At 39.3% G+C, this 114,580-nt stretch overlaps 1 protein-coding gene across 6 annotated transcripts; it reads right to left on the reverse strand.

The window, feature by feature from the left end:
- Positions 1-4,662: 4,662 nt before the first annotated feature.
- sipa1 (signal-induced proliferation-associated 1) lies at positions 4,663-89,128 on the reverse strand. Of its 6 annotated transcripts, XM_067424844.1 has the most exons (18): positions 88,300-88,467; positions 52,100-53,743; positions 49,258-49,382; positions 48,085-48,273; positions 45,782-45,956; positions 44,521-44,624; positions 43,990-44,147; positions 43,307-43,910; positions 42,049-42,323; positions 40,588-40,740; positions 40,363-40,491; positions 35,820-35,949; positions 26,733-26,856; positions 16,033-16,131; positions 15,828-15,909; positions 14,558-14,636; positions 14,223-14,424; positions 7,804-7,941 (listed from the first exon to the last, which is right to left on the reverse strand). In XM_067424844.1, exons 2-17 carry the CDS (start codon positions 53,217-53,219, stop codon positions 14,242-14,244), a joined length of 3,729 nt encoding a protein of 1,242 aa, XP_067280945.1. In that variant the 5' UTR covers positions 53,220-53,743; positions 88,300-88,467; the 3' UTR covers positions 7,804-7,941; positions 14,223-14,241. The 6 variants fall into 6 exon arrangements, 5 of the variants coding, with proteins under 5 accessions (XP_067280901.1, XP_067280945.1, XP_067280824.1 ...); XR_010899193.1 differs by having other exon boundaries at positions 14,223-14,308; positions 40,363-40,740; positions 88,300-88,465; XM_067424723.1 differs by lacking the exon at positions 88,300-88,467 and adding an exon at positions 88,915-89,128 and having other exon boundaries at positions 40,363-40,740.
- Between the last annotated feature and the right edge of the window lie 25,452 nt (positions 89,129-114,580).

A 114,580-nucleotide genomic window follows, 5' to 3' on the forward strand; every position in this document is an offset into this window, starting at 1 on the left:
GAGGCCGCTGCGGAAGCCACACTACCCCGAAAGGGGATGCCATGTGGAAATTACACGTATGGACTGGTCGTAGGCAGTGCTACATACGGGAGTCCCAGGGGTGGCCCTGGCCCTGTTAGGCAGAGGACAGTCACCAGACGGCAGAGCGGGGCTCTGCCAAGGGAAAGACACGGGCTCGCCGTAGGGAGCCATAACGTGGAGACTACATATATGTGACCAGTCACGGAAAGTAGGGACACAAGTCGGTTCTGGGGCATTTTGAGTTATTCACAGATTCTGAAAGTGTAGTCTCCAAGCTTTCCAATGATGTGTAACACATGGAAATCTGATAATATTTGGAGAAGTTGTGGCCATCTGAATTTAGGCCTTTAGAAAAGTGTAAACGAGAGAAAACAGCCTCTAAAAGTTTTGCAGTTCTTACCTGTTCTCACCTGCTGGGAGTGACAATAGGGCTCATTTACATCTCATTTAGATAAGCCATACCCCCTGTAAAGCTGCAATGGTTGCTAGTAACGACAGACACAACAGGAAAAATCGGACCGCATTCACACCAGTCAATTCAAGCAATTGAAGCATTATTCAAATTAATAGCAGATGTTAACATTACCATCTAAAAGGCCATTATAGTAAAGTATAGTAACGGCCATGGTTCAGCTCGTCTGCGATCATCTTTGCGGCGTCCATCTTCATTGAATTTTGATATAAGCTAGAGCCGGCCAGAGCGCTGCATAATAGACCATAATAGGCATAATAGTAGGGGTGTAACCCCGGCATCCTGGCCAAATTTGCCCACTGGCCTCTGTCCATCATGGCCTCCTAATCTTCCCCCTATCCTGATTGGCTTAATCACTCGGTCTCCTCTCCACCAATCAGCTGGTGTGTGGTGAGCGTTCTGGCGCAATATGGCTGCCGTCGCATCATCCAAGTGGATGCTGCACATTGGTGGTGGTTGAGGAGATTCCCCCCTTCCATGTAAAGCGCTTTGAGTGCCTAGAAAAGCGCTATATAAATGTAATGAATTATTATTATTATTATTATAATAAGTTGCCACGCTTCCCTCGGAGGGCGGGTACAATAACAAGGAGACAGCCTTTCCCTTCTGCTTTCCTCCGTAACAGACGAAGAGCTGCTCTGAGTTCCTAAAGCTTTGCATTCTGTCCACATAAGTCCGAAGGGCTCGGACAGGAGAGAGAAAAGCCAGGGCTGGGTCTGCCTCCTCCGAAGGCAGCCCATGCAGGCTCACCACCTGGTCCCGGAGTGGTGGGAACCTTGGGCACGTATCCATTTGAATTCCATGCATGATATATCAACCGAAAAAGCCTGCAGGTCCCCTACCCTCTTGATAGAGGCCATTGGCGTCAGGAGCACTGTCTTTAGAGACAGAATTTTTAACTCCACTGACTGCAAAGGCTCAAAGGGTCTCTGAAGTGCACTGAGCACCAGAGACAGGTCCCAAGAGGGTATAGAGGGGGGGCGAGGCATATTTAATCTCCTTGCGCCCCTCAGGAACCTGATGATCAGTTCGTGCTTCCCCAAAGACTTACCTTCTACTAGCTCGTGATGGGCAGCGATTGCGGCCACATACACCTTGAGGGTGGAGGGAGACAGCCTTCTCTCCAACCCGTCTTGTAGAAAGGAAAGCATGGCCCCGACCGAACATCTTCGGGGTCTTCTCGGAAAGAAGAGCACCAGTCAACGAACAGGTTCCACTTCAACGCATAGAGGTGCCTCGTAGAGGGAGCTCTAGCGGAAGTGATGGTGTCTGCCTGTGGCAGGCCACCTAGTACCTCTGCGTCCTGTCCAGGGACCAGACATGGAGTTTCCAGAGGTCTAGACGCGGGTGCCAGAGGGTGCCCCGTCTCTGAGTCAGGAGGTCCTTCTCAGAGGAATGGGGTCAGTACGGCGCCACCGACAGGACCTGCTCCTCGTCCTCCCTGACCTTGCACAGAGTCTGTGCAAGAAGGCTCACCGGGGGAAATGCATATTTGCATAGGCCCCGGGGCCAGCTGTGTGCCAGCGCATCTGTGCCGAGGGTCCCCTCAGTCAGGGAATAAAACAACTGGCAGTGGGCCGTGCCTGGGGCGGCAAACAGGTCTACATGTGCATCTGAGGATGCGTTTCTGCGATAACATTCTGAACGGAAGCCTGTGAAGGGACCGGATTGAGAACCGCAGATCCAAGATCGGCCATGACTTGCCTCTTTTCTTGAAAAAAAGAAGAACCCAGCCGACGAAATAGGGGAGTCCAGGAACCGGGTTTTATCGGCCTCCCTCATATCGGCCAGGTTGAGCCAGAGATGCCGCTCCTAGACCACCAAGGTGGACATTGCCTGGCCAATAGCACGGGCGGTGGTTTTCGTCGCTGTCCAGAGCTCCCGGAGGAGCTCTGGGCCAGGACTACCCTCGTGCATGTCCATGAGCGCTTGTTCTTGGTGCACCTGCAGCAGCGCCATGGCTTGCAAGGCGCCTCCGCAAGGCCTGGCCACAGGACCTATAGGCCTTCACGGTCAGACCGGAAGAGAACCTACAGGCCCTGGACGGGAGCTTCGGGTCATCCGACCAATTAAAGAAAAGTGTTTTTAATACAAAAAAAGTCAACCTTCAAATAATTATGTTCAGTTATGCACTCAATACTCGGTCGGGAATCCTTTTGCAGAAATGACTGCTTCAATGCGGCATGGCATGGAGGCAATCAGCCTGTGGCACTACTGAGGTGTTATGGAGGCTCAGGATGCTTTGATAGCGGCCTTAAGCTCATCCAGAGTGTTGAGTCTTGCGTCTGTCAACTTTCTCTTCACAATATCACACAGATTTGGGGTTCAGGTCAGGAGAGTTGGCAGGCCAATTGAGCACAGTAATACGATGGTCAGTAAACCATTTACCAGTGGTTTTAGCACTGTGAGCAGGTGCCAGGTCGTGCTGAAAAACGAAATCTTCATCTCCATAAAGCTTTTCAGCAGATGGAAGCATGAACTCCAAAATCTCCTTATAGCTAGCTACATTGACCCTGCCCTTGATAAAATACAGTGGACCAACACCAGCAGCTGACATGGCACCCCAGACTATCACTGACTGTGGGTACTTGACACTGGACTTCAGGCATTTTGGCATTTCCTTCTCCCCAGTCTTCCTCCAGACTCTGTCACCGTGATTTCCGAATGACATGCAAAATTTGCATTCATCCGAAAAAAGTACTTTGGACCACTGAGCAGCAGTCCAGTGCTGCTTCTCTGTGGCCCAAAGTGGCTTGACCTGGGGAATGCTGCACCTCTAGCCCAAATCCTGCACACGCCTGTGCACGGTGGCTCTGGATGTTTCTACTCCAGACTCAGTCCACTGCTTCCGCAGGTCCCCCAAGGTCTGGAATCGGTCCTTCTCCACAATTTTCCTCAGAGTCCGGTTACCTCTTCTCGTTGTCTTCTCGCCACACTTTTTCCTTCCCACAGACTTCCCACTGAGGTGCCTTGATACAACACTCTGGGAACAGCCTATTCGTTCAGAAATTTCTTTCTGTGTCTTACCCTCTCGCTTGAGGGTGTCAATGATGGCCTTCTCGACAGCGCTCAGGTTGGCAGTCTTACCCATGATTGCGGTTTTGAGTAATGAACCAGGCTGGGAGTTTTTAAAAGCCTCAGGAATCTTTTGCAGGTGTTTAGAGTTAATTAGTTGATTCAGATGATTAGGCTAATAGCTCGTTTAGAGAACCTTTTCATGATATGCTAATTTTTTGAGATTTTGATATTTCAGTTGGTGTGCAATGAATCTTAAATATATGAAAGTTTAATTTTTATCATTACATTATGGAAAATAATGAACTTTTATCACATATGCTAATTTTTTGAGAAGGACCGGTGTGTGTGTGTATGTGTGTGTGTGTGTGTGTATATATATATATATATATATATCCTTCTCAAAAAATTCATTTCATTTTCCAGTTCAGTTCATTATATATTCCATAATGTAATGATAAAAATTAAACTTTCATATATTTTAGATTATATAGTGTTGCATGCCCTTATTTACTACAGTAAAAAGACTTATCCTTAAGTGTGTAAAAAGAACATTTTGATGTGAAACAAAAATATAGCAAATGTTTAAGTTGACAATGACAATACTTGATATAATGTTTGATTGGAAATTTCAGACACCAGCTTGTACAGAAACAAGTTCAGTTTTTATTGCCAGGATCCCTCAGGTTCACATATACAATGCTTGATCAATCCATATTAGTTAAAAGAAACAAGTATAGCTCCAGTGATCACCATACCGTTTCTTAGTATGCTTTATCTGGATGGCATTCCTGTTGGTCCAGTCCTAATTCTTTCCGGATTTCACAGACCAATGTGCATAGTGTGTGGGTTTGTGGTTTGCCATACACCTAAATGTTTTCACTTTTAATGTGACAATACTTATTTATAAAAGTGCCTGCTAACTAGAGATTCTGTTTCGGGAGCTGATTATTTATGGGATTAGTAGATATAATGCTATTTGGCAGGTTTGGCAATTTAGAACAGTCATTGACATCAGTGTAGTAACTACAAATATGGACTAAGCTTAATCTGCAAATCTGTCCATGGGCATGACATGGCTAGCAACATGAAAAAAAAGCAACACATCAAGAAATGTTTGGCTAACAGTGGAAAATGCACATTCTTAGGAGTGGTTTGGATAGTTTGTAAGAGTCTTTTAATTGTACAGTCTGTAAACACCACAGTTGTTGGTGGTGGAACAATACAAAATTTGGCACTACAACAATCCACTCACAAATTTCCAGCAGACCATGCTAGTTTATCTGCATGTTTAGCATGGCTTCATTCCCTGGAGTGACTGTGGCTTTGTTCCAGTGAAAGCAGGCTGTACTTTAAAAGTCCTTACAGATGTTTCAGTGCATATACATATATCACATTTAAATCAAAAGGAACAACATTTTGTAAACAACATAATTGCATTATTAATACATAAATCAAACAGTAAGCAATGAAAAGCTTTTATGGCTCCATAAAATACCATACCATAAAAATAAAAAAAAAATACATTTACAAAACATCTCCCTTTAAAATGCATTTAAGAATCTCAAGTCACATGTGTCTTTAGAGTAATTTAGTCTAAATGCATTTGTTTTGCACTAAATTGTCCTGATCCAATCATTAATTTAAATGAAACTGCAAATCACAGCAGTTAAGAGTGAACATTTCAGTATTGAACAAAAAGTACATTTATAATACAATAAAAAAAAATATGATACAATTATTAAAAACAGGAATAGATGGAATATCACACAACTTTTGAAGCAGCCCCTGTTGTAACTCGCACTGTCCCTTTGAATTTGTTTCCAGTGTATTTTCAGATTAGAATTTCACTACGGAAAATGGTTGTTGGTATTATTCCAATAATCTAAATATGACCTGCTATCATGTCATGCCTTTATACTCTTACAATTTAAAATAAAATAAAATAAAATTAAACATTCATATGATCACAAATTTGCATCTCTTCCCTTCCAATTCAAATATACATATCTAGGCAATAACATCCACATTTTCAAGATTAATAAGTTATTACATTTTTATAAATACATACACAGATACAGAAGGTGGCTTAGAAATTGCTTGTTGCACTCACGTGCTTTCACAGCCTCCTACGATCTAAAAGACTATGTCGCACACATATGAACAGGAAATAGTTCTTTTACAATGCTCTTTTTTGCTAAGAAAACCCAGCAAATGCATTACTGATTGCATAAAAGCTGCATCAGTGTTCTTCCTGTCTGGAACAAGAATCGCGCTGCATTCATAAATCTCAACAAATTCTCCACTAATGGCAACAACTAATCAGCAAACTCCAGCTCCATCTGGATATAGACACACACACATCAGAGGGAAGTAACACTTATTTTGGCTCTACAATTCTTCACAGAGAGGAACAAAGATATAGATTTATACTTTTGTTGGAATACATCAGAATCTGCTGGTACCAGGTTATCACAGTGACTCTAAAATAAAAAAACCTCAACATTTGAAGGGGAGAAGACATGTATAATGTATGGATATTTAACACTTTTTGATTCATTTCGTCCGGCTTGTTTTATGCTGCAGGCAAGAAGAGTCCAGTCAATTTGCTTTTCTACTTGTCACATTTCAATGAACCTTAAGGTGAGGTAAAAAGTGAAATTTGGGTGCAATATGGAAAATAAAAGAGACAAAATAGCAATTTTATAAATATGTGCTGTCTCATTTCAGCGTAAAGCACAAAGTAGAACTGGTCTGGCTTGTCCCTTTGTGAGCAGCAAACATTTTAATAAAATTGGCAGCAATCTTTATAAATAGAAATGACACACATTAGTGATTACTTTAAGTTTTTGTATTACTTTAAGTCATTGCTTCCCTTCGTAACAAATCTAAGAACTGATTTCTTTTCAAATCAATGTCAAACAGGTGTCAGCAAGGCTCATTCAGATTCAGTGGGATCAGAGATAAGACTTAAAACACACACACACACATGCACGCACGCACGCACACACACAAACTTAAAAGTTCACATGTCAGCCACTTTGCGTCATCACTAAAGTCAGAGCTCAACGACTGTGAAAAGGCGTAAAATTAGCATTTGTTTTCTCTGGTATGCATACTAAAATACCCTGGATCAATAAAAAAAAAAGTGTCCAGTGAGTCTAAATTCTAAAATGGCTATTCAAAGCAGGAATGATTTGCCTCAAATTATTTGTGCTAAAACAAGGAATATTCCAGGTTTAACTTAAGCGCTATTGACAACTATGACATGCTGTTGATTATTAAAACAGAACACAATTTTGACTTGTCCCTTGTAAAAAAGTACACTTTTAAAAAGCATATTTTTTATAAAGAGTACTTATAACACAAATCATATAATTTAAAATAATATACTCGAGTGCAAAATAAATGTAATTTTTATTTGCAATCAAATGTAAATGTATCGGTTTGAATTTATATCAAATGCAATTAGCTGAACTTTAAGTGCTTTTTGAACACTTAAAATGCTTTTTTCACAATGAATTCTATTGAAATATGGTTATATTATCTGGTATCATATTCACTCTAGAGAGAAGTGAGAAGCCTTTTACCCTTTGCCAACAGAGAAAAGGTTAGATCGGGTTCTACCTATTTCTGACACTGTGATGGTTAATAGATGCTAACAATTACACTGATATTTGAATAATTTTCTTCTAGTAAGAAACAGTATATACACTGAAGTACATGGTCTGGAACTCCTGAAGCTTTTTCAACACAAGTAAGGTGAATGTATTGCTAGTATATGGACACGGTAGTTTGTTTGTGACTATCCGGTTCACTATGTAGGGAAGAAATATAAAAGTATAATATGAGTTTGAACATGTCACTAAATGTCTTCTAAAATCAGGTCTGAGGGATGCAATAATTACGTTTGGATAGTCAAGTGTTTTTGAACTGCTTGTCAACATCAGCCGATCTTAAGGGCATGCTTCCAAAATAGTAATGTTTAAAAGTTTCCTATAAGACTGGTTCATGCACCGAAGGCTATCATTGTTAACAAGCTGTCACAGTGATGGGACTAGGTGTAAATCTAGCCCTGAAAACCTTTTAGGGTGCAATGGAGAAGTGGATGACTTGTTAATTATAGTGAGCATATTTTGAAGAAGAATACTTTAGCCGACCAGTTGTGCACTTTTCGAGTAAGGCTTAAGAGAAGTTTTAGGGCTTTGTTTGCTAGATTTGCTAACATTTTCATTGGCCTTTAGACGTGTCTGTCGATCTTGCTTGCTGCCATGGTTTGGCCTTCAATGCTAGCAGGGTTTGTTGACGTTGCAGAGCAGTTCAGTGACCTTAATGAGCCGTGCCACGGTACTCTGAGACTCTTCCTGCAAACGCTGGTTGTTCTGCCTGAGACTTTGCACCTCTGCTTGCAGCAATGCCTTGTCCTCCTTCTCCTGTGGGAAGCATGCAAACATAATGTCTTTCAGGTTCAAGCTGTCTCACTCTGTATTGGTAGGACATATCCACGCCACATGAGGGTTTACTAAATCTGAATATGTTAGTGGTATGAGACGGATGAAAGACAGGTGAACGTGATTTCACCAAGTAAAACATCCTTGTTGATCCTGGAACAGCACTCCAATCAACAATTCAGAATTGAGGGAGCCCTAAACTAGGTTTAGGGATAGTTTAGACTTACAACAATGGTTAGGGGCTTCTACACCATTCTTATTTCACCAATCATTTCCATCAGATTTTAGAGAAGTAATGCATAGGGTAAGGTTTAGCAGAAGAGATAGAGATAGAGATAGAGCTAGAACTGTTTTTGGACAGGATTGTTTTCCCAGGATCAACAAAATATGTTGATCCAGGAACATGTCTTGGCAAAATCACGGCGACCAATGAAGACAATGGCTCGCTTGACACACATATACCAGCAAATGCCACACACTATTACATGCTGCAACGCAAACAATGATATACAAAAAAAAAGTGAGTAAATGAGGACAAATGATAAACCCTGATGAGGCCCTGGTTTACTAAAGGTTGCATGTGATGTATTACCTTTTAAAAGTTGGTAATGAGGAGTTGGTAATTTTTTTTTAAATGTACCTCATGCTCAACAATGCTGCATTATATTATATTGTGAAATATTATTGCATTGTAAAAGAGCTGTTTTCAATTTTATTTTATTTTAAAATGTAATTTATTCCTGTAATGCAAAGCTGAATTTTATTTCATGTTTGGAATCAATGCGGGTCCTCCCCCAGAAAAATCTACTGGATTAGATGGAATTTACATTACATGTAAATAACTTGCCTTCTTTAATAAACGTCTGGTTAGGCCAGACAAAATTACGGAAAACTGCCTTTGTTTTTTGTTTTTTACAGTGGCAGGTGTAAGGCACATGGAAAAACATTTTGATGCCAACTGACACGTGGTTCGAATCACGAACTCACTCTACTCTCTTTTTCCATCACATATCAGATCGGAAAGGAATTTATTTTCAACAAAAAATAAAGAAAATATTTGAAAAGTGGAAATAAAGCATTTAATGCATGTTTAATAATAAAGTATTTATCAGTTAATTGTAGGTGAATAGACATGCAATGAATTAGACTGTAAAAGTGGGTGGGTCCAATATCATTGGTATTAAAAATGGCGGGGTTCCAATACTTATGGATAAATGTCTTTACTGACACTTTTTGATCAATTTAATGCCTCGTTGCTTAATAAAAGTATTACCGGTAATTTCTTAAAAAAAAAAAAAAAAAAAAAAAACGTACTAACCCCCCAAAAATGTATATATTTGATTGGCATTTCACCAATTGCAATGCAATAAAGGGCAATATAAATGAACAAATAACACTTGGAATGAATATTTGATAATTATTTGTACACCTATTCCTTGTTTGGAAAAAGGAAATACACCCCTACACCCCTTATCACGTGCAAATTAGTAGAAAATGACACTGGAGGGGCGCACTTTACATAAACCTCAATAAACTGTGTCTGGTTTGGTCATAAGCCTTAAAAAATATAAAAAGCTAATGAAACTCTAACTGAAATGCTGTTTGGGGACTTGAAATATGCCATATATAAGACACCTCTCCTCTCCAATATTTAATTGAACAGCATTTATTTGAAATATGAACATTATAAAGTCCTTATAAACATTATAAAGTCTACTGTAACTTTTTCAATCGAATGCATTTGTGCTGAATAAAAGTCATAAATTAAGCAGTTAAATTAATTCTGCATGGAGGAATGAGCTAATAATCATAATCAAGTCAATGTAAGAGACTTATAACAAATGTCAAGTTATTTCTGCCAAATGGATGCAATACAGCTACAAAGGGGAGGGGTGTTCATATTTTTCCACAGTAGATATTTGTAATATATTTCTGTTTAATGTATATTGAACAAGTGAATTAGTAGCTTTTATTTGTTACATTATCTTAGTAAATCAGGGCCTGCGTTCTGATTAGCTCTCGTTGTGAAAACAGTCCAAAAGTGACATCAGACATGCATAAACAGGCAGCATCAGTTATACAAAGCATTTGTTAAGCAAGCAAATAAACATACATGGATCTTAATGCAATATTCATGTGTCCGAAATATCCTGAATGATATTCATGCATGAAAACACTGATAAAGCAATGATGTTTCTAAATATGGTAGTAATTCAAGATATATTGTTATCTGTGCATGTATAATAATGTTTTACGAGGCCACAAATTTCTAATCTCAAGGTGACCAAAGGGTTTATTAGACTACGGTTTACCTAGATGAGTGTGCTGGATAACTGTGGGACATTATGCAGTCAACCATGCTCAGCCTTTCTTTCCCTTCCTGACCTTATGTGGATAATGGGATCAAATAAAAGAGAACTGAGACCCTGGATCAGCTATGAGGGGCCTTAATCATAATATATGATGTTACTATTATAGCTTTATTATGTGCTCATGCACTTCATTCATACAGTTGTGATCTTTGTGCTAATGGTCTGCAGTAATTCCATAATCCAATGTTTGTATATGTTTGTAAAGATTTATGTTTATGTTTATCCTATTACGTGCCACATGAAGCTCTTTAAAGATAGTTTTGTAGCCCATAGTCTGACTTTTCCACAAAATTCTTTTGTCAGCAAATACCTTTCAACTACAATTTCACTCAACAGAAATAGATCTCATAAATGGGAGAAATTTGCAGGCATACAATAATGATGAAAATATGTGCTGTGTTTGGAGCACATATAAAAATTATTTTCTGTGGCAATTATTATTTTGGCAAAAATTATGTCAATGGAACGCATCTTATTTTGGACCTAGGATTTTTTTTTTTTTTTTAAAGATCATATTTAAAGCAACACAATAATACAAATTATTATTAATGAATAGATCATTCTCTAGTTTTTTAATCATTATATTTGTATTATATTAATTTTATGAAATATCTGTTCCCCAGATATGTTGTTGTTTATATTAAGCAAAATAGAAATAGAAGCAAAATAGAAACAGAAGCAAAAGGAAATCACGTAATGCTTTACAAATGTATAAATGCACTAACAATGAGCAATAATCATGAGCAATACATTTGTAACAGTATTTATTATTCTTTGTTAATGTGTTAGTTAATAAAAATGTAGCTGTTAAGTGTTAGTTCATGTTAGCTCAGATACATTAACAGATATAACTTTTGAGTTTAATTAGTAAATGTTGAAATAATTCACATTTTAGATTTTTGTTTAGAAATTAAGACTAATAAATTATTTAGAAGTATGTATTAGTGCTAATTCATGTTAACTAATGTTTAACAAATGGAATTTTATTGTAAAGTGTAACAGAATAGCCTTTTTCATTTAAATCTGTCAACATCACTACTTGCATTACTAAGAACTGTTTCTGCCCATTTCCTAGTAGACATGTTTAAACACATTTCAATGCTCTTAAATGTTTTTAAATATTTAAATGAGTGAAAAGGCTAAAGTGACGATTCATGTGTGAATGAAAAATGGCTCAGACTGTACGACTGTAACCCTTGTTCTCTGAGAAAGGAACGAGATGCTGCATTGAAGACTACACTATAGGGAAAGCCTCTGTGTAATAGTCTCTGAAGTACACTTTATTGCCAAAAGAATTGGAACACCCCTCTCACACCGCCCTCACTGAATTCAGGTGTTCCAATCACTTCTATGGCCGAAGTTGTATAAAACCAAGCATCTATGCAGACTACTTCTACAAAAATTTGTGAAAGAATGGGTCACTCTCAGGAGCTCTGTGAATTCAAGCGTGGTACTGTGATAGGTTGCCAGCTGTGCAATAAGTCCATTTGTGAAATTTAATCACTAGTAAATATTCCACGGTCAACTGTTAGTGGTATTATAACAAAGTGGAAGCAATTGGGAACAATAGCAACCTCCGCAGGTCAATAGCAGACCTCCAAACTTCATGTGGTCTTCAGATAAGCTCAAGCAGGTCAATAGCAGACCTCCAAACTTCATGTGGTCTTCAGATAAGCTCAAGAACAGTGCGTAGAGAGCTTCCTGGAATGGGTTTCCAAAGCCGAGCAGCTGCATCCAAACCTTGCATCAACAAGTGCAATGCAAAGTGTCGGATGCAGTGGTGTAAAGCATACCGCTACTGGACTCTAGAGCAGTGGAGACGTGTTCTCTGGAGAAAAGAATCACGCTTCTCTGTCTGGCAATCGGATGGATAAGTTTAGGTTTAAGTGGCTGCCAGGAGAACAATACTTGCCTGACTGCATAGTGCCAACTTTAAAGTTTGGTGGAGGAGGATTATGGTGTGGTTTTTTTTTAAGGGGTTGGGCTTTGCCCCTTAGTTCTAGTGAAAGGAATGATTCAGCATACCAAGACCTTTTGGACAAATGAATGCTCCCAAATTTGTTTTGGGGTGGCCCCTTCCTGTTCCAACATGACTGTGCACCAGTGCACAAAGCAAGGTCCATAAAGACATGGATGAGTCCTGACCACAAACCGACAAAATATCTTTGGGATGAATTGGAGCGGAGACTTTGAGCCTGGCATTCTCATCCAACATCAGTGCCTGACCTCACAAATGTGCTTTAAGAATAATGGTCAAAAATCCCCATAAACACACTCCAAACCTTGTGGAGAGCCTGCCCAGAAAAGTTTAAGCTGTTATAGATGCAAAGGGTGGGCCAACTCCATATTAAACCCTACGGATTAAGAATGGGATGTCATTTAAGTTCATGTACATGTAAAGGTAGGCATCCCAAAACTTTTGGCAATATAGTGTATGTGTGAAACTAGACCAAACTTAATTGGTGCTATGTCATGACATAGTGTGTGATGGTGTACACAGAAGCTTCCAAAGGCAAGCCGGAACACAACAGCGTTAGCTTCTGATAAGATGAAGCAAGCCACTCTCAGGCATTCAAGAGGTGATGCAGAGTGAAGCAACATTACGTTCCCTTCTCAGGGAACAAGGGTTACAGTTGTAACCAGAGATGTTCTCCTTCTCGTTTTCTTTCTCTTTTCACTTGCACTGCGTCAAAGAAGACACTATGAGGAACAAATACCCACTGCGCCACACTGACTAATGACTGGCCTGGTGTGAAACTGTCCAGGCACAACTCAGGACAAGAGTACTTGTGAACTGAGTGTGGATGGAGGATCCAGACTGTAATATCTGATGAACGTGTGTGAGGAAGTCCAGCCTGCCGCATCACAGACCTCCTGAAGGAAAACCCCCAAAAGCAGAGCCTTAGAAGATGCTATACTTCTAGACTGCGAGCCCCGTAAGCCAAAGAGGTTGCCTGGACAATTAATTTGCTAATTGACTGCTTTGAGGCCGGGGAATCCTTCCTAGGCGACCCAAAACACACTAGTAACTTGTCTGCCTTCCTCCAATGAGAAGACCTATGCACAGGCCTACAGAGCTCAAACAGCGCGCAACAAATTAAGCTTCTCTTGGATCCACCGACACATGAGGTAGGCTAGAAGGCATGCAAATCTACTTTTAAAGAACTTTAGAGAGACCTATGCTCCAGTCCCAGGCAATAAGCACATAGTTTGTGTGTTACCCCAGGGATGTAACATGGGAAAGGAGGCACACACTTCTTATCAGGATTGGTCTAATTTCACACGCAGAGGCATTCCCCATAGTGTCGACTTGTCCCTTGAAAGGGAACAACATATTACATATAATACGATGATGTTTCCAGCCACTAGCATCACTTCGCACCTGTTTTAGAGCTGTGCCAAATTAAGATGTACATATGGCAAAATGTTGCTATTGTTAATAATATACTTTCAAAACCATGTATGATAGCTACCCATGTATGCTGTGGTTATTAATATGTAACCCCTCATGTAATTATGTTAGATTTATACAATTAATACCCTTTATTTTGGATCTTAGTTAATCTAGGTCTGAATATTTATACCAGTTAGTATTCTGAATGAATTCATTCAACATGTACAAACGTATTTATCTCTATTTGGGTCTCCTGCATCTCCAAAAATGTGTGTTTCCTAGCCAATCACTCAATCAAGCATTGATTCTGCGCTCTTCAATGCACATGTGTTTTGATTGACATAGGCTTAGGCTTTGCTTCTCAACTTTATTGCACACAAGTCCTTCACATCCGTGAGTTAAACTATCGCATTATTTTGTTGTTAATCAAGTGAGAACTGTCATACATGTTGTTGATTTTTGTTACTAATTGAGTAAAAATCTCATGCTCTACTTGCCTTCACTGCCATTGGTCGGTTAGTGTTGAGAGTGAGCATGGCTGCCCATTGTCCCTCCAGCAATCTTCTCATCTCCTCTGTTCACCCTGCTCAATGACAAGACAGGTTTCTTTTGCTTGTCCCGCCCTACCTCTACAGTCCCTCTGTTTGATTGGCTCTGTGAAGCAGCAGTGGCTCTTTGAAGTAGCGAAGAGGGCAAGGACTGGACAGGGCAGATATACAGACAAGGATGGGTGGATGTATTTAATGGGAGATATTTGAACGGGGTTACAGTGTGGGAAGTATGCTGCGACAGAGAGAGCTGTGCTGTGACAAACCCACAAAGGACAAAGTACCTTTTGGAGGTCGTCCTGCAGTCGCTTCAGCATGGCCTCTAACTGGGACACTTTCTCCTCCAGGTGACCAGGTGAGTCACTGCGAAGGCAGGGAGAGAAAGAAAAACACGAAGAAACGCAAAAATATGGTGTGATATATCATATAATATATTTTTTAGAGTATTTAGACTTGAAAGACCGAATGCTGAGTAAAAGGGAGCACATTTAAAAGAAACATAAGATTTTTTTTAAGGCATACAGAGTCATGAATCAGTGAAAAGTTTTTTTAAAATAAAATAAATAATTTTTTTTTATAAAATAAATAAAAAAACAACTAAAAGCACATTGTTAAAGGCAAATAAATTATATATAATGGTATGGTATAAATTTATGAAATAGAATTTTCTACTTTCTATCTTTACTGGCGCTTTTGTTTGATTTAAAGGGGTCATATAATGCCATAATGCCAAGTTAATATGATTATTTAGTGTCTAAATTAAAACTTTGTAATATAATTTAATTAAAAATTATATTTAGTATTCTAAGAAATCACTCATTTAACCTGGTGAAAAACAGCTCTGTTTTCAGCAAGCCGTTTCTGTGCATGTGCCTTTTATGCTAATGAGCTTTGCTCACCCCGCCCCTCTGTTCTGTGGGGGCTTTGAGTATGAAGTGTTGCTTAGACAACAGGAGAAAGTTTGACAAGGCAAGTCTCTCAGGACACATCTGTGCAAGTTCAACTGTATCAATTCGATATATATCAGATATATCAACATCAAAATGACTGCCGTGTTCATTATTACACCCAAGAACAGAACACCACAATCGCTTAGACGCCATTCTGCTCCAGCGTATCCACAATGGCGGATGGGCGGGTCTGAGCTGAAACGCTGCTATCAATCAACAGTCGTGGGAGGGGTGTCCGATCGTGTGACGTCACACATCGAACAGCTTGATTTCAGACAGGTGAAAACGTATAAGGAGATTAAAAAAAAAACACTTGATGGATTTTTATCATTATAGGATGGTTGTGTACAGTCACTACTCACACACATTGCTGTATAATCAACTTGTAAAAGTGCATGTACCATTATATGACCCCTTTAATGCATCCTTGCTGAATGAAAGTATTAATTCCTTTCAAAAAAATCTTACTGACCTTAAACTTTTGAACTGTAAGTGCATACTGTAAATGTTTTTGGCAGGTCAATATTTCTCTGTGAGTTGTGTCTCTCCTTATGCTTTAAGTATAATCGGATATCAAAAGAATGCACGGTATAGTCATTCTCACCTGTCCTTGAAGTCTTTAAACTTGGTTTCTGTTTGACCTAGCTGGGTCATGGTCTCTTCAGTTCCATCTCCTGACTTCCGATCTGAAACCCAACAGGAGTAATATTCCGTCTCATCATTGCAAAGTTACCAGACCAGCATTATTTCTGTGAACAGACTAAACAGACTTTCACATGCTCATCCACTGAAAAATGGTCATTTCTCACCTTCTCGAGACAAAGCTTCCAGAATGTTCCGACAGGCACTGGCCAGATCAGCAATTGACTGCCACTCCTCCTCAGATGAATCTGTTGTCTCTGAGAGAACTGAAATCAGCAAAAATATCTTGTAAAAAGAGCACTGTGGAAAGTATTTAGTTTTGACTTCTAGCTGGAATCTACTAAAAGTGGTTTTAGTCTCCACTCCACTCCAAAGAAACAGTTTAGAAAGCGTTGGTCAACATTGACCCCGAGTAGTGGGAAAAATGTTGACAAAATAAAAGTCATGGAATTAAAATTAGAGTTCAGTGGAATTTGTGTGTAAATTAGCACTGTAGTAGTTATAGTGAATGTTACGGGCTGCGAGTGTGTTAGATGTTTTGTCTGCCTTTTCTCTCTATGGTTGTGCTATCTTGCTCTTAGGTCTCTGCTGATTGGAGGAAGCGACTGTCACTCTTCATCAAGGTGCCGTCTCTGCAGCCAATCAAGTGCCGCCCTGGTGGATAAATTCTCCCAGCGTGTCCTGATTAGGCAGTGTGTGTGCGTGCCAGGTGTTTCGGTTGGCGTGTCAGTTTGAACCTCTTGTTATCTTGTGTTAATTCCACACTTGATTCTGTATTGTGAAATGTTGAGAGTTAAGAGTAATTTAGTAGCCTACTTTCTGGGGAAATAGAGAACAGGTAAGCAGGTCGCGCGATGTACATCTTGCCCGCAGTTATCAAATGTTAAACACACCAGGTAAGGGGTGAGCGCCCTCTTTGTATTTATTTGTTCTTATTTAGTGTAGGTTTAGTTATGGCGTCGGATACGCTGAAGATTTCGGTTTTACTTTCTACATTTTTCTTTGGTTAGAAGGTTAGTGGGTTTTGGGGAATTTAGTTTAGGAACTCTTTTTGTTTTATTCCTTTCTCTAATTTGGCGCCACCATGTTCCTTTTTCCCCATTAGTTTATTTGTATCTTTACCTTATATTCCATTTAATGCATTGTAAATAGCGCATACACACTAATTAGTGGCTTCGGCTTTTGGGAATTAATAAACCAATTGGCATTATCAATTTCTGTGTCTGGTCTCTTCTGCTGCCCGCTCCACTAAATATATTTTAATATTTAAATATTCGGGGGCTGGGTCAGCAGTAAACACCTTTGATATAAGTAAGCACATCTCTCTCGTACCGCAATTTCGCGAAGCAGAAGTTGATTCATATTTTGGTGTGTTTGAGCGTATTGCGACAGCATTAAATTGGTCTAAGGAAGTATGGCCCTTACTTCTGCAGTGTAAATTAACTGGTAAGGCTCAGGAGGTGTGTGCAACTCTATCCTTAGAAGACAGTTTAAATTATGACATGATGAAAGCTGGAATCCTGCGTGCTTATGAGCTAGTACCAGAAGCTAATAGGCAGCGGTTTAGAGGCCACAAAAAGCAGTTTAGTCAGTCGTTCGTTGAATTCGCCAAAGAGAAAGGCGTTCTATTTGACAAGTGGTGCGTGTCTAGTAAAGTCACTGATTTTAAGACACTACGGGAACTTATTCTTTTAGAAGAATTTAAGAACTGTATTCCCGAACGTATTGTTGTTTATTTAAATGAGCAAAAGGTGACTTCTTTGCCTCAAGCTTCTGTCTTTGCAGATGAATTTGCGCTGACACATAAGAACGTATTTACCACCGTTCGTTCTGATAAAATCATGTCTGTTCCTCTGCCTAACCAGTCACGACCGAAAACAAGTGTTCCAATTTCGAAGTCAAAGGAAGATCGAGAATGTTTTTATTGCCATAAGCCTGGTCATTTAATTGCCGACTGTGCTGTACTTAAACGAAAGCATCAGGGATCTGCGACCAAGAGCGTTGGTTTTGTAAAGGCTATTGATGACAGTGTTGAGTGTGATAAATCAGATTCTAGTTATGAACCGTTCCTGATGGAAGGGTTAATTTCCATTTCAGGTAGGCCTACAGAACAGGTGAGAATTAAAATGCTCCGTGACACTGGTACTACGCAATCCTCAGTTCACTGAGCAGACTTTTTGCGGCAGTAATGTGTTAGTACAGGGTATAGAGATGGGTCTCGTCACAGTTCCGTTACATAATGTGCATTTGCAATCTGAGTTATGTACTGGGTTTGTGAAAGTAGGTGTTCGTGAATGTTTGCCTGTGAAAGGGGTAGAATTTATTCTCGGTAATGATGGTAAATGGTAAATGGACTGCATTTATATAGCGCTTTTATCCAAAGCGCTTTACATTTTTGCCTCACATTCACCCATTCATAAACCGACGGCGATGTCAGCCATGCAAGGCGCCATCCAGCTCATCGGGAGCATGCTGGGGTTAGGTGTCTTGCTCATGGACACTTCGACACTTGGTCAGGTGGAACCGGGGATCGAACCACCAACCTTTCGGTTTGTAGACAATCTACATGAACCACTGAGCCACTGCCGCCCCGATCTGGCTGGTGGGAAGGTTTTTCCCGTGTTGGAGGTTTTCGATAACCCTGTGGTAGATCAAGCTGATGAGTTATCCGAGATGTACCCTGAAATCTTTCCGGTTTGCGCTGTTACCCGAGCTCAGGCTCGTAAGAAAGATGTGTTTGATTTGTCATCGTCTTTTATTGCACCTATATTTGCCAATGATGTTTTGCCGCTTGTGGAAAAGAAGGCTGTTGAGTCCTCTCCTGTCCGTTCGCACTGTTTGAAGTTGCCTGTGACGCGTGAGAGAATTATTTCGTCACAGACTGCAGATTTGACTTTGCGGAAATGTTTCTCTGCGGCTGTTTCCTTGGAGGAAGCACAACAGAGAAAATCTGCTTACTTCGTTGAAAATGGCTTACTGATGCGTAAGTGGTGTCCTGACATTAAGGATGATTCGGAATGGAGTGTGGTGTACCAAATTGTCATTCCTTCGTGTTACCGTCAGCAAGTTTTGTCATTAGCTCATGATTATGATCTATCTGGACATTTAGGAATTAAGAAAACATATAATCGGATTCTGAGGCATTTCTTTTGGCCTCGCCTGAAAACTGATGTTGCTCATTTTTGCTGCACCTGTCACACTTGTCAGATTATGGGCAAACCGAACCAGGTAATTCCTTCTGCGCCTCTCGTCCCTATTCCAGTGGTAGGAGAACCGTTTGAGCATGTAATCGTTGATTGCGTGGGTCCTTTGCCTAAAACTAGAAACGGTAATAAATTTCTTTTAACGATCATGTGTAGTGCTACACGTTTCCCTGAGGCAATTCCGCTGAGGAAGATTACATCACCGGTGGTTACTAAAGCACTTGTGAGATTTTTTTCAACATTTAGTTTACCGAAAATTGTGCAAACTGATCAGGGCACTAATTTTCTCTCTAAACTCTTTTCACAAGTTCTAACCACATTGAATATTTCTCACAGAATTGCGAGCGCTTACCATCCAGAGAGTCAAGGTGCGCTCGAACGTTTCCATCAAAAGTTGAAAGCGATGCTTAGAAAGTACTGCATGGATACAGGTAAAGACTGGGACGAGGGTGTACCGTTGGTTTTATTTGCAGCTAGAGAGGCTGTGCAGGAAAGCCTTGGCTTTAGTCCCGCTGAGCTTGTGTTCGGACATACCGTCCGAGGTCCTCTAAAAATGCTCAAAGAAAGTATTCTGTCCTTCGATTCCAGTTCTGAAATGAATGTATTGGATTATGTCAGTAAATTCCGTGAGCGCTTACATAAAGCTTGTTCTCTGGCGAGAGATTCATTGACTATTGCTCAGAAAAATATGAAATGTCGGTTTGATCGTAAATCCGTGCAGCGCTATTTTCAAGAAGGAGAGCAGGTGTTGGTATTACTTCCAGTTGTAGGTTCTGCTTTATCTGCACGTTTTTCCGGCCCTTACGAGGTGTCGAAGAAGTTGAGTGACACAGATTATGTGGTTTGTACCCCTGACAGAAAAAGAAAGTCTCGTGTGTGCCATGTGAACATGTTAAAAGCATATCATCGCAGGGAATCTCCTCAGATGGAAGTTTCTGCTGCTGCTGATGTCCCAGCTCCTGTTCCATCTCCCGTAGCTACAGCCTGTGGTGAAGTGACTGCTACTGGTGATGTTGATGCTGAGGATGATGGTATAGGGACCCGTCATGCTTATCAACAATGTGCTAGACTCAAGAATTCTGAGGTATTAAGTGTATTACCATCTCACTTACAACATTTATGTGAAGAACAACGGAGTGATATTATGCATCTGATTAATGAGTTCCCTTTTCTGTTTAATGATGTTCCTTCTCGCACTTCAGTTCTGCAGCATGATATTAATGTGGGTGATGCTACTCCTTTGAAGCAACACGCGTATCGTGTGAACGCCACGAAGAGAGCGGTCATGCGAGACGAGGTTGAGTATCTGCTGAAGCACGGACTTGCTAAGTTTAGTTGTAGTCCTTGGAGTTCACCATGCCTATTAGTCCCGAAGAGTGATGGCACCGCTCGATTTTGTACTGACTATCGGAAGGTAAATGCAGTTACCATTCCAGACTGTTTTCCTCTGCCGCGCATGGAGGATTGCGTGGACAATCTTGGCTCTGCTCGCTATGTCAGTAAGTTAGATCTACTAAAGGGATATTGGCAAGTGCCTCTTACCTCCCGTGCCTCTGATATCTCAGCTTTTGTGACTCCTGATAGTTTTTTACAATACTCTGTGATGGCTTTCGGAATGCGCAACGCTCCCGCTACTTTTCAGCGACTTATAAACATCGTACTTTCTGGGGTACCAAACTGTAATGCTTATTTGGACGATTTAGTAGTGTATTCTACTGACTGGTCAGAACATGTATCTCTGTTACGGACTGTATTTGAGCGTCTTGCTAGAGCTTCTCTGACCTTGAATTTGGTCAAGTGTGAGTTTGCCCAAGCAACTATTACCTATCTTGGTAAAGAAGTGGGTCAAGGTCAAGTGCGCCCGTTAGAAGCGAAAGTGACAGCCATAGCTGAATTTCCGATTCCAACTACCCGGCGAGAACTTCGCAGATTTTTGGGTATGGCTGGCTATTACCGTAGCTTCTGTAAGAATTTTTCAATCATTGCGGAACCTTTAACATCGCTCTTGAGTCCATACTGTCAGTTTCAGTGGTCTGACAATTGTCAGCATGCGTTTACTTCGATCAAGACTCTTCTGTGTAACGCTCCTGTCTTGATGGCTCCTAATCTTGCATCTGAGTTTAAACTAGAGGTGGATGCCAGTGCGGTTGGTGCTGGAGCCGTGCTTTTGCAGGAGGATGAGAATGGGATCGACCATCCTGTCTGCTACTTTTCGCGTAAGTTCAACAGACATCAAATTAACTACTCGACGATCGAGAAGGAAACATTAGCACTGCTTATGGCCCTTCAATATTTTGATGTGTATGTTGGGTCTAACTGTCCAGTTATTGTATTTACAGATCACAACCCTCTGGTATTTTTGTCGCGTATGTACAATCAGAATCAACGCTTAATGCGTTGGTCCCTGATCGTACAGAGTTACCATTTGGTAATAAAACACAAGAGAGGTGCGGAGAACGTGTTTGCTGATGCCCTCTCTAGGGTGTAATTGTGCTATGTTATTGGATGAACAACATATATATGTAATTTCATATATAGTTTGTTTTTATGGGTGGGAGTGTTACGGTCTGCGAGTGTATTAGATATTTTGTCTGCCTTTCTTCTCTGTGGTTGTGCTGTCTTGCTCTGTCTTGCTCTTAGGTCTCTGCTGATTGGAGGATGCGACTGTCACTCTTCATCAAGGTGCCGTCTCTGCAGCCAATCAAGTGCCGCCCTGGTGGATAAATTCTCCCAGCGTGTCCAGATTTCGGTTTTACTTTCTACATTTTTCTTTGGTTAGAAGGTTAGTGGGTTTTGGGGAATTTAGTTTAGGAACTCTTTTTGTTTTATTCCTTTCTCTAATTTGGCGCCACCACGTTCCTTTTTCCCCATTAGTTTATTTGTATCTTTACCTTATATTCCATTTAATGCATTGTAAATAGCGCATACACACTAATTAGTGGCTTCGGCTTTTGGGAATTAATAAACCAATTGGCATTATCAATTTCTGTGTCTGGTCTCTTCTGCTGCCCGCTCCACTAAATATATTTTAATATTTAAATGTTACGTGCTGACCCTAGACCTTTAAAAGTTCGTAACAGTGAACAAAAATGGCTTTGTGAAAAACGTACATTTTAGCATACATTGCAATCAAATGACCATTTATAATAGTACAATATAATAGTTTTTTTGACCCACTTAAAGGTGCACTATGTAGTATTTCTGCAGTAAAATGTCCAAAAACAACTAGGTCGATGTTATATATTTTGTTCAGTTGAGTACCTACAATATCCCAAATGTTTCCAACTATTTGTAAATTGTGAGAAAATAGCTATTTTAACTAAGGACAGGGACGTTTCAGCATAGCGCTTGAGGAAGTCGCCTGTCAATTGCGTCATATCTGCGCTACCCTCGGTTTCGGGTTTTATTTGGCAGGACTGCTTTACTCTTAGCAGTGTGAACAAGTGAACGCACAGAGTAACGTCATAACATCATTTTCAACACACTTAAATGTATCTAATATGATAAACAGAGCTGCATTACCTCATAATCATAACCGGAAGAGCGGATCAGTGCAGGCGCCCGGCGACTGTGTCGCGTCCCGTCATAATAAAAGTCCCGGTGTTTGCGAGGCGGGTATTTGTTTAACAATCGCTCGAGCGGCCGTACTCAGCTCCACAACACTCTGTCCTGCTCTGCTTTACACTACAGTAACGTTAATAACCGCATGCATGAACGTGATTTCTGCCCGAGTCCTATTTTCCACCGGCGAAGACCACGTCCCAAGATGCTGCGCTCAAACTTTGCGTCATCAAACTGCGCATTTGTTTTGAATAGGCGCCATCCAGTGGACGGAAAGTTGCACCTTTAATTAGGACTTAAGTAGCCTACATTTTTATATGTAAATTCATAATTGCATATATTGTCTTCAAATATAGTTAGTGTGTACTGCTAAATGAACTGACAAGCATTTATGGTAAACTAAAATATTATTTAATGTAATTTCTATTGAAACTTGTCATGAATTTTAATATATTTGTAATTATGCATTTGTAATGATGACGTCGCAGTTCAGTACATTTAAAATATATTAACTTTACATGTAATATCATATAACACACTACAGTTAAAATTATAATCAAGTACTTAAAGGGTTAGTTCACCCAAAAATGAAAATTATTTCATTATTTACTCACTCTCATGTCGTTGGACACCCGTAACACCTTCGTTCATCTTCGGAACACAAATGAAGATATTTTTGTTGAAAGCTGATGGCTGAGAAAGGCTTCAGATAGGCCTCCATTGACATTCAGTACATTTACACTAACCCACTCACAAGACCCATAAAGACTGCGTTACAAAGTCCATCTCACTACAGTGGCTGTACAATAATTTTACAATGCGACAAAAATAGTTATTGTGCACACAAAAATCAAAATAAAGACTTTATCCACTAAGTTATTGACGTGAACTTGACGAGAATATGACGCAGCTCCACCGTTCGAATACATGACCCAGAAGAGTAGGAGCGCCACTATCGCGTGAGTTCCAGGTGAGTTCAAGTCAGGGACCTACATGGAAGACAATATCTTGGTGGATAAAGTCATTATTTAGATTTTTTTTGCACACAAAAACTATTTTCGTCGCTTCGTAAAATTATTGTACAGGCACTGTAGTAAGATGGACTTTGTAACTAAGTCTTAATGGGTCTTGTGAGTGGGTCAGTGGGAATATACTGAATGCCAATGGAGGCCTATCTGAAGCCTTTCTCAGCCATCAGCTTTCAACAAAAATATCTTCATTTGTGTTTCGAAGATGAACTAAGGTGTTACGGGTGTCCAACGACATGAGGGTGAGTAATTAAGGAAATAATTTTAATCTTTGGGTGAACTAACCCTTTAACATGTGCTTTAGTATGTAAGCCAACACATCAAAATGAGTGTACTTTAAAGTACAACAAAGCTAAATTATTGAAACAAAAATGATTTGAAGTTATTAAAGCAGTCAGTGCCCTCTACTGATCTCTTGGTTCCTTGTCACTGTAAGTATTATTTCCCTTTGACGGCTGCTTTGAGCATACAGTAAAAATAGAGAGTTTATTAGAGACAGCTATATCCTGCAACAAGCCACCAAAAATGGAGACTATTTTAAAAACCCTAATGCTATAAATTTAACTTTTAAAACAAATGTGAATTTAACATATTTTAACACATTTTTCCATAGTAGTGGTTGCAGTGACATTTAGATTTGAATCATTTTCCAATGACTTCTAATTGCTGCCTTCCCCGAAATTCTACAAATTGAAAGGGACATTCAGAGGATTGGTTTAAAAAGGTCTGAGTAAAGAAAATAACATGCATGCATGCACACCCATATGCATTTTAAAAGAGAGCCTGCAGAGTTGTAACTGCTCAACTAACAAGGGGCAGCACTGAACAGATGGCCCAGAGACAGCGTCTTGATTTAAGGCTGTATAATACCCCTTATCCCAACCAGCCCTAGCCTGGCCCCCATCTGTCCAAAGCTTTGCACTCATTTTAAAATGTCAATGCAATTCATGCCTTGATTCGTATCTTTTAAAGCTTTCCGAATTTGCTTATGGATGGGAGGCTGGTTGTAGATCAGCTTATTTTTAAAAAAGGCAGTGTTTACAGGAGAAGGGCTTATACGGGAGTAGGGGAAAATGAAACCTCCCTGAGGAAGAGAGGCATAGAGCCACCCTGTATCCAAGACAAAACAATAAAAAGGAAGCTGAGCTGATGTACAAAACCCCAACAGCTGAAACCACTCAATATAGCAATATAGCTAAATACATTATATACTGTATTATTGAGACAGGTGTTGTGACAGTTTTCAATACATTAACATAAAAAAATGACATTTAAGGATGTCTCTTAGTCTCTGTGTTGATGTCAACAGTCACGTCACACACCTTTCTGCCTCCATCAGGGCCGTAGCTAGGGTATCCGGGGCCCCTGAGAATCGCCACCACTTTTCTCCCCTCTAGCGATGGCCCTGGGCCCCGAGTTTGGTTAACGGATGTCTCTCCTGGACGGCTCTCCATGTGAGATTCTCGTCAGGAGGGATCTTCTGTCTCAAGCAGGGGGCACGATTTATCATCCCCAAACGAGTATAGGAATTGCGGGTTTGGCCCTTGATGGGGATCGACCGATATTCTGCAGGGCTATCCTCCTCAACTTTGAAGATTTACGTGGTGGCCTGCAAGCCATGCAAGGGTCCCGCCTTGGCATTTAGGTATGATACTAGAACATCTGTTCACAGTACCCTTCGAGACTACTGAGTCTGTTGCAGAGAAATTTCTTGCAGTAAAGTCTATTTTATTGGCTATCATGTCTCTTAAGAGAATAGGAGATCTTCAGGCTCTGTCTTTTCCCTCTTCATGCTTTGAATTAGCTCCCGGCATGATTAAAGCCTTTTTGTAGACCGGGATACGTGCCTAAGGCTCCGACCAAGGTTGCACGATCAAAAGTTGCAAGCCTCTTGTCCTCTGACATTCCAGCCTTTAGACCAGGAGAAGCAGAATTTGTTGTGTCCAGTAAAAGTACTGGTTGCTTTTTGTCAACAGAGCTGCCCTGTGGAGGAAGTCTGATCAGTTTTGGTTCTGTTTTGGGTTGCCTAGGAAAGGTTCACCAGCAACCAAGCAGACTATGAGCAAGTGGAAAGTCAAGGCTATTTCTCTTGCTAATGAGGCATGCTGTTGTTCTTCAGCTATGGCTGTCAGAGCAAACTCTACAAGGAGTATGGTGGCTTCAAAAGCCTTATTGTCAGGGTTATCACTTCAAGAAATATGTGATGTGGATACATTTGTGAGGTTTTACAACCTAGACTTGTACTCCACTCTGGGGTCCCAGGTGCTTTAGTCCTAGATTTGTGCTTGCCATGATAGGACAGGCACATGTCAGTATAGCGTATTGGGTATAAACATTCCCATACCATCTACGTCAGACGCAGTGTTGAGTTTCCTCAAAGAGAATGTCCCAGGTTACAACCATGGTTTCCTGAGAAGTAACAGAGATGCTACATTGCATTACCATACTCCCTGCATGCCTGTGATCGACTTGCTTTGGCCAATCATAAGCTGACATTCTTTTTGCTTTATTGAGCTTCCTGGTTGTGACTTCACATGCTATTAGCTGACGTCCCGCAATGCCATTGGACTAATTTCATATGTGCTTCATGACGCTATTATAGCAATCATAGGCATTCCGATAGCATCTATGTCAGATGCAGTGTTTCATTCCTTTCTAAGCGAACCATGGTTACAGTTGTAACAGAAGTTTTTCTCTGTAATCAAGATTATGATTTCTAAATCTGTTTAGTTTTGTACACATTCCAGCCTTTAGTTAACAAAATGCTCCTGTTGTTTTACAATTAATTGCAGTGTTAAAATACTCAGTAATATATATCTACAGATCTCATCTGTACTTGTGGAAACTGCACTTATAGATTTCGCAATGAAGCTAAAAATGCTAAAATGAAGCTTTATATGTTTTAAAATGTATAAGTCATTGAGAAAGTACCTATCTGAGGGCTTATTTAATATCTCAATGCAAATAATGGCTTGCTGTAGCAGCAGTGGTCTAAACTTATAACATTAAGTACACAATTAATTTAAAAATACATTTACCGCATAATGTTTTGTGGTATCATTAAGAAACACTTACTCTTAGTAATGGAGTTATGGAGGCTCAGAGCTCTGGAGTTTCTTTCTGCACTTTCCATACAAGCAGATCTCATGGTCACATCACTGACTGATGGCCGCTCATCAGTCCCCTGATCAGACTCAAACTAGAAAGAGAGGAAGGATCAAACAATCAATAAGTAGGAGTGGGCAGTGAAATTACCTAAATATTATGGTAATTGTATTTAACAAAATAGTTAAAATAAAATAAACTTAAAAATAAACTTAAAAGCTTACAATAAACTTCAATATTATAAATTGTGATAGTATGTGTGTAGTAATGATGCATTATTTTAAATTAAATATATTAATTAAATATGTTACAAATTAAAGGTTATTTATTTATTTCATGGATGCAAACAAAATGTAAAGATAATCATACATCATTATACAGGTCCTTCTCAAAAAAATTGCATATTGTGATAAAGTTCATTATTTTCCATTATGTAATGATAAAAATTAAAATTTCATATATTTTAGATTCATTGCACACCAACTGAAATATTTCAGGTCTTTTATTGTTTTAATACTGATGATTTTGGCATACAGCTCATGAAAACTTGAGGGGATGTGGAAACTTTAAGATTAATAGATTTAGAACAACAAGGAAAAGACTTTGTTTATCAATATGTGGAGTTAAATTGTGGAATAAAACAGATGAAAATTTAAAGCAATGCTCCAACATATTCCTCTTTAAAAAAAAATGTATAGAGAAAATATTCTTAAGAAGTATCAAGAAGTACTGTAGGAAAATGGGAGCGCTCCTTTGTTAAGAGTTATAACATTTGTTAGTGGTTATTTTGAATTTATGCATGTATGCATATGGCATGTGGAGGTATGTGTATGTGTCGGTGGATATAGGGGTATAGGTATATATATGGGTGTATGTATGTATAAATACAAATGTGTACATGAGTATGTATATGTGTTGATGTATATATGTGTATGAGTAGGCGTAGGCATATGCATGTTATTTAAAGAAAAATAATAATTAAAGGGGTAGGAGTATATAAGTTTTACTTCTTCCTACTCCTTTTTCGTTCATGAGATAGAATTAATTAATTTTTTTCTCTTTCACCTTTACTTGTTTCTTTTAAATAATGTCTGAACATTATTGTATTTTTATTTCTCTCATGTTCGAAAATAAACAAAAATAAATAAATAAATAAAACCCAAAATCTCAAAAAATTAGCATATTTCATCCGACCAATAAAAGAAAAGTGTTTTTAATACAAAAAAGTCAACCTTTAAATAATTATGTTCAGTTCTGCACTCAATACTTGGTCGGGAATCCTTTTGCAGAAATGACTGCTTCAATGCGGCGTGGCATGGAGACAATCAGCCTGTGGCACTGCTGAGGTGTTATGGAGGCCCAGGAGTGTTGGGTCTTGTGTCTCTCAACTTTCTCCTCACAATATCCCACAGATTCTCTATGGGGTTCAGGTCAGGAGAGTTGGCAGGCCAATTGAGCACAGTAATACCATGGTCAGTAAACCATTTACCAGTGGTTTTGGCACTGTGAGCAGGTGCCAGATCGTGCTGAAAAACAAAATCTTCATCTCCATAAAGCTTTTCAACAGATAGAAGCATGAAGTGCTCCAACATCTCCTGATAGCTAGCTGCATTGACCCTGCCCTTGATAAAACACAGTGGACCAACACCAGCAGCTGACATGGCACCCCAGGCCATTACTGACTGTGGGTACTTGACACTGGACTTCAGGCATTTTGGCATTTCCTTCTCCCCAGTCTTCCTCCAGACCCTGGCACCTTGATTTCCGAATGACATGCAAAATTTGCTTTCATCCGAAAAAAGTACTTTGGACCACTGAGCAACAGTCCAGTGCTGCCTCTCTGTAGCCCAAAAGTGGCTTGACCTCGGGAATGCGGCATCTGTATCCCATTTCCTGCACACGCCTGTGCCCGGTGGCTCTGGATGTTTTTACTCCAGACTCAGTCCACTGCTTCCGCAGGTCCCCCAAGGTCTGGAATCGGTCCTTCTCCACAATCTTCCTCAGGGTCCGGTAACCTCTTGTCCTTGTGCAGCGTTTTTTCCACACTTTTTCCTTCCCACAGACTTCCCACTGAGGTGCCTTGATACAGCACTCTGGGAACAGCCTATTCGTTCAGAAATGTATTTCTGTGTCTTTTCCTCTCGCTTGAGGGTGTCAATGATGGCCTTCTCGACAGCGCTCAGGTTGGCAGTTTTACCCATGATTGCGGTTTTGAGTAATGAACCAGGCTGGGAGTTTTTAAAAGCCTCAGGAATCTTTTGCAGGTGTTTAGAGTTAATTAGTTGATTCAGATGATTAGGTTAATAGCTCGTTTAGAGAACCTTTTCATGATATGCAATTTTTTTGAGATAGGAATTTTGGGTTTTCATGAGCTGTATGCCAAAATCATCAGTATTAAAACAATAAAAGACCTAAAATATTTCAGTTGGAGTGCAATGAATCTAAAATATATGAAAGTTAAATTTTTATCATTACATTATGGAAAATAATGAACTTTATGACAATATGCTAATTTTTTGAGAAGGACATGTATAAGTAATTAAATAAATAAACTAATATATATATATATATATATATATATATATATATATATATATATATATATATATATATATATATTTATTTAATGTATTTTAATTGTGTTTGATGGATCAAAAAGTTCAGATAATTAATAGATAATTGTCCCTTTCACGAAATACTGGGTAGATAAAAATTGTAGTCAGTAACTTATTCCAAATTACATAACCAAAAATTGTAGTTAGTAACATAATTACATTACATGTTTAAGGTAATATAACTAGACTACTTTTAGATTACTTTTGACCTAACTCATTTATCACATTGATTTGAATAGGATTATCTTGTACCTCCTTACCTAAAATCGTTTAATGCACAGCTAACTGTAGATTATCCCACTTGTACCATTGTCATTTGCCAACATTGGCAACTTAAAGCCATTGATGTAATGAAGGGTAAAATTCATTAGTTGCAGCTCATTATTTCCAGCGTTCTACTCACTTTGAATCAGACACAGATATTGTGTAATATTAAATTAATTTGAATTACTGATTTATGGCATTTATTTTAAATAATTATCAAGAGCGTGAGTGAGAGAGAGAGATGCATACCTGCGTCTGTTAGTCTCTTTCTCTATTAGCAACAAAGCTACTGAAATCTGAAATTACTTCAGAATAGTGACGCTCGCTAGCCCTCGTTGGTGAGAAATATATTTTATCACTAAAAGTCATGGGGCAGCATTGATAACAAGTTTCTGTACTCCTTAATGTTTCTGTGTGAGTGATGTATGCGTCTGTGTGCTTTAATAAAAACGTCTCTGTTATATATGGTAACCCTCGTTCCCTGAAGGAGGGAACGGAGACGTACGTCGGACGTACCGTCGAATTGGAGTACGTCCAATGAGCCCTATCAGCTTCGAGATATAGAAAACGGACCAATGAACATTGGCGTGCATGCATGCTTTGCACATCACACCCCGCCCCACAGGCGTGGCCCCAACCATTATAGGCGGGGGAGCAACACCAAACTGAGCTCTGCCGAGGGAAAAACACGAGCTCGCCGTAAGGAGCCGTACCGTGGAAGAATACACATATGGGACCGCCGTGGGGGTCACAACATATGGAACCCAGTCTAACACAAGTTCCACAATGCGTATGAGTGTTAGACCTGGCGCCAGACGCTCCGCCACGTCTGACTGCCGCAGGTTGCGGAGGACTCGACAGGGTTCGCCATACTGGCAAACTCGAGTGGAGCAGATAAGCGCACGTATCCATTCCATGGGGAAGGGAGTGGCCCAGCAAGCTGACACTTAGAACAGCCACTTCGGTGGCTATTCTGACTATGGGAAGTGAGTACACGGGAAGATATTGGCTCTACACGCAGACTATAGAATCTAGCGAACGTGTAGGGTGTTTCTCGATCGTGTCTTTCACCAGTAGGACTGCGATCTCCGCCTGAAGCACAGGGGCACCCTCCTTCGACACGGAGGTGAAGTGGACACCCCCACAAGGCAAGACAAACATTGGGGTGGGTGGACGTCCTCTGCGACGAGCAGGCGGAAGTGCTGCCCAGTGGGGTGGAGGCAGCAGTAGACTGCCGGGGCAGGATGTGCCGGATAGCCTCCGTCTGCTTCTGGGTGGCCGAAGAACTGCTGGGCAAAGCTCTCGACCGCGTCACAGAACAACCCGGCCGATGAAACGGAAGAGTCCAGGAACCGGGTCTTCCTTCCTTCCGTAACTTCCCTCATGTCGGCCAGGTTGAGCCAGAGATGGCATTCCTATATCACAAGTGTGGACATCGCCTGGCCAATGGAACGGGTGGTGATTTTCGTCGCCCTGAGGGCGAGGTCCATCGCCATCCAAAGCTCCCGGAGGAGCTCTGGGCCAGGACTACCTTCGTGCATGTCCATGAGCATCTGGGCTTGGTGCAGCGCCATGGCATGCAAGGTGGACACAACCTGGCCACAAGATCTGTAAGCCTTCGCAGTCAGACTGGAAGAGAACTTACAGGCCTTGGATGGGAGCCGGGGGTCCCTGCACCAGTTGGAAGTGGTCGCCGGACACAGTTGCATCGTGACGGCCCGTTCCGCCGGTGGGAGACCCTAGAACCCCTGGCTTGCCCACCATAAAGGGTAGTGATGAGGGAGGAGTCACCAGGTCTGTTTCTGGCACTGAAAGGTGTCTTCCACGACCTAGTGAACTCCTCATGCACCTCCGGGAAGAAAGGCACCATTGCAGGACGCTAAGAACCAGTGCGACACGCCCCGAGAAACCAATCATCCAACCTAGAAGGTTCGGGACGTAGTGGAGGGTTCCACTCAAGCCCGACCTTTTCGGCGGCTCGGGAAAGCAAAGCCGTCAGCTCGGGGTCCGACTTAACCATTGCCACTCTCCCAGAGGGAGGCAGTACAGGTGAGTCTTCATCCTCCGAGGACTGTAACTCCCCCTCCGATGCAGCAATCGACATCTGCTCATCCCCAGGTGCCCCGAAGGTCACTGTCGGACGCTAATGGGAGAGGGAAGACGGATTCCTCTGGAAGCACCACCGGCTGCGGCACTTGTGAGGGATTAGGGTCCCGCGGAGGTACGCTCGGCGGGTTTGCCCTAAACGTAATCCTTAGGTCACCCCGGCCATCCGTCGAAGTAGGTCTATTCTGCTGGGCAGGAATAGCCCTAGATCAAGGTATGGGTAGGGGGACTCCGCCTTCCCGAAGGTAGGAGAGTCTCGACCTAACTGCAATGGAAACACTATCCACAAACGCTGCCTCAGCGTGCTCTTAGCCCAGGCACGTGACGCAGCGAATGTGACCATCAGCAGGTGACAGGGAACGGCCGCACCCAGAAATACACAGATGGAATGACATCTTGAAAAAGACGCAGCATCACCCGTGTTGAAAGCAAAGCCGTCAGCTCGGGGTCCGACTTAACCATTGCCACTCTCCCAGAGGGAGTCAGTACAGGTGAGTCTTCATCCTCCGAGGACTGTAACTCCCCCTCCGATGCAGCAATCGACATCTGCTCATCCGCGGGTGCCCCGAAGGTCACTGTCGGACGCTAATGGGAGAGGGAAGACGGATTCCTCTGGAAGCACCACCGGCTGCGGCGCTTGTGAGGGATTAGGGTCCCGCGGAGGTACGCTCGGCGGGTTTGCCCTAAACGTAATCCTTAGGTCACCTCGGCCATCCGTCGAAGTAGGTCTATTCTGCTGGGCAGGAATAGCCCTAGATCAAGGTATGGGTAGGGGGACTCCGCCTTCCCGAAGGTAGGAGAGTCTCGACCTAACCGCAATGGAAACACTATCCACAAACGCTGCCTCAGCGTGCTCTTAGCTCAGGCACGTGACGCAGCAAATGTGACCGTCAGCAGGTGACAGGGAACGGCCGCACCCAGAAATACACAGATGGAATGACATCTTGAAAAAGACGCAGCATCACCCGTCTTGCTCTTTTGTGAGGAAAATTGCTCTTTAGTGCTGAAGCACCCAGGGATTGACCGCGGCAGAATACAGGAGTATAGTGCAGTCTGTATCTGCTCTCCCCAAAGGGAAGACGGCTACCAAACCAAGTGTGTGTGTGTGTGTGTAATGCTCAGTCTGCGGTGAAAACAGCAATTTCTCTTGCAGCAGTTAACTTTTATTTGTTTACCTGCATGTAATGTGACAATTAACCAATCAAAGAATTAATGTGTTCATCAAGAGATGATTCTACACTCACCTAAGAGATTATTAGGAACACCTGTTCAATTTCTTATTACTGCAATTATCTTATCCACCAATCACATGGCAGTTGCTTCAATGCATTTAGGGGTGTGATCCTGGTCAAGACAATTTCCTGAATTCCAAACTGAATGTCAGAATGGGAAAGAAAGGTGATTTTAGCAATTGCGAGCGTGGCATGGTTGTTGGTGCCAGACAGGCCAGTCTGAGTATTTCACAATCTGCTCAGTTACTGGGATTTGCAGTCCTGTGGGCGAAAATGCCTTGTTGATGCTAGAGGTCAGAGGAGAATCGGCCGACTGATTCAAGCTGATAGAAGAGAAACTTTGACTGAAATAACCACTCGTTACAACCAAGCTCTGAAGCAAAGCATTTTGTTAAGCCACAACACGCACAACCTTGAGGTGAATGGGCTACAACAGCAGAAGACCCCACCGGGTACCACTCATCTCCACTACAAATAGGAAAATGAGGCTACAATTTGTACAAGCTCACCAAAATTGGACAGTTGAAGACTGGAAAAATGTTGCCTGGTCTGATGAGTCTCGATTTCTGTTGAGACATTCAGACGGTAGAGTCAGAATTTGGAGTAAACAGAATGAGAACATGGATCCATCATGCCTTGTTATCACTGTGCAGGCTGGTGGTGGTGGTATAATGGTGTGGGGAATGTTTTCTTGGCACACTTTAGGCCCCTTAATGCCAATCGGGCATTGTTTATGCCACGGCCTACCTGAGCATTGTTTCTGACCATGTCTATCCCTTTATAGCCACCATGTACCCATTCTCTGATGGCTAATTCCACCAGGATAATGCACCATGTCACAAAACGAATCATTTCAAATTGATTTCTTGAACATGACAATGAGTTCACTGTACTAGCCTCCATGGTCACCAGATCTCAACCAAATAGAGCATCTTTGGGATTAGGTGGAATTAGAGCTTCGTGCCCTGGATGTGCATCCCACAAATCTCCATCAACTGCAAGATGCTATCCAATCAATATGGGCCAATATTTCTAAAGAATGCTTTCAGCAACTTGTTGAATCAATGCCGTGTAGAATTAAGGCAGTTCTGAAGGCGCAAGGGGGTCAAACACACAGTATTAGTATGGTGTTCCTAAAAATCCTGGTGAGTGTATATGCAATGTTGCAATGAGAATTTTTGTTAGTTTTTTTTAAATGAAATTATTCATGTAAATACAGTGATTAAATTCTGTGTGGGTTTCAGTGGCTGGTCTGTGTGAGCAATTCCACAAACCTGAAAGACTTTCTCAATGTATATAAGCAATGGACTTTTATAGAAAGTAATAAAAATAAATAAAAATAAGTAATAGTAGGGAGATTCAATTAATGATATACTGTAAATAATAAATACTTACTTTTTGAAATATGATCTAAAAAGAAAAAAAAGGAATTCTGATTACATAATCCAGATTACATGTAATCAGTTTCTACCTAGCACTGCTGTCCCACGGCTGCAGAATGATTCATAACATGGCAAAAAAAAAAAAAAGAAGTAAAAACTGCAAATATCAGAAATCGTGTGATTTTTTTTTTTTTTAAATCAGCAAATGTATATACTGCGGTAGTCTAGTACTTGAAAATGTTTCATCATTGTATGAAAGTGAGCAGAAAAGAGACGATACTGTAATACAGAACATTTCTATAAATAATTATTCATCAATATACTCAAGCATTTAAGACAGAAGAGACATTAAGATGAATACGACCAAAGAAAATGTAGGGAATAGAGGGAGTGAGAGGAAAGTGATTTTATGAGGGGAAGAAGGGAAAAGATGAAGTGGGAGGAACAGTGAACATACAGGAAGGAGAGCGAGAGAGTGGGAGAGGGATCTAAGAGGTTAAAAACCCTTCTAAAAACACTACAGTCACTTTCCAAATACAGAGAGCTACAGCTGATCCATCAGTTGCCCTGTGTGGGAGGCAGGATCTTACATACACATCAGCAGCAGATCATGCCATGCTTCAGGTTCTGAAATCTGATGTGCTATTCTGGAAGTTGATAATGTTTTTAATACTGTTTCTAAGTAAGCCAGAGGTGAGTGATTCATATATTACAAATCCATCTTTTTTTAATAGTAAATAATTTCGTTCAAGAATCGATAAAAAAAATAATAATCCAAGAATGAATTGTGATTCATTAAAGTAAAAATAAATAAATATTAAAATCAATTCCCACGGTCATGGAAATCCTGAAAAAAATGTAGGGAATTAAAATAATAATCATTTCCAGACCAAGAAAACGTATGGCATATATATATAGTAATTTGTCTTTTTCTTACCAAAGACACGTTATGAGATAATTTACATAATCCTATGTGTGCACTTAAAAATACACAATCAAATAATTAATTGCAATCAGATCAAATTGAATTGTGAAAAGCATTGCGTCCTTCTACATTTGTAAAAATCTTTCCATAATCAAATCGAAATCCTATGAATCACATATTGAATCTTAATTGAAAACTGTTAGCCAAGGATGGACTAAAGGTCAAAAACGTCATGGCACCTGTCTGCTCCCTTACTTAGTTGACATACATTTTTTTGATGATACATCAGAGTTATCTGATGGTGACAAACACGAAATCAAATATGTAAAGCAATATCTTTGTTTGTTGCAATTAGGTCAAAAGAAAAAGGTTGACAGCTCCTGGTCTAGTATAAGCTTCATTGTATCTGTGCCTATTGTGATCACATGATTAGTTCTTGCTTATCTTGACAATCATTCAAATTAAAGTTTCTCCCATCAGCTTGCAAAACAAAGTAATGGCATAATGACAAGAAAAAAGTGTGCATTTCATACCACTTCCTCTAGCTCTGGAGGCACTTTAGGTTTGACTGCCAGTATGAGGTCAGGGGTCACGTCCCTAAGCTCTCCAGGGTTTTCATAGATGTGCCTGTTTCCTTTCAGCCCCACATTATCATACACATGTCTGACAGACAAAGACATTCATAGAGGAAGAAATATTAGTTAAGCAAAATAAATAAAAGAAAGAATAGAATAAAAAACATTTACAAAGGCATTGAGCTGCTCACTTGTGTGTAAACAACAGATTTTATGAGGCTGGGATAATCAGTATAATTATAATAATTTTACATTTTTCTTTTTAATTTAAATAATATTACACTCTAAAAAATGTTGTGTTGTTTAAACCCAATGTTGGGTCAAATATGGACTAATCCAACAATTGGGTTGTTTTAACCCAGCGATTGGGTTGTTTTAATCCTGCGGTTGGCTTAAAGGTCCCGTTCTTCGCGTATTTTCAAAGCTTTGATTATGTTTAAAGTGTGCAATATAAAAACTCTGTCCTAAAAACGGCCTGATGATTTCCTTGTTCTATGAAGTCCCTCCTTCAGAAACATGTAACGAGTTCTGATTGGGCCAGCGCTTCCTGTGTTGTGATTGGACAGAAGCTTAGCACACTTTGCCCGGAAAGGTCCCGCCTCTTACCATAACGGGGAGATGCAAGCTCTGAATGCTCGCTTTTCTCCACGTGGGAGAGCAACAAGACCACGCCCCCTATTTTGCGTGTTCTTGTGGGCGGAGGTTTAGTCAACAAACGGTTCTAGTGACGTCATTACTGAAGTGCAGGGGTGTAGTCCAAACCGGCCGTTCGCTGTAGGCTTTGAAAGGGAACTTCTGTTAAATAAAATATCTCACTTGGCATTGAACATTTTAAGCTTTATAATTTTACAGGTATTATTTATGCTCTAACAGCAACATTTCACACTAACTAAAGTTTGAAAGACTGAATCGCGAAGAACGGGACTTTTAAATATTTGATTAAGACAACCCAATTGCTAGGTTAAAACAACCTAACGGCTGGGTTAGTCCATATTTAACCCAACATTGGGTTGTTTTTTACCCAGAATTTTTTAGAGTGTAGTGTTGTCTGTTTATAAGTGCTATACAATTAAAGGGGTCATGCAAATTCTTGCTTACCTTTGTGAAAAAGAAGTATACTTTATCATTCTTTAAAAAGAGTACTTAAATAATATCATTTGAAAGAGTATACGTCATTGTGAACTGAATGTAACGTGTCGGGACATTTGCTCTGAATTAAAAAATATATATTATTAGAGTACTTTTTTGAACCACTTAATGAGGACTTGTTTATATGCAATTTCATAATTAATTCTATTGATTATGAAATATAAAGAAGAATGCTCTGACAAAAATTTATTGTACAATTCAAATATGATTTCATGTAATTTCTATTGACACTTGTATGGCATGTATTTAGATGTATTTGCAATTGCAAGTAGCAATTTACTACATTTAAATATATGAACTAACCTAAATGTAATATTGAAATAACACACTCAAATTAAAATAATAATCATGTACTATACATGTGTTTTAGTGTTAGTCAACACATCGAAATATGTGTACTTCTTTAAAGTGTGAGAAAACATTATTTAAACATAATGATTTAAATTGTACATTCCAACTTTGGTCCCACTTTATATTAGGTGGCTAATTGGAATAGTAGTTAAGACCACCTAATATGAAGTGGTCCAAATCTTTTAATTTGAATTCATTACAAAGTTTACTTAAGTGTGTTAAGAAAAAAAGGGCCCTATCATACACTCAAGTGCAACACGAGGGCGTGTACGGCGCAAACGCTTGTAGCTTGTTTTAACCCGACCCAGTTTTTTTTGCTCATTTTCAAGTCTACACTATTGCTTTATATGATTCATGTCTCACGTCCAGCATCACGTTGTTTAAATAGCAAATGCACTCATGCCCATCTGTTCATCTGTGGGTGTGCTGGTCTGAAAAACCAGCACAGCCATTGACCAACAAAATGAATTTTTTGTGTTATTAAAAGGGCACGTTAGTATGAGCCTATAGGCAGGTGCACATTCTTAATTCTTTGGTTAAGAATTAGAGAGTTAGTAAAGAGTGCCAGTGGTCATCTTCAGCTTCAGCACATGCAGCTCCAGTCTGCTCCAATTCTGACTGTCATATTACATCATATTATAAAGAGATTAATATTGTAATAAAACATTGTGAATTATTTGGGTTTAGTTTCATCACGTTGCTCCAGGAAGAGCGTGTGGACAACATGAGACAGGCATTCTGAATAGCACGTAACTTAGTTCAACTTCACTTGTACATTCGTGTCATTTTGTGCAGAATTAATTTGTAATATGTTTATTTTGTATACATCTGATTAATCTCATATAGGATGCAAAGAGCTTCAGTGTAAATTCAGATCTTTATTCAGTGCCTCAGCATCAGTGCGCACAGCTAAAACAGCAATGCATGACTAATAAGAACTCTGATTGGGACTGTCTTATTACATAACATTCATGAAAACACTATTTTAAGAATGATTGTGAATTAATTGGGTTTAGTTGCCATTTTTTAGCGTATTATCTCAGGAAGAGTGTGTCCACACATTTTGAATAACAGATCTGTGGCAGTGTTGGTGACACGTTGTATTAGTTGTTATATTTGATTATTAAATTATTAAAGTAATTTAATTAAATGATCAATCACATAGACTCATTTTACAATCTAACCCCTTATTTAGATTAAAAACCCTTCTCATTAATTTTGGTGCGTAACATGGCGTTTTGAGCAGCATTTGCACACCATGTCATGCTGCTGACTATAATACACTGCTGTAGATGCATATTGCTGTTTTAAGGCTAACGATTAATTGATTGTTAATCCAATTGATGATCTATCATGGGAATTTGTGTAAATTAACATCCCTAGTGCAAGCGCAACTGGCTTCTAAAGGGAAAGGAAAAGATGAGACTGGTTTATTGCACGTTACACCCAAAAACACTCATGACTTATTAAGAGACTAGGTACAACCCTTTTGGACCATGCGCCTGGCACACCGACCATTTTTCCCGTCGTTAAACTAGCAAAAGTCGATTCGGACATGCCCTAAGTGCACCTGCGCTTCAGACTATGAGCTCAGATCGTTAAAATAGGGTCCATATTCACAAGAGTTTTTTAGGTGCAATTAAGTGGCCTTGCATTTTATTAATATTATATTATCTGCAAGTACAGTTTTTTATATATTTTTAAGATTTAAAGTACACTACAAGTGTACATTCAACACAATCAAGTGCACTTCTTCTTCTCAAGGGTAACCAAAGAACCAACGGTGAAACCTTTACATTTACATTAACATTTCTTGGTGTTAGAACTTTTCAAAGAATGCACTTAGAGCACAACACAAGACAACAGTCAATTTCTTATAAAATGTCAAATCAAGTCCGTACGAATCAAAACAACCAGTCATCACAGGTGATGAATTAGAATTAATAGTCCCACTTTATAAAGTTTCTTTATGTGTGCACTAACATTTAAATATATAATTTGATATAATGCAATGTTTCTGTAATTACATCTATAATTACACTGTTGACCCTTCCCCTACCCCATAACCCACCCTTAAAGGACTTTTTGGGACTTATTCACCGTATCCCCCAGAGTTAGATAAGTCCATACATACCATTCTCATCTCTGTGTGTGCCATAACTTTGTCTGACCCACCCTCCGCTTGCATAGCTTAGCACAAAGACTAGAGGGAAACGGCTCCATCTTGCCTACTGCTCAATAAGTGACAAAATTACGCCAACATTTTCCAATTTACATGTTATCAGACAAAGATATGGCACACACAGATGAGAATGGTATGTATAAACTTATCTAACACTGGGGGATACGATGAATAAGCTAAAATCCCAAAAAGTGGGTGTGTTCCTTTAAACCTGTCCCTAACCTTACCAGTATCCTACCACAATAGCTGAAGTGTGTTGCAGTGCAGTATAAATACAATAAGTATATTGCACACAGTTCAGAGTAGTTAAAGAAACCTAATATAAAGTGTGACCAAATTAATAGCTAATTAGCACTGCTCATTCAGTAGTTTGTTTGCAAAATGTACGCCAAATTGTGGCAAATATACAAAAGAATCGATGGCCATTGGCAGGTGTGGTAACAGTGCTGTTATTGTTAACTAAAACATTGATTTCGTTAAATTAAATAAATCAGAAATATGTAATAATTTTTTAAGATAAAAAATGGAATCTGTTAACATTAGTTAATGCACTGTGAAGTACAATGAATATTACAGTAACATTTTTAAATATTCACAAAGTAATAAATTATGTAAAAAAAAAAAAATTCATTGTTAGTTTGTGCATTAACTGATGTTAACAAATGAGACCTTATTGTAAAGTGTTCCACAAAATATTAATAAATACTATAGAATAGACTATAGATAAAAGTTAATTTGAACTGATTTGAACTGTTTGTTAGGAGTAAACAATTAAGTGTTATAGTGAAATCAGACGTAGGCAAACAGAAATCAGTATACCCTTCAAGGATGTCCTGGTATGGGGGATGTCCTTCTAATGAGTAGCTCCGTGTGATAGAGACAGGGGTGATTTCTGGGCTCTGGCTCTTCATGCTGTCCTGCAGGGAAGTCGCCCGCAAGAGGGGCAAGCTGGGTGGGGAGAGGAGCGAATCCGTATCCACGGGCTCTGGAAATTCTATCTGTGCGCCAAGTGGTTCCTGCTTTGGAGATGATTCACTTTCGTACATCTTATTTTCATTCTCCTTCTTTTCCTCTTCCTCCCCTTCATCACCATCTTCATCATCGTCCTCATCCAGAACCCAGGCCTCACCCGATCGCCCCTCTCCGGATTTGCTTTCTGCATCCTGGATGGCTTTCTGGTAAAGCTCAGAGAAACTCCTGAACTCAGACACAAGAGCAAGATAAAAGGGAAAAGAAAGTGAAGAAAAGCTCAAAGTTTCAGCTTATTTATTTCAGCACAGTTAGTCATGGGTGAAAAGATCAATGCTTCTATTTTGGTTTTCTTTTTTGAAGTATGTTATGTAATCAAATACTTACATAAATCATGCTGAGTAAGTTGCTTTATATAGGATTTTAAAAAAATGTCGTTTTAACCCAAGCTGGACAAATGAGTGTGTGTTGGTTTAGATCCATCAATAAGAATTATGGAAATGAATGATAGTTGGCCAGCTGGTGAAACACTGACTAAAACATGTTGACAATACAATGAAATCTGTCCTTCATTCAATTGCTCTTTCCTCTCCTCTCTGTCCATCTGTTTCCCTCCCTAGGGACAGTGCTCTCTCTCTCTCTCTCTCTCTCTCTCTCTCTCTCTCTCTCTCTCTCTCTCTCTCTCTCTCTCTCTCTCTCTCTCTCTCTCTCTCTCTCTCTATATATAGATAGATAGATAGATAGATAGATAGATATAGACCAGAAATATGACTGTTTTCAACATTAAACTAATAATAAGAACTGTTTCTTGAGCAGTAAATCAGCATATTAGAACATCATGATATCATATTAGATATCATGTGACACTGAAGACTGGAGTAATGATGCTGAAAATTCAGCTTAGCGTCAGAGGAATAAATGACATTTTAAAACATATTTAAATAGAAAGTCATTTTAAATGAAAAATAAAAATAAAGCAAATAAATGCTGCTTTGGTGAGGATAAGAGACTTCGGTCACACTTTAGTTTAGGGTTGGATTCTCACTATTAGCTAACTGTTAAATACAACTTTTGACTCGATTAACTCCTAATTACTGCTTAATAATAGTTAATAAGGTAGTTGTTCAGTTTTAGGATTAAGGGCTGTAGAATAAGGTCATGCAAAATAAAGCATTCATTTGTGCTTTATATGCACCAATAAACAACCAATTTCCAAGAAATAAGTAACTAGTTAAAAGCGAGAATTGTACCTTAAATAAAATGTTAGGACTTCTTAGAGACTTCTTTCAAAACTCTGAAAAATCACTGTCCACCATTAGTATATATATATATATATATATATATATATATATATATATATATATATATATATATATATATATATATATATATATATATATATACTATTGGTCTCCATTCTCCACTCCCTGCTTACTATTTTTACTAGCCCACTTTTTGCTAAAAGTCACTGCAGTGTATGAGTGCTTTGCATCATCTCTCTTCCTTCACATACAAATAAGCCATCACCTCCTTTACCTGCGTGGTTTCCCGTTCTCGTCTGGAGGAATGACTGTGATGTGGATCTTTTGTGCCGTGCGGAGGAGTCGGCTCCTCTCTTCCTGGCTGAGGTGTACCAAGACCTGTCCACAGAGACGAACAACCCGAGCCCCCAACTGGAGCCCACCACTCTCTGCATATCCAAACCGCTGCAGCTCAGTTACAAAGCCTTCCTCGCTCATCAGGAAGCCAGGCTGACCTACTCCGTCCCGCAGGGGTGTGATCTCACGCGCCTCACAGCCTCGTGTTACCAGCTACCAGGGGAGTTCGTTTAGAAGCGGCATGTTAAAATGGCATACTGCATATCATAAAAGCTCTTACGTTTGATAATATTATTATTTGTATGGTATTTTTGATTAAATAATTGCAGCTTTGGTAAGAATAAGTGTTGTATATGATATCAAGATGTAATCTGAAACCATATTTAGTTTCATAGTAAATGACAGATTTTTTATTTTAGGGTGAACTATCCATTTAAAACAAATCCCTCATCCCATTGTGCTAACAATTCATGGGATTAAAGTGCCTCTATTATACTTATTCTGATTTTGTAATATAGCTGTTTGTGAATGTAAAAGGTTAAAGATCCAAATGTGCAATAAATTAATTATTGTCTTCCAAAAAGGAAAAAAAAAAGATTCTGAGCTGCCTAAAAAGTCACAAGTAATTCCAGTCTTACTTCCTGCTCGAACCTACGTAACAAATTTGCATAATGTGCACCTCTAGTCTTCACTGGCTGTCTGTAAACTACATCTACTTTGATCCCCCCTTAAACACTTTAGTTGTAGCTGAGGCCGGTAATAGTTTGTACGGTAAAATCTACGCTATCATTGAGAAAGCCTCTGGAGCTGAAATTCAGGTATGGTAATAGAAAATGTGTTTCCAACACACACTGTAAGCTGTACACCAATCACAACAGATTGGGCCATCCAACCAATCAGAGCAGAGGAGGCTCTCGGAAAAGAGGGGTTTAGAGAGATCGGATCCTTGATCTAACTGTTTCATAAAAATGTGAGATAAGAGGTTATGCTGTAAATTTCTTTTTGAGAAAACTAAAGTGGATACCTTTAAAATAGCATAATAGGGGCACTTTAAGTTCTCATGTTGATGCAGTTTAGTGAATTTACCCCATCAAAACATCTGATTGAATGTCTACTGCAATAATGTGTTGCCAAGAAACACCAATCTATTAATAAACTATAAGTAATATAGCTTTGCATACTGCATTAAATCTCACCTCCAGCCTCTGGACAACTTCCTTAATATCCTCAACTTGACTGTCCAACATTGTGACCGTCACTGCCTCGCCTCTCTCGTAGAAGATATCCAGGCAAAGGCCCCCCTGAGCTCCAGTCTCAGTCACAGCCTTCCAGCCGATGACATCACGGCAGCTGCAATTGAACACGACTGTTCTAGTGGATCGCTCGATGAGAACGACTGACTCCGCTGACACGCCGAGCAGGCAGGACAGGCTAAGACTGTTGCTCTCACCGCCCTGAACAACAGTGACGGCCCACACTAAAGCACCTGCGCTATGAAGCTCTGCGCCTTTAGCACCCTTCAACTTCTCTTTGCGCTTCCCGCCCAATGACAGCAGTGGGAATTTGGTGGAAGAGTCGATGGGTGTGGTCGTGACGTAATTTTCCGCTAGGTCTTTCAGGTACTCTTGTCGTGTGCGTGTGGCCATAGAGCGAAATTTTTCCGATTTCTCAGCTGCGTTCTCTGCATTAATGGCTTTGGCAAGGAGAAAGTCACGGAAGGCAGGAGAACGCGGGAAGCGTGCACCTTTAGGGAAGAGAGGACCAAAGAGAGGGATGTCCTTGGAACGAGTCACCGCAACTCTGAGAAAGGTGGAGATAAAGATATTTATCATTTTTGGTAACAATTTATGTTTTTTTGTGTGTTTGTCTATTCTCTTACCTGTAATAGGTGTTGTCAGTGCAGGGCTCGTGTACTTGGACAATGATGAACACATGCTGAAAGTGAGAACGGATGGCTTTGGGGGTAAAGGGTAAAGCACCTGGCTCCTGGAAGACTATTGTTACAATATCATTCCCTATGTGCCTCTTCCTCAGTAACTGGAAAGGAAAAATAGAGAAAAGAGAAACTTAGATTTTATGCTTACAAAAATACTATTAGTTAACTTTGACTGAGCAGGATCAAGCAGGATGACATTCTAAATGTAGTGAATTATTCAAATTATGTTATTCTAAATACAATGAGTTATAAGCTAAATATTTATGGAAGCCTCCGATCAGGAGTAACGGTTGGAATAAAAATAGCACTGAACTGCATCAAAAAGCTCTTGTTTTACTTGACAGACAACAATTCTTGGACATATATGGTAATTCTGACATTAACACCCGTTTACATTTTAAGAGAGAGAACATTATGTGAATAATTTACTATTTTGTCCATTTTAATGGGATGTTCTGTGGTTCTGTGAGTTACCTGTTGTGTATTGTTGGCTGTGTATGGAAGCATGGTGGAGACATGAAACATGATCTCGTAATCCTGGTAGCGAGTATACAGTGAGTGTGTTCCCGTGGAATCAGCTGCAAATAATAAACACACAAACACTATTATTACACATCAGAATGTTTTATTTTGTGAGCAAATTGTTTGGTACCCATTAGGAAAACAGCTTACATACATATCATACATAACATATGTTTCATATGTTTCATTTTTTGGAAATATAATAATGTAGAACGTTTTATGTGAGGTTTGTGTTTAGAGGTAGGGTTAGGCGATATAATATACAGTATAATAATCATTATGTCTATGGAAGTCCCCATAAAACATGAAAATGTTTTTATTATATGGTTTTTGAAGGCACAAATTTGTATAGTGATATGGGTATTACAACATAAACTTGGCTTAAAAACATACTAAACTGTTTTTCATTTTTATTCTGAACAAAAGTGTGTAGGAAGATGGAATATGCAGTTTGTCTGGTATAAAAAGCATTACACCCATTGAAAGTCCCAGAAAACCACTTATTCAAGTGTGCGTGTGTTTGTGTGTGTGTGTGTGTGTGGGGGGGGGGTTTTGTGTTTGTGTTTTTGGGTTTGTGTTTTTGTGACATATGAACACACAAATGTGTATAACGACATAGGTATGACATAGGTATTACAAGGAGAAGGTGCAATATGAGGACATTGGCCATGTCCTCACTTTTCAAAATGTTTCCTGTGATGGGTAGGTTTAGGGGCAGGGGCAGTGTAAGGGGATAGAAAATAAGGTTTGTAAGGTATAAAAACCATTACGCCTATGGAATTCCCCATATGTCACAAAAACAAATGTGTGTGTGTGTGTGTGTGTGTGTGTGTGTGTGTGTGTATGTGTGTGTGTGTGTGTGTGAGCCTGTTTATGTGGTTTATGAGGACACAAATTTGTATAACTACATGGGTATTACACTGGTATTATACTATAAATGTGATTTATGAGGACATCTGATATGTCCTCATAATTCAAATAGCCTTAAAAACAAACAAAATTATGTTTTTTTGAGAAATTAAAAATGTAGAATGTTTCCTGTGATGGGTAGGTTTAGGTACAGGGGCAGTGTAAGGGGATAGAAAATACGGTTTGTACAGTATAAAAACCATTACGCCTATGGAGAGTCCCTGTAAACCACATATACCAACATGTGTGTGTGTGTGTGTGTGTGTGTGTGTGTATGTTTGTGTTTTGAGGGTTTTTTTCTCACTTTTGGTGTCTAGTTGAGCTCTGTATTTCTCCCAGCTCTTGAGTCGCACTCTATCTCCAAGAAGGTCCAGAAATTCATCAAACACTGGGCCAGCGCTCTCATTGTTATACATGTCCTCTTCAGTACTCTGTCCTGCTCTGCAGTACATAACGCCCACCTTACGCTGGAAATTCAACTTTACATACACACACAAGCATTAACAAGGATGCGTGTGTACAAGGATGCAATGACACATTTCAAACGCCAACTTCAGACATGTTACCAGTGTACCAGTATACTTCATTTTTTGTTGCCTTTAGTCTGTCTATTAACTTAAAGGTCATCTATATGCCGGGTTGAGGAGTACCGGAATGCATGTAACTTAGTTATTTATTTAAAATACAAAATCTAAGTAACTGTATTTTATTAGTACTGTCCTGAATAAGCTATTTCACATAATAGTATATTATATATTATATAATATTATATATTATACAATTAGTAGCATAATATATTACATATACTTTGCGAGACAAATTTCCATGTTAAAAAATGTACATACCTTTACATCTTAACTGTCTGTCATTCTCTGGATGATCCACTAATGTTTAGGTAATTGCAACTTTTTATCTCACAGTGTTTTGTTTTTTTTCAATCTCAGAACTGCGACTTTTTTCTGAGAATTGTGAGAAACTCACAGTTATGAATTATAATGTCCAATTATAAGGGGAAAATACATTTTTTTCTCAGAATTGCGACTTTAATAAAACATTTTTTTAAAAAGTTTATTGCTAATTTTGATCTCACAATTCTAACTATAACACGCATTTGTGAGTTTATATACCGCAATTCTTACTTTATTACCTGCAATTGCAAGATGCAACCTCGCAATTGAAAAGAAAAAAGAAAAAAGTCAGAAATGTTAAATAAAAAAGGTCCCAATTACCTTTTTTATTTTTATATTTAGTGGCAGAAACAAGTTTCCATGAAACACAATGCATTAAGAGCAGGAGGTGAAAACTTTTGAACAGGGTGATGTGTACATCTTAGTTTGTTTAAATATCGTATTTTTTTATTTAGTACTGTGCTTTAGAAACTAATAACCAAGTATGTTCGGTGGTCCCTTTATATTACATACCTTATTAGTATTCCAAAGCATTTTAAAGTATTTAGATTAAGTTATAAAACTTATAATCTAAACATTTTAAAAGTAACCTTCCCAACCCTGTCTTTATTATATGTAGCAGGCAATGTAGATCAAATTATCTTATGATATATACATTTATTTATTTTTTACAGTCAGTTCAGAAATATAGTGACATTGAGGAAAATGTCACTTTTCAAGCTTGTGCACATACATATGCATAAACACTAAATATATACACAAAAGCTTTCAAAAGTTTGGAATAATTTAGATTTTTTTTTTTGGAAAGAAGTGTAATTTTCAAATGTAATTTTTGCGTAATTGCATGTTCAGCATCATTACTCCAGTATTTAGTGTCACATGATCCTTTAGAAATCTACAGAGCCCCTAAAACAATATGTTAAAAACAAAAATTGAGATGAGAGGAACATTTTTTGCCAATGCTTTTGCGTTCACTCACAAATTTGAGTTCCACCAATAAACTTTGCATTAGCTCACAAAATGTTTTCAGTCCCCCTAGAATCTTTACATTTACTCGCAAAGAACACTAAAGTTTTGTGATGGAACGCAAATTTGGGAACTCAATAATTTTGAGTGGATGCAAAGTTTCTCGGGCAAAACGCAAAACATTTGCAAGAAATGTTAAAATGTTAAAACCATTGACTTATTATTTAATATGTTTTACCTCTTAGGGGCTCAGGAGAATTCATTATAAAAGGCTGATTTAGTTCTCAATTACTTTAAATTATTATTGGTGTTCAATTATTAATAATAGTTCTTATTATCAACATTTAAAAAAGTTTTTGCTACTTTAATTTTTTTATGGAAACAGTGATAAAAAAATGTTTCCTCCAGGATTCTATGATACATATAACGTTCAAAAGAGTATCATTTATTTAAACAAGAAATAATTGTAACATTATAAATGTCTTAATGGTCACTTGAATCGATTAAATGTATCCTTGTTGATTATTAATTTCTATTGTATAACAAAAGATCTTACCTCAAACTTTTAAATGGTAGTGTATCAGGGTTTCCAAAAAAATTACTATTTTTAACATTGATATATATATATATATATATATATATATATATATATATATATATATATATATATATACAAAATGTCAGTTTGCCAGAATTAGAGAAAGAAGCTCAATGTAAGTGTAAAATCACTTACCCCCTGCTCATCCAGTTTAAGGAGTGTGTCTTTGACTTTAGGGGATGTAGAGGCCAGTCTGAGGCAATGTAGGTTAAGATCAGGCAAAATAAACTCCAGCAGTCTCTTGGGAGAAAGGCCACGTGGCGTTGTGTGACGTGCTGCGGAGGGAACCGACTCCTCCAGGATTGAACCTCTCAGGGTCTTCAGCTGCAGAAAAAGGACAGGGACAACACCAATTAATGAGAACAAAAGACATAATGTAGACTTAAAAGGGGTTAAATCATATATATTCTCCAAATTTGATCAAATTTGTGTTGTATTCATAATTATATAAAGACATTTAAAAAAGTAAAGGTTGCAGCTGTAAAACCTCATAAAAAAAGGTTTCATTTTGAAATGAACCTTTTCCTCCCAAAAGGTCATTGTAGTAAAAACCTAAACAATTATTTTTCTGTGTGTCAAAAGTTGAATACATATACACTGTAAAAAAGTTACCTTGGTTGCCTTAAAATTTTAAGTTCATTGAAATTAAAAATTTGAGTTAATACAATGCAATTTTTTGAGAATTTACATCACCCTTTATTCAAATAGCATTAAAAGATTTTGTAAGCATACGCATAATTGAGTTTTATTTGCAATAATGCAGTGAAACATTCAAAATGTTCATGATTTATCACAACATTTATTTTATTTATGTGGTTCAGATACAATAATATTTTGAGTTTCTATTTATTAAACCAATTTCCTTCACTGTATCAACTACATTTTTTTAATTCAATGAACTCAACATTTTAAGGCAACCAGGTTACTTACTTTTTTTAAAGTTAAATCAACAATATTTTTTTACAGTGTATTAATATATAAAGTATTGAGTTACAGTCTTTTTAATGTAATGCTATAGTTTTTTTAAAAATATTTTTAAGAAAGAGGAAAATAAATGAAATTGTACACTTTTGTATGACCTTTCTTGTGACCAAAACAAACCATCAATAAAGGTGTAAAGACAGAGGGTGGAACATTTTCACAATTCTGACAATTTTTCTAATGGAAATTAGTTGCAACATAGTAGATCTCAAGGAAAAAATAAATAAATGATAAAGTATAGGATATAATTCCTTTAAACAAATGAGTGAAAAGGTTTCAAAATGTCTTCTTCGACTTCTTCTGTGTGTGAGAGAGTCTTGTATTTACTTCAGTGGTCCTGAAAATGATTCTGTAGTTGTACTGGGACCCACTTGATCCCTCTTTTTCCTCCCTGCGAAAACTGACAGCCACCGGCCCCAAACGCTCATCGATGCCAAAGAAATTTTGATGGTCTGGATTATAAGAAGGAAAAGATATTATGCAAAATGTTATTAATTAACATAAAATGCCGTAAATAAATACATAAATAAATAGACAACAATATAAACAAACACCAGAATATTAAACACTAGATTAAGAGGAAACTATCTTTGTGTAACCTTTACACAGTGTATTGCCTCAGAATAAGCATACATGATGGTAAAAATTACTGTTTGATCAAGAGTCTGAGTGAATTGAATTGTGTTCCACCTGCAATATTTGAGCTTTTTTCTACATACTTGGACATCAGACTTGTGCTAATGTCTTGTATGTCCATGTTCAGAACTAGATAGCCAATAGCGCTTTGTCTATGTCACAACCTGACAAAGCTGCACTTGAAAGCTTGTTACAGCCACTGTATTAAAAATCTAGGTTAATAGATTCCCCCCTTTTGGATTTAATACGCATATTGATATTCACATTACATATAATATCTTTTGGTAATGTGATGATGTGTATTTAAAAAAAAATATTATTTATATTTGTGCATTGCATCCTTTGCAATCCTATCCTAGCATTTGATTTCACAGAAAATCTGATAATACTCTGAAGTGGAGAATGAGTCATCAAAATTGTTGATCTGTTCTCTCTGCACCCCCAGTTAGAGAAGCACTGCAGTAACGCATACGTAAAATATATTTGTAAGAGTTATTTTTCAATTATACTCAGCAAAATGCAATTATATATCAAGAAACTGAACAGAGGCAGACTTTTGATTATTTTTATATAATATTTTTTTATATTATAAATATAATCTGCATTCTCATCTAGACAAGCAGTTTCCCTGACCACTGCAGACACAAAAGTCTACTATTTTAACTTAAAAATATTTTCCTTGGCTTGTTTATCACCAAAAAGCAAATTCAATTGTTCATAAAAGCAAGTCTAAGACAGAATGTTTCTCAACCACTCTCTGCATTAAATGTGAATGGCGACTGTTTCGCCATCTGTTGGACTGGTCTGGGTCAATTTGCATTTTGTTCAGCCCAACTGATATTCAGTTTTAATAGTCCACTTGAATGTTATTCACTTAACTTAAAAAAAAAACAAAAAAAAACATTTTTTACATTTGACTGGCAGGGACCTTTACAGTCAGAAATATTGGTCTTAGAAGGCAAATAAATACAAAAGAACAAGAAGAAATACAATAACAGCATGTTGGTTTGATAACAGATAACAATAACAGACATGGTTCCAACACTGCCAGAATAAAAGTGCAAAAGCTACACCTTTACAAAGAGCTTGTCACCGGGGCTTAAAGAAACCTCATCTACCCATAAAAGGTGATTATTAGTTTCTTAGAGCAGGGATGTCAAACTCAGTTCCTGGAGGGACACACTTGAACTAGCTAATCAAGGTTTTCTGGATTGCTAGAAACAGAGATGTGCTTCGTCCCAATTTGCATACTATCTGTCCTAAATAGTATTCGAAATTAGAATTACTGTGTCCCCAAATCGTAGTATGTTGAAATAAGTACTCCAGAGATACTAGTATGGTCTACTTTTCCTGAATTCAAAGTGCATGTCCATGCACACTATAACAGCTATTGCTCCCAACCCACTGCACATTCGATTGGAACTACAAACATTAATAAAAAGGTGTTAAGAAACTACAAACAGATGTGCATGTCCGGCTGTTACGTATAAACTTTTAGATAAAGGGGTTTGAGTGATTAATAATCAGTATCTAATTTATTCAATGTTATCCATATTATATACTTTATCTGCAAAAGCATTGTGAACATTTGCAAAGAAAACAGATCAATCCAAAACTAATGTTTAAGAGCAAACACAAAGACTACTGAGGGGATGTCGAGTCATTAAATGACAAGCTATTTCCTCACAAAAGAGGTTTATTCAGTGTAGTGAAGCCTCTCCTCCATTTACATCATTTTAAAAAAACACCTCCTTCCCTTGCCTTCAAGTGGCTTTGTTAGAAACTTCCAGGCAGGTTTTTTGGACCTGGTTGTAGCTACACTCTGCAGGACAGTGGCCCTCCAGCAACAGAGTTTGACATGTGCCTTACAATATATAGCAGTAACCCTTAAGACAGTGGTTCCCAACCATGTTCCTGGAGTTTCGTGAGATACCTTTGTGCACAAACATTGCTTGCAGAATAAGCTGCCTAAGTTTTCAGATGCAGTCATTTAGTGTTGGGTTGTGGTTGGGAACCCCTACCTTAAGGTTACTATTAAGGTACTAACCTAGGTAAATAATGCACAAAGATGTCTCTTTAAGGTCCATATAAGTGACTAGAGTAGCTACACAGTATGTAGTAGTACCCCTTAAGGTAGTACTATCAAACTTTTAGGGGTAAATAAGGTATAAAGACATCCCTAGAGGTTGCCCAATTCTGTTCATGGATATCTACCTACCTACAGAGTTCAGTTCTAACCTTACTCCAACACACCTACCTATAATTATGAAGTGTTCCGGAAGAGCTTAATTAGCTGCTTCAGATTAGCTGTTTGATCAAAGTTAGAGCTTAAATTTGCAGGCAGATAGATCTCTAGGAATATGATTGGGCACTACTCCTTTAACACTAACATCCAAGCTGTTGTACCCTTAAAAGTAAAATTTCTGCACATTTATTCTGAAAGTGTTGTATAAGCAATGAAAATGGCTGTGATGTGTTTTTTTCAAAAAGAACAAACAAGTAAAAGTGATTTGCCACATACACAAACCCTTACCTTTCATGTAAAAGTACTTGTGATAGTAACGAGCCCCAAGGTCTGCATGCTCGATGAAGTAGTTACTTTTCCCCTGGGGCTGGACGTGGCTCTCCCTGGGCTCCTCTAACACTGAAACAGCATCATTGGGGCTTTGAAGACTCCTCCACCTGCACCTGCTGTGCAGGCCAAGCCCCACGCTCTCCTCGCCACCCATCTCATTCCGAAAGTGAGGACAGCTGAGCAGGAGATCATTATCGTTCCCATCTCCTTCATCCAGCAAAGACTGCTCTACGTCTTCCAAACTAGTCCCGCTTCCTGTGCTGCCCCCTCCACCCTGAGAAACTGAGGACGGTGTGGATTGCGAGAGTGGACGAAGCTGAGAGGCAGCTGACGCACCAGATGTGATGTTCTTCTTGCGCCCAATACTGTCCCGATTGGTGGCAGCCTCTGACAGGTCAAAGAGGATGCTCTGTACGTCATAGTGTGCAAAATTGCGCACCCAAGCACCACCTGGGACTTGTTCACAGAAAAACTGAGGGGCCTGCGAAGGGGACGGTTTGGCCTTCTTACTGAGTCCCTCTGGTTTTGGAGGCTTGACTGGTTTTGAAGTGTCTACTGGAGGAGAACAGTTTGCTTGATACAAGCCGTCCAGCTCAGGAAGTGCCTCTTGCAGTCCCAGAAGAACAAATGGATCTCTGAAGCGCAAGGCATTAGGGCTGAGAGCCCCTTGTTCTTGGGCACCAGGATCTACGGAATGTGTCTGTCGCTCCAGCGAGGAGAGGCTGCCGTATTCTCGATGGAGAGACTCCCCCTGCCCGGCAGTCCCAGTTTTGTCCCCCACTGCTCGGAGCAACTTTCTACCGACCTGCCCCGTTGAATCCAAATCGCCAAGGGTAACATCACTGTTGCTGCGCTGCATTATGTGTCCACGACCCACTGTCCTCAGATTCAGTGCAGCTGCATTGGGTGTGACGATGTCACTGTTTGTTCCTTCTCCCTCTCTCCTGGGGGGCCATTCGGCCACAACTCTTGTCCGCACACTACCTCCATCCTGCTTGGAGTCAAAGTTCACTCTGGCTAGGGGCGGGCGTGGACTCTGCCTGCGGAACTTACGGATGAAGAGATCGTCTGACTGCATGTTGCCCTGATGATTTAAATTTGTGGGAAGCTCTCACTATTCAGTTTCCTTTGCCCCTTTTTCTTACTTCTCCAACCAAATTACTGCATCTGTGTGAATAAGTCAGGAGTTTTTGAGGAACTCAAGTGACAGACACAAATGTTCTAGCCATGAACACCGAAATTCTCCAGCACTGCCAGCAGAGCTCTGTTCGATAGGTTCCTCATCCACTAAAATATTCAGAAGGGCTGAGCACAACCTTCTGCCTTGGAATAAAATAACAGCCACACAGGCTCCAGATATGATTTCAATCTCTCATTAACCATCTTAAATTCTAATACGCAACAGTACTCTGGTCATTAATGGTATAGGAAAACCCCCGCAAGACTGACTATGATTGTATGCGGATTGATTGAAGTTGGACCTCCTATAGACTCCCACTCTGGTTTATTCTGAGTCAGGTACACCTCGTTGCGACTCTCCGTTCATGGCCAACCTCAAGCTCTGTGCCCTTAGAGACCACGGCTGCATCCTCCACTGAATTCCTGAAACACAATCACATGTAGGTTATTAATAGGTTGTACATAATAATAGATGTTATATATATAGCTTTTTTTGTGTGTGTAAATGACACTTTGTGCTTAGGTTTTATGGCAGTACATTAGATGCTGTGGTCAATTTTGTATACCTTATTATGTGCAAAGATCTGTGTGGATATTAGTTGCAATGGCTTGACATTATTTATACACTGTAATAAATGTTCACCTACTTTAACTCAAAAAGTGCTAACCTTCCGTAGCCACTGGTGAACCAAGGCAACACAAGCATCTGCATTGAGCGGCACTCTAGGTCAGTGCAGGGTGCAGCTCAAACACACACAGACAGCTGGTTGGTCTTCCTACCACTTACCAAAAAGATTAATAATCGCTAATCCAGCTCTCTGTTCTGGTGAAACAACCAAATTAAAACGGAACCAAATGTGCCCCATTCCCAAAATACACACACTGACATACTAATGATTTGTTTTAAAGAACTATAAGCAATCGGGTTTGGATCAAGGGCCTGCTAACAATTAAAACAACAATCACAAACAAAAAAACGTCAATGCTTTCTGCATATTTTCTATAATATGCAAGAAACATAGAATGTATACATCTATGTGTGTATTCGGACATGTCATACCTGACACAAACATAAATTTAACAAATAAGTTATACTGTATGTCTTGCAAAAATAATCACAGGCCTAATTCTAACAAAACAAAACAAAGAAAATCACAGGCCTATCAAAATGTCAGCACAAACATGATGTGGTTGCTAAGGTAGAACAGGTTTCATTTTTATACACTTCCTCTCAGTCAAAAATAGCATACAGACTATGCCGTACATCAGACCACATCCACCCAGCTGACCTGCACAATAGCTACTCTGCTCACAACAGGAGGGGGCTTCCTGAAAACTTTGCCAATACATTGGAAAATACTCATAAAAATCAACATTGTTTGCCAGTGGTTTTAGCCCATTGTGCATGATGATTTTCTTGTCTTGTGTTTTTTTGCCTTATGATTTGAGTCTGCTCACACACTCTTACACAGGATCTCTATCTCTGCATTCTGGTTTGTTGGGTAAAGGAGGGAGAGGAAGATTAATATCCAAAGACTTGCCCGATAAGCGAAACTTTGTTTTCATAAAAACATTCAGACCCCCAGTCTACTCTGTTGCATAAAGTTATGTACAGTAGTTTATTCAGAAAGCAAATAAAATCTTATTTAAATTATTATGGCGCCCATTGTTCAAACAACCCATAAACTCTCTCTCTATATATATAGCACCTTTAAATGATACTTCTTTATTTTACTATTTTTACTATTTTTACTTTACTATACTATTATTATTTTTAATCGGTTTGAATGAGTGATTCATACATACTTCAATTGTTTCATTACTGGATGAATCGTTTTTGAACAAATCTCTTGAATTTAATGAATTAAGTCATTCGACTTAATGACATATATGTTTTAACAGTTACTTGTCAGCACTTATTGGCGTAACAATTTAATTGATAAAATATTTATTTGAAGTGTCAAGTTACTTACAAGGTGATTTGCTCTTTTTTTATCATTTCTGTAGACATCAGTTTTTGTATCAGAAACTTTTATCCCAGCAATTCTGTGATCATTTGAATATTTTTACATTAAGATAATTATAGGCTATTGTGTTGTTAAAAAAGATTGACGCTTCATACCTAAACATGACAATCGCTCTGGGTCAGAGGCAATGATTTTGTCAAAGTTATAATAGTGACACTGGCGAATTGTAGTCATTTAGGAATAAGAGCACGTAGGTGTTTGAATCAAGAACGTGATTTTTTAACGATTAACGATCTAATTCCTATTATAGAGCTCAATCATATCACATTTCATCATAAGAAAAACAAAACGTTTATCTGAATAATTTGTATCTTTTTCTTCCCAAATTTTGCCCAGGATAGACAAAACACTATATAATCCATCACTTAAGTTCAGCCGACTCGCAGAGATAAAGTAGATATGGCGTAAATGCTCTGAAACTGCTTTTCTGGGGGCGGCAGTGGCTCAGTGGTTCATGTAGATTGTCTACAAACTGGAAGGTTGGTGGTTCAATCCCCGGTTCCACCTGACCAAGTGTCGAAGTGTCCATGAGCAAGACACCTAACCCCAGCTGCTCCCGACGAGCTGGATGGCGCCTTACATGGCTGACATCGCCGTCGGTGTATGAATGGGTGAATGTGAGGCAAAAATGTAAAGCGCTTTGGATAAAAGCGCTATATAAATGCAGTCCATTTACCATTTACTTTAACTCCAGCTGCACAAGGACATCAGCCAGACTTATTCACTACACACCGCTTTACCGCCTGGCCCCAATTAATATTCATGAGATTCAATTGCCATAATAAGTTGACTAAAGAGCTCTAAAATGCACTTTTGACTAGTAAGAATTACTATTGTAGATTACAAAATTAAATTTAAAGAACAAATTAAATTTAATTAAAGTTTTGAATTGTGTTGCTGCTGCGGCTGGATGTGCATATGTTTGAACTTTGTTTCTGTTTGATAGAATTGTAAATATATCTATTAAAATATGGATATTCTGCTCTATAACTCCTCTCTGAACCTCCGCTGCCCTGTATTTCACTCGTTCATTGGCTGTCGGTCATCGCCGATGTAATTTTCAGTCAGAACTCATTTCACACAGCAGGAGTTTCAGTCGCCGACAGGTCCAGATATTTAGCATGCCAAATATCTCATGGGTGTCGCCGACTCGTCTGCGATTCTCTCTGATCGCGTCTTTGATCATTCACACTGCATGACTGTCACTCGCGTGCACGAGCACCGATTTGCCTATGATCTGGGGCATTTCGGGCATTTGATTTTACAAAACCCGTTGGCGAGCCAAAATCGGTTCAAAATCGCGCAGTGTGAACTAGGCTTTAGTAACTTTTAAAATCAAGTAATCTGTAAAGTAACTAAGTTACTTTTTAAAGGAGTAATCAGTAATCAGATTTCATTTTCAAAGTAACTGTGGCAACACTGCCAGCTTTTTTCACTTAAGATTACTATAATAATTCTTACTTAATTTAATTATTTCATATATTAATAAACTTTAATTTGACAATATTATTTTGAATGTATTTAATTAAATATAATTCTGAATACTCAAAATTGAATTATGACTAGTTGTAATTGGAATTACAGTTACAGTGGTAACTACAATCTAATTTTGACTAATTATATTTGAATTATAGTTTAATTACAGTTAATTAATTACAGATAATGTAAAAAAATCAATTACGGATATCTAAAATAAAAAGCTAAACAAAACAATGGAAGTCGATTCAGACAAATTACTAAGTGGATTACAAGTCAACATTGCATTGCAAATAAAATGGCTTCCCATCGAAGGCACTATAGTGTCACACAAGGCACATATTTTTCTCTGAGAAAAGAACAAAGAACTGCACTGAAGTCATTCTTAAGAAGGGAAGATGTGTTCTGAGTTTTGCCGACTGGATACGGCGAAAGTTTAATCTACTAGCTCCGCTTCAAGTTGCTGTGACTGGTTGTAGCGCTATCCTATCGCATGCAGAGGGAGTTTGAAAGACAACCGCTTATCCTGCCCTCAGATTGAGCCCTGTCAATGCTGAGTTTCCAGACCAAACATCTTGATGTGGGTCTAGCTTGTCAGGCTACCCTTTTCTAAGTCATAAGTGGATTTTCTTTATTATCAGATATGATATATATAAGATACATCTTTATTATCTCTATATACATAACTTCTGCATCCCTCGTTATAGCCACCACACAAATCAAGCCGAGCAGCGTTCACTTGTGACAGCCAGCTATAGGTAACAACAGTGTTCACAACACTAAGCTTCACAAAATTCACAAAAATATATCTTAAATTTGTGTTTCAAAGATGAACGAGAGTCTTGTGGTTTTGGAACGACATGAGGTTGAGGACATTATTTTCATTTTTGGATGAGCTAACCCTTTTAAACCCTACTACATTAACTCAAGTGAGTATGGCTTAAAATAGCGTTGTTCGGGGTCGAAAAAGCCTGCAAAATTACTAAAAATGTCTGCAAAATTGAAGATATGATTTTTCCCTATATGAGATTGTATTTTATGTTTATATAATTTGATATAGGAAATAAATATCACACAAGCAATAGAGCTGTTTTCCAGAATATCAGCGCAATAGCATTTTATTTTATTTTTAATACAACAGTTCAATAAACAATAAGGTGATATTTATTTAGAATTTTAACTGTATTGTCAATTTTGACTGTTTTTGCTCTATCTAACGAATAAGAAATAGTTACGGACAAAGTAAAATAGTTGCATCTCCCTGCATGGTGCTCCATTCCAGAATGAATCAGCTGGTTTAAACAAATCAGTGAATTAATACGCATCCTGGAGTGTCTGCTGAGCCGTGTCAATTGGTGTCTCCTCCGAAATTTGCCTCACCGGCATGACATGCTCAAAAAACCCGTCTCCGGCGCAATAATTCCGATCTTTCATGTATTCACACTCTTGTGTAATCGACGCCCCATCCTAAATAAATCCGTCTCTTCTGTGATACCCTGAAATTTTGAATATTCCAATCTAATATGATTTCTGACCTGTAAGGTTGCCAGAATAATAATCATACACGGTGTGTTAATAGGCCAGAGGAGAACTGGCACCCCGACTGAGTCTGGTTTCTCCCAAGGTTTATTTTTCTCCATCACGCCCTGATGGACTTTTGGTTCCTTGCCACTGTCGCCTTTGGCTTGGCTTGCTCAGTTGGGGACACAAAAATTATGATCAAAGTTATTCAACTAATTATACAAATACAATTTTTGAATTAGGTTTTATTTAATTCTATAAACAATAATACTGATATGCCAACATTGTCGCTATATGATAAATGAAAATAAGCTGATAACATCACTGTTTTCTCCAGAACGACTGTACAGCCAAATCGAATTTTGTTGCAATATTATCCTGTTTGACACTGTGAGGCTGCTTTGACACAATCGTGATTGTAAAAGCGCTATATAAATAAAGTTGATTGATTGATTGATTGAATAATTCTATGGCTCGTTAAAAGGGGTAGTACTTCAGCGCTGGGAAGATGAATGTGTATTTTAATTGGGTCATTTATATAGTAGAAATGTGAATGAATTTTGAATTTGTAATGCTAATTCGCTGAAGACTTGCCGCCTCCTACTGGTGGTTTCAGTTTCATGTAAAAGTACCATATAGAAAAGTATAATTTCATTTTTACATTTCCTATTTATATCAGTGCTGTCAAATCGATTAATTGTGATTAATCACATCCAAAATAAAAGTTTGTATTTACATAATATGTGTGTGTACTGTGTATAATTATTATGTATATACACACTCATTCATGAATATATTCATGAAAAATATATATATATATACTGTATACATATGTGTGTGTGTTTGTTATTATAATATATATAAACAAAAACTTTTACTTTGTGTACGATTCATTCCGATTTACCAATTTGACAGCACTAATTTCTTTATTCAAAATGTTACATTTAAAACATTGCATAACATTATTCCTATAATAATAAACATCGATTTCTGTCAGTAATGCACAACATTGATTTAGCTCATTTACCAATTCCAGCAAAGTGCCAACAAAATGATTTAAATAAATAAATATGACCCCCCCCCCCCCCCCCCATATTTTAGAAAGCACCTAATATTTCATAAACATTAAGCACACTTGGACACAATTCAGGCCATTTGGGGTTTTTGAAAAAAACATTTATAATGCCATGAGCTTCGTAAAGTTTGGTAAACCCACCAACCTTTTTAGAGACTATTTCGTTTTAGCTCCATGTTGGACCTAATCAAAATAAATAAAAACCTTTAACATTATAGCCTATATAAAGTAGCTATAGGCCCTATCATGTTCCAGCATTTAATCAATAGATGGCTCTACACGCATCCACGGATGTCTAGGCTAAACCCTGAATATCCACTGACCCTAGAACCGCCCCTACATCATGTCTTTCTCAGCATCGTTTTTGTGCTGATGTGCCGTTTCATTCTTGAGCATCCATGCACTAAATTTCATCCAAATCTGGCCAAAAAGGGCAGTATGTGCAGTGAGAGCTGTGTGAATACAATAATCTCCCTGCCTCTGAACAGACTCATTTACGCTACAGAAAATGATTATTTCACAAATAGTACTCTTTACAATAACATGAGTGTTTATGAGCAATTCAATTTCATAATAACAACAAAGGCTGCTCGCACAGATTAGAAAACGATATGAATCATTGGCCGCTACATGCCAACCGGAACAGGACGAAGTAACCGAATGAACAAAGAAGAAAACGAGCACATCCTTTCTCACTTACAGGACGCTGCTAGTGTCTTCGTGCCGATTGCATCAGTGACATTTGTGTCACTCGCATTATAAAATAGCGGTCTCGAATGAAACTCACCGACAAAGCGATGTTTGACAGCTGTCTAGTCTCTCGTCTCCCTCGCGTAATTCCTGTCGAACTGACGTCTTTTATGCTAAACCAAGCTCGACGAATATGCCGTTTTTGCACGGCGACTTCCTGTGATTTGCAACCTCGAGAACAGGTGCAGTGGTGCAGCGAGCCCTTCCGATGCGCGCGCCAGTGAAGCTCCAATACGCGAGCACTGCGGTGATGTATTTTAAAGGTGAACGACGAGGATTTGACGGTTTCATCTCTCTCTCTCTCTCTCTCTCTCTCTCTCTCTCTCTCTCTCTCTCTCTCTCTCTCTCTCTCTCTCTCTCTCTCTCTCTCTCTCTCTCTCTCTCTCACACACACACACACACACACAAACGGTACAGCAGCGAGTGTCCTGATCTTATTTCACACTCTCCTTTCTTGAAATAGACGTTTTTCCCCACTGCAGATTTAGGGGCAAACGCACCCTGAGCAAATGCAGCAGAATCGAATGCCAGACATCCGATTGTAAAAGCCGAAATGTTTTAAATAAATGCATTAAATAAATTATTCGCTAGAAATAGCCAAGATTGATCTAGCCTATTTATTTATTATGAGGAACATGCAGCACTGTGTTTTCGAGAACTAACTGAAACATTTAGTGTGAATTGTGTTGTGCATTTGACAAATTGTCCGTTTCCTCTTTCTGATACTGAGACACCATTCTCACTCCACATGCTTAAATTTTAGTTTCACTTCCAATTTTCTGACATTCCATAGAAAATTTAGTAGGCTACTACAGCTTTTGTTGGTATGACATTTGAGACTGTCAAATTTGCACAAAGCTTTCATCAACCTACACAGGTCCGCTAATTATTGGGCTTTTTTCATGTGACATCTCTTTTTTGTCATTTATGTTTACACTATAAAACATTTAGGATGCATTATCAAACATCCTAAATATTTAATAATGTCAATATGATTATCCTGCAGCCTCTGTATGCTCTCAACTGTTTTCAAGTTCAAGTGCATCACCTGTTAATGTGTTTTTTCAAGCATGATGAATTGGTAGCTGAAAATAGATGCAAATTTAACCCTCTTAAAAGAGGGTTCCACTTTCCCACAACCAACTAGATCAACTAGAGTAAAGCTGTTTAAGTGATGTAGGCCTTTTACTATTTTAGAAAGCAATATTTTTATATTATACTTCGATACCAATGTTGAGAAATAATAAATGTATACAAGAGAGAAAGGAATTTATTATTTATTGTTTAGTCAACCGCATTGGTAACACTTTACAATAAGATTGTAGTTAACATGAACTAATCATGAACAACACCTCTGTTCAGGATTAGTTAATATTTGTTAATGTTACAAATCCAGCTGTTCATGTTAGTTCACAGTGCATTAAGTAATGTTAACACGATTTTAATACAGTATTTGTAAATGTTGAAATTAACATTAACAAAGATAAATAAATGCTTTATAAGTGCAGTTCATGATAAGTTCATGTTAATGTAGTTAACTAATAAACCTTATTGTAAATTGTTACCACAGCATTGAAAATGATTGTCTTGTATTTAAGAATTGTCATATCATTGCTGATTGGAATTTGCAACAGGACACAAAGATGTATTAATTGTGTAGGAAGTTGCACAAAGCTTTGTTACCTCTTTATTATCCCTTTTAAATATTATGTTAGGTTAAAAGCTATATCTGATCTTTAACTTGTAGGGTCGGTGTTGACTGAGCAATGCACATACATCTTATAGATAAATTCATACAAAATAGTTTTTTAAAGAAAAATTGAGCATATCAACAATTTGCTGCTTTTGTGATCTGTTTATGTTTTTTGTACAAAGTGATTTGTTCGTTTCCACAGATTTGCCAGTGTATGTGATTCCTGACAGTCTTTTGAACTAATTTGAAAATGTGCCTGTAGCTAATTCTTAAGTTATAGGTTGAAATAAAATTATGTTAACTAGCTGAATTGATGACTGTAAGAAAAATATAAAGAAAACAACAACAAAAACAACAACAACAACAACAAAAACCACATACTTATAATTAGTTGAATTGTGCTGAGACCACACTGCATGATTCTCAAAGTAGTGAGATCACAGTTCTTTTCACACTGCATGACTATCTGGGGTAGCATTCAGGGGTATAGCATTCTGATGTTACAATAGGACAAATCGCAGACAACTCTGTCTCGTCCATAAACTGTTTCACAACCAAACACATGCGAGAAGTGACAAGGAAACAATGCGAAATTAAGCACGAGACATTTTATTTTTTTTCAAGCCAACAAGAAGGTTGCAATCCAAATTGTCTGTGCGCTGATTTACAGCGAAAATGGAGAAAAAATACAGGGATAGTGTACAGATAGTGTACAGAGGATTGTGTGTTCTGCAAAGAGATTTGGAGGTAAATAAATCATTTTGCAATGCTGCTGTCTGTTTGTGCTTTGTTTCTGTTTTATATCATTGTAAATACAGTATATCTATTAAAATACTGATATTCTGGTCTATAACTCCTCCCCGAACTTGCGCCTTGCCCTGTATCTTGGGCTTTCATTGGCTGTAGGTCATCGCCAATGTAATTTTCAGTCAAAACATATTTCACGCAACAGGATTTTGAATCAATGACAGTTCCAAATATTTAGCATGCCAAAGACACTATATTGCCAAAAGTATTGGGACAATAGTATTGGCCAATTGTGTGTAAAAGCAAGCACCTAAGCATGCAGACTGCTTCTACAAACATTTTTGAAAGAATGGGTCGCTCTCATGAGCTCAGTGAATTCAAACATGTTTCTGTGATAGGTTGAAACCTGTGCAATAAGTCCATTTGTGAAATTTCCTCACTACTAAATATTCAACGGACAAGTGTTAGTGGTAATATAACAAAGTGGCAGCCATTGGGAACAACAGCAACTCAATAACAAATTGTTAGGCCATGTAAAATCAAAGAGTGGGGTTAGCGCATGCTGAGGCGCACAGTAGACAGAAATAGCCAACTTTCTGCAGAGTCAAGATGTAGAGAGCTTCATGGAATGGGTTGCATGGCCAAGCAGCTGCATCCAAGCCTTACGTCACCAAGTGCAATGCAAAGTGTTGGATGGAGTGGTGTAAAGCACGCCACCACTGCACTCTAGAGCAGTGGAGACATGTTCTCTGGAATGACAACTCACACTTCTCTGTCTGGCAATCCGATGGACGAGTCTGGATTTGGCAGTTGCCAGGAGAATGGAATGCCTAACTGCATTGTACAAAGTGTAAAGTTTGGTGGATGGGGGATTATGGTGTGGGGGTTGATTTTCAGGGGTTGGGCTTGGTCCCTTGGTTACAGTGAAAGGAACTCTTAATGTTTCAGCATACCAAGACATTTTGGATGATTTCATGCTTCCAACTTTGTGGGAACAGTTTGGGGATAGCCCTTTCCTGTTCCAACATGTCTACGCACCAGTGCACCAAGCAAGGGCTATAAAGACATGAGCAATGTTTGATATAGAGGAACTTGACTGGCCTTCACAGAGCCCTGACCTCAACCCGATAGAACACCTTTGGGATGAATTCGAGTGGAGACTGTGAGACAGGCCTTCTCGTCCAAAATGACCTCACAGATACACTTCTAGAAGAATGGTCAATAATTCCCATAAACACACTCCTAAACCTTGTGGAAAGCCTTCATAGAATAGTTAAAGCTGTTATAGCTGCAAAGAGTGGGCCAACTCCATATTAAACCCTACAGATTAAGTATGGGATGTCATTAAAGTGCATGTGCATGTTAAGGCAGGTTTCCCAAAACGTTTGCCAATATAGTGTATCCCACAGGCATTGGCAACTCGTCTACGATTCATACATTGTGAATGAGCACCATTTTGCCTATGATTTCAGGCATTTGTCTGCGAATTTGCAAAATCTGTTGGCGAGTCAAAATCAGGGCTAAAAAATTGTGCAGTGTGAACTCGCCACAAGAGAATACAATGTAATTTATTACTAATAACAGCAGAATATCTGTTTGCTATGTTATATTATATATTAATTGTCTTTTTTCTCCATGTCAACACACACATACTAACAAATTGCAGTCATCCCAACCCCCCCCACCCATAGCGGCCTGTGTATATAAATTAAGCCATAGTTGCTACAATAAACAGCTTGCTATGGTGCACAGTGTTTATTACAGTTTATTATTTTTCTATATGCAGTGAGGGATTAAAGACAGAAAAGGCTTAAAAAGCTTTAACGGGTTAGTTCACCCAAAAATTCTGTCAATAATTACTTACCTGTCGTTTGACATCCCTAAGACCTTCTCGGTTACGTATGTAACCCTCGTTCCCTGAAGGAAGGGAACAGAGATCAAAACAATCCAATGACATGAAAATGTCATGGGTCTGTGGAATTTGCCTAATGCAACCCTGCCCCACTGAGTGGGTATAAACGGCGTTGCATAGCAGTCATGCATTTATGTTACCGGCTGAGGAGCTGAGGCCCGAGGTCGACCTCCCCGGCCATACCAGCGGTACAGTGGATGTGGCATGGGGACAAAATGTCTCCGTTCCCTTCCTTCAGGGAACGAGGGTTACATATGTAACTGAGACTTTCCATTTCATTCAGTACACTACGAGTTATATCAGTATGTAATTATTATTATCATAATTATTATTGTTATTATTATTATAGGTGGAAACGTTTTTTAAACCCCTGGGGTGGCAAAGGTCTTGCCAAGGGAAGACACGTGCTCAAGGAGACTTACCGTGAAGAATACACATGTGACGGTTGGCCTTTGGGTGGGAACCGTGCACACGGGCAGCTAGCCTGACATGAAGGCTGGGACCATTTGGGCATGCACTCTGGTGCCGGCATCAACCATGCTGGAGGAACTCAGTGCCTTCGGGGAGGCTCACCTAAATGAATGAGTGCACATATCCAGTCCGTGGAGTGGAATGGCGCAGCAAGCGAAGACACCAGCGTGTGTCCAGTCACTGGCCATCTGGGGCAAGTATATGAGAGGACACAGGCTCCACTTGCAGATTATAAAACCTGGCGAATGTGTTGGATGTCGCCCAGCGTGCAGCCCTCGTGGGGCTCAGTGGCGAATGAGTTGGTTCTCTGTTCCAATAGGGTGCCTCCGACCGTTTTTTTGAGACCAACGGCGGGAAATTGATTAAACAAAAGATTTTCCCTGGGGAAGGAGTGGTCCTGTCACCATCTCCTGAGAGGGAACCGAATTCACCTCCAAGCAGCCTGTCTCCGGGCCGCTGCTTAGCCTGCCGTTTAGCTTTGAGATTGAGACAGGCTGGGCGGCCCTCCTGCGGGCACCTCCATGCTAAGGCTCTGGTGAAGGCTGCTGCTCGACGGGGAGGGCGGCCTCGACGGGGAGTGGACTGAGGCGCCTGGGCCGGCGGCAAAGCGGAAGCAGCAGCAGGCTTCCGGGGCAGGATGTGTTTAATAGCCTCAGTTTGTCTCAGTGCGGGTGAGAACTGTTGGGTGCAGTCCTCAACCGCTCCGCCGAATAGCCCAGCCTGGGAGATGGGAGCGTTTAGGAAGCTTGTCCTATCAGACTCACACATCTCAACCAGGTTAAGCCATAGATGGGGCTCCTGGACCACACAAGTGGACATCACCTGACCGAGAGCCTGCGTGTTTACTTTCGTCGCTTGTAGGATGAGGTCGGCGGCCACGCGCAGCTCATGCACAAAAGCAGGGTCAGCACTGCACTCTTGCATGTCTCTGAGCATCCCGGCCTGATAAACCTGAAGGATGGCCAAAGCATGCAGGGCAGATGCGGCTCGGCCCGCGGCCCTATAGGCCCTGCCCATTAGTGAGGACGAGAACCTACAGGTCTCGGATGGGTGGTTTGAGTCGCCGCACCACGCGGGGGCACTCTGAGGACGCAGTTGCATCACAACAGAAGCCTCCACGGGGGGAACCCCAGTGTACCCTTTAACCGCACCGCTATCGAGCGCAGTGAAGGCGGAAGCGGCCACCGAATGATCGCGGAAAGACAATGGCGGAGGTAATCCAGTAATTCCAGTAATAATGACAGAATTTTTATTTTTGAGTCAGACATAACATAAAAACTCAGTGTTTGGGTATTTTTGTGTTACCCAGATACTAAGTTAGACATAGCAACCCAGGGGTTGAGTTATTTATTGCAGGCTTTTTGCAACGTCTTCAGGAGAGAGCAGTGAGGCTCCATCCAATTGGTGCATGTCTTTGGTAAAATACAGTTTTTTTTGCGAGTTTTAATTTATATATAAATTACTTACTGTGCTGTATATTGTTTAATTTTATGCAAAGCAACATACGGGGCGCGCTGTGAGTCCCCTGTGCCAGTCTTTACTGGTCTTTCTGGAAACGCCTTATCCCTGATGCCTTGCATTTTGTGAATTTATTCCATAATATACAGAATATTAAAACACAGGGCCAGATTTAGTTATAGCTGCCACCAGTGCATACCCTCTTTTGCCGTTAAAAAACAATTGTCAGGATTTACTAACAACGCAGTAAAAAAAATTGCACTGAAAACGTGTGGGCAGTTATTTTTGTGGCTGACATTATCGCATATGCACGTTTGTAGGAGTTTCCCTTTCAGATGCAAAATGTATAGAAGCAGAGTATTTAAATTAATCATGCAAGGTGATTCATTAAGGTTTGTGCTCTTCAATTTACTGCCGTTTGTGTCATTATTTTAAAAAAAGCATATCTTAATGATCCCCCTGTTTTCTTTAATTTGCACGTTAATTAGTAGATCAGGTGCAGAACTGTACACTCCCATCTGCACTTTTTTGGAATTGCACTCTCACACAAATTTGCACTGTTCAGTAAATCTGGCCCTTAGGATGTTAAAATATGTTCTCAGAACTGTACACTGATTGTGTATGGACAGGTTATGGAGTCAGTCACAGCATATTTCACCTAAGAGTGAAATTCTGGGTGGCAGTCTAAAGTTAAAAGTTTCTCCTGCTGAACATGATTCAAGCACAGGCATGGAAACGGGTCAACAGAGACTAGAATACACTTTAATTACTAAAAGATGAAAAAAGCTAGAATTATAGTAAAAATTCATTAACCCATTATGGTTACAGGTAGTTGTGACAGGATGTACACAAAGTCCTATCTGAAGAGGGAGGACCTACTACAAACACAATGAACGGCGGCAGAGGCGGAGCTCTGCCTAAGGGAAGACACTAGTTTACTGACAAGGGTGCAACACAATATCAGGTTACCATCAGAAAACATAGGTTACAATAGTAAACAAGAAGTTCATCTACAATGACAAGTTTTGCCAATATACAGTGCATCAGTAAATTATTCACAGCGCTTCACCTAAATTCTTCAAACAATACCTCATAATGACAACACAAAGTTTGTTTGAAATCTTTGCAAATGTTTTAAACATGTTAAAAAAATTAAAATTCCATGTACATAAGTATTCACATGACACTCCTATTTCCACTGATCATCTTTAAGATGTTTCGACAACTTGACTGGAGTCCACTTGTGGTAAACTCAGTTGATTGCACATGATTTGGAAAGTCACACACCTGTCTATATAAGGTTGCACAGTTAACAGTGCATGTCAGAGCACAAGCCAAGCCATGAATTCCAAGGAATTGTCTGTAGACCTCCTAGACAAGATTGTATCGAGGCACAGATCTGGGAGAGGGTATAGAACCCTCTGGCCAGCCATCCGGCCAAATTGAAAGATTTGGGGAGAAGGCCTTAGTCAGGGAGGTGACCAAGTACCTGATGGCCACTCTGACAGAGCTCCAGTATTTCTCTGTAGAGAGAGGAGAAGTTTCCAGAAGAACAACCATCTCTGCAGCACTCCACCAATCAGGCCTGTATGGTAGAGTTGCCAGATGGCACATGACAGTCTACCTGGAGTTTGGCAAAAGGCACCTGAAGGACTCTCAGGCCATAAGAAACAAAGTTCTCTGGTCTGATGAAACAAAGGTTGAACTCTTTGGCCTGAATGGCAAGCATCATGTCTGGAGGAAATCAGGCACCTGGCCAATACCATCCCTATATTGAAGCATGGTGGTGGCAGCATCATGCTGTGGGGATGTTTTTCAGCAGCAGGAACTATTCAGGATTGAGGAAAAGATTAATGCAGCAATGTACAGAGACATCCTTGATGAAAACCTGCTCCAGAGCGCTCTGGGCCTTAGACTGAGGCAAAGGTTCATCTTCCATGAGTGGTTATGGGATAACTGTGAATGTCCTTGGCCCAGCCAGAGCCCAGACTTGAACCTGATTGGAAATCTCTGGAGAGATCTAAAAATGGCTGTGCACTGACGCTCCCCATCCAAACTGATAGAGCTTGAGAAGTCCTACAAAGAAGAATGGGATAAACTGCCTAAAAATAGGTGTGCCAACCTTGCACTCAAAAAGACTTGAGGCTGTAATTGTAATATTTAAGTTGTTTAAATATATGTCTGTAATTCTACATGTTAAGCAGTTTCTGTATATAGACTCTAGGGGGCAGTGGGTGAGGGTTATATGCTGTGAGGCGGTGTAGAAAAAGGAGGCTGGAGGAATAAACAGAACCGCATGTGTTAAAAGTGATCTATGACTCTGGTTGTCTTTTCTGAATAATACATGGTGTCAGAAGTGGGATCGCGAAGATGGATGTTGTCGGAGTGCCCGGAGTGTGAATGGATTGTGAATCACATAATCTTCCCCATGCATGGAGAAAGTTTAAGCAGCATGTTGAACTAATGTTTTCGGGACCGTTTCACCGCAAAGAGAAGATGGAGAAATTCAGCTACCTGCTGTTATGGATCGCAGAGAAAGGACAGGACATTTATAACTCATGAACTCTCACCAAGGATGAAGCCAAGTTGCTCCAAACGTACTATGACAAATTTGAAGCTTACATAGTACCAAAGGCAAACCCAATTTTTGCCACTAACAAGTTCAATGAGAAAACGCAGTGTGCCACGGAAACCTTTGATCAGTTTGTAACTGAACTCTGCTCTGCTTTAACTGCTCGTCAAAGACTGTGGCTACACTAACCCAGAGGAAATGGTGAGAGACTGTAATTTTCTGCATTTATTCCCCACATGTTAGATTGAAGTTACTCAATCAGAGTGCTGAATTAATATTAGAAAAAGCAATCGAGGGCCCAGATGAAAAGTATGGCCATCAGCAGCACAAATGCAGATAATGAGCAACAAGTGCACGCAATAGAAAACATGCAAAAATGCATCAGAGCCGGCAGAAAAACTCAACAACCAACAGTGTACATACAGAACGCCCCTGTACTTGTGGATACTGCAGAAAAGAACACACAGAAGAGAGATATGGCCAGCAAAAGGAAAGCAGTGTGCTAAATAGTTATCCATGACTCTGGTTGTCTTTTCTAAATAATAGAGTAATTTGTGCTAAAGGTGCTTAAACAAAGTATCAAGCAAAGGCTGTGAATACTTATGTCACATGGTATGTCCATGTGATTTTTTTTGTTTAGTTTTTTAATTTTAATAAATTTGAAAAGATTTCAAAAATTTCAAACTTCTATTACATTGTCATTTTAGGGTATAGTTTGTAGAATCGAGGAAAATAATAATGAATTGAATCCATTTTGAAATAAGGCTGTATAAAAATGTAAAAAAATAAAAATAAAATAAAAACCCGCTGTGAATACTTTCTGGGTGCACTGTCCAGCAAAACCAGCACACAAAAAGCCGCTAATTGCCACCTTCAGCGAAAATTAGATAATAATAGCCCCGTTTCCACCAAAATTACCCGGAACAATTTGTACCAGGAACTTTTTTACAGGAACTTTTCTCCCCCCCAGACCTAGTTCCGAGAAGATTAGGCAAATTAGTCCGGTGATGTAGGACTGCGCGCGACTGCTCCTCCAAGTCAGTGACGGACAGTAATCATTTGTGTGTGTACCGACTGAAAGATGTAGTGGACTGTTTACATGAGACGTTATCTAAACCGATCTGGTGTTTACATGTGATGACTTTCAAACGCAATAATTTTGTCACATGCAGTTTGTCTGCCGCATCAAAAATGTCAACGCTGTTTTCTCCAGCAGCTGGAATGTGTTTACTGTAGCCATAGCAACTCTTAACGGCCACCAGGACTAATACAGTATTATAAAATAAGCTATTTATTTGTTGTAAAGTGTAATAATCATCTCAGATAAAAAAAAAAGTTAAAGTAAAAACTGCCTGGGGCAATATACGCTGTGTCATTATTCCAACATTATCTTCATAACTTACGAAATAAAAAGTTTACCCCTCAGAAAAAAGAACTTTCCTCTCTTGTCAAAATGAGCGCGGCGCGCGCTGTCACGTCATGTAAGGACGCACACTTAAAAGTAATCGGTCAGGTCGTTTACATGGTGAAAAAAATGTAATAACGAGTATGGAAGAGATTCAAGCTGTGCTGCTTTTGCTGGTTATGTATAGGTTTACAAAGGTAATTAACAACGACAGAAAAGAGCACTAATATGCAGATTCAGCAGCATGCAGCATATTCAGAAAGCTTGTAAAGCTAGATTTAAAATGACAATATTATTATCAGCTATTACGGACATTGCACGTGAGATGGCTGAGACGAACACGTGCCATCAGACAGAGAGCAAGACTGATTATTTACTAAACGTAGACCGAACCTCGCAAAAGACTTTTAAAAATGCCGGTTGAAATGAAATACTACGTGAGCTAAACCAATCAGCATGTTCAGTGCCCAAGTCCCGCCCTCGAAAGTTCCTGAACTTTGAAAAAGTACTACCTCTACTACCTAAATATTTACCCGGAACTTCATTTAGACCCTGGTTCCTGCGGTCTAAACACACCGAGTACCACCCAAAGTTCCTGGTTCCTGGGTAAAGTTCCTGTGGTGGAAACGGTGCTAATGGTGAGCTAACGCTGTCCACACAAAGTATACATTTCGTTTCAATCTGCTAAAATCCAGCCTCAGCCCATTCAGAAATGCCTGTTTGATGGCAGAAACCGCTAAATGCAAATTCCCTTTCTCAGCAAAAGCCTCTAAGTTCACAGAACCAATCAGAAGACGCAAATCAAATCTCAGGATTTCAAGATAAATAAGGAGTGTGTGCAAAGATCATTACAGTGGCAATGAAAGGATTTCACGAGTATCATGTCAACACAACAGTGTTTTGTGTGCTTCAGTAAAGAAAAGCTGTAATAAGCGGACATGGCAGCCACTTGCATCACAGCAACCCATACTGTGTGGATCAATTTCTTCATTGTTACATTTTGAATTCTGCTTTCATCATTTGCAATATTTCCAGTTGCATCTTTAGTGTTTTTGCAACTGTTTATTATGTCTTGTTGTCCAAAGAGGTGGATTTACACACAAAAAAGCACACATGGACTTTCAACATTAAATACCAATGGTTTGACTAGTGACATTTAAAAAAATAACTGACACATTTTACTGTTCCTCCTGATATATATATGAAACAATGGAAAACCGATTACATGTAGTACGGAATGTAATGAGGTTCTGGTATAGTTTCAGAAGGCTGTTTGACTCCGACCATAACCCTTAATATAGGTTCTGCTTCCTGTTTGACAGGAAGTGATGTGATATGCCGGTTGACCTTTACGTAGCCTGAGAGGATGAAACTGTCATGCCATCCTGCATGGCCTAGAGCAAGGTGAACTAAACTTCCGTGTCTATGTGTAATTTCTTTCCACTTTGTTTGCTCCATGCTCATATCTTTTGCACTTTTTTTATGTTCTCATACAATGCTGAATATGGTTTGTTTGTTTGCTTTTATCTCCACCATAATCTATATTGTATTATGTTTTTTGTATGGATAAACTAAACACATTTATCTGAACGCTCGACTATGGCTCTGTTCACACCTGGTATTAACATGCTTCTTGTGTGATACAATCACAAGTTGTCAACCAAGACAGTTATCACATGTGTCTCAAACGCATTTCCCGTGGTCACTTGGGATCGGATATAGTTTATGAGAGAATCTGATTTCATGAAAACAGTTCTTCTCATAAGCTTACCATTTTAAAATATAAACAGAAGAGGAATCCTCCACAAGAAAACTGAATAGCAAAAGTTACATAAATAAATAATCCTGTTCAAAAGTTCAAATATGCATGGTTTTTATTGTGTGTTGCTTCCTCCAGCATACTGTTATTCATGTCAGTCTGTCACTGCAAGTTGATATCATAGTGAAGATGTTCTATGAATTATTTAGCACATATTGATCTTTATTAAACAAAAGACAGGTCTCCACAGCAGTGAGTTAAATAAAATCTATATAGGCAATACCTTTTGACTGATGATAATTCCACTTCACTACTTAACCAAAATATTGAAAGCTAATAGTTTCACCACTTAAAACATTACAGCATCCTGAATATTAATTATTTTATGGAATCCAACACTGTCTTTATAAGAACAAGTTTAAGTACATTTAAAAAGGGATAATAATAATGAAAATAAATTAATTATCTTTTTTTTTTATAATTTACTGTGCCATTATGTTAATATTTATTCTTATATAATTTATTAAACTTACCCCTATAGGCTACACCTTGACATGTCTCAAACTTGATGCAAGTTAAGCTACTGTAGTCACGATTCATCTATGTTTGAGTTAAGGTGACTTCCTCTATATGTCCATTTCTCCACGTGTGCCATTAAAAAGAAGAAGTAGCATATTTTTAAAAGGAACACTTATTATGGAGAAAAAAGGACCCACTTTACATTAGGTGGCCTTAAAGGGTTAGTTCACCCAAAAATTAAATTTATTTAATTAATTACGCATCCTCATGTCGTTGGACACCCGTAAGACCTTCATCCATCTTAAGAACACAAATGAAGATATTTTTGTTGAAAGCTGATGGCTGAGAAAGGCTTCAGATAGGCCTCCATTGGCATTCAGTACATTTACACTCACAAGACCCATAAAGGCACTAAACACATCAAAATAGTTTTTGTGCGCACAAAAATTTAAATAACGACTTTATCCACCAAGTTATTGACGTGAACTCAACGCATGCACGAGAATATGAACCAGATCCGACGTTGGGACACATGACCCGGAAGCGAAGAGGAGCGCCGCTATCGCGTGAGTTCACGTCCGAAACCTACATGGAAGACAATAACTTGGTGGATAAAGTCATTATTTAAATTTTTTTGCACACAAAAACTATTTTCTTCGCATTGTATAATCGCCACACATTATTGTACATCCACTGTAGTGAGATGGACTTTGTATCGATGTGTTTAGTGTCTTTATGGGTCTTGTGAGTGTAAATGTACTGAATGCCAATGGAGGCCTATCTGAAGCCTTTCTCAGCCATCAGCTTTCAACAAAAATATCTTCATTTGTGTTCCAAAGATGAACGAAGGTCTTACGGGTGTTCAACGACATGAGGGTGAGTAATTAATGAAGTAATTTTCATTTTTAGGTGAACTAACCCTTACTACTATATAACTACTATGTACTAACATTTGAATTAATCATTTGATACAATGCACTTATTATACACATATATGTTTTTATATACATTTTACATACATTTATATATATTTTAAGAATTACCTGCATGTAATTACATCTGTAATTAAATTCTGTAGTTATATTTATAATAACACTGTTGACACTTCCCTTACACCTAACACTACCCTTAAACTCACCCATACCAGCATAACTGTCCCTAACTTTACCTGTTACAGTATTACTTTCTGATGTAAGCACAGTAGTTAAGGTCACATAATATAAAGTTGGACCAAAAAATAGACTTGAAAAGACTACAAAAAGTGACAAACAAAAAAATAAAGACCCATCTCCAAAACTATAGCAAGGAGAGTCAAAAGGTAGGTGTTATTTGATAGAAAACATTTGCCATTTTTAGACAAATACTTAATTATCATGCTGAAAAGCTGCTGATTATAATTTCACATACACTATATTGCCAAAAGTTGCCTTTACATGTACATTAACTTGAATGACATCCCATTCTTTAATATGGAGTTTGCCCACCCTTTGCAGCTATAACAGTTTCAATTCTTCTGGGAAGGCTTTCCACAAGGTTTAGGAGTGTGTTTATGGGAATTTTTGACCATTATTCTAGAAGTGCATTTGTGAGGTCAGGCACTGACGTTGGAAGAGAAGGCCTGGTTTGCAGTCTCTGTTCTAATTCATCTTAAAGGTGTTCTATTGGGTTGAGGTCAGGACTCTGTAAAGGCCAGTCAAGTTCCTCCACACCAAACTCACTCATCCATGTCTTTATGGACCTTGCTTTGTACACTAGTACGTAGTAATGTTCGAACAGGAAGGGGCCATCCCCAAACTGTTCCCACAAAATTGGGAGCATGAAATCATCCAAAATGTATTGTAGGCTGAAGAATTAATAGTTCCTTTCACTGGAACTAAGGGGCCAAGCCCAACCCCTGAAAAACAACCCCACACCCTAACCCCCCCTCCACCAAACTTTACACTCGCTGTAATGCAGTCAGGCAAGTATACCGTTTTACTGGTAACCGCCAAACCCAGACTTGTCCGTCAGATGGCCAGACAGAGAAGCACGATTCATCATTCAAAGAACACATCTCATCTCCACTGCTCTAGAGTCCAGTGGTGGCATGCTTTACACCACTACATCCGATGCTTTGCATTGCATTTGGGGATGTAAGGCTTGGATGTAGCTGCTCAGCAATGGAAACTCATTCCATGAAGCTCTCTACACAATGCTTGGAGGTCTACAGCTACTGACTATTGTAGCATGCGCTGACCCCGCTCTGTGATTATAGTGTAGCTCTGTGATTATAGTGTACCCCCTCCTGTTCGAACCGCCTGCTCCAAGCGGGATTCGAACCTAGGTGTGCTTGCATGAGAGTTGGACGCTCTAACAAAAAGGCTAAAGGCTCCAACCTCTACCATCAGTTGCTAAAGAGTCTCTTGAGATCAAAGGAGTGAGGTTTACTCGCACAGCAACTACAAGCTGGCCTCCGTTACACTCACCCCCCTAAACCTCGCTCCCATCCGGGTCACAGCACCATTGTAACCCCTCCTGTTTGAAAATGCATTCCAGGCGGGACTCGAACTGGGTCCCCCGGCATGAGAGTTGGACGGTCTAACAAGGAGGCTAAAGGCTGCAACCTCTAGCGTCAGTCGCTAGAGTGTCTCTTGAGGTCAGAGGAGTGAGGTTTACTCGCACAGTGACTAGCTGGCTTCTGTTACACTACCACTTTGTGGCTGAGTTGCTGTTGTTCCCAATTGCATCCACTTTGTTATAATATCACTAACTGTTAACCATAGAATATTTATTAGTGAGAAAATTTCATGAATGGGCTTATTGCACAGGTGGCAACCTATCACAGAGCTCCTGAGAGTGACCCACTCTTTCACAAATTTTGGTAGAAGCGTCTGCATGCCTAGATGCTTGATTTTATACACCTTTGGCCATGAAGTGATTGGATCATCTGAATTCAATGATTTGGAGGGCTGTCCCAATACTTTTGTCAATATAGTATTCAAATAAGTTATTCTTATTTGACATGCAATAACTCAGGAAGGAAATATGGTAGGAGGATAATTATCTTTGGTGAAGTTTTGTGAGCTGCATCTAGATACAATTTTGTGGTGATAGCATGAAGTAATACAAAAGCTTGGAACCTATCTTTTTTATTTAGCCCTTGACCCACTAATGTCCTTTTTTAATTGTTAATCCTTCACGAGGAATATCTCTGTACTTATGCCATTTTCTACTATCTATGCATGTTTCAGGAGGTTAAAAGTGAAAACATGAATGCTACATTTGATTTTACTTATCTGCATGTGTGCTTGTAGTGTTTTATGTGTCATAACTCTGTGAGGAATGTCTTGTGATAGACACAATGGATTATGCTGATTTTGGACTCTTTATTTGTAAGAATCTGCTGTAAATAATCATGTTTGTATTGTATTTTTCAAGATCTGAGCATGTTTGATGATGTTTTTACGAGCGAAAACATGACATAATTACAGCATCTGTATAATATTTACTTGTGGGGCTTCACGAAAACTCAAGTTTTTGTACAGTTTAGTCAAAGCCCAAAACAATTAAACAAAACAATGCTGTTGTTGCATTCTACCCCTTGAGACCTTTCAAATGACATGTGACAAATTACTATCTGAGATAAGGTTTTTGACAGTGCAGTATAGTGCAAAAAAGGTATTTCATAAACTATGAAAACATAATTTTTTTTTAGAATTTTATATCATATTTACATTACATTTATATGACTAATACATATGTCACAAGGAGCTTGATATTGTGTGGTCCTTTAGTTGTATTTTATTTCTATGTGCTAAGTAAAAAAAAAAAAAAAAATTGCAGGCCCATGTTCCCCTGGTACTTATGCAAGGTCACCACAAGTGCTTGAAGCAACACTGTATTTTTAGCATATGACACTGAACACTAAATAAAAAATATATGCTATTTTGTGTTCAGTGTCAAAAATATGGTTGCTCGACAAAAATAGCAGAGGACTGACACACACTGAGTCCATAAGGAAGTGTTTTAAATACTCATTAACTTGTTGGACAAAGGCAAGATTATTATTCATGAGCAAAGCATCAGGCCACATTCAGGGTATATGCCCAATAAAACTCCTCCTCCAATGCAAATGTGAGAACAAGTACAAAACCTCAAGCAGGAAGTTTACAACTTGGTTCATAAGTTGAAATTTAGCGAGAAGTGTGAAATGACACAGATAGGAGACATCTATCAGACATAGACATGCCCTTTTATTTGAGAAGTTACACGCTACAGATTATACAGTTGGAAGTTAAAGCTGTCGAATCTGTTGGCTGTATTTGAAATGGCAGTTTTGAGTTTGTATAACAGGAAGAGGAAATTGCATTACAAAACAACACAATGGAGTTTAGTTGGGTAATTAAAATGAGAGTATTTTATTCCTTATGCTATATTGAGTTAAGGTGACTTCCTTATCTACATTTCTGCATGTATGCCACTAAAAAGAAGTAGTAACTTACTTAATTTACGATAATACACTTCTCTTCACTTTTGAGTAGAACTTTAAAAATAATCTAATTAAGTGTGAAATTGATGTGACCTTTTTTTGGAGACTCACTTGCATGATAATAGCAATTTAATTAAAAAAAAAATAGTTTAAATATTACATTTACTTAGCTTTTTGGAACCACTTAATTAGTTCTTAAAGGTAGGGTAGGTAGGAATGATCTAAAACTTTTGTCTAAATTTGTTTAAACTTTCTTTATAAGTCAATACATAATTAAAATGTAATTACTCTGAAAAAGAGAGTATAAAAATCAAGTAACTCTAGACTGTTTAATCTGCAATAAACACAGCTCATTATTTTCGTTCGGGACGAAACAAATGATTGCCTTGGGTGACTGTCACTCTCTCTTTCGCTACCATGGCAACCACCTTTCGCTACAGGATCTGCCCACATGAGCGTGCCCCTAGGAAGAGCAAAAGCATTCAAAATTCACGGTGCTGGGTTTAGTAGTCAGCGAAGGCAAACAATGCAAAAAAAAGGAAGACAGTAGGCCTACATGTAAAGGCAATGCACAAGAAGTCTTTTGATAAACAAATAATCAATATGGGCGTGACTTTCCAACGATGTCGAGAACTGAGGGACATAAATGGGCTGAAAAACGACTCATTGCTGGCTGTATTTCTGCTGAACAGGTAATCTTTCATTTTGATTATACATTTTTTTTGGTTTATGTTTTCATGGAGCATGTATCACTAGCACATGTAGCTGCCTAATAAAGCATACCATTACTTAGCATAAAGTTACAACAGACTTAGCCATTAGAAGAGATGATAAATACTCAATATGCTTATAGTTCAAGTTGATCGCTGTCGTGTTGAATTTCGCAAAATTCAACTTTAGATAACAAAATGCATGTGTAAAAGCTAGTACACCGCATCCAGGAACTTTTTTTAGAACTAAGTTAGCTTTAGCTACTACTAATCAACAATGCTTTCATCATGGAGACTCTTACATGCAAAACACAGAATATGTTATGAATCTTACACAAAATTTATCTTCATCACAGTATAACTGATGTTATTGGGAAGAATTTTTTTTTTATCAATGCTACCCATTTTTAGATTTGCCTTATAAATATAACTATAGCTCGTTACAGAATTAAACAAAAAAATATTTTAAACTTTACCAGTATCGGTATTCTAGCTTGATAGTGAGTACTAAAAGACATCTTATTTGTTTATATTCATACTGATAAAGTTCGATTTTTTATGACATGTGATTCTGACATGATGTCACTACGGGGCGTGGCTTTGGAAAGAGCCCAGAAGGGAGAAGGTGGAGTCAATGAAAATAATGAGCTGTCTTTAAAACAGTCGTTTTAGAGTTTAGAGTACTTACATTTTAATTATGTATTGATATATAAAGAACGTTTAAACAAATTTAGAAAAAAAAGTTTTTTAACCAATTCTTACCTGTCCTACCTTTAAGTACATCTTTCTATGTAATTTAACTTGTCTTTGAAATACAGTGTGCTGTAGAATGTACTGACAAGCATTTATGGTCCAATCAAATTGGTTTATTTCATTTCTATTTTAATTTGTATGTCATGCATTTAAATTTGTTTTCACACATGTAATAAAGTCTGGTGAATTTTTTTTTTTTTTACAAATGCAAGCCTTTTTTTTACTATGTGTAGGCCTAAGTATAGCTAATTAGCTTTATATAAAAACAGTAGAGGTCTGTGGTCCTCATTTATGTGTGTGTATGTGTTGAAGATGTCTACAGAAACGTGGGCTTATTGCCCAAGTAGGCAGGAAGAACAACTGTTCCAATGAAAGACACACTCACACAAGAAAATACATAGTGAGAAGCCTTCCTCCATCACTACATCCATTATACTTCTGTTACACTGTCCACTCTGTCCATTCTAATGTCTTTGCACCTGCGCCTGCTTAAGAGCTTTTTTCCTACTTTACATTCTCCTCTTATCTCACTACTTATTTTTTAAATGTAAACTTAGACTATCACTCTTTGAAATAAAGATTTTAAAAAGTTTTAAAAAGAGCAAAACATTTACTATCTAAATAAGCTTTTGTGGAATGGAAAGGTTCACTGATGGAGCCATCAAGGTCATTTAAGTTACTTTATTTGTTTCCAGAGTATATGTCATCATACATTAGTAAAGAAATTACATTTTCATCTGCTCTGCTCTGCTCTACTTATTTATTATTTTATTTTATTTTATTTTATTTTATTTTATTTTATTTTATTTTATTTCGTTTAGTTTAGTTTAGTTTAGTTTAGTTTAGTTTAATTTAGTTTAGTTTAGTTTAATGCATGTGGTAATATTGGTAAACAAGCTCATTTCAGCCTGCCTTAAAATTGTGCAGGACACATTGATTTTTTGGAAAAATCTTGTCAGAACATCTTAATGTTGTGATTATTTCAGTTTAATCTCTTCAGCCAAATACTCAAAAAGCATTTAAGACATAAGGCACCAGGAGTGACTTTACAAATTCTTAACTTATAAATATTAATTAGACCATGCAGACATTGCTTGATGTGACCTTCCTAGAGCACCCATTTTCTTGGCCTAATTAATATTAATGAGGTAGAAGAAAGCTGAGCCCTGGGCTCATTCTTCTAATATAAAGCTCATTACAAATAGTACAATGCTTATTACAATGAAATAAACAATTACAAATTAAGCATGAACAACTGTAAATAGTAAATAATCATCCCTTTTAACGCTTTCTCACATTCAGAGCGTCAGATGACAGATTAGACATTTCTAATATGTCAGTCAAAGAGCACTTTATCAGAAAACATCTAAGGAGTGCAAATATTTGATCTTCCACTTAAAGACATTTCCTAAATGTGAGTATTAAATCTCACCAGCCTCTCTTCACAACACAAAAGTAGCTTTTTAAGAAGATGCATCTAATTTCGAACTAATTTGAAAACATAACACTTGAACATTTGAGAAAACATCAGTCAATCAAGCATGAAGGAATGAGGATGAATATTTTTCATATTAAGCAGAATTTAAGGGCATGGTTGTGGGGCTTAATACATCATTGGTCAATCAATGCTTCTGCTTAAGAAGATGCTAAAAGTTACTTAAATGTAAAAGGATTTTATTAAGTTACATTTTTGGGCATTTTTGCTTTTGATAAAACAGTTGAAGAGAGATAGGAAGCAATAGAAAGTGGGACCGGGAAAAGACCATGAGTCCATGACAGAGCTCTGTCCATAAGGCTATGACTTCATCATATGTGTAATGTTTTATATATTGAATATTCTGAATCATCAGCCATGAATATTAATCACATTGCTTCAAACAGAGTGGTTTACTGACATCAAAATGCAGACGCTGAAAGGTGAGCACTAGTCAACTGGATTACCGCTTGCAAGTTATGCCGCGTTCCAGGCAACCCGTAACCGTGTTTTTCCAACGTTCTATCCGTGAAAGTGCACTGGAACGGCAGTCAAACCCCACCCGTGTACTAGACGGATGTACTGCCAGTTACGAATTCTGATTTCACATAGCCCGCGAAACAACAATGTTGTAACATACAGGTTTAAAAACCTGCCTGGAACACAGCAATAGTCATACCCACTACACTGTAAAAAAATAAATAAAAAAAAAATGCTGTTTTTTGTTGGTTTAACTTAAAAAAGTAAGTAACCTGGTTGCCTTAAAATTTTGAGTTTATTGAAATTAAAAATTTGAGTTGATACAATGAAGAAAATTTGTTTAATAAATAGAAACTCAAAATATTATTGTATCTGAACCACATAAAAAATTTGATAAATCATGAAAATAGCACTATTTGACATGTTTCACTGCGTCATCAGAAATAAAACACACACAATTACCCAATATGCTTACAAAATCTTTTAATAATATTTTAATAAAGGTTGTCAAAAACTCAAAATGTTAAGGCAACCAGGTAACTTTTTTTCTAAATATTTTTTTACCGTGTACATATCTATCAGGGTTATATATATATCAGGGTTCAATGCTAAAAATGTTCCAGTCGAGCTAGTTTATATTTTTACCTGCCCTGCTTAAATGCACAACAAAAGTTGTTTTGGGCCCTTGTAACTGTAATAAATAGTCAAAGTTTAAGTCAGTTCAACTTATATTGCATTAAACTGACTTTAAAAAATAAGTTGAATCTTATATAACTTGATTTTTTTTTACCTTATATAAAACTTTTTTAACTTATATTTAACTTTTTTTTATCTTATATAAAAAGTTGATATAACTTAAAGGTTTAGTTCACCCAAAAAATGACAATTCAGTCATTAATTACCTACCCTAATATTGTTCGACACCCGTAAGACCATCTTCGGAACACAAATGAAGATATTTTTGTTGGAATCTGATGGCTCAGACAGGCCTTCATTTACACCAATGTCATTTCCTCTCTCAAGACCCATAAAAGGCACTAAAGACGTCGTTACAAAGTCCATCTCACTACAGAGTCTGTACAATAATTTTACGAAGCGACGAGAATAGTTTTTGTGTGCAAAAAACCCCAACTAAATAACAACTTAGTGATGGGTCGATTTCACAGCAAAGATTTGAACGGTTATGAATCAGCATATTGATTCATGATTCGGATCATGTGTCAAACTGCCAAGCTGCTAAAATCTTGGCTGCGTCCGAAACCTGGAAAATGCTGCCATCGGAGGACACATTTGAAGGCATGAAGGCATCAAGCTGCGTCCAAATCTAATGTTAGCTTCACTTCCTGTCTCCTGAGATACCTTGATCTGATCGATTTTTGAAGGCAGCATACATGTGTCCTTCACGCCCTTTGATATCCCATAATCCTGTGCTTTCCATTCAGTGACAGTTGAGCTGGGGAAAAAAGATGGTGTCCAGAAGTTGCGTTTGTGGGTCAGTTTGTGTGTAAATGTACGATATTAACCAACATATTACACTTCTGATGTCATTTCTAGCGAGAAATCACTACTGTAGTAATTAAATATGTGTTTAGTTCTCACCAAAGCTCTCTCTATTTTTCTGTAGATCATTGAACTGTTACACTGCCTTAGAAGTCTGTCCGAAATTAGCTTCATGAGGTGCCTTCATGCACAAAACGCTGCCTTAGAAGTCATTGTCTGATGAGGCAGCGAGGCAACGAGTAACGAGTAGCCTAGGTTTTCGGACGCAACCCCTGTGATATTGGTAATCCGAATCATGAATCGATACGCTGATTCATAACTGTTCAAATCTTTGGTTTGAAATTGGCCCTTCACTATATAAGTCGTTAGTTTTTGTTTTTTTTCACAAAAAAACTATTCTCGTCGCTGACAAGCAGATGACAAGCCTGTCTGAGCCATCGGATTTCAACAAAATATCTTCATTTGTGTTCCGAAGATAAATCGAGGTCTTACGGTGCGACATTAGGGCAAGTAATAATTGATTTTAAAAAAATAATAATAATAATTGGGTGAACTAACCTTTTAATGATCGTTAAACAAAAATACAGCACGTAAATGGTGCTTTACGGTTTTTTTAGGCTGAAGTGAATACTCAAAGTATTCACTGCATAAATTATAAATTGAATATAGATTAATCTAAATGAAAGCTACAAAAGTTATCCAGTCAAGAGCAGTGAGTGATTTTCTCTTTGTCTCTTGTTCTTTGATTATCCTTGACAGACAGCCCCAAGTTTTTCAGGCTGCAGTCACTTTAAAGGGGGGGGTGAAATGCTGTTTCATGCATACTGAGCTTTTTACACTGTTAAAGACTTGGATTCCCATCCTAAACATAGACAAAGTTTCAAAAACTAATGTTGGACGTTTGATGGAGTATTTCTGTGTCAAAAATACTCCTTCCGGTTTCTCACAAGTTTCGGAGAGTTTTTTTCGAGTATGGGTCTACTTGACGTTAATAGATCGGAAGGTCCTTGTATGGGCCGTACGGGCTCTTCTCCCGGCAGGGTGCGCGTGCATCACTAGCGCGAAAGAGGAAATGCACGCTGTAAACGGTAAACTGCTCTCAGCTGCAGATCCAGTCGTCCGTGAACACTAATGTCGGTTATAGTCCGCGCCGCGCTCCACTTCATTCCTCCACTTTGACATTAAGCAACTTCAACGCTTCAGCACAGCATTCCGGGAAGGCAGCGCTGCATTTGAACCGATTTGAACGCAGAAATGCTTCAGTCGCATCGTAAAGTGGATCTCCACACTCCAAGAAGTGTGTTTTTGACGGAGCCGTCCCAGCGATAAAGGTTCGGTCCTGCTTTGGAAGCAGCCGGTAAGTAAAACTGCTTCAAATGTCTGTGCTGTTGCTTATCGTCGCGTGAGTAAACATCAGTAAACGACACGATCGCGTGCTTCGTCATTCAAATGCACTAACGGACTTCATTGCTGTTCTATGTAACTTATAACGTTACACTAGTCTGACGTGCAAAACCGTTTTGCTTGCTAATAAGGTTTGGTCGCATACAATAGTCCATAAACCGAATCATGTCATGTTGACAGGCCTCTAAATACAGTACATACCACAGAGACGGACGTCCTGCTGTTGCTGTTTCTATTTCAGCCTCCGAATTAGATTCTGGATCATATCTATTAGCTGAGATAGCGATGGGTTTCTCCACGCTTGAGGACGTCACCGCTTTGCGCATATGTCATTCTTTAGCTCCGCCCACACGATACGCCTCCAGGCACTCGGTTTTTTCCGGAAAGACTCGGTACAGCCCATATTTCTTTTACAAATATAATAAAACGAAAGACTTTTTGGAGATATGAAGGATGCAATACTAATCTATAGGTACTCAAGATTGACATGAGATTGACTGAAACTGAGTGTTTCACCCCCCCTTTAAGACCTGACGCAAATGACATGGATCTGACACCCACTCATTTTCTCACAACTCTACATTCATAACACTTTTCAACTCATTTAAGACTGTGCTTACCAGGATACTCAATAAAATGGGAGGTTTGTCTATTCAAGCACGAAAGAGAACAATGCTGTCTGAAGCGACATTCTGTGCGCGTTTCGGGTGTTTGTTCACAGCAAGTTCTTTTTTGCTTCTTATCGTGCTTGAACGGTTTAATATCACTTGAATTAATGAGAGCTTGATCCAAAGGATGAGAGAAATAAACAAGATATTTATAGGCCTATATATACATCCCAGACATTGTGGGATATTTTTGTGGCTTCTCAAATGATAATGCAATCTGTCTCCCTCATAGCTCTTAGGGTATATCAAGCATTAGGACACGCATCTACATCAACATAGCTTCCCATCATTTAGGTCAAAGCATTTAATATTCAAGTGTTCCATTTTAACATTACACTATATTTAGCTTCACTTGCAAGTTAGAGCAGGGCAGCGAAAGTGTAATGGAATAAAATAAAAATTACACAATGTATTCATCCACTTCTTGGGCTTTTTTTCTTATGAGTGTTTGAGTCATTCTCATTATCTAACACAGTCATATGTCTGAGCAAAGTCTTCACCAAAATTGATCATTTGAAAGTTTCAGCATTTTTGTACATTGCTTTACTCTTCTGTGGTGTTTTTGCACACAGCAGTTGGCGTATGTGGCATTAAGCTCATAGAGTTTCCCATAGACACTCACAGCACTTTTTCATCTCCTTGCACCAAGGAAATGCTGAGACATACGCATAACTAATGGTGAATGTTGTTTTTGTCTTGCATTATCATTTGCTTGAAAAATCTTATATTTCATCAGACATGATAGTGTATATCTCCTGTTTTTAAACAAATGCAGACCGTATATAATTCTGTATCTGTGTCTAAGTATACAATGGCTACGTGATCCCATAGCCTATATTTGTATGTATTTTACCACACGTACATGTAGACCTGCATACACTAAACTTTTAAACCTAGACCATCAAATCCTTGTTTAATCTGTGATTCAATATGTATTTATGATCAATTAAATTGTTTTCAATCACATTTAACACAGTTGACTCATTTACTTTTAAACAATCTTGTACTAAGTCACACAAAATGAATGAAAATTGCAAATATTTCTTAATGTAAAACAAGACAAAATTATAAAAAATGTTGTATGTACTACTTTGGTACAACTTTGTCGTGAAATTCCATAAATTATTGTAATTATATGTCCGTCTGTTCTTTTTTATACTCTATATTTTAAAAGAAACGGTTAGGGTTAGGCAAAAAAGGTGTATTGCAACAAAAATTATTGTTAATAAAAGTGGTTTTGTTTAGGTTTGGGGTTAAGATTAAGCCAATTTTGTTATTTTCAGTGTCTACCCAAATGCACAACACCGGCATGATATATGAACACATATGATTATCATATAGCCTATATATATTAGTGCACATTTGCTTACAATATCATCTAGAGTATTGAAAAAAAAAGAAATCAGATGGAGAATCTCACCTGCGCATAAGTAACTTATTTCCACATGAGTACTAGACTCTTAACTTGTTCTTGTCCTCAAGGATAGATATGAATTTTTTTTAAAAATGTGGACGCAAAGGGGCTGCAAAAGATGGAAACACATCGAACATTTCCGCCTTTATTCCAAAACACCATCCCACCATGCAGATAATGGTATGCCCCTTTTATAATGTAAGTATGATTTCCGTGATGCCGAGTAATCTGTGATGCAGAGTTATCCCAGAATCTAGTCATGAAAATTAAATAATTGCGCAAAATATTTGAAATTAAATTATCGTGATAAAAACTGCCTAAAATGACAGAAGCCATCTTTAGGAAAAAATATTTGAAGTGTAATTTGATTTTTTAGTCAACACATTCTCAATCCTTACTTGTCAAATGTCTGACGCATGGTCAAGTAAAGTTTTGTAAAAGTAGACATTTATGGGTACTTTTCTATTTTGGAGCAACTAACCCAACTCCTACCCTAAACCTACCCACTTCTCAACAATATAAAACACATAACAGGCAAATAAAAGTACAGGTCACAGGTATTTATTGCAAAAACTGACCAAAACAGTATAAAAGTATTAACTCATGTTGCATTCCAAGTCGTCTGAAGTCATACACTATCTTCATGTAAAGAACAGAGTTGATCTTAATGTTTTAATCGCTGAAAATGATGATCCCGCTGCTCCGTGAATCATATCTCATTCAAATGATACACGCGACTCTTTAGCATGATGCAGTCGGTCACAAGACACACGAGAGCCAATGAGATTTTACAATCAATGCTGACATAATGACGCAATTAGTCACGAGACATATGAGAGCCAATGGAATTTCACTATGAAATCTGACATAACGTTTCTTCGGGCGGGAATTTTTTGGCGGATGAATGGAGACGCTGATCAGTTTTGGGGATTTCCCTTACACAAATCAATCGTTTGTCCTCGGAACACTTGGAATAATTGTACTTTTTGAATAAATTGTGCATGCAGTCGTATCTGCCTATTATATCCTGCGTTGTAGGCTATATCATATAATACACAATGGATAGGTTTAGGGGTGGGATGGGGTTGGGTTAAATCGTTAAAACTTGTGTAACTAGCATAAATAAAAATAAATGTAAATAAAAATATACTACAACATGTCATTATGGCAAAATATATAACCCAATATATAATTTAATTCTGATGATATGCGCAACGCATCTGGGGTAACCCATGCGTTAAAAAGTGACACCAGGATCCCTTGACCATGCGTCAGACATGTTGCATGTGTGTTGCAAAATCATAACTCAATATATTATTTCATTATGATGATATGCCCAACGTGTCTGTGTATGGCGCCAAAGGTTTCTCATCGAAATGATTAAAGCACCCTGCTCGTCGAAAAATTACCCTAAAGGGGTACCCCGTGCATTCAAAAGTGGCGCCAGGATCTCTTGACCATGCATCAGACATTTGACGAGTAGGGAGTGAGACTGTGTTGGTTTAGTTTGTCTCATGTCCATTAGAATACATGGAGGGGCGGGGGTTGCGAGCTATACTTGGACCAACCACCTGGGGGCGATCAAGACGTTTTGGCTTCAGTTGTCAACACGAGTCTGGCAGGCTTGATATTAAAGAAACACGTCAACTTTTTGGGACTTTAGCTCATTCACCGTATTCCCCAGAGTTAGATAAGTCCATACATACCATTCTCATCTCTGTGCGTGCCATTACTCTGTCTAATCCACCCACCCACCACTAGCCTATCTTAGCACAAAGACTGGAGGTAAATGGCTTCATCTAGCATACTACTCAAAAAGTGACAAAATAATGGCAACATTTTCCTGTTTAAAGTTCTAAATTGTAACTTCATCCTTACAAATGTGCAATTACAATTATATTTAAATACATGACATACAAGTTTCAATAAAATGACATTAGTTTAGCATTAATGCTTGTCAGTACATTCAGCATTACACTTACCATATTTCAAAGAATTATAAAATTGCATATAAAATTTACTTAAGTCCTACTTAAGAGGGCCAAAAAGCAGAACTTAAGTTCAACTAATTGCATTTAATATAAATTTAAACTATGTAATAACATGTTATTAATTGTAATAACATGAAATTCCATACTACTTCTTTTTCACAACGCTAAAAAGACGCTATCTACTCTGATGCATTGGAAGTGGTTTCAAGAGTCACACCTCCAGGCAAAAACAATCAAATGAACCCAACAAGCACATGTGTTATTGTAGCACCTGAAAAGGAAGAGGAAGAGAACGGACTTGCTAACATCACCACATCACAGCCAAATAAATGTAACAAGGTGCAAGATGCCATTGTGCAATTAGCCACATTCTATGTCAACAGCAGGGTCAAGTGCTGCAATGAAAAGCCATGCAGTCGTACCCTTTGTTGTGCTTACATAAGATTTCTGTTCTTCCTATTCTTTTCTCGCTCTGTATCCCACTCCTTCCATTCTCATCTATTATCAACGTATCCCTAGAGCCCGGAATACAACCCTTCCCCCCATCCTACCAATCAAATGAGAAAGAGATTGATAGAGACGCTACAGTGCAGCTTGCATTTTCCTTGCCACCTTGAGCACCTTCAGCAGCGCCGGTTGCGGAAATAACTTCAGTGCAAATCATCTGTGCAAACGTCTCAGTCCTCCTTTTTATGAGTCCACAGAAATAAAATGTGGGAAACAAATCCTTACCTTTTTTAATCTATTTTTCACATTCTCTCATATTCTTTGTCTCCGTTATCTCTGTCTATCATCTAGTGCACATCCTCAGCAAAGCTCTGCAGTGGCTCGGTGTCTGTGTCAGAACAGCGATCTGCGCGTGTGTGAGTGAGTGCGTATTCATGTATGTGAATGCAAGCCAGCAATGACGTGCAGACGTGTGAAGCTAACAGAGCACAGTTTCAACCTCAGACATCACTTCCTCTGCTTCACAATGTGTTTCCCTTACTGTGTTGACACATCCTCTTCTCTGTCTCTCTGTTACTTGTATCCTTCACACAAATCACATGGGATGTACACGACAAAAAAATAAAGGTTCTTTATTAGAATCCGTAAAGAACCCTTAATTTTACATCCATGGAACCTTTCAGTTGCTGTTTAAAGTGTAAAAAGCTTCTTTAGATCATTAAAATGTCCTTCACTGTAAGCAAAAAAAAAAATGGTGGGAACTGTTCACTAAAAGGTTCTAAAGGTTCCAAATGGTTCTTCTATGGCATTGTTGTGAAAACCCCTTTTATAATGTTTATTTGTAATGGTGTACAGCAAGATGTGCAGTTTTAAATGCACAGACCAAAAAAAGGCTCTTACCTCCCAGTTTTCATTTCAGTTCCACATAAACACTTCAATTCATGATAGCAGTTTTGAGATCTCTCTCCCCCAGTGAAGGCTGTTTTCCTTCACCCAAATATATCAATGCAGAAATGCAAAATCCACCATTGACAGCTTGCCCTGTGAAGCTCACTATGCCCCCATCATGTTATTCTTACAGGGGCAAGTGGGATTGCTCGCCGTCTTTTTCTGCCCCTCTTTAGCATGCTCCCTTTAATACCCATTCACATCAAAATAAAGCCAGCCCCTTCCTCCGCCCCGCATATGCTATTGCACTCCACCCCCTCCTATCTTTTCTCTCCTTCACCCTCTTTCTTGGATCTCTCTTGCCCTCTGGCTCCTCAGCCTCCTCCTCACTGTAGCTACAGTAATCCTTTTTCTAGACTAATGGATGGATGATTAAAGAGACTAGATTAGAATGGAGTAGAAATTATTATTTTCCTCTTTAAGTAAGGCTCCAAAAGGGTGGTTTTGCAACGATGCTTTAGAAAAACCAATTTTGAGTTCAACCGGGGGAGGAAACACAGTTAATTTTTTTTAAATAACCATTATTATTTTTAAAATAACCATTTTTTTCTTAGTGTGAATAAAAATGTGAATTGTCTAAAGAATCATTTTTCACTATAAAGAAGCATTTTTGAAACGTATAAATGTTAAAGGCTTTCATGGAACCATCAATTCCAATAAGAGAGTATATCCGATTCTTAGCATTTTTGTAGCTTGTGCTTTTTGGTGTGCATAACCCTAAACACTCCTGACTCATGTCAGCACATACATACACATCGTAATGAGGACTGGGAGAGGCTCTCCTCTAGATTCAGTATTATAGCAAAGAGGACTCTACTATGGCTTGGCCATCTGGCAGCAGAATGTGGGGTGACCCTCCCTGATACTAACTGAACACCACGGAAGTAGGGGAGGAGTGATTTGGGGGGTTGGTCGATGTGTCACTCACACACACACACACACACACACACACACACACACACACACACACACACACACACACACACACACACACACACACACACACACACACACACACACACACACAAAGCCTTTTTGTTTGATTCCCAAATTACAATATTCCTGTAAGAAAGGAGAGAATGAGTTCTTGTTGTTGGTTCAAAATATCTATCAGAAAGATGCTATTTTTATAGATTATTTAAATTACATTTTCATTCATTTTCTTATTGAAACCTTGCAGATGAACGAAACACAATAAGAGCTCTTCTGGAGCTGTGCCGTTTTTCATAGAACTAAATGAAGCTGAAATAAAATGACATAAATATTAGATGGAAAACTGAATTAAATGTTTAATTACCTAAAATTACTAAAAATAAAATAAAATAAATCGAAGCTTTAAAAAAACATATAAAAAAGCACATAAAAAACAATAAAATTTGAACTGCAATTAAAATTAATACTGAAAATGTAAAAATAAAAGCTATAATTCAAAGTATTAATTAATAGAGTGCTGCAGGGATGACTTATTTTTGGAGGCCAAAAGTTTAGCATTTCCGGTTCCATCACCCTGACATCAGTCAATTTATTTGAATGGGTTTAATAGTTAAATGCCTAAAATAAGGTCAGTGGTTAAATCAGCACTAGGTAACTTTTCAACCTTCATAATATATTTTCAAGACTCTTGTGATGATACATCGACTTACAATAGGTTGAATGACACGTCTGCCATAGCCTGATGGGGTCTGTACCGTTTTTAATCGTACTTTTAAACTTCGGGTTTCGGGTAGTAACCCGAGAACAAAAAGAACTACAAAATTCGACTGCTTTACAGCATATACGTCACTTACACCAACACCCACACTTCCTTAAATTCGGACGTGCGAGCCCAACTTTGTTTGTCGGATAATATAGTCATGTCCGAAGCAGCACAGACAAATAAGAAAAGGTTTTGTTGGAGGAAAGCAATAAGAGGAAACGAAAAAGTGATCGGCTTAAAGGCATGACGAGGATCAACATTGGACCAGCGACGGTTTGCTCGTTGGCGTGAGCTGAAGGAGGCGTGCCCGACCGATGCTGTCCTGCTTGTTATGGTGATTACCTACCACTCAAACATTGAACTGAAGTATCATATAGATTCTGTAAAACGGTAACCAATAGACTAGGCTACTATATAATGACGCTGGCTTGTAAAGAGAGCATCGCGCTTATTTGGCATTTGAAAAAAAATAAAACTCATGAAATTATATTCATATGACATGCTGAAACATATGCCACTGACTGTACCTGGAATGAAGACATTTCACACGCGACGCCAGACGAACACCTGCATGTGAACTCCTCCTGCAGTGTTCAGGGGAACTGTTAGTGCTGCACCAACCTGCTTTCATGAAATTATTTGGCCCGCCCCGCACCACTGTATATATTTTTACAACCCGCCCCACACCCGCGACCATTAAATAGACATACGGGGTCCACGGGTTATGAGACGACCCGCACATCACTAGTTCAGGGCTATCAGGGTTGTCATGTCAACAAATGCACGCACGATGGCATCCCCTGTTGTAGGATGACAGAGTTTACGACAGTAGTTGAGGACATTATTTTTTCCCAACTGTAGGGGACCCTGAGAGCAAAAGTTACCCAGTGCTGTTTTAACACATGCTGAAGATATTTCCACATTTTGTGGACTGTAACGAAGAGGGTACACTGGAGGCAAGTTGTAGAGATAAACCCAAGTGCAGTTTATTTACAGCGTGAAGAATTACCAAACAAAACTAGACTTGACTTATGAACAGACTTGACAACAGACTGACGTAAAAAAAAAAGGGGGTTTAACTTTAAAACATAAGTAACCTGGTTGCCTTAAAATTTGAGTTGATACAATGAAGGGAATTGGTTTAATAAATAGAAACTCAAAATATTATTGTATCTGAACCACATAAAAATATGATAAATCATGAAAATAGCACAATTTGGCTGCATCATCACAAATAAAGCACACAAAAAAAATCTTTTAATAATATTTGAGCAAAGGTTGTCGATTCACAAAAAAGTCCATTGTAATAACTCATTTTTTTATTTCAATGAACTCAGAATTTTAAGGCAACTAGAGAGCCCCTTTTACACTGTGATTCCGGCAAATACACGGATAATGCGACCCGGCATTTGTTCCCGGGCCGCTAGATTTGGTCCATTCTCACTGCCAGCGAAATACCGTAATATGTGCGCTTTCACACACAACCCGTAACGGTCCTGGATAGAGTTGACACGTGACATCCTGATGTGACGTATAATGGCGAGCGATCTCAGCTTCAGCGCGGATAGTAAGGAGCTCCGTGGTCTCAACTTGTGTCCAGTTTGCGCACATTTCTGCTTGTTTAATTTTAGTTTCTTTTGTATACGAACACTCTCTGCGTTTAAAACACTGACTAGCTCTTCTGGCACTGCAGGGTTGTATTATTGAAAAAAACAAGCTCTAGGAGTCGCACGATAACTACGTACACTTTGCGGCATTAGTTTTGGCTTTTGTTCACACAGCACTCGTCCCGGGTCGAATCCCGCAATGTTACTAGGTCCCCGACCCGGGTTCAATTCGGTAATCAATTCCGGGACGTGGTTGCTTTCACACAGAAGGCGACCCGGCAATGTTCCAGGAATATTGCGGGTCCAACGTGCAGTGTGAAAGGGGCTTAGGGAACTTATTTTTAATTATTTTTTACAGTGTAGAATACACATAACAACAGTAGGTTACATAAACAATACTCATCAAGGACCACGGCAAACATGAGGGCTTAAATACACAAGGACTAATGACTAGACAAGGGACACTTGTGAACGATGATTAAACAATGAACTAATAGTTGTGTTCGACATCGGCTGCGGCAGGATGCATCCGATTGGCTAGAGTAGGCCAATTCGGCCAATCGTGGAACAGCTGTGTTGTCATTAGAGTTTGTGCAGCCTTGTGCAGTCGCTCTTGAGAAGCTTTACCGGCTGCATTAGCCGGCTGCTCTCAAATCGTTCTTGCGGTACTTTGTTAACATACGTGACACTCACGTGCCGTCGGCACTGCCTTAAGTTGGACAAAATTTCGAACCAACATGCACTGCTTCAAGTCAGCCGCCGATCGGTCTGCGCATTGCTATATGAAGCCGAACAAGCCTAATAACAACATGACACAAGAACACATGGGAAATCACATGACAATGGATCACCTGAAAAACTAGAAAACAAGACAGTGAGCATGACAAATTAAGAACATAATAAACTGAGAACATGAAACATGAACATGACCCAAAACCATTACAATGACATAAAATGCATCAGTAATTGCCTCTTGTGATTATTTTTAAAGCTTCTATTTGTCTTGACATAGGCGGTTACTAAGTCGCTAAATGGGACTACAGAGGTTGTATTAAACACCCTCAGCCATACAGGCAGGGGCGTGGGACTGGGGGGATAAAGGGTACTGAGTAACCAGGGCCCAAGGCAGGGAAGTCCGTTTTCTATACATACACATACATGGTACGGGGGCCCAGCAAGATGGTTTGTACCCAGGGCCCAAAACTTGGTGCTACGCCACTGCATACAGGTCACATTTTACAATAAGGTTTCATGTTAATGTCACTTTCAACCTTTACTAATAGATTATTAAAATCAAGTGTTGTATTTGTTAACATTAGTTAATGCACTGTGACATTTAACAAACAATGAAAAGCAGTTTTTTTATACCAAGTTCTGGCATGAAACTCTAGATGGTGCAGGCTGATAGGTCCTTAACTCATTTGGTATTGACTGCATCGCCATCTATATGTGATAATGTAGCTAATTGGTTGTTGTTGCATCAGTGGCCAATGAGCTGTGGTGTTAGGGTTCTCCCCCTCTTGTCTTTGTTTGTGTTGTGCATGAACACATGGCTCTATATTGGTTTGTGTTGGCCATGTTCTCCTCTGTTCTTGCCTTGTTTCCAATTACCACACCCTTATGTTTAGTCACCGTGTATCCCTCATTTTTCTGAGTGTGCTCACCTGTTCCTTGTCTGAGTGTGCTTACCCTTTCCTCATGTTCTTTGCTACTTGTATGTCTGTGTGTTCACCTTTTCCTTGTTTTCTGCTCCTTTTATAAATGTGTGCTCTTTCCCTTATGTGTTGCTGGTTCGTTATATGTGGTGCCTACTTGTGCTGTTACTCTAGTAGTGCTAAGCATTACTTATGACTTTTGGCCCTATCTTGTCTTGTTTCCTGTGTCTCTAGTTTCAGTTCTGTCCTGCAAGCAGAGCTGCCCTGGCTGCTTGCTCTCCTTGCCTAGCTGCAATTTCCTGAGATACCCGAGTGCATTGCCCCTGGATTCCTGCTTGCCCTCGCTGGTATCCTCTGGTCTCGTTCTGCTATGACATAACTGCTCTCCAGCCAACCACCTTCTTGAGTCGTTGCATAGTGGCTGCTCTTTTTGCTGTGGGGCTAGATTATGATGCTGCTCTAAAGGGCTCTTTAACACCTGTTTAGATGACCCATTGCCTGCATGAGAGATGGATTCTCTCAGGAGTCTGGATTTCTGGATTTTCTCCTGATACCTCAGTCATTGCAGTCGTTAGGGAATCCAAAGTCGACCAGGATCTGTTTGCAGTGATTACCCCGCCCTTCCTTGCCTGTCATGTCATGTTCATGATCCTCTGCTTGCTTCTACCAAGAATCTAGGATCCAGCAAGGGGAGGGTAGTCCAGTCCACCACATATACCCCAGAGTCTGCAAAGATCACCAAAAATTCAGAAATTGATTCATAAATTCAGAGCCAGTCAGCCGTTATCTTCTCCCAGGAAGCCAGGTCAGTTCCAGTCACTTCTAAGTCCAAGTCAATTTCTGCTATTCTTGAACCAGACCTGTCCACCTCTATTTTTCAAGAACCAGTCAAGTCAACCACTATCATCCCTCAGTCAAGTAAATCAGTTTCAGTCACTGCTGAGTCGACGAAGATCTCTGCTATTCTGCCTGGGTTAGACGAGTTAGCTGCAGATACTACAGAAGAAGTCAAGCACACGGCATCAACCCGTCAAAAGCGGAAGAAAAGGTCTGTGCAAAGCAGTCCACTATTCTCCATTCTCAAGTTTCAAGTCCAGTGGATCCTGAGGTACCATGTCCTGTAAAATAATTTAAGCCATGTACTAGTCAGAGCATTCCCTCTAGAGACAATTTCTGCCAGTTCTGTCAGGTTCACAGAGGTCATCCCCAAGCTGCCCATTGTCAGTGCCACAGAGGCCTTTTTTAAATGTCTTGACAGAAATTTCTGTCAAACCTTTTATGGCTACAGGGTGGAATTTTCCTGAAAGTAAAGTTCCTGATCCCATTCCAGAAAGCACAGTACCGGGGCCCGCTGCCAATAAGGCAGTTGCAGAGCCCACTGTCAGGAAGGGGAAGTCCCTGAGCCCGCTGCTGAGAGGGCAGTACCGGAGCACACTCCAGAGAAGTGTGTTTCTGAGCTTACTGCAGAGAGAGCAGTCACAGTGATGGCTCCGGTCCCTGACCAGAGTCCAATGTCCACTCCAGCCCCTGAGCAAAGGCCAAGGATTATCTCCTGCCCCTGAGTTTGATTTTGAGTTAGCTTCTAAGTCTATTCCTACTACTCTAAAGGGTGCACCAGAGTCTGTCTCTGAACCTGGTTCCAAGACCTTCAACTTTCCTGACTGTTCTGTCATTGCCCCTGATTCTGCTACAGTTACCAAGCCCAGTTGGAAGTCCAGAACAGTTAGGCCATTCCCTATATCTAGGGGTCATCTCAGTCAAGTTCCCACACTTCCCTTCCCACTCTCTGTGTTTACAATGTGCTCCTCTTTTCTTGCCTTGTTTCCAATTACCACACCCTCTTGTTTAGTCATTGTGTAGTCCTCATTTGTCTGAATGTGCTCACCTGTTCCTTGTCTGAGTGTGCTTACCCTTTTATCATGTTATCTGCTCTTTATTTGTCTGAGTGTGTTCACCTTTTCCTCATGTTCTCTGCTTCTTGTTTGTCTAAGTGCGTTCACCTGTTCCTTGTGTTTTCTGCTCCCTTTATAATTTTTGCTCTTTCCCTCATTGCTAAGTGTTAGTTTTGCCTTTTGGTCCTGTCTTGTCTTGTTTCCTGTGTTTCTAGTTCCGGTCCCGCAAGCAGAGCTTCCCTGTCCGCTTGCTCACCTTGCCTAGCTCCTGAGATACCTGAGAGAGTGCATTGCCCCTGGATCCTTGCCTGGCCCTTGCTGGTATCCTCTGTTCTCGTTGTACTCTGACATAACTGCTCTCCTACCTACCACCTTCTTGAGCTAAGTATAGTTATAGTGGCTGCTCTTTCAGCCTGTGATTGTGTTCCTGATCTGTCTACTGTTTTTACTGTCTTAACCCCCTCACCATATACTGGTATTGTTGCTGTTATACAGCACACTTTCAATAACCCTCCACCTTCCCCAGCTCCACCTGTATAGATATGCTATTATCATTTCTGGGATTATTTCTTGTGTTACATGAGCAGCAGCATTATGTATTATTTTTACAGCAATGTCTGTGAATGTATTGGCAGTAGCAAGTCTCTTGCTACTTGCTCTGCAGCAGCAGAAGTGTGGCAGATCTATTTTGCTAAGACCAAATACATTAACAGTGCCATATCCATTACCATGTCAATCTCTCTGAGAGTTGTCATGACAGAAATGAACCAAGGTTATTAAAGATTAACAAATACAGTAGGCCTAATGTATTTCTCATAGTTTATGTTAATTAAAGGTAAAATAGGTCGCCCTGGGAAATGCTAAGTTTAGCCTGCTAGTCATGAAAGCATTCATCCCACCCTCCCTGCAAATTACGTCCAAAGCCACGCCTCCTCCAAAACGAATGTACTTGGACCATAGACTGTAAAAAAGATGACCAACACCCCTTCACTACCTTACATTGATGAAAAAAGAAAAGCCGCCAATGTCCGAATATGGCGCTGACCACTTGCGCTGATTTGGGACTTGCGTCTGCACAGTAGTGGGACCTCGGGACCTGAGTCTGTGCAGTACAGCACCGTAATATCAAAACCCTGCCCACACTTCCGCAGTTTCTTCTAGTACAGTTAACTGCAGAACAACTCATTGTGTCAGTGTGAAATGAACATTAATGGAAATGTAAACATTAAAGCTAAAGCTCCAATCTCCTCCCGAAAAAAGGTTGTTGGTACCTTCACCCAGAAAAGCTCAATCTCAGCTGTCAATCATGACGTCAATCTCATGTTTTTAAAGCATCAAATAACAAACTAACACCAAACTTATTTTAAAAAAGACTATGGTTGACGTATAATGTCTGTGTGAATGGACTGCTCAATGGTATGCAAAGTTGCAAACGTTAACTGACAGGGAACGTGTGCCGTTATTTGATTTAGACCGAATTAAATGATTGAACAAACATTTTATGGTCATTTGCCGTCCACAGACAATTTATAAAAATACATGTAGACTGCATAAAGTAGTGTTGCTATCGGGACATGAGGAGATTTCCAACCAGCAAGCATAACAAACCTCCATATTGCACCTTTAAAGGTCCCGTTCTTTGCAATTCCATCTTTCAAACTTTAGTTAGAGTGAAATGTTGCTGTTAGAGCATAAATAATACCTTTAAAATTATAAAGCTCAAAGTTCAATGCCAAGCGAGATATTTTATTTAACAGAAGTTTAAAGCCTACAGCGAACGGCCGGTTTGGACTACACCCCTGCACTTCCTTCAGGAATGACGTCACTAGAACCGTTTGTTGACTAACCCTCCGCCCACAAGAACACGCAAAAAATGGGGCGTGGTCTTGTTGCTCTCCCACGTGGAGAAGAGCGCGCATTCAGCGCTTGCATCTCCCCTTTATGGTAAGAGGCGGGACCTTTCCGGGCAAAGCGCGCTAAGCTGCTGTCCAATCACAACACGGGAAGCGCTGGCCCAATCAGAACTCGTTATGTATTTCTGAAGGAGGGACTTCATAGAACAAGGAAATCATCAGGTCGTTTTTAGGACAGAGGAAACAGCGCTGTACAGATAAGTAAATTGTGTGAAAAATACTGTTTTTTTACACGCCAAACATGAACTCATGTTATATTGCACACTGTAAACATAATCAAAGCTTCGAAAACACACAAAGAATGGGACCTTTAATACATTAACTAATGCTAAAAAATTAAACTGTAAATTGTAACCACCGAACAGATCTATCTAATCTATTCACTAGTTCTCTTTTAGAGCCTTGTTGTGTTTAACCACACAGTTGCAAACTATTCTAACTCAAACTACCAGGGACAACTGTTTAAATAAAGACAGAAAGAGTAGGGTTAGTTCAACCAAAAATCTAATTTCTGTCATTAAAGGGTTTGTTCACCAAAAATTTAAATAATTGAATTAATTCCTCACCCTCATGTTGTTGGACACCTGTAAGACCTTCGTTCATCTTCGGAACACAAATGAAGACATTTTTGTTGAAACTGGTGGCTGAGAAAGGCTTTAGATAGGCCTCCATTGGCATTCAGTACATTCCCACTCACAAGACCCATAAAGGCACTAAACACATCGATACAAAGTGCATCTCACTACAGTGGAATACGAATTAAGATGTTTTTGGTAAATTCTGAGAGCTTTCTGACCCTTCTATAGGCTGCAAGGTAATTGTAACTTTCAAGCCCATAAAGGTAGTAAAGATATTGTTAAAATAGTCCATGTGGATACAGTGGTTCAACCTTAAAGGGGGGGTGAAATATTGTTTCATGCATACTGAACTTTTTACACTGTTAAAGAATTGGATTCCCATCCTAAACATGGACAAAGTTTCAAAAACTAAGTTGGACGTTTATGGACTATTTCTGTGTCAAAAATACTCCTTCCGGTTTCTCACAAGTTTCTGATTTTTTTTTCGAGTACGAGTCCTCTTGACGTCAATGGGTCAGAATGTCCTTGTATGGGCCGTACAGGCTCTTCTCCCGGAAGGGTGCGTGCGCGTGACCAGAGCGAGAGAGAAAATGCACGCCCATAAACACTGCTCTCGAGGTGCAGATCAACTTGTCAGTGCAACATTTCTGTCGCGTCGTGCTCCACTTTATTCCTATGGGTGACATCAAACGACTTTAACATGCCCGCATAGCATTCCGGGAAGGCAGCGCTGCATTTGAACCGATTTGAACGCAGAAATGACGAGAAGCGTCACAACATCGCACTTCAATCGTGTCGCAAAAGCGGATCTCCACGGTAACTGCTGTCACAGGACTTCACGAAATCAACAATGTAACCAAAGAAGTGTGTTTTTGATGGAGGGGTCCCAACGATAAATGTTCGGTCCTGCTTTGGAAGCAGGCGGTGAGTAAAACTGCTTCAAATGTCTATGCTGGCTATCGTTGCGTAAGTAAACATCAGTAAACAACACGATCGTGTATAACGTTAGTTAATTTATCAATGGAGCATGCGATCTATGGTGTGTGTTTAAATACATTTGTTTAGCTGACCAATATAGGTCAGTTTGTTTATTGTAAAACCACCCCAAACATGAACCTTTTTTTTGTTCACACAAAGCGTGCTTCTTCATTCAAATGCGCTACTCCATAGTTTTTTTTATACACTATCTGACATGCAAAACCATTTTGCTTGCTACTGCTTAGGCTTAGTCACATACAACAGTCCATAAACCAAATCATGTCATCATAAACCACTAGTAAACAAACGCAAATGTTGACAAGACACTAAATACAGTACATACCACAGAGACGGACCTCCTGTAAACAAACGCAAATGTTGACAAGACACTAAATACAGTACATACCACAGAGACGGACCTCCTGATGTTGCTGCTTCTCCTGTTCAATTTATTTTAGCCTCCGGATCTGATTCTGGATCATATCTGTATTAGTTGAATCTGATTGATAGCCATGGTTTATTAGGGTTACATTTTCTTTTCCACGCATGACTGTAACGGAAATGAAATACAGTGCCCATAATGCAATGCAACAAGTGGGACGAGTCAGAAGGAAGTGGAAGTCCAATCCAAAAGGATCACAGGTGTGTGTGTGTGGAAGGGATGAAGCAAGGATAGAGGTTTTTCATTTGGAGGTGACAAATGATAGCAAAAGAGAGGTTAGAACTGTCTGAAGTCTTGAGAAGGTTAAAGAGTGGAAAAAATAGTGTGCTTGAAGATTACAGATGAGATGCGCTTCGTTTGCTGCACTGCGGAAGTGTGCTTCAACTACTATAGTTCCAGCAAGCTGCTCCCTAGTGGTGTTTGGGTCGACGTAAGCGGTATCAATCGATCATAAATGCTGGGGAAAAAGGACGCTGACAATGAAACGACAAACCCACAGATGACCGTGTCATGCCAGTTGCACAGTGGACGAGAGTTTGGAGGTTTGCTACGCCATTCGTCTACAGCTGTGTTTTGAACTGAGCGGGGTTGGAATGACGTAACGACGGATGAGGTTGACTGGATTGTCCTGGACAGACTGAAAATCCTCTGGTGCACATTGGACTTCAGGGAGGCCTTGAACAGTTATCCTTTCTACTCAACGAGGCCTTAAATCCCTACTGACTGTCTAAAAGGATGGGGTTAGTGGACATTTAACCCATACTACACACACACACACACACACACACACACACACACACACACACACACACACACACACACACACACTTATACGAGCACACCCCATACATCACGTTTCTTTTGAACTTTGTTTGATAACATGAACATTCAAATGCGTTACCGGAATTTTGATATTCAGAAATATTGTTTTGGACATCTTGTGACTTTCCTATGAAAATGTTTAAATTCTTCTGTCTCTTTTTGAAAGATACTTGTGAGCCACTGAGGCTTATGTGATGATTTGATTTCAGGAGATTTTGTTTTTTTTGTTTTCCCTGTCAGCCGCTCGTTTTTGTTGTTGTAAAGACTCCATCCAGCCTATCTTTCTTTTGTATATATAATAAAACTAAAGACTTTTTGGAAATATGAAGAATGCAATACTACTCTATAGGTACTCAAGATTGACATGAGATTGACTGAAACTGAGTGCCCCCCCCCCCAGTGTTATGAAGCGACGATAATATATTTTGTGTGCAAAAACAAACAAGAATAACGACTTTATTCAACAAACTTTTCTCTTCTGTGCCAATCTCCTACGCGATTCACGTAAGCATCAAAGCATGCATGGGAGTAATTAATGTCAGAATTTTAATGGTGGTTATGTTGGAGTCATCTGATCGTGGCGTAGTTTGTTAACATTAGCTTTTTACTTCTGCCAATTGTCTTTAGGTCAATTTGTAAATGTTATAATGATAAATAAAGCTTGTAAGAATAATAATCTTTGGCCACAGAGCTTATTTTCTTCAACAATGAAAAAGCCAATAAAAAAATGATTGGGTTTGTGTTGAAGGAACCAGGATGATGCTAACTTTCAGATCTGCCTACAAAAATACATCATTGCAGCACTCTACTTCAATAGCATATAAATAATACTAAAATAACACTGTTCTGGAGCCTGTCAAGTTACAATTTTGGGAATTTTTACGGACCTTTTTCTGCTGATTTCTTGCGAGGCTTCTTTCTTATCCTTTGTTGTGCGTGTGCCTTCATACCAGAAAGATAATAAACAATAAAATAGAAAGGTAATAAACTGAATGTTAAAAAAGGAAGAACACATGACATAAAGGAGATATGATGTGCAGCTAAAAGTGGAGTCTGGTGTTCTGGGTTCAGTCCTACTTTTACCCAGATATGTTTAGAGTCATTATATTGTCATCTACTGGACGTTGTTGGTACTGCTACAGTTTTGAGGATTACAAATGCATTATTGCAAGATGTTAAGGCCCCTAATAATGCTTTTAAACTGCAGATTTAGCAGAAATGTAGCAGATACTACATTTTTAAGTATTTACATAACAGATGGTGTTTATTTTCCTTAATTTTCTTCTGACCTGCATGTCATTCTGCTTTGTTCTCATTTCAGTATCATTTTAACAATAGTATTAAAACATGCTGTACAAACAAATTCCACTTAGTACAGATCCTTGTGATACACTATACAATTTATACCATAAAAAACTGTGGTAGGCTTTATTATCTTATTTTGGTGATAATTATGCTCCCGTAAAGACACAATATCTTAAGGTCTTGATAATTAACACTGTGCACATAAATACATAATACATAGCACATACTACAAGAGGAAGAAATAGTCATACAGCAGAAAACTATACCTCATCCACACTGTTAAGTTTGGTGACTCTTTGATGTTGCATGGCTGTTTTTCTTCCAAAGGCCCTAGACAAGTTGTTAGGATACAAGAAACAGATATTAAATCAACACATGACTGCCTTTGCCAGGAAGCTTAAATTGGACATAGTTGGATTTGCCAGCAGGACAATGATCTAAAGCACACCCCAGGGGGAAAAAAAACAACAAAAACAAAACACTGGTTCACTGAGTACAGACACATAAGGGTTTCAGGTCCCTTGTTATGTGTTCATTTAACTTTTTTCATATTACAGAAGAAGAGTTAGAGCTGAACTGAGTTATGTGTTATCTAGGTTGCACAAAGTATTGCCAGCAATTATCCTTTTTGTTTGTTTGTTTTATGATACCATTTCAATTATTTTACTTATTTTTTGTGAATATTTTGAAAGAACAAGAAGATAAATAAGAAGATTTCCCATGGCCTGATTTGCTCATATTTTACCACATTATTGCTTCACTTTCCCAACATTTTGTTATGTTACAGCCTTATTCCAAAATTGATTAGATTCATTATATTACTCAAAATTCTATGATCAATACCCCATAATGACAATGTGAAAGAAGTTTGCAAATTTATTTTTGAAAAAAAGAAAGAAAGAAAAAAAATCACAAAGTACATAAGACTTGCCACTCAAAGTTAAGCTCAGGTCCACCCTGTTTCCATTATTCATCCTTGAGAAATTCTACAACTTGACTGGAGTCCACTTGTGGTGAATTCAGTTGATTGGACATGATTTGGAAAGGCACACTTCTGTCTATATAAGGTCCCACAGTTAACAGTGCATGTCAGAGCACAAACCAAGCCATGAAGTCCAAGGAATTGTCTGCAGACCACCGAAACATGATTGTATCGAGGCACAGATCTGGGAGAGGGTATATAAAAAAATAAATCTGAAGCAATGAAGGTCCCAATGAGCACAGTGGATTCCATCATCCATAAATGGAAGAAGTTTGGAACCCAGTAAAATTGAGTAATTGGGGAAGAAGGGCCTTAGTCAGGGAGCTGACCAAAAACCTGATGGTCACTCTGACAGAGCTCCAGCGTTTCTCTGTGGAGAGAAGAGAACCTTCCAGAAGAACAACCATCTCTGCAGCACTCCACCAATCAGGCCTGCATGGTAGAGTGGCCAAATGGCACATGGAGGACTCTCAGACCACGAGAAATACAATTCTCTGGTCTGATGAAACAAAGATTGACCTATTTGGCCTGAATGGTAAGCGTCATGCCTAGAGGAAATCAGTCACCGATTATCACTTGGCCAATACCATCTCTACAGTTAAGCATGGTGGTGGGAGCATCATGATGTGGGGATGTTTTTCAGCGGCAGGAACTGGAAGACTAGTCAGGATCGAGGGAAAGATGAATTCAGCAATGTACAGAGACATACTTGATGAAAACCTGCTCTAGAGCACTCTGGACCTCAGACTGGGATGAAGGTTCATCTTCCATCAGGTCAACAAGCCGAAACACGCAGCCAAGATAACAAAGGAGTGGCTACGGGACAACTCTGTAAATGTCCTTGGGTGGCCCAGCCAGAGCCCAGACTTGAACCAGATTGAACATCTCTGGAGAGATATTTAAATGACTGTGCACCGACGCTCCCCATCCAACCTGATGGAGCTTGAGAGGTTCTGCAAAGAAGAATGGGAGAAAATGCAGAAAAAAAGGCGTGCTAAGCTTGTAGCATACTGAAAAAGGACTTGAAGCTGTAATTGGTGGCAAAGGTGCTTCAACACAGTATTGAGCATTATGTGATTTTTTTTTTTTTTGCCTTTTTTATTTTTAATAAATTTGCAAACAAATTTCTTTCACATTGTCATTATGGGGTATTGTTTGTAGAATGGAGGAAAAATAATTAATTTACTTTATTTTGGAATAAGGCTGTAACAAATGTAGAACAAGTGGAACGCTGGAATACTTTCCAGATGCACTGTAGGTAGAAACCTATACATAGGAGCCTGTGAGGGACCAAGCAGTCAATGGCAAAGAACACATGATTTTCAACCAAAAAACCACTGGGTGGCACCCCTAACTCTTAGACGGCTGTGTTTCCCAATGTCAGCATCAGATCAATCTCTTTCCTCAAGGAGACCCGTAATAGCTCAGGTATTCAATAACTCATCCTTTTAACAACATCATCACCTTTCAACACAATCTCATGTTCAATCAATGTTGTGGCTCTAGGGTACTCAGAAAAAAAGGTCAGGGTGACAGTGCTCTCACTTGTAAATGGTGATCCTTTGGCAAATGCTCCAGATTAACACATTCTGAAACCGGCTGAGGCAAATATTGCTCTTCCAGTTCCTCTTCCTCCGTCAACTGTTGAATCATCAGAACTTGTGACTCTCAGTTTAGGCTTGTGGAACTTCTCTGTACACAAACAGGAGGTAGGGCCTCCTTACACAGTGAGTCAGGTGGTAGGGCCTCCTGACTCACTAATGAATTTGCGAAGCCTTTTTTTGAATGTTTGATTGAAACGTTCTGTGAGGCCATCTGGTTGCAGATAAGAAGTGGTATAAACTCCCGATATTAGTGTTGTAGTAGTCGAGACCGGTCTTGGTCTTGAGACCGGTCTTAAGATCTTTTTTTGAAGGTCTTGGTCTTGTCTTGCTCACCTTATGTTTTTCCAACCAAAACAATAATTGTTTAAATACAAAGCAAAATTACAAATTAAATTACTTGAAAAACTGAATGAAAATTGGGCCAGACCAGAGGGTAAACTAAAAAGGGTAAACTAAAGAGGTGATTAATTGAGAAATTCCTTTGAACATTGCATTTAGATAACCATTTGCAATTTATGTGTTAATAATTATACTTTTGTTGTTGTTGTTGCTTTTATATTTTGGTAAAATCTTTGCACTTCTGTTTTTTTTTTTAAAGTATTTAGGTGTTGGTATTTGGGGTAAGGGTGGGATTAGTGGATAGGGTGTTGGTGTTTAGAGAGAGAGAGAGAGATAAAAATAAAAATAGAAACGCTGGCTGGCAGCAGGCCAAATTAGTTACTCCCGATGGCCAATTTGGATTTGGTTGGAGCTAACACTTCATGAAGAAAAATAAATAGCTTAGGGTATTTACAAAAAATCTTAAGGCTGAAAGTTATGGAGCCCCGCACATGACATGCAAGAAAAAAAGGTAAATAGTGTGCTCGATTTACTATTTCGTTCCCTTGATTTATAAATTGTGTTGAAGGGGGGATTTTGAAATCCACTGCCGATTCAATATACCTGTATATATTTATATCCTAAATAACTTCATAATCAAAACCTTAATTAATATTTATCTTCCTATATTACTTATATTATTATAATGATTCTTTCCAGTTATGATTTTGTTTTAGTTTCTTGTTTTCTAAAGTGTGTATTTGGTCTCTGAGGAGTGACTGAGGGTCTGGCCTAGAGATGTGTGATGTGTCACTAAACACTGGCAACAAGGTTGTGTGTTTGGGTTTGAGGAATTACACACCCCTAACATGTCAGGAGTACAGTAACAGGGTTTACTCACTTAGCCCGGCTTCCAGAAGAAATATGGATTTGTCTTTCATTTAATTTATTATGTTTTATTCCTTTTATATTTCCTTTTACTGAAACACTAAAGACTCAAGATGAATATTGCCTGTACTATTGTGTGTCCCTCTCACTAAAGGAAAGCACATGCTATCAGTATGTTTTGGTAAGAACTGGAGCTTAATCAGCACCAACCTTGGAGAGACTGTGTATCTGTGTATGTGCGAAATATTCTGTGTTACAGATCAGTGTTGAGAATGGGCACCCTAAGAGATGGGTGGACTTGTTGTTCTGGGCAAGCTGGCGTCTGCTCCAGATCTGGAAGGTCACTACAGGCCTAATTCTTGGTGAAAGCATCAACAAGTGACACGTCGGTGGAAACGTGCATCAGATTAACTGACTCAAGTGGAAATTTACCATGACTGTGCATTGTCTCGGAGCCAATCAGAACCATCCACATCGCAGTAATGACATGGATAAGACCTTGAAAACGGTATAACTGTTGGGACAATTGTATGTACGATAGGGCGAGGCAACGAGATGGTGAGAGAGGGAGCGCGGCCTACGAACTCCTTGTGAGACTTGAAGCTGGCTTCTGCTTTTGAAACTGCAAACTATTCTTAAGTAAATTTTTCTTTTATTTAATTGGAATTCTGACTCTGTCTTCATTTCTTCACTACTGGTCCTGGGTCAGAAGCTGTTAACCCCTAACAGTGTGCACATTTTACTAATTTGTTCCCTCGATTTATAAATTGTGTGCACGATTTAGCAAATCGAGGGAACGCGTATCGTGCAAGACGGTCAATTGGCTTAAAATCTGCGTTATTTGCACAAACTGGACGCGCGAATGAGGCGGAATCGCATCCATCGCGCAGCGCGAAACGCGTCTATCACGCCGCAGGATCTCCAGATGCGCGTCAACGCGCTTTTCCATTGACTTAACATGGAAATTATTCGCCCAAGACGCTCTATTCGTGTTTGGTGTGAATGTACCTTTAGACCAGTGCAGCTATAGTGAAAACGTGACGCCATTACAGCCGACAGCTTAAAGAGTGGTACGGCATCGGAAACAAGATTGCGGATGCATCGCGTACAGAAGAGACGTCGGATACAAAGTGAAAGCACAATCGATGCGGGGCTATCGTGTGGAGAAAGAAGGCGTCAGAGACGAGGCTTGTTGTTATGCAGCTGTTACCGCCAAGGAAGTACTGCGACACGACCAGAAGAGGGCGACATTCAGCCGCGTGGACAGTTGCAAGTATCTTTTCTACAGGCTTCATAGAACAGTGGTTGTTTATTATTCGCTGTTTCAAGTAGAAGAGTGCTGCTTTGCAATCAACAGTATTTTGGACTGTGATACCTGTGTCTTTATGGACATTTAAAGAAAAAGAAAGAAGAGAAAGTAAGACTGAGGTGTTTATAGTATTGCTTTAACTGGTTTATCATTTCAACCTGTTCGTGGTTTATATTTTACACAGTGGTGAATAGTAACAGTTTTTGATCTGAGAGTAGTAATTAAGTAACCATGCACTAAAGTGTCTTGTTAAAACATTTACAAGGTCAGTTCATTGAGAAAAATTACAATGAATGAATCAAGTGAGCAAATTGAGTACTTTCAGGCAGAATTAACTAGCTTAACTAACAAGTTAAGATTGCAAACTGATGATGCTGAAAGGGAAAGATTAGAGTCACTCATAGCAGATATTCAAGCTAAACTACAGTCACTTCAAATAGCAATGATAGAACCTACTGCTTCCACTTCAAGAAGCTATGAAGCCAGGAAGTCGTCACGAGAGAGAAAGTTAACTCCCAAAATGCAGGAGCTTAAGCAGCAAGTAGTTTCTCAGAAGAAGAGTAAATTCATCAAGCTGTATTAAGCTGGAAAGAACAAGTGAGACCTACTCGTACCAAACTTAAAGATGAGTGCTCCGATCAAGACTTAGGTGACATGATGGATAGTGTTGAAGGGCTGGAAACTCAAGTGAAAAATTTGTATGAATTTATACGATCTCAATCAGTACCTTCAACTGAGCAAAGCTCAAGGCATACTCCGAAGCAGACTCAAGTGAGTCCAGGAAAGAAAGTGGAGTAGCACGAAGTGAGGTAGCCAATTGTCCTTCAGTATCTGCTAGGGAAGTTAAAGAGGAGCAAACAACTCATACTGATAAGGAAGCTTCTGTAGTACAAGCCCTTCAGGACACTATGGCTCTCAGCAGACTTCCCGCACCTGAGCCCTTGGTTTTCTCAGGTGACCCACTTAAGTTCTTAGAGTGGAAAACAAGTTTCAAGCCATGGATAGAACGGCGATGCAGAAATCCAGCTGATAGGTTGTTCTACCTACAGAAATATGTCAGTGGTGAGGCACAATCTGTATTGTAAGGAAACTTCTACAGAAAGGATGAGGATGCCTATGATCAAGCACGGGAAGCACTGAATTCTCGGTATGGCCATCCATTTGTAATCCAGCGTGCATTTAGAGAAAAACTGAAAAACTGGCCAAAGATTGGCTCAAGAGAATCAGTTAAATTGAGACAGTTCAGTGACTTTCTAATAGCCTGCAGAAATTCCATGCCACACATCAAACAGAAATCATTCAAACAGACCCAACAAAGTAAGCACATCGCCTTCATGCTCATTCCCAATCACTTGTAGGTGTTGTGGGGAAAGCCACTCCATACACAAATGCCAAACTTTTGCCGGTAAGTGTCTGTGCAGGACAAGAGAAAGTTTATATTGGACATTAATCTGTGCTTTGGCTGTCTTAGGAAAGGACACAACTCAAGGGATTGTAAGAATAAAGCTACTTGTAGTATATGCAAGAAACATCATCCAACACCACTTAATGAAGATCACCCGTCTTCTGCAGCAGCCAAATTTTTCTTGTGCAATGCAAACAGAAGAAAACACATCTTCCTTTTCCTGTTGTGTAGACAGTTGTGACAGTGGGAGTACATCAATGATAGTGCCTGTATGGATTTCTTCATCTATCAATCCTGAAAGAGAGACCTTAGTTTATGCCCTACAGGATACCCAGAGTAGCAACACCTTTGTGGACCAAGTGGTATGTGAGTGGATGGGAGTAGTTTCAGAGCCAGTTAAGTTAAAGCTTACTACAATGATGGGAAAGGATCCCATTGTTCAAAGTAAAAGAGTTAGTGGGCTTAGAGTTAGGGGGTTTTCCTCTCATGGCCTAATCAATCTGCCACCTGCCTATACCAGAGATTTCATCCCACTTGAACGTTCTCACATTCCTACCCCTGCAACTGCCAGAAGGTGGAGTCATTTGAATGACATAGCACAGGAAATACCAAAGCTGATGGATTGTAAGGTCAGAGTCCTGATAGGTTATGACTGCTCAAGAGCGTTGGCTTCACAACAAGTCATCACAGGGGGTGTTGATGAGTCGTATGCCATCAGAACGGACCTGGGTTGGACAATTTTTGGCAGTTAACCACGGGTTGCAAAGTCAACAGAAGTCACAGGCCTGTACCATCGTATATCCGTTAAGGAACTCCCAATATTGACACCTGCCTCTGTCATCAGAGCTCTTAAATCAGACTTAAGAGATACAAATCCATGGGAAAGAAGCATATCACAAGACGATATACAGTTCATGCAATTACTGAATGAAGGAATTTACCAGAATTCAGAGGGACACCTGGAGATGCCTCTCCCCTTCAAGACACGCCCACAATTACCAGAAAATAAGCGTCTGAAAGGAAAATTTGAGAAAACCCCCAAATTCAAAGATGACTATTACATTTATGGAAGGTGTTTTCAATGATGCGGAGAAAGCTGAACACCAACCCAAGGCAGGAAATGTCTGGTATATTCCTCACCAAGGGGTATATAAACCTAGAAAGCCAGAGAAAATCAGAGTTGTGTTCGATTGCTCTGCTAAATATGATGGTACTGCACTGAATGATCACTTGCTTACTGGCTAAATGTGTGTGCAACAGGGAAATTGCGTTTACACAAGTTCATGTCCAACGACAGAAATGTTTTGGAGTCAATTCCTGTCAGCGAAAGAGCCAGCAGAGTTCAGGATGTGGACCTTGTTTCTGATGAACTCCCAGTTCAGACTGTGTTGGGAGTAAAGTGGAGTGTAAACAATGACACCTTTTCCTTTAATGTCACTCTGAATGAGAACCCTTACGCAACAAAAATATATTTCTCAATATATTACTTGACAATATATTTCATGTGTCTCCATATATTGTCAAATTTACATGGTAATATATCATATGATATATTATATAATAATATATTATATATGCAAGTTATATATTGCAATATATGGGACAATACTGCAATTATTGCTGTTTTCATATATTGAATAAATACATATTATTATACTATTCAATATATTGTTATGTATATTGAAATATATCCTACAATATATGAAAATATATATGGGAAGAGTCATTGTATATATATGTAAATATATATGTAAAATTATATGAGATAATATCCCTCAATGTACTGGATAATATAATCAGATTTATATGGGAACATATGTCTTAAATATATTGATTTATATTACATAATATATAATTATCATTATTTATTGTACACATGGTAAATATGAAATAATCTAATGTACACTGTCTGTCATATATTTTAAAATATAACAGATTAAAATATAAAATAGAATTTTTTTCTAAATATAGTATTGGTCTGCACGATTAATCGAAATCAAACCACAATCGTGATTTGGCTTGTGTGCGATTATAAAAGCTCAAAGGCTGCGATTTTAATTAAATAAATAAATGCCCAGTGTGTTAGCGAAGAGCGACTCTGTGATAAACACTGCTCCGTCTGAAAGACTGCAAGTTTGAGTCGCTTATAACGTGCGTTTGAAAAAGCAACACGAGTCAAACATCTTCACAAACTAGTGAAGCATTCATAAACCTGTTCAACAAAAGACAACGTTTAATAACATGTTTTACCTCACTTCATATCGTCAGTCGAGTGTTTGTGAGCTGATGTGGCTTCTCATCAGAGTGAGGCAGACGATGCGTTATTTGATAGTACTCTGTCAATCAGCACTGCATTATATTACACTTTATTATTATGAAAATACACTTGACGGCTTGAAAAACTCAAATACACCATATTTTGCTGCAGTCGTGTTTATTGTTGTCATGTTTAATCAAAGCGTCTCGTGTATAGAGTCGGTGGCCGGGGCCATAATGACGACGGCCGAGTTGCGTTTGCGTGCTTCTAGTAAACACAGAAACTGGCGAACGGCAGTCTTTCGAATCAGCTTTGACCGCGACTCTGGAAGACTTGGAGTTAAGCTTTTCTCTGAGAAAAGAGCAAAGAACGGCACTGAAATCATTCTTAAAAAGGGAAGATGTGTTCGGAGTTTTGCCGACCGGATACGGCGAATGTTGCTCTGGTTGGTTATAGCGCTATCCTATCGCATGCAGAGGGAGTTTGAAAGACAACCATATATCCTGCCCCTCGGAGCCCTGCCAATGGTGAATTTCATGACCAAACATCTTGATGTGGGTCTGGCTTGTCAGGCTATCTGCACAGTGAAGTATGAAGTCAAACAAGCCTGATGTTTTTCAACCATTTTTCAACAGACTTGCTATAATCATGAAGGCCCACCCCTAAACCAACCCTGCAGTGGATTAGAGCAAATCGGGTCACATGGTTGAAAATGCTCATCGTGGTTTGAAAATGCCCTACTGATTGGGAAACACCCACTAGTGTTCTGCAGGTATACCGGCATGATCGTGTGGACATCAACTACAAAGCACTGTTAATTAAATGTCTCTGTCTTCACCCATGTGTGCTGTTGACTTTCATCAAAATGTCAGTGCTTATCCAACATACTTTAAACATTGAAATTTCAATCTCAACCCAAATTATGGTATGGATCAAAACTCAATATTGTATCAATCTCACCATGCTATCTGGGATAGTCCTTCATCAAACATGGAGGGTGTTTCACTGGTATTGAAGACCTTTCAGGAACAGATGGAGAGGCAATTTGAGTTGGTAGGTTCACAAGTTTATTTTTAGGCAACACAGTAGATGGAGGAAAAGATTGGAGGGGCAAGGACACAAGTTCAGTCTTAATAACTGTAACAGTTATTTGTTCACATTTAAAAGACTTTAATCAAATTAACTAAATGTAAGTAACATGGGCAGCCCCTCACAGATGACTGCCATGCACACATATAATAAAACATACACAAAACACAACGTAAAGTCCAGGCCTGGTCCTCTCTCGTCCTTTGCTGGTGTCGCTCGTCCTTATATGCCTCCGAGCTCCCTCATGAGAGGACTCGCTTCTCCCACATCTCTCGCTCATCAGCCTCATCACAAAGACATCCTCTTTTGGTGCACAAGCTGGAGAAAGATGAGACGCATGCCCATTTGATAACTGAAAAAGTCCACCGACCAAGCTGACATGCAATTTTCAAGAGCTTTGAGGATGTCCTTTTGGAACATGAATTGGAATTTGTATATGCAGCAGTCTCCAGGTTTGAACTCAGGAATACAAGCTCATTGTCTGAAGTCTATGTATTTTTTCATCTTCTGTTTAGACACGACACATTCTGACTTACAGCAGCATCCTTATAAGTGGTAAGAAGAGGAAGAACATTGATACGAGTGGCGATTTTCTACCACAAAGTAACTCATAAGGAGACTGTCCAGTAAAAGATTGTTGAGTAGCATGGTAAGTCAAAAGAAACTCTGCTCCTGTTGATTTCCATGTTTTTTTATTATTATTTTTTTTTTATTTTTATTTTTTAGGAAGAATAGCATATTGAATACAAATTTTCAGTACATGGTAGAATACCTCTATTTGCAGCTGTTTGATAAATGGGGTGTGTATATGTTGAATGTCTTTCAGAAATGCAGCAAACTCCACTGAATTGCATTGACATGTCAAGAAAATTATTGAATTTGTACGTGTGATTGAAGAAGTGAATGACACTTTATGTAACACCAATTCCAGGTAGTAGTGTGGGGCTTGTGAGTCGATATGGCTGAGGAGTGAGAGACCTTTCCTTCCTTTCGCTCACTCACTTTCCAGATTGGCATATCATTGGGTGCTTCTCATTTCTTATTTGTGCATATTTGTTTACTTTTCTCGCATCTAAGCTTCACTCACGTAGGATGCGAGGGAAGGCTGCAAGGAAAGAAAATGAGGACAGAGGACTCAAAGGAAAGATTATTATTTGTATATTGACATTCTAGATCACTCGAGCGTCCCTTCACAGCATCATCAGCTGGGCTCAAATGATTTGCCCTTATGTTATTTAAGTTTGGTTATTTAAGAAATTCATAAATAATAATAATAAAGCAATATGCCCGGTTGAAATATGTACGATATAGGGTCTATATAAACTGCAAAGGTAAAGCATAAATTAAAATTATTGTGACAGATGTAAAGGGGAGGAAAATGTACTTGTACATCAGGCTTCTCAACAAGAAAGACTTCCTCATAGGATACACCTATGCATCCTCACTCATAACTCCTATGAAAGCTCCCTTACTCCTCGTTCCTTGCCTTCTCACAGTGCAATTAGATAATTGAGGTGTCCTTCAAGATGGTTAACTTTGATTGGTTTCCGGGTCACAGGCTGGAGAACAGAAGAGCGAGGAAACGAAGAAGCATCAATTTGAGTATTGAGGAGCACCCCATGGGTCTGATTCTGAAGTGTCCTCCAGGTCTTCTTTGGTAAGTCAAAGAGCCATAAAGAAGCCATTGTAGATTTTCTTCCCCTCCATACTAAGGTGAGAGGCTGTCAGCCACCCATCCCAAACCTGGTCCTTCATAGAAGAGTGAGAGGCCCAAAAGCAGAGTGTGGAGTGTCATGCTCCCCCTCGTAAAGATTGATTACCGGCTCATCATAATCAGCAGCCTCACAAAAGACCTGACCTCAAGACTATTATTTCAAATAAGAAGTAGTCCTGAGGGTTTTGCGCTTTAGTCTGTGGGAATGTGCCCCCTTGGGATGTGCCCCCATTACGGGAGCAGGGTCTATTGCAGGAACACCAGCCTTCATGGCACATAAATTGCCTGGAAATGTTGGCAGTGTTTCAGGCTCTGAAGCACTTCCTGCCACATCTCAGGGATCATCATGTGCTGGTACACACAGAAATCACATTGGTGGTCTCCTACATAAACCATCAGGGAGGTTTAAGGTCCCGTGGCTTATACAAGTTGGCGCACATTATCCTCTTCTGGACTCAAGGAAAATTACTGTCAGTAAGGGCAATATACATCCCAGGGAGCAGAATGTGGAAGCAGACATCCTGTCGAGGCAGGGGCCGAGGCCCTGTCAGGAATGGAGACTTCACACCGAGGTCGTGGAGCTCCTCTGAGAGAAGTCCGTCCTCTCGGACTGGACGCTATGGTACAGGAGTGGTGGCCGAGGCTGCCTCTGCTTTTCCCCCCGATTGTTCTGCTTCTGGGAGTTCTTAAGAGAGTATGCTGGGATGGGGCCTGTCTTCTGTTAGTAGCCCCGTTCTACACTCTAGAGCTCCCTTTACGAGGAAACTTTACTCTGTAAAGTGGAGACTCTTCACCTTATGGTGTAGGGATCGCCTGTGGGATCCAGTCAACTGCCCTGCGAGCGCGGTGCTGGAGTTCCTGCAGGACAGATTTTCTGCTGGGTTAGCCCCTTCCACACTTAAGGTGTACGTGGCGGCCATAGCAGCTTACCACACTTCTTTGAGTGAAGTTTCTCCCGGGTATTTTCCCAAGGTTCTCACTAATCCTGTGAGACCTATTGTACTCCAGGCCTTCTGTCCTCCTCCATTTACAATGTCAGACCAGGAAAAACTGAATCTGCTTTGTCCTGTTCACGCACTAGGCGCTTATGTCCACAGAGCTGCCCTGTGGAGGAAACCTGAACAGTTGTTTGTATGCTATGGGCCACCTTCAAGAGGGGGTCCA

Source organism: Pseudorasbora parva, chromosome 1 (genome assembly GCF_024679245.1).
Source record: "Pseudorasbora parva isolate DD20220531a chromosome 1, ASM2467924v1, whole genome shotgun sequence".
In the NCBI taxonomy this organism is placed as follows: domain Eukaryota; kingdom Metazoa; phylum Chordata; class Actinopteri; order Cypriniformes; family Gobionidae; genus Pseudorasbora; species Pseudorasbora parva.

What these genes read in the sequence shown, in the direction of transcription:
- sipa1 (XM_067424723.1), bottom strand. Translation starts at nt 53,219, where the DNA reads ATGCAGTCAGACGATCTCTTCATCCGTAAGTTCCGCAGGCAGAGTCCA. An exon ending in CAGCCAACAATACACAACAG is followed by an intron (nt 44,148 to 44,520) that starts GTAACTCACAGA and finishes TTTCCTTTCCAG; the next exon opens with TTACTGAGGAAGAGGCACAT. An exon ending in AAGTTGTCCAGAGGCTGGAG is followed by an intron (nt 42,324 to 43,306) that starts GTGAGATTTAAT and finishes CTCCCCTGGTAG; the next exon opens with CTGGTAACACGAGGCTGTGA.